This window comes from Siphateles boraxobius, unplaced genomic scaffold (assembly GCF_051911475.1).
Source record: "Siphateles boraxobius isolate OS27281-9 unplaced genomic scaffold, OSU_SipBor_1 137, whole genome shotgun sequence".
Taxonomy (NCBI): Eukaryota; Metazoa; Chordata; class Actinopteri; order Cypriniformes; family Leuciscidae; genus Siphateles; species Siphateles boraxobius.
Window position 1 is genome coordinate 129,268 of NW_027508741.1, and position 143,233 is coordinate 272,500.

The window sequence follows — 143,233 nt, forward strand, 5'->3', positions numbered from 1 at the left end:
AGGCATTTTCGCCCACAGGACTGCCGCATACTGGATGTTTTTCCCTTTTCACACCATTCTTTGTAAACCCTAGAAATGGTTGTGCGTGAAAATCCCAGTAACTGAGCAGATTGTGAAATACTCAGCCCGGCCCGTCTGGCACCAACAACCATGCCACGCTCAAAATTGCTTAAATCACCTTTCTTTCCCATTCTGACATTCAGTTTGGAGTTCAGGAGATTGTCTTGACCAGGACCACACCCCTAAATGCATTGAAGCAACTGCCATGTGATTGGTTGATTAGATAATTGCATTAATGAGAAATTGAACAGGTGTTCCTAATAATCCTTTAGCTGAGTGTATGTCAAGATTTAAGCTTGTTGTCTAACTTGTTGTGTGGGTAAATGATTTGGAAACACACAGAGGCTTACTGGTAAACAAAGGAAGAGCTGGGACGCATGTGGGTTCTGCTGGATGAAGACATCAGGTAATCTCTCACGGTTCTCTTCTTTATCCTGTGGTGTACGATTACTTTTCAAAGCCATTCTGCACACTATTTTAATAATCTGTATGCTGCATGGAGAGAACTTGGCATCTCAACAGTAGTGTTGCTCTACAAAAATTGAACTAAAAAAATTACTTTAAAATTAAGGATGGTCTTAAACTCTAGGAGTTGCTGGGCCCTTAATCCAAATCCAAAACCTCCATTGGATCCCACTCAAATTTCCGGATTTTTTTTTACTGGAGAATGTTTTTTTTTTTAAACGAATGCAGTAAAAAAAATATAAAATATTTTTCAGATAAGCACAGCTAGAAGTGCAAATAAAATATATATCTATATATATATATATATATATATATATTCATAATTATATACCATGTTAATTGTGATCATTTACGTGATTTTTAGGTCTAATCACACCAGTTTCTTAAAACAGTTGTAAAGGGGGTGATTTTTTTTTTTTTTAAATAATTCAATTTTATTTAGTTTATGTTGGCTTATATATACAGGTACTATTACTATGTAATAGTACATATATAAGCCAATATTTATTATACATATTTTAGTGATATATGTGCGTATGTATAGGCCTGTATGTCAAATATTTATCAAAATGTCTATATAAAATAGGCCTATATGTAAACAAGCTATATACATATACACATATATATATCATACAATAAAAAAATGCTTAAGTAGTAATCATTACAAATTAGTGCAGGTATTACGTTTAAGGATAGTTCATCAACAATTCTGTCATAATTTTCTCGACCTCTTCTAAACCTGTAATGCATGTTTCTTTATTTATGCTGTGGAACACGTACGGTGTTATGATTATTATTATTATTATCATTATTAGGCAGAATACGCCTTTTTGGTATTTTTTGAATTGGGAGGAGAATTATGCAATGAACGTGGAGGTGGAGGCTGTCAGTCACTAACAATCTGCTGTACGTCTCTTGTTTTCCACGGAAGAAAGAACTTCGTATAGGTTTGAAACGACATTTGTTTTGAACTATCGCTTTAAACGCAGGACGCTAAGCCCCGCCCACTCGCACACGCCATGTGTGACTGATGGAATGATTTCTCCAAATCTCACCTGGACGGAGGAGTTTGGGAATTTCTCAGGGATGTGGAGTGACTTCACAGCTTTTAATCAGTTTTCGAAGGAATATGACTTCAAATCATCAAAATTAAAACTCTGACCTACAGCTTTAGTTTGAGTTTGTCGACATGCAGACGCTGTTTAGTTTGATTAGTGTTCTTTTGTTCTGGATTGCAGGTAAATCAAAATCTAATCTCATCATTTATACATATAAATATATTATTAGGCTATACATTCTATTGTAATTGACAGTCTTTAACATAAGTCAGACTGAGTTAAGTGGTGGGACAAACTCAGAACACATACTTAATTTTGACTTTACAGGGACTTTAAATCTATTATTATTATCACGATATCAATACCCAGCCAACACATTTATATTGTGGCAACTGGCACTTTGCATTTCAACTATGGCAAAGTCGAATTGTAAGACACTGGTTTACTGGAAATGGATAATATAACTAAAATTTAAATTTTATTTAGAAAATATCATATATGCTATCCTACATAACGCAAAATGTAACTATGTCAATAAATGCCTTCTGAATTGAAGCGATGCGTTTGTGTAAGAAAAATATCCATATTTAAACTTTATCGACTAAAATAACTAGCTTCCGGCAGACGTTTATTTACCGTTTAAATATGGATATTTTTCTTACACGGACATCGCTTCACATCAGAAGGCCTTTATTAACCCCCTGATGAGACGCGTGGAGCACTTTAATCATGATGGATTTCCAAAGACATACAGCCATTCACTCCCATTATAAAGCCAGGACATTTGTTTAATATAACTCCGATTGTATTCGTCTGAAAGAAGAATGTCATATACACCTAGGATGGCTTCAGGGTGAGTAAATCATTTTCATTTTTGGGTGAACTATCCCTTTAAGCAATGGCCATGAACGGTGGTTCAATGTCAACAGTGTGACAACGCTGTTACAACCTTCACAACACAACATAGTTATAGCAACCTTTTGGCCATGTTGTTAAAGCGTTGTTACAAGGTTGGGTAAGTTGTGCTAATGTTCTGTGTTTGCTGGGATATGATCTCAGTGATTGCAACACAAAAACTGTTACGTGCATTTTCATGCACAATTAAATCCTTGTGTGTGGTATTATAATTGTAATAGTTTTTCAGTCGTTTTTGTCCTAAAAAAACTGTTGTCAGTCACTAACTTAGTGAACTTGGTCAGTAGTATACTATTAGGCTACCTTCTATCTAACAGCAGCCAATGATTAATTAAATGTAAGCTATTTTACATTTTTGTTTAATTCATGTTTCAATTTACGACGTTCATGAATGCCACTCTTATATCTTTCTCTTAGTATCTATAATCAAATCTTAATATAGCCATTTAGGACGGTCATATCTAACATCTGGGTTTTGTTTAAAAGTACCTGTTCAACATTGTTGGCAAATTTACCAACTTTTTGAATAACATAAATAATCACGTTGGGATGTAATGGTTAAGGTAATTTAATGTCGTAGATTTCAGGGTTAATCTGTACATTGAAGAAGCAAAATCTTAGATGTTTTTACTTGTACGCTTGAAAACACCCACAACACTGTAACATCATGGCAGAGTTTTGCAAGAATAATTATTGCTCCTTTTTTTGTTGTTGTCCCTTTTACTATAGGTAATCTATGTAATCTGAGCATCTCACCCACGGGACCCGTATCAGTTGAAGCTCTTGTGGGCACCAGTGTGACGCTCGCTGTGTCTCACGCTGGAGTCTCTCGGCCTGAGGTCATGTGGTTTATGGGAGACCGTCTGATCGCCAGATGGACCGTTGGTGACGGCTCGCTTTCAGGTGTTGCTTTAGACATTTTAAAACCAGAACAGGACGGATCCCTCACCTTCAGAAATGTGTCCCTTAATTATAACGGTACATACACTGTGGAAATGACTCAAATCGGGGAGGCAAAGGTCAGCGCTACATTTGACCTCTTTGTTTACGGTGAGTATGGAGAATATGGCTGAGAATACAGTATGTGTGTGTGGTAACATATTAGTAATAGTGATATACAGTTATTGATTGTTTATATTTGGCTGTATTGATCACTGATAATTGATAATTGATCACTGATTAATAACTGATTAACAAAACCTACTGGTTTAGCGTGTAGCTACTAGCAGCCTTGTCAAATATATTTTGCTTTTTATTTATTTGGATAAGTGTTTTGTAAATTGAGTGTTAAAAATTTTAATTTCAACCATTAAATTATATTTTTCATATACACCTTGTTCTTTAGATGCCATTTAAAAAACCCAAACATTCATAATGTTCGTTGTAATGCATTACATGTCTTTTCATACATAATTGTAACCAAAGTTAAAATGCATAATAATATTTGCAGATTCCTTGTTACATCTGAACTGTAAAAGTGGCCGATAAATCTAAAACCAAATTTTTAGAGAATTTTTGAAAGCCTGATTACAAAAACAAAAGTCTCACCATTAAAAGCCATGTCTCAAGCACTTCAATCTAAATCAAACAAAAAAAGTACAGTAGCCTAGTTTGAACCAGTGTAAGTTTTAAAATAAATTTGACACTCCTATGGCCAACTTTCCTTACCAAAAAAAAAAATTTGAATCATATTTAATATAAGCGCTTCAACCCATGATGGCTAAATGCGCTCATCTGAAGGAAATAATCCATTATTTATCGGCTTAAATACATCGGCCAAATTTTTTTTATCGGGCCGATTATAATAACATTAAAAATGAACATATATAGGCCGATGACGATATATCTTGCATCCTTAATATGTTCATGAATAAAATTAAGCAATAATTATTTTAAAGCACTTATATTGAGCCATCGCTTTTCCTAAAGACTGTCATTATTTACTAGTTTAGCTATTGTCCCTTGTCTCATGACACATGCGTATAAGAGTATTTAACGTGTCTTTGCACAAAAACAGTGTTGGAGTTTGTAAGTGTGATTAATTTCCATGAGTCTCTTTCACAATAGATATCATCACGAATGCATCCCTGCACACTGTTTCAGAAGACTGCGTTGAGGGTGAAGAGAAGTTCAGCTTGTATTACAGCACAATGCGAGGGGAGGCCAAAGAGGTGAGGTGGTTTTTTAATGGGCTCCAGGTAAAAAATGCATCTCATTATTCCATCGCTGGACAGAAACTCACAATAAACCAGCCCAGTAGGAGTGATGCGGGTCACTACACTGTGTTACTAACCAACCCGTTCAGCAATGAGACCCTTCAAAGGAACATCACAGTGCTGTGTGAGTATATATGGGAATGTTTAAGACTCTAGGATCTTGTTACCTTAGCCAGAATGTCATTAAGATGCTTCTACTTTCCCAACAGTAGCCCGTTTCATTTCCTACATCTTATTCTCCCTCTTGCTGCCCGTAGATGGACCAGATAAGCCAGTTCTCAAGGTCAGTCCCACAAAAGCAGTCTTTGTTTCGGGAGAGTCTCTGTTCCTCTCCTGTCAGGCCGAGGGTGAACCGGCCCCTTCCACATCGTGGTTTTTCAATGCCGAGTCTATCGCAACGTCTGGAACTGGAACAGTCCATCTCACCAATCTTAAGACGAGTCAAAGTGGCGTATACACTTGCGTGATGGTCAACACCAGAACTAAGGCCACACTTCAGAGGAACCTCACTGTAATTATCTATGGTACGAGTTTGCAGTTCAGATTTAATATGGGAATACTAGCATGTTAGGATTTTGTGCATGTAAATATTCTCTTCGGATGGCTTGATATTTTTTCTGCTGATGGTGTTTCAGGCAAGAAAACATCCAAAATACACATTTAAGTGTTTATTTAATTTATTTTATTACATTTTACAACTTTATCTTTAAAGGCTGTGAGTTTTTTCATCTCCACGTCAGCTGCACTCACATGCACCAGACTTTACAGTTTTATTCATATCTATATCCTGAAGGGTTTTAATAGAGTTTGTTCATATATCATTCGTCTGATTCATATAAAATTTTAATCCGAAAAACATTGTGATAGTGTATTTTTTCTCTGGCTGTTGACAGTACATTTTTAGGCTATTCATTGGGTGATGAAAAGAGATCCAAAATCCTCTGTAAAAACCTTTTTATCAACAAAATGGCAGTAAAAATCAGTGTTTGCGAGTATATAAAACGGTGTAAATCACCAATGCAAAATTGTGAGAAAAAGACGTGAACAAACGTGAACGACGCTCAGGACGAAAGTTTAAGTCTTGCCAATTTAAATATTCAAGCTCAAAAAGACGTGAAAGGGAACTTACAAAATACGAGAAAATACTAAACTCTCTTTTTCTTGCGCTTGAACAGACATATTCAAACAAAATGATGTTAAAATGCCTGTCTTTGCAAGTATCCTTGTAACCATAGTCAGTTATGTCTTAACTGAACGTAAAAAGTTGATAAATAAACGCATATGTAACAGTATTAGACTGTGGCTGTGAAATGCAGCTTTGCGGAGTTCAACAGCTCTGGCGAAACTGTGATATAAACTAAAGATTATTGGTTATTTTTAAAAAGGGCAAGAGCTGCTCGATATGCCCCGTCCTGTCTTCCTATTTCAGTGGAAATTACGTCAACATTGAATAATGCTGCAATTTTAAGGCACTTTCTATGGGACTTTAATTTGAATCAAACAACAAAAAACAAATAATTGCTCTTGACTGAATAACTTTTGTAACTTTAATAAGGATTAATCTATGTTTCATGGCTGGTTAAAAAAATATTTATGCCTGGCGTGACAAAAAGTAAGAAAACACAGAAGTGAGAAGTTCGCACACTGAAAATTACTGCTCCAAAAGAATTTATTAAAAGGCAACGTTTCGACCCTCAGGTCTTCATCAGGCACAATATCAATATAAAGTGAAGTCAACTTTTAAATAGACACAGATGATCATCTTAATTAGGCACACACAAAAGATCATCACCTTAATTAGGCACACACAAAAGATCATCACCTTAATTAGGCACACACAAAAGATCATATGACGCATACAAGTAACATGACAAATACAATTCACGTGGAAAAAAAAGATATATTTTACATCACTATAAAAATGGCTTAATATCAAAATCCTCATTCAACCCTAAAGGTGACAAAGTACTTAAGGTATAAATCCAAAAACATTCCCTCTGTGATAATTTCTTCTCATAATCTCCTCCTCTAGAGGGTTTTTTTACTTTTTCTATACCGATATACTGCAAATTTAAAGCGCTGACATTATGGCCTACTTGTCTAAAAAAGTAAGACCTGTGTGAGAGGGATAGACTTACAGCCTCGTTTCCATTCCTGTCAAAAATTAAATCTGGCGCTACCTTGGCTAAGGTCTATTAGGAAGTCATTTAAAGTTAAACCAGTCTGTTCATGTGTTAGTCAATAGAGATATGCTCTTATCAGCTCTGCTTCTCATCCTGGCAGAGGCTCCCAGTGGCGGGCCGTACTGTTCAGTTCAGACAGTGAATGGAGCATTGCTGCAGTTCCTCTGTGTGTGGCCAGGTGGCGCTCCAGAAGCACAGGTGTCTTTCCCGGGCCTCAGCCAGAGTGCCAGTGGATACGGCAATTACAGCATCACTATTAATGACACTCAGAGGTTACATGGACAAGAAATCATCTGTAAAGCTGACCATCCTCTGAATCAGACACAATGCAGTGTTATTCCCCGTAAGTCATTTCAAATATCTAGTGTTGAAAATCAACTCTACTTTGGAATTTTCTTGTATTTTTAGAAGTTATTTTATGGTGAATATTATTTATAAATAAATGACTAATAGTCATCATAACTTATAATATTATAAGGAAATTCTGGAGATATGAAGAATTAGTAATTTATAACAAAAAAATGTATATTGCAAATTTAGTTATGATGAATTAAGTTGTAGAAATCACTATTTTACTCTTGCTATTAAACTTTGTGTTCTGAGTACATAGGCAGCATCTGAACTGAAATGTAACCTAAGAAGTGATCGATTTTCCATATGTCATTAAAATAGTGCACAGAAAAATTGATTCAGGTTTAATGACGGCAAACCATTTTTGTTAAAGTGTGTTACTAAGCTACACAATACCCTGATAAGAATAAAAATACATTGCACACACTAATCGGGTTACAATTTTGCAAATTTAACCACATTTTTTAAATACATTTTTATTTTGAATGAATTAAGTGTATAATTAACATTTCTCTTGCTTCGTCCACTTTGGAGGCCCAAACCTGCAGAACTTATAAATAAATATATTTCTGTATTACTGTATATATATATATATATATATATATATATATATATATATATATATATATGCATTTGTTTATTAATCCAGCATCTATATAGAGTGCTCCAAATTGTTTGTTTGAGGTTTCATTTCAAATAGGAAGCTTTAGAAAGCAGTAAGGCATTGGAACGAAGCCTGTAAGTCATGAAATGATGTTGCAGGTGCTCCTGTGGATTTTCTGCCTGTAATATTAACCAGCATGAGTGAAGCTGAACGGATGACGGTTGTGATCCGCTGCTCTGCTGAAGCCACACCTGAAGCCCTTGTGCGCTGGATCAAGAATGGAGACCGCTTGCAAACTGGGTCCAAATACCAGATCAGTACAAACACAACTCAGCTGTTTATTCACGATTTTAACGCCACTTCTTCAGACCTGGACACCTACACCTGCACTGCCATCAACCCTCTTGGAAACACCACCATGGACACGACGCTACTCGGTATGGATTTATCATTAATAATGGTGTCACATTGTCAGTCTGGCTGCGTTTACACTTGGCGTTAACATGCGACCTGTATCCGGATGTTGTCCACATACACATTGAAAAGACAAGTGTAAACGCGCTTCTGATGGGAATGTTATCAGCGTGTCCACATTCGGAGGGAGTCGAGGACGCATTGTGATCGGATCTCAGTGTAATGTAAACGCAATCCAACCATCGTGTGTGTCTGCATTCACAGGTGGACGTCACACAAACCCCCCTACACACTGATTCACGTATCTGTGTGGTTTTGCGATACAGTCGAGTGTGAAGTACATCGCAAATGTACTGAAATGTTTGCTTTCGCACCTTAAAGTTGCAGAACCATTCATTTTCTGTAAAGAACGTGCATTTCCCACCACTGGTGGCAACGTTCCCGGATATTTTATAATGTTTCCATTACAGCATCTATCCACATTACTTGCAGCCTCTTCATCCTCCTCATTTTGCGAGATTTGTAAAATGTCCCCAGACTGAAAACTGTTTCTAAAAGAAAACCCATCACTTCAGGTCCACTTTGCACAGGAACCATCCTTTTTTTTTTTCGGGAATGCGAGATCCGATCTGTTATCCAGATACAGAATCTTCTTGATTGGCTTATGATCCGACCTGCTTGATTGGCTTATGATCCGACCTGCTTGATTGGCTTATGATCCGATCTGCTTGATTGGCTTATGATCCGACCTGCTTGATTGGCTTATGATCCGACCTGCTTGATTGGCTTATGATCCGATCTGCTTGATTGGCTTATGAGCCGATCTGCTTGATTGGCTTATGATCCGATCTGCTTGATTGGCTTATGATCCGACCTGCTTGATTGGCTTATGATCCGACCTGCTTGATTGGCTTATGATCCGACCCGCTTGATTGGGTTATGATCCGATCTGCTTGATTGGCTTATGATCCGATCTGCTTGATTGGCTTATGATCCGACCTGCTTGATTGGCTTATGATCCGATCTGCTTGATTGGCTTATGATCCGACCTGCTTGATTGGCTTATGAACCGACCTGCTTGTTTGGCTTATGATCCGACCTGCTTGATTGGCTTATGATCCGACCTGCTTGATTGGCTTATGATCCGACCCGCTTGATTGGGTTATGATCCGACCTGCTTTGGCTTATGCCAAGCGGGTCGGCTTATGATCCGATCTGCTTGATTGGCTTATGATCCGATCTGCTTGATTGGCTTATGATCCGACCTGCTTGTTTGGCTTATGATCCGACCTGCTTGATTGGCTTACGATCTGACCTGCTTGATTGGCTTATGATCCGATCTGCTTGATTGGCTTATGATCCGACCTGCTTGATTGGCTTATGATACGATCTGCTTTATTGGCTTATGATCCGACCTGCTTGATTGGCTTATGATCCGATCTGCTTGATTGGCTTATGATCCGACCTGCTTGATTGGCTTATGATCCGATCTGCTTTATTGGCTTATGATCCGACCTGCTTGATTGGCTTATGATCCGACCTGCTTGATTGGCTTATGATCCGATCTGCTTGATTGGCTTATGATCCGACCTGCTTGATTGGCTTATGATCCGACCTGCTTGATTGGCTTATGATCCGATCTGCTTGATTGGCTTATGATCCGATCTGCTTGATTGGCTTATGATCCGACCTGCTTGATTGGCTTATGATCCGATCTGCTTGATTGGCTTATGATCCGACCTGCTTGATTGGCTTATGATCCGACCTGCTTGATTGGCTTATGATCCGACCTGCTTGATTGGCTTATGATCCGACCTGCTTGATTGGCTTATGATCCGATCTGCTTGATTGGCTTATGATCCGATCTGCTTGATTGGCTTATGATCCGACCTGCTTGATTGGCTTATGATCCGACCTGCTTGATTGGCTTATGATCCGACCTGCTTGATTGGCTTATGATCCGACCTGCTTGATTGGCTTATGATCCGATCTGCTTGATTGGCTTATGATCCGATCTGCTTGATTGGCTTATGATCCGACCTGCTTGATTGGCTTATGATCTGATCTGCTTGATTGGCTTATGATCCGACCTGCTTGATTGGCTTATGATCCGACCTGCTTGATTGGCTTATGATCCGACCTGCTTGATTGGCTTATGATCCGACCTGCTTGATTGGCTTATGATCCGATCTGCTTGATTGGCTTATGATCCGACCTGCTTGATTGGGTTATGATCCGATCTGCTTGATTGGCTTATGATCCGATCTGCTTGATTGGCTAATGTTCCGACCTGCTTGATTGACTTATGATCCGACCTGCTTGATTGGCTTATGATCCGACCTGCTTGATTGGCTTATGATCCGACCTGCTTGATTGGCTTATGATCCGATCTGCTTGATTGGATCACAATGATCGCATGTTAATGCTGAGTGTAAACGCAGCCAAAGTAAACCCTGTGTTCTGTCTGGTTCTTTGTCAGTTATTTACATTGTATGTGTAGGTTGTTCTGGTTTTTGTTCTGAGTTTATTTTTGTTTAGTTTGAGACTGTTTATTAAATATTACTTGCTACACTTAGATCCTGCTTCAACTGAAATTGTAACAAATGGGTTGTTCAAGTTTCTAAAATGCATTGTAAACGTTAGGCCAATGTTGAATCAGTCAGAAAACAGTACAAACCAGAAGTTTGAGGTCAGGAAGATTTTATTTCATTTAAGAAATGAAAACTTTTTTTCACCAGGGATGCATTAAATTGACCAAAAGTCACAGTTTCCACGAAAATATTAAGAACTGTTTTCAACACTGATATCGAGCAGCAAATCATCATATTAGAATGATTTCTGAAGGATCATGTGACACTGAAGACTGGAGTAATGATGCTGAAATTTCAGCTTTGAGCACAGAAATAAATTACACTTTAAAATGTATTCAAATAAAAATCTGCTATTTTAAATTGTAATAATATATCACAATTTTACACTTGATTTTAAGGTGCCCTCGTTACAGTGTGATTATATAATTAAGTCTGAGTAATATTAATTAACAACGTACTTACTATAGGTTTAGGGTTTGTTTTAGGTTAGTTGCATGTAATTATGCATAACTTTCTGTTATTACTACAGTAAGTTAATGTAACGTGTAACAAGGACACTAAAATTAAGTGTATTCTGTATTTTCGATCAAATAAATGCAGCCTTGGAGAGCAAAAGAGACTTTTTTGAACACTAGTGCATGTTTTTAAATTCTATTCATTCTGTTCTGTTTATCCACAGTAAATATTGATAGATGTGATTCTTCTCAAAATATGCAATTTCAATCTTTTTTTAAGGCCCTCGAATCTCAAATTCAAGTGTTTTCCTGAGTGATGATCAAACAGAAGTAACTCTAATATGGCTTGTTCCTCTCACCTCTGTTATTACAGGTACATGCAAATGTTTGAATAGTAATTAACAAGTTTGTATGCATTTCGGTGCGTATTAAAAGTGTAATTTTACTTTTGAAGGTTTTGATATCCAGATGAAGGGCCCAGAGCTCTCTAGCCCGTCTCAACCCAAACGCAACATCATGACAGACTTCCACACCATCCGACTGATGCCGGCCTCGGCTAGAAACACAACCGTCTCAGGAATCGACCCAAAATCCACTTACTCCTTCAGGATCCTCCCTAAAGCAGGCAGAAACGCAGGAGAACCGTCAGACCAGCATCGGATTGGACCAGGTGACATGAATCACACACTGCACTGCAAAAAAATGCTTTTCTAACTTAGTATTTTTGTCTTGTTTCCAGTCCAAATATCAACAATTTCTAAAATCAAGATGCATTTACTAGATGAGTAAAATGACATGAGATATTATTTCCTGTTTTCCGGGGAATAAATCAAAATTAAGTGATGTGATGCTTAAAAAAAGCCAAAATTATCTGCCAATGAGGTGAGAAAAATAATCTTAATCCAAAGAGAAACAAGATTATTTTTCTTACCCTATTGGCAGATAATTTGAGCTTTTTTGAGCAAAAACTCACTTAATTTTTATTTATTTCCCCAGAAAACAAGACTTTATATCTTATGTCATTTTTCTACTTTAGTAAATGGGTCTTGATTTAAGAAATGTTTGATATTTGGATTGGAAACAAGACAAAGCTCACCTAATCAGGAATTAATAACGTTTTCATTGAGCTTTAGAGATTAAAGAGCTTTACTGTATATACTATGGAAAAGGCATATTTCGGCACTGATTTTTTATGAGTCTGTCACAGTTGGATGCAGCTTTTTACAAAGGCTGTTATTGAAAAATAGAGCCGTTAAAAATATATATCAGTCATAAAAAGCAAACTTGTGTGTTTGTGCAGCTAAACCTTTTCGCAATGAGGCAATTTTCATTAAAGTCTTAGAGGCGATAATGCAGAAAAGACAGACGTTTAATTTAAGGAATAAAGAGAGGGTTAAAAAAATAGCCATGAAAAAATAAATGATAACTATTTGGACACAGGAACACATTTATATGTGGAAAACAGGGAAAAAGGTTTGAGGTTGGTTGGATTTTTTATGTTTTTGAAATAAGTCTTATGTTCAACAAGGCTGCATTTATTTGATCAAAAATACAGTATAAACTGTGAAATATTATTAACATTTTAAATAGATGTTTTCTATGTGAATATTTATTTGTTTATTTATTTATTTATAAACATATCTTTATTACGAGGATTAACGAGGAATATAGTGAAATGTAATTTATTCCTGTGATTAAAGCTGAATTTTCTGCATCATAACTCCAGTCTTCAGTGTCACATGATCCTTCAGAAATCATTATAATATGATGATTTTCTGCTCAAGAAACATTTCTTATTGTTATCAGTGATGAAAACAGTTGCTTAAAATGTTGAAACATGATACTTTTTTCAGGATTCTTTGATAAAAAGAAAGCATATACATATAACAGCATTTGTTTAATAATATTTAAATATAAATATTTTGAAACAATATACATGTATTTAATGTAAATTTTGGTCAATTTAAAGAGTGACTATTGTGCCTTTTTACAAAGTCTTGATTTAGTTTTTGGGCTCTACTAGGTTTTGATTATTGTTGATTATTTCCCTCATATTCTCCATTGTTGCAGCTCCTCTCTGCCCAGTCTGTCAGGAACGCTCTGGCGTGCGTTTTCCCAAAAGTATCGTTCGCAACTATGTTCGCAAGTTGCATCGTTATCATATCATCATAGTTCAACGAGTCTGTGTTTCCCGAAACCACGGAACGACAGATCTCGACCTGTAAAGTTTCTAGTTTGCATGACGTGGACTTAATAAATCCTTATCTTGAGCACAATAAGCAAGCTGACATTCAGTACAGCCTGTGTCTTTATTTAGAATACATACAAATGTCATTTACATCTTTTAGTTTGTCAAGAGATTTAAAGCACCGTTTTTGAATAGTGTGCATGTGCGAACGTGCTCTAGTGTGTAAGAACAAGCCTATGATTGAATCTGGAAATAAAGCGAAATAACTGAGGAAAATGAGAAATAGTCCTCAGATGCCATGTCTTTAATTTATATCAAAACATCTAACCTTAATTTGATCTCAAACAAATTGAAATAATTTATTACTCCACCACGTGCTTGATGTCATAAACCAACGCGGTTGAAAGACCACTTTGCAACAATACGGTTTCGGGAATCGTACTATTGTAGTGAAGCTGCGAGTTACAGTGTTATATGGGAAACACACTCCTGTGTCTCTATGAAGCCCCTCCTTCTGAAAAGCACACTGTGCTCTGATTGGTCGGCTAGATCAGTGAGTTTTGATTGGTTGAGCGCTTTGAGTGTGTTTGGGAAATGTCCCACCCGTTACCATAACCACCAGTTTAACACACTTCTAACTAACTCAACCAGGCCCCGCCCCTTTATTCTGCGTATTAATTATTTAAATGAGGAATATTGTGACGTGTTCGTTCCTGAAAGAAACTCAAGACTACAATAGAGTTTAGAAACAGTGACTCTGATATAGAGAATAACTTGAAGCTTTTTCTTGCTCAAACAGCAACATTACACACTAAAGAAAGATGAACATGTTAAAAAGCATAATACTGTTGGAGCTATTTAATGCGTCCTTGCTGAATAAAATCATTCATTTCTATAAAAAAAACTTTTGAGCAGTAGAATATGATTTGACCCCTTTAAGTTATTGATGTGATAATAATGAGCACTACTTGTCACGTTAACTGCATAATAAATAAATAAATAAAAAACATTTCTACAGAAGTCTTCTAATGCTGTAGGTGTTGTTGTGTTGTTGAGCTGCTGTAAATGTTGTTGTGTTGTTGATTTTGTTGTTGTTGTTGTTGTTGTGTTGTTCATCGGCTGTAAGTGTTGTTGTTGATGTTGTGTTTATGTTGGTGATGTTGTGTTGTTCATCTGCTGTAAGTGTTGTTGTGTTGATGTTGTTGTGTTGTTCATCTGCTGTAAGTGTTGTTGTGTTGATGTTGTTGTGTTGTTCATCTGCTGTAAGTGTTGTTGTGTTGATGTTGTTGTTGTGTTCATCTGCTGTAAGTGTTGTTGTGTTGATGTTGTTGTGTTGTTGTTGTGTTGTTCATCTGCTATAAGTGTTGTTGTGTTGTTCATCTGCTGTAAGTGTTGTTGTGTTGATGTTGTTGTGTTGTTCATCTGCTGTAAGTGTTGTTGTGTTGTTGCTGTGTTGTTCATCTGCTGTAAGTGTTGTTGTGTTGATGTTGTTGTGTTGTTGTTGTGTTGTTCATCTGCTGTAAGTGTTGTTGTGTTGATGGTGTTGTTGTTGTGTTGTTCATCTGCTGTAAGTGTTGTTGTGTTGATGGTGTTGTTGTGTTGTTCATCTGCTGTAAGTGTTGTTGTTGATGTTGTGTTTATGTTGTTGATGTTGTGTTGTTCATCTGCTGTAAGTGTTGTTGTGTTGATGGTGTTGTTGTTGTGTTGTTCATCTGCTGTAAATGTTGTTGTTGATGTTGTGTTTATGTTGTTGATGTTGTGTTGTTCATCTGCTGTAAGTGTTGTTGTTGTTGTTGTTGTGTTGTTGTTGTGTTGATGTTGTTGTTGTTGTTGTTGTGTTGATGTTGTTGTTGTTTTCTGTTGTTGATGTTGTTGTGTTGTTGTTGTGTTGATGTTGTTGTTGTTGTGTTGATGTTATTTTCGGTGTGTTTGTGTTGTGTTGATGTTCTGTTGATGTTGTTGCGTTGACGTGTTGATGTTGTTGTTGTGTTGATGTTGTTGTTGTTGTTTTGGTGTTGTTGTTGTTGTTGTTTTGGTGTTGTTGTTGTTGTTGTTGTTGTTGTTGTTGTTGCAGGGCTTGACATAAGCAATGGCCCGATGGCCCGGGGCCAGTAAAAGAGTATTTCGGGCTAGTTGATTGGCCAGTGACTGGCCATCAGCAAAACAAACAGCAAACGTCATACACAGTAGCGCGAAGAGTGTCAATGTTACTTCAGGTTATTTATAACGTGTTCAAATGTCAAAGAACTACGAGGCTGATACGAGAAAGAGGACATTCCTAGTAGGGCTGGGCAGTATATCGAGTTTGTACAATATATCGATTTTTTTTTAAACAATATGGAATGAGGCAATACCGTTTATATCGATACAGTAGTTTGATACGAGCAAACCTGAAATATAGCGGAGTACGCAGTGTGTGCTCCTGCAGTGAAAGAGCATAGTACAATTGTCCTAAACATGACACAAGCTAGTATCAAGCGCTTCAAAATATTGGTAAGATATAGTTAACAAGTTTAAAGCAGCTTGCCCTGCAGATGCTCTGACAGATACTGTTGCTGACTGACAGATAAATACTTGCGCTGTTTAATGCGTTTGAGACGTGGTGCTTTCCTCAGTGCTTAATTTACATTTCACTGGTATATTCTCCATCTGTATATGTTAGAAAGTCAAACAAATATGTCCATTTCACTGTCAGGAGAGGTCGAGCTTCTGCAAGTGAATCTCCGCTAAAATTCAAGCTTCCGTTAATTAGCGCCGCCGCGCGCATGCGCACCAAACAGACGAGCGCGATAGAATAGTAGCGTAATAATTCTGACTAAATTATACTGTAGATGTTGCTAAAATACTTGCTGTTGGAGACAATAAATGTGCCATATGTGGAATTTTAAACCTACAAGTATATTTTTATGAAAGTGACCATTATAATGGGGTAATGAAATGCAGGCTAAAATAATTAGTGTTTGCTTTTGTTTTTATTTTCATTTTTAGTTTAGCCTTTTGTCATTTTAAAAACAAAGTTTTTAGATTGTAATGTTACAATTTTAGAATGTAATGTGATTTTAACCACCTTTTTGCACATAATATAGCCTATTGCATAGCCTACATTACATTTCCTATATTTGTTTCCATATCCTTCAATTTCAACATTGCTTTGTTCTTCATTTTTTTATTTTTTTTTATTGACAGCTTTTTTAGGTCACAAATGTTAAATGAATGACAAAAATAATCAGGCAAACTAATATAATTTCGTATTATATTACGAAATTAATATTGCCATGTAACGTGAAAATTCGCCATTTTGAAAATTCGCCATTTTGAAGTGAAAATAGGCCTATGTAACGTTACTCATCACTCATGTATCAATAATTAGTTTGTCATTGTGAGGGGACAAGAAAAATTAATCCTAATGTTTACAATAAATACAGTTTAATGGAAAAGTGCTTTTCCTTCTATTTCTTTCAGGGCCAGTAAAAATATAGAAGGGGCCAGTAAAACTCTGATCTACTGGCCCTGGGGACCAGTGGGGATTTTTTTTTTATGTTGAGCCCTGGTTGATGTTGTTGTTGTTGTTGTGTTGATGTTGTTGTTGTGTTGATGTTGTTGTGTTGATGATGTTGTTGTGTTGATGTTGTTGTTGTGTTGATGTTGTTGTTGTGTTGATGTTGTTGTTGTGTTGATGATGTTGTTGTTGTTGTGTTGATGTTGTTGTTGTGTTGATGTTGTTGTTGTTGTTGTTGTGTTGATGTTGTTGTTGTGTTGATGTTGTTGTTGTGTTGATGATGTTGTTGTTGTGTTGATGTTGTCGTTGTTGTGTTGATGTTGTTGTTGTGTTGATGTTGTTGTTGTTGTGTTGATGTTGTTGTGTTGTTGTGTTGATGTTGTTGTGTTGATGTTGTTGTTGTTGTTGTGTTGATGTTGTTGTTATGATGTTGTTGTTGTGTTGATGTTGTTGTGTTGTTGTTGTTGTGTTGATGATGTTGTTGTTGTGTTGATGTTGTTGTTGTGTTGATGTTGTTGTGTTGATGATGTTGTTGTTGTGTTGATGATGTTGTTGTTGTTGTGTTGATGTTGTTGTTGTTGTTGTTGTGTTGATGTTGTTGTGTTGATGTTGTTGTTATGATGTTGTTGTTGTGTTGATGTTGTTGTTGTGTCGATGTTGTTGTGTTGATGTTGTTGTTGTTGTTGTTATGTTGATGTTGTTGTGTTGATGTTGTTGTTGTTGTTGTTGTGTTGATGTTGTTGTTGTGTTGTTGTTGTTGTGTTGATGTTGTTGTTGTGTTGTTGTTGTTGTTGTGTTGATGTTGTTGTTGGTGTTGTTGTTGTTGTGTTGATGTTGTTGTTGTGTTGTTGTTGTTGTGTTGATGTTGTTGTGTTGTTGTTGTTGTGTCGATGTTGTTGTGTTGATGTTGTTGTGTTGTTGTTGTTGTTGTTGTGTTGATGTTGTTGTTGTGTTGATGATGTTGTTGTGTTGATGTTGTTGTTGTGTTGATGTTGTTGTTGTTGTGTTGATGATGTTGTTGTTGTGTTGATGTTGTTGTTGTTGTGTCGATGTTGTTGTGTTGTTGTTGTTGTGTTGATGATGTTGTTGTTGTGTTGATGTTGTTGTTGTGTTGATGATGTTGTTGTGTTGATGATGTTGTTGTTGTTGTTGTGTTGATGTTGTTGTTGTGTTGATGATGTTGTTGTTGTGTCGATGTTGTTGTTGTTGTGTTGATGATGTTGTTGTTGTGTTGATGTTGTTGTTGTGTTGATGATGTTGTTGTGTTGATGATGTTGTTGTTGTTGTTGTGTTGATGTTGTTGTTGTGTTGATGTTGTTGTTGTGTTGATGTTGTTGTTGTTGTTGTGTTGATGATGTTGTTGTTGTGTTGATGTTGTTGTTGTTGTTGTTGTTGTTGTTGTTATGATGTTGTTGTTGTGTTGATGTTGTTGTTGTTGTGTTGATGTTGTTGTGTTGATGTTGTTGTTGTGTTGATGTTGTTGTTGTGTTGATGTTGATGTTGTTGTTGTTGTTCTTGTTGTGTTGTCAGCTGCTGGACTCAGTGGAGCCTCCATCGCTGGGTTTGCTGCTGGGATCCCGTGTGCTGTCCTCCTCCTCCTCGTTCTGCTGGGCTTCATCTACTGCGGGACACGTGGTGAGCGATGCTTCCTCAACTCTCTGTTGCTCCACTGGTAGAACATGGCGCCTGCAACATCAAGGTCATGGGTTTAATTCCCAGGTAACACATACTGGTAAAATGCATGCCTTGAATGCACTGTAAGTCACTTTGGATAAAAGCGCCTCCCAAATGCATAAATATAACAAATCGCCCAATACTACTGCTAATAATAATGAAACATTTCTGTTTTCTTTTTTTTTTCTTTTTTTTATATCGTGTAAATTAAACATTCAATTCTAGAATTATTTTTGAATTGCAAAATAAACCTCAACATGGTGTTTAGGATGTTGGTGCAAAGCATTGAGATCTTAAATCACCCTAAAAATGTTTATAAGTCACAAGATTATTGGTTTTATAAAACAGTGGCAACTGCAATATAAAAAAAAGACACCAATGTGCAATAAATAGGTTAATTTATTAAAATTAATAATCAGAACATGTATACAGTTAAATAATACAGTTCATTAGCATAATTATTTCTGGATTTTAAATAATATAGCAATTTGGCGTCTTAATAAAATAATAAATTAAATAAATGTGCGATCACCGGTGCTATTTTAGTATCATTGATATAATGTATCATTTTGTAACTAGATTTTATATTTATATTTTATGCTTTCATTTTAGTTAAAGTTTTAGTCATTTTGTTGTGCTTTTGTCATTTTCATTTTTTTTATATGTCTATATCATTTAATAAGTTTTAGTTATTAGTTTAGATTTATTTCGTTTTAGTAATAAAGGAAAGTGAAATATTGCCTTGGCAAATGGCTAAAATAAATAAGTTTTATTTTTTTTAAATTCAAGGCTGATGATTTCCAATAAGGTTCCATCTGTAACAAATGTATTGCTCATTGTTAGTTAATGCAGTAATTAACTTTACCTAATGATACCTTATTGTAAAGTGTTACCACTTAAGTTAATGTTTAATAAGTGTGTTGCATTTTTACAGTGGTTTCAAATGCATCTTATAGGATCTGAACTAGTACATGAATCTGTTCTCCGACTCTTTTCCCCAGCAGATCGAAGCCCGAGGGATCCTGTATCAAGAGCAGTGGAGAAGGTAAGAGCCCACTCTTCTGTGATAGCGAGGCTGTTCTTCACCGTCATCGGATGCACATTTTCCACAAGTTGGTATGATTCTTTAGGCTCTTCATGTAAAGTTTGCAGAAAGTTATCCTCACACCATGCACTAGCACATTTTAGTATGTGGTGTGAGTAGGGTGACCATAGAGCCCCTTTCACACAGAGAAAATACACGGATAAAGTGACCTGGGGTTTGACCCGGGTTCGTTTGACTTTGGTTCATTCACACTGCCAGTGATTTTCCGGAATCAGAGATTGTGTTCACACACAACCCGTAAAAATCCCGTAAAGACACGTGACATCGATGTGACGTAATGTCTCAGCAGCGTCTATAGTTTGCTTATGAGCACGAAACCACGCTTGTGCATTTTTTCTCTGATTCGATCATAAACTAGCGCATTACGTACCGTTTCACACTGCGAACGATCCCGGCTTCAGCGCCATCATTATGACACGGCATTGATTACGGCTTTTGTTCACACAGCGCGCGTTCCGGGACTGAACACGGCAATGTTACTAGATCCCCAACCCGGCATCGATCCCGGTGTTCTGACGATTCATGCTACCCATCGAGATGTGCTACTTACTGGTTATGCGCATGTGCAGACTCATTTTTCTTCTGCGTTACCACACCCATAAATCTATGCATCCTTGCTGTTGAGACTTGTTGGAAACTTTGACAGGTCAAAGATGAATATTTGATGATCATTTTTACTTTTCACACCATTTTAAAAATAAAAACAGTAGCCTACGGTATACAATACTCATAACTTCGAATTTTTTTATAACTGTATTTCATATAATATACAATAATGTCATTTTTACTTGTTATATATGTGATAATGGCTAGTTCATTTAAAATATCAAAATATGCTCCCCATACCCTTACCCTGTTTTAAATGAAATAACGATGTCATAATATTGTGAGATTTACACCATTATGGGAACAATAGAGAATGAATCGATATTCTCTGTGACCGATTCGCGCTACGGTAGCATTTTTCGACAAGGCAGCACAAATCGTCAGAACACCGGCATCAATCCCGGGTCGTGTTTGCGTCCACACAGAAGGTGTTCTGGCAATTTCCCGGGATCAACGCGCTGTGTGAAAGGGGCTTATGAGATTGGCTGAAATTCAGGGTGGGGTGGACTATTAGACTACAGCCTATAAATAAAAGATAATGAATTTAAAACCTGAACCAAACATAATTTTATTCAAAGATCAACAGTCTGTCATTAGTCTTTAGGCTGCCACCAAAAAAACAACGACATTAAAATCATGAACTCAAATGTCACTGTGAAAAAAAAAAAAACAATGATGAATTTTAAAGTCAAGAAAGTCGCATTTTGATGTAAAACTGTTGAGGTATAAGACTGTTAAAATACTTAATTACAAAGACTACAAACCCAAAAGGTGCGCATGTGACGTCATACCTTTTCTCTCAATGAATGAAGCTAACTTTACTGAAGCTAACGTCTGTCATTTCTATACTCTAACGATATAATCGTAACGTTACGCCGTCATGCCTGTGTGTTTTGTACCAGACTGCACACACACAAGCTTGGTGACGTACATAGTGCGAGACGAGAGATGTAGTTCATTGAGCGATTTTCACATAAAACTAAATGTTACTCTTCTGTTTTATGACAAACTGTGACTTTCCTGACTTTCATAATTATCTTTTAGATTGACAAACATCATATGTGTAATTCAGACAGAATAAAAAGATTAGTTGTCTCTCGGCATTGACTACCATACATATTTTTTCCGAAATAAGGCCCCATGAGCCGGAAGCGGAGGGGAGGGACTTAGACTCTCTATAGAAAAGTGAATTTTGTATCCGAAGACTTCTTTAAGTGTCTTTCTCCTCTCTTCAGGCTGTGGTCTGTGGATCTCCTCTGAAGCCTCAGAGTCGGCAGAGAGGACGACTGAAACCTCCTCCCGACTACAGACTCCAGCAGGTACAGTACCTGTCCATCACAGTCATTGAATCTGACGCCTCTTGTGTGTTCACTGACTGTTTTTTCACACGGTTCAGCCTGAGCGATCGGGTCCTTTGCCTTCGGTGAACCCGTGCGTGAGACTGGCCACCACAGTGTGAATCTGAGTGAGTTCACCCATTACCTGTAGTCTTATCACACATCCGGAGTAAACATGTTCCTGGGTCAACATATTTTGTTGGTATTGGAACAACATTCCGGTCTGAAAATTTTATCCTGACCATTTCCCTACCCCTAAATCTAACCGTACCCAGAAACTTCCGCAGATTGTAGTGCCCGACCGTCATTGACAAGTACAACCTGTGCATGTGTGATTGTGAGGGGTTTGTAGGCTGCGCTGATTGATGTTACGTCTTTTTAATGAGAAAGTGAATGTTTAAAATGTCTCAAATAAAACTGAACGCGGAGGAATTAAGGAAACGTCACTTGTCTGCAAAAATCACTGCACTGGACAGAGCAAAAGAATTTGCGAACGATTTTTATGAGGATGGGGCAGTTATGGTTTGTAAAGACTGTCAACACTATGTTGATTACCTGAGGCGACAGACGGCACTGGAGCATCTCAAATCCGCAGTGTTTCAACCATAGACAGTAAAAGAAATGGACACAGTGACCGCCTTGATTTCAACGGAGAAACGTGAAGCCCGATTAGAAGCACTCACTTCCTGATGGCTGAGCGACTGCGCAGGCTCACACTGAGCTTGATGACAGTCTGACAGTTGTAAATCTTCTAGTAGCTGTGCCAAGACAAATCTGAATCACCTAATTCCTCAAAAACGTTGTTGAAATATTTTGTCCTGTTGCTTTTATGGACTCTCTATCTATGGGCTTCTCCCTTGACTTTATGCCTCTATGTCCCCCCCCGATTGCCTCATAGACAGTAAAAGATTGCCTGCGAGCTTCTCCTCCTGTCTATACAGTAATTTCTCTATTGTGCGACAGAGTCTTGCGTGGTTATGACGCAATCGTTAGCCTATTTTTACAAAACCGGCTTCTACGGGGCCATAACATAAGAGCCAAAGTAAGCCTTTTATACATTGTCGTGTTTCTTTAGAAATAAATAATGGACAAATTAAGTCTTTGAGCCTCAGATGTAAAGTTATTCGCTGTCAAAGTGATGCCAAAATGAATGGGAGTCAATGGGATGCTAACAGCAGGTGAAGTTCTGCTACAATGACGGCCCCCGCGAGGCTTAAGTTTCCGGCTGATGGATTACCGCCTTGATTCAAGTACTTGTTCATCTGCAGCAGCATTTCATCGTAAGATACACTTAGAAACCCGTCAAAATAAAAGTTCTATTTGCATTTGTATTGTGAACCTCAAATAAAAGTTAAGAAGTGAATATTTTGTAATGTTTTCATTTCTAATACTCTAATATCTTTTTAACACATTTAAAATAATTCCACAGATTTTCCCCCAAAAAATAATAAAAAGAATTGTAATAAATATTGCTATAAAAAATAATATATTTTATTGTATATATATATATATATATATAATTATTAAAACCATTCCGCTTAATTCCACAGATTTTTCCAAAAATTCAGCACAGAAATCACAAAAAAAGTCTGCAGATTGCGTGTAGCCCTGCCCATAAGCTATTCCCGGTAACACTTTATTTTACAGTGTCCTTGTTACATATGTTACATGTACTTACCATGATAAAAACAGTAAATTATGCATAATTACATGCAACTAACCCTCAACCAAATCCTAATCCTACCCTAACCCTATAGTATGTACATGTAGTTGCTTAATATTACATAATTATAGTGTTACAATGACACCTTAAAATAAAGTGTAACCGCTATCCCTAAAATCAGAGGGAATGATAGGTTAGTAACACTGATGTAGAAGCACCTAACCCTGATTGTAAGCCTAAACTTGACACAAACTGTAAACTTTTCCCTCAAATCTGATTGGTTGATTGGAATGTTGATCCAGGAACATGTTGCACTTGGTGAAATCAGTTTCTGCAGACGTATCGCAAACACTTAAAGGAGTCATGACATGGATTTTCTTTTACTATTTTAATATGTTCTTTGAGGTTCACTTATGATGTTAAAGTTTTTTGCACAAAAAACTAATTATATGTGAAAAACGATTATTTTCCACTCTCATTCTGAGCATCTGTCTGAAATGATGAAACGCACACTGTTGCGATTGGCTAACGTCATTGCATAGGAAACAGTATCGACGTCCACTCGCTATTGCACGTGTTTTGAAAACATTATCCATATATTATTCAATACTGTTGCTTCTTCTTCTGTTTCTTTGCAAAAGTTTCTTTGCAAAAGTTTCTCCATTACACTGCGCCTCACTGACAAAATAAAATGCTCGAACAAACATATAATCCTCTGATGCCATCCATCATGGCATTAATATAAACCGTCCACTTGCCGTCAAACGGCTGAATGCCAGTGGGCGGGGCCCTATGATGCGATGATGTATATCTATACATCGATGTCTTGCTCTGGAGGCGGGCATATGCAAACGTTTTCACACATGTGACATCACAGATCCCACAATTTCCAAAAGAGTCGTTTTTGTTATGAATGTTTTATTTAATTGTTTGTTTATAATTAGGAGGACATTTTAAACTTTGAAACTTGCAGGATGTTTTAATGGTACAAAGACCTATTACATGTCAAAAGATCAAGGCAAATTGGATTTCTCATGTCATGACCCTTTTAAAGCCTATATATATACACTCACCTAAAGGATTATTAGGAACACCTGTTCAATTTCTCATTAATGCAATTATCTAATCAACCAATCACATGGCAGTTGCTTCAATGCATTTAGGGGTGTGGTCCTGGTCAAGACAATCTCCTGAACTCCAAACTGAATGTCAGAATGGGAAAGAAAGGTGATTTAAGCAATTTTGAGCGTGGCATGGTTGTTGGTGCCAGACGGGCCGGTCTGAGTATTTCACAATCTGCTCAGTTACTGGGATTTTCACGCACAACCATTTCTAGGGTTTACAAAGAATGGTGTGAAAAGGGAAAAACATCCAGTATGCGGCAGTCCTGTGGGCGAAAATGCCTTGTTGATGCTAGAGTTCAGAGGAGAATGGGCCGACTGATTCAAGCTGATAGAAGAGCAACTTTGACTGAAATAACCACTCGTTACAACCGAGACATGCAGCAAAGCATTTGTGAAGCCACAACACGCACAACCTTGAGGCGGATGGGCTACAACAGCAGAAGACCCCACCGGGTACCACTCATCTCCACTACAAATAGGAAAAAGAGGCTACAATTTGCAAGACCTCACCAAAATTGTACAGTTGAAGACTGGAAAAATGTTGCCTGGTCTGATGAGTCTCGATTTCTGTTGAGACATTCAGATGGTAGAGTCAGAATTTGGCGTAAACAGAATGAGAACATGGATCCATCATGCCTTGTTACCACTGTGCAGGCTGGTGGTGGTGGTGTAATGGTGTGGGGGATGTTTTCGTGGCACACTTTAGGCCCCTTAGTGCCAATTGGGCATCGTTTAAATGCCACGGCCTACCTGAGCATTGTTTCTGACCATGTCCATCCCTTTATGGCCACCATGTACCCATCCTTTGATGGCTACTTCCAGCAGGATAATGCACCATATCACAAAGCTCGAATCATTTCAAATTGGTTTCTTGAACATGACAATGAGTTCACTGTACTAAAATGGCCCCCACAGTCACCAGATCTCAACCCAATAGAGCATCTTTGGGATGTGGTGGAACGGGAGCTTCGTGTCCTGGATGTGCATCCCACAAATCTCCATCAACTGCAAGATGCTATCCTATCAATATGGGCCAACATTTCTAAAGAATGCTTTCAGCACCTTGTTGAATCAATGCCATGTAGAATTAAGGAAGTTCTGAAGGCGAAAGGGGGTCAAACACAGTATTAGTATGGTGTTCCTAATAATCCTTTAGGTGAGTGTGTATATATATATATATATATATATATATGATGCATTATGAATTTATTTTTAATGCATTAATTATGCCTTGTAAAGCACCGTATAATGCAGTGTACGATCTATATGAATAATTGTAACCACACCGTTGTATATAATACATTATATTATCTTTTCACTGTTACACCTTTAGAAATTATAATTTATTACAACAATGCATGACAAACAACCAATTTCAGATGTAACAATGAATCTGTGAACATTATGATGCATTTTAAATTTGGTTACAGTTATTTATGAAAAGACATAATGCATTATAATGTCGTTATGAATATCTTTATAATGTATTATACGTAAAGGATTTAAGTAAAGTGTTATCATCTTATCTAATACATTTATTAATGTGTTGCAGCCCAGATTCGAACAAGCATCGCCCACATGAGCATCTCAGCTGCTGCAAAAAAATGGATTTGATCTTTAAATCTAACTGCATTTTAATTGCACCTCATTAGTATGTGAGCATTATATCAAAATGACAATGTTTCTGTAATTTATTCTGAAATAAGAAGTATTAAAAAAAAACTTGTATTAAGCAAGGATGCATTAAATTGACCAAAAATCAGATATTTATAATGTTAATTTTAAATAAATGCTGTTCTTTTGAATTTTCTGTTCATCCATGTTTCTTGAGCATCAAATCAGCATATTAGACTGATTTCTGAAGGATCATGTGACACTGAAGACTGGAGTAATGATGCTGAAAATTCAGCTTTGATCACAGGAATAAATTACAGTTTATAATAATATTCAAATAGAACACAGCTATTTGAAATTGTAATAATATTTCACATTATTACTGTTTTTACTGTATTTTTCATCGAATAAATTAATTTTTTCCAATAACCTATAATTGTAATACGTGATGTGACACAATCACAGCCAATAAGAACATTATTATTTTATATTGAGACTTTTGCAAAAGCCTGAAAAAGACTCCGAATCTCAACATTGTCTCAAACTTGGCTCAAATTTGTCAAGATGCCAAGATCTCAATATAAACTCAAATATTTCTCATCAAAGAATGGGTATTTTCTAGGGTATTTTTTAGGAAAGACTTCTCTTTCTTTCAATATAAATTTCTTTCCTATTTCCAAACTTTCCTCCACATAAACTTCTTTTATTCTGAATGATGAGACAAAAACAATATGCTGCACTGCAAAAAAAAAAAAGTCTTGTTTTCCTGTACGAATATCTAAAAACTCTTAAATCAAGACACATTTACTGTTATATTAAGCTTTATTTTCTGAACAATTGATCAAAATGAAGCGAGTTTGTGCTTAAAACAAGAACAAATATCTGCCAATGGGGTCAAAAAAATTAACTTACTTAAAAAAAACGAGATTTTTTTTCTGACACATTGGCAGATGTTTTCTTGTTTTAAGCACAAACTCACTTAATTTTGATAAGTTTTTCAGAAACAAGACATAATATCCAAACTAATTTTGCTTAGTTTTTTTAGATAAAGTAAGATTTTTTAGATTTGCTTAGATAAAGTAAATTTATCTTGATTTACGAATGTTTAGATATTATTACTGAAAAATAAAAATACTGAGGAAGAAAGTCATTTTTTGCAGTGCTGAGAAGGTTTTCTAGTTCAAAATGTCTTTTTTTTTAATTGCTATTAATTCAATTACACCATTTTTTTTCTCATGCACAAAAAATCTTCTGTATATGAAGCCATTATAAATCTCTCATTATCTCTTCAGTTATTGTGGTGCAGCCAAAAAACAGGCATCGACATTTTTTAAATTTTTTTTTCTATTGAAAAATAAACACATTTACATACAAAATAGGTATTCAATAAACAATATTTACAATTCTCAAAAGGCAGACGTAGTTGCAAATTACAATAAGTAACAGCAATGAAGTCTCAATTCAAATATACAATCACGAAGGACAAGGAAGAGAAAATAAATAAGTTAAAATAAATAATTGAAAGAACAACATTTATAGCAAAGTGAGTTATTAAACAAGGAGTAATAGGGAACATAGGCTACTGTAGCTTTTTCATTTGAAAGAGTACAAAGAGAAGCAGCAAAAGCTTTAAGTTCATTAGTAAAAAGAGGAAAGGGCGGAGGGGTATTTAGCAAGTTCAAAAAGGTTATTGACTAAGTAGTGTTTTGAACAAACTTTATTAAGTACACCGAACTTTCATTCACATTTGTGATGCGAATGAAAATCCTCCTGCGACCGCTCGTGTGTGTGACTCATGCACACTGAATGAAAGTGTGCGCTTCAGCATGTTGCATTGACCACAGCAGTACTGCAAGCCTCTGCACATCACATTTCCAGAACGGCCAATACAACAACAAAAAGAGCCTTCCCCTCCAAACCCAGCGCTCACGTGCCTCGACTCCATCAAGCTCAAGTGCATTTGTTCTGTGTGGCTTGTTTTAAAGGATTTTGCCTCCATCAACAGAAAAGCAGAGAGAAAAACTTTTTGGAGTTTGGCCTAGCGGCTCCTTTTTTCCGTTACGCTCACTGCGGGATCCCACTTTCTCTCTCTCTTTCCCTCTGGTTGAGCAGCTTCATTTATCCTGAAGATCTCAGGTAAGAATCCCACAACACCTGAGACGAGAGTCACGGACTAATGCACGCTGGTGGTGAAGGTTTTCAGGATTAATGTGATCGTTTTTTGGCGTCTTCTGACCATCAAATATCATTTCAAAGTCAAAGTATCTTTATTTGTCTCCCCAAGGAGAAATTTGTTTTGGACCTAGAGAGATTGCTACAAGAGTTACAACTGAGACACACCACAAAAGCACAAGAATAAGACAGTTAAAAAGACAAAAAAGTACATGAGCATTAGGGCTACTCAAAGGAGCTGTGCAAAATTGCACATTTTTATAGGCCAATTGTGCAATGTAATAGTATATCATATTCATACCTACATTCAATCACAGATATACAGTACATTAATAAATCACAGAATTTGTGCAGGTCAAATGAATGTGGCCTTTTACATTATTTCTTTGTTTCATTATTTCTTTTTTAAGCTGTGAAATGTTTTTAGCTGTGTTTAAGACTATTTATTCAAACATGATAAAAAGCAATGTCAAGGGTTTTACAATGTATGCAAGTTTCATGTTCAAATGCATTTGTGACAATTGTATACCATGTTACTGTAAACGTTTTGCACATTGAACAGGGGCTGCTGATACTTGGTGTGGATGTTTGATTCAGTCTCCAGGTAGTTTTATAACCATAGGAATCAGTTGTTTCACATGCATGTGCAGAACTTAAGCTTTAATGCAAAAGAAAACAGGTGATGTTTCCATTTTGCATCTCAAACTACTGGAAACTGTAAATTATATTTTCACCATATTAATCTAGAGATATATTATTATTCAACATTTTAACCTTCTAACAAATTTAACGTTTAGGGTTTTTTTTAATCATTTTTTACTTCATCAGACTTCATTTGGCACTTGCTATGTGTAAACACACACACACACACACACACACACACACACACGGAGAGAGAGAGAGAGAGAGAATCATGGGCATGATTCAGAAAGGTTAAATGCTCCTGAACAATAGTCACACTGCTTCTCCTTGCAGTCAAAAATTAGTGCATTGCAAATGTATCTAGTAAAAACTTTTGATACTGCATCCAGATAAAATCTTGCTGAAAGCTCATTTTTTGAGATATCAACCTCAAATTTGGCTTTGATTTTTTTTTTTTTTTTTTTTTTAAACATGTTTTGGAACATATAAATTTAATATACAAATTGAAAATATATTTTTCCTGAATTTTTCATAATAATAAAAAACTTCTATTATTAATAATAGTACACTTTTTTTGTTTCACTTTTTCTTTTTTCACTTCAGCAATAATCTACCAAGTGTCTTCTTTAAAAAGAGACCAAACTTCAGTCTATGCTCTAAAGAATTGAAGATTTATGACAGTTTAAGTTGGAAATTATATCTATATAATTTAGTATCATTGAATTAAAATACAAAATATTATATTAAGAACATTATCGAACTAAGATATAGTACATTTCATTGAAAAAAGTTCATTTTAGACCTCTTTATTCATATACTATGTAGAGCATGTTTTGGGCCTGATGATCATAATTATATAATTATATATAGCTTTAGTTGGCACACTGTTTGTTGTCCCTACATGTTGTTTTGTGGCATTGCAGTTTGACACTGTGTTTCCAACTATTTGCCTAATGGTGTCTTCCTGAGAAGTGATTAATATCACCAGCTCTGATGTATGAATGACTGATGCTGATTTGCTTGTGCAAACTCTGTCGTGGATTGTGAAAACACAGGAAACGCACGTACAGCCTGTGAGATAAATCTGGCTATGTGAGGAGGTGAACGTAGAATGATCAATGCACACTAGATTTGCATTTCATGAAGAAAATAGCCGCAAAATTGCAAAAGAATAATATTAATTATTTGTTAGGTTTTAAGGTTCTGTGTAAATGATTTAGAAGACAAGACCAGTCACAATTCAGTGTGCGGATATTGCAATGATGTCAGAACACTGTTACATTTTGAATGCTGAAAATTCTATCAAGTAAGTAATTAAAGTTTATTTATAGAGCGCTTTTCACAGATAAAATCACAAAGTGCAACCACAAAATAAAACGGTATACAATCAATCAGTAAAAATTACAACATTTAAAGAGCCCAAAATAAAACCCAGCCAACTAAAAGCTTGTCTAAATAACAGTGTATTGGGATGCCTTTTAAAAGAATCGACCGAGTCGGCCACACGGAGGAACAAAGGCAAGGCGTTCCACAATCTGGGGGCTACAGCCTGAAAGGACAGGTCTCCCCTGGTTAAAGCGAGTCTTTGGGAGCATTAACAGACTCTGGCCTGAGGATCGAAGTGCACGGCCTGGGGAGTCTGTGCATAACAAATCAGCAATGTATTGAGGGGCCTGACCCTGTAAAGCTCTAAAAGTTAAAACTAATATTTTAAAATCAATATGCAATCTGATGGGTAGCTGGTGTAAGGAGGACAAAATGGGTGTGATGTGTGTCCTTCTGCCAGATCTTGTTAGAAGCCTTGCCGCAGCATTTTGAACCATTTGAAGACGATTTAAAGTAGATACAAAAAGTAAAAAGAGAGTGACAGTAATCTAAATGTGAAGAAATAAAAGCACAGTTAACCATCTCGAGATCAGAGTCCGATAAAATTACCCTAAATTTTGCAATATTTCTTAGATGATAAAAACAGTTTCTGACCTAAAGTCTAGAATGGCTGTCCAAAGACATTGACTGGTCAAACCAGACACTAGGTTTCTGATGCTCGACTGGACAGAGGAGCTCAGAGAACCAAGAATTTTGAAGGATGGATGGTATTTTATTGTCTGGGGCAACAATAAGGGTTTCGGTCTTTTCCGAATTTAATTGAAGACAGTTACTAGCAAGCCACGATTTAACAGAAGAAAAACATTCCAATAAATCGGTTAGTTTGTGGAACATTCATTGAACGAGCAATACAGCTGTATGTCATCAGCATAAAAATGGTATGACACATTGTTCAAATGGCAAAAATTTTCCCAAAGGGGTAATGTACAACAAAAAACAAAAGTGGACCTAGGACAGAGCCCTGTGGAACGCCATTCAAGAATGGAGTGGCTTCAGACAGTATACTATTTACTTATACAGAAAAATTTCTGTCACTCAAGTAAGTGGAAAACCACTTTAAAACAGACCCAACGATACCAAACTCTTTTTCTAATCTATTCAACAGTATTTTGTGGTCCACTGTATCGAATGCTGATGATAAATCCAATAGAACCAATACTGAGTACCTTCCAGAGTCAGCAGCCATCTGTACTTCATTAGACACTTTGAGGTCTCAGTAGAGTGCATCTTTCTAAAACCAGACTGATACTTATCCAAAAGTTCATTGTTACTTAGAAAAGCTGTCAGCTGCTCAGCTACTACCTTCTCCATGACTTTTGAGAGAAAGGGCAGTTTTGATATTGGCCTATAGTTACAAGGCTCCGTTGGGTCCAAATTGGGCTTCGATGCAAGTCAAAGGGAATTTTACAAATTTTATTCTAACAACTAAAAAAACAAAATACATGCATAAACAAAAGTTTATATTAAGAAAATGCAGCTTATTTTATGTATGATTCATTTTTCCTTTTTTTGGGGATTGTGACATTTTTTCATGAAAATTAAGTATTTAAACTTTTTTTTAAAAATGCTTAATGATAGAAATAAAATTGCCGTTGTTTTCTTTAAGTAGAATTTATTATCTATTTTGGATTTTTGAGTGTAACACTTAATTGCGATGGTCCACTTTAGACATTCACTAACTATAAGTAACTCCATGTCAACTATCAGTCATTAGAGTATTAGTAGAGTCTGCTTAATAACACTTTATTTTGATGCTCCTGAACAGACATTCTACTGACTATCAGTAACTTTACAACTACATATAACTTATTATGCTAACCTGCACTTGGGTTATTTTAACCCAATTTTGGGTCAAAATCAAATATGGACAAACTAAAACATTGGGTTAAAAATTTTATTAAAAATGTTAACCCAATGGCTGGGTTTGTCCATATTTGTCCCAAACTTGGGTTAAAACAACCAATAATTTTTTAGTGTAATCTACAATCTACTAATACTCTAATGAGAGTTAGTTGACATGTAGTTGTGCAACCAAGTCGAGTGTAAGCATGAAATATTGCAAGTGTAGGCCTACATTCTTGATGGTTTTGTCCTGTATAAATGTTGCATAATGAGCATGTGTGTGTAATTGACTCTTAGTGTTTCATCTCAGGATGTACAGCTTCATGGGAGGGGGTTTGTTCTGTGCCGTCATGGGTAACATCTTGCTGGTGGTCTCGACGGCGACGGACTACTGGATGCAGTACAGACTGTCCGGCAGCTTCGCTCACCAGGGCCTGTGGAGATACTGCATGTCTGGCAAATGCTACACACAGACCGACAGTATCGGTGAGTGTGTGACTGTATTTATTCAAGGCCTGCATAATAGTGTCACTAGGCGCATTTCCATTACAGATTTGCGCAATTTTTGTGCATTAATTTTCTTTCTAAATGTCGACAAAAAACTATTGCGAAATGACGGCGTTTCCATTAACCGATGTTATTCGACAAACTTATTTTTTTTCCTCCTTTGGAATAAGTCATTCCAAAAATCGCGGCGACGGATGTTGAGGTTTACGCAATGCGGTAATCCATCAGCCGAAAACTGAAGCCTCGCGGGGGCCGTCATTGTAGCAGAACTTCACCTGCTGTTAGCATTACATTGACTCCCATTCATTTTGGCAACACTTTGACAGCGAATAACTTTACATCTGAGGCGTCCAAAGACTTCATTTGTCCATTATTTATTTCTAAAGAAACACGACAATGTATAAAAGGCTCCATTACTTTGTATCTTACGTTATGGCCCCGTAGAAGCCATTTTTGTAAAAATAGGCTAACGACTGCGTTATAACCACGCGAGACTCTGTCGCACAGTAGAGAAATTATCATATAGACAGGAGGAGAAGCTCACAGGCAATCTTTTACTGTCTATGAGGCAATCGGGGGGACATGGAGGCATAAAGTCAAGGGAGAAGCCCATAGATAGAGAGTCCATAAAAGCAACGGGACAAAATATTTCAACAAAGTTTTTGAGGAATTAGGTGATTCAGATTTGTCTTGGCACAGCTACTAGAAGATTTACAACTGTCAGACTGTAATCAAGCTCAGTGTGAGCCTGCGCAGTCGCTCAGCCATCAGGAAGTGAGTGCTTTTACTGGGCTTCATGTTTCTCCGTTGAAATCATGGGGATCGCTGTGTCCATTTCTTTTACTGTCTATGGGGGATACACGTGCATTTGTTGACAAGCCGATACCGTCTTGAGTTCTCGCGAGTTCTTACGTTTTGGGCAGACTGCCAGCGTTGCGTGTGAATGTCTTCATCCCAGGTACATTGGCATATATTTCAGCATGTCATATGAATATAATTTCATGGGGTTTATTTTTTTCAAACGCCAAAAGATCACGTAGCTCACGTTTACAAGCCAGCGTCATTATAGTAGCCTATTGGCTACTGTTTTACATAATGGATATGCCAATTCAATTCAATGTTTGTGTGGTAGGTAATAGCCATATCGTCAATATTATAATATCAAGCTACCATAGATGAATCTGGATATTTGAAAAAACGATTTGCATTATAGCCTGAGGCAAGACACTTTCACCAGAAAAACAAAGACATGACTATCATGAAGATAAATGGAGGACCAGATAGATTCCGTAACATGGCCAGGCAGACAACAAATTCGAAAAAATAGAGATATCCAAGCAATATATTTACTACTCCAACAGCATTACAGTCGGGCACCCCTCCTCCTCTACTTTTAGTTCACGCCCGCGAGCAAACGCTGGACCAATATTGATCCTCGTCCGGCCTTTTATTTTGTCACTCTCCCTTTTTCTCTTTCTAGTCTCCTCCGACAAAACCTTTGCCTTCTTCGTTTTAGTTGCTGCTTCGGCCATGACAACAACATACAGATGGCAAACAAACGCTAGTTGGGCTCTCACGTCCGAATCTGAGGAGGTAGGGGTGGTGGGGGAAGTGAGGTATGCAGAATTTTGTAGGTTTTTTTGTGCTCGGGATACTACCCGAAACCCCTATGGCAGACGTGTCATTCAACCTATTGTAAGTCGATGTACCATCTCTCATGTCTTGGAAATATATTATGAAGGTTGAAAAACTACATAGTGCTGCTTTAAACCCTTTAAATGTATGCCTAAATGTTCTAGACAAGGAGAAATGTCTTAACTGAACTTAAAATTCCATATATGAAGCATTAGATGGAACACTTCACACTAAACTTTAAACACTTTAAACTAAGAGTGCAGCACATTATACTGATTTCTGAAGGATCATGTGACACTGAAGACTGAAGTAATGATGCTGAAAATTCAGCTTTGATCACAGGAATAAATTACATTCTAAAGTATATTACAATAGAAATCAGGTGTTTTAAATTGTAAAAATATTATTACTGTTTTTACTGTATTCTTTAATCAAATAAATGCGTATAGTCCGATTCTAGAGTCTTATTTTGCTGCACGTTATTCAAGCATCCCCACACCTTTTGACTGATTCATTTCCGTAACTTATTTTTCTGTCATTTCTGTTCACTAGAAAATCATATTGCAGAGATTTCACTGAAAAAGCGTAACACTATAAACGTATCCATTACATTTCTATTTCTATATTTTCAATGAGATTTATTATTTTCAATAATGTTTCCATGCCTGGAAATCAATTTTAAAATTCTCTGATGTATCATAATTTTCTGAACATAAACTAACTAGGAAAAAAAAGTTTAATATATACAAATTTTGTGTGTAAAACTCTCAACATTTTGGCTGTTAGTTTGACATTTCTATTACTTTATTGAGATTTTATTCACTGACATTTCCAGGTCTGAAAATTACCATTTTAAATGTAATATTCTAAAACTTCTAGATTTTCCATGAAGGTGCATGGGAACAATTTTTTTTCAAACATGAAATGGTTGCATATTCAGAATATCTCAATGACACTCTCAACATTTTCATAATTATTTCTTTAGAAATAAACAACAAACATTTTTTTTAAAGTGGGTATATCTAAGAATGTTCATGAATTAATCGCTTTTTTATTGCCAAAGTGTAAACAGCTTGTAACGAAACTTAAAAAATGGGACCTTCCCCGACGTCCTAGGCTGTCATTCATTCATTATGGTCAGATGCTTTCTCATTTTTGTTGCATGTTTATTTTGTTATTGAGAGAAAAGCACAGCACATATTTACATGTTAATCTAACCGTCGCTCTCAGCAGTGTTGACTGCGTCGGGATGTTCGTTAACAGTATATCGCTGCAAAGATAGCTTGAATGTAACTCAACACTCTTACCTCATTTAGTATGCGCGGTTCTATGAATATGCAAATGAGCCCCGCCTCCACTCACTCACTTACTCACTCAGAGATCCACTCGTTGACGATCACACGTTGATCTGATTGGTTACAAGGTCGTTTGTGACGTCAGAAACACCAGCGATTTCAAACCGTGTTTTTGAGACTGTCTTTGGTTCACTGCAGTTTTAAGCAGAAAATACTCAGCAATGCTGTCGACTTATGAATTTACACATGATTTGTCTTAAAGCATATTAAAAACACCACAGAGACTTATAAACAACATTAAAAGCTTGATTTTCACCACAGGGATTAAAGCTAGTAAATTAAAGTAAGTTGGACTAAACAAACTAAAACATTATTCTTCCATCCTCCATTTGCATTTTCCCCAACTTTAGGACGTACGGTGCAAAACATTGTGGGAAAAGTCCATGTTTCTCCATCAGTCTAAGCTACTGTGTCCATCTCTCTGTCTTTGCCTCTCATTTCAGCTTACTGGAACGCAACCCGGGCCTTCATGATCCTCTCGGCGATGTCGTGTTTCGCGGGAATCATCGCAGGCATCCTCTCCTTCGCTCACTTCTCCGCCTTTGAGCGATTCAACCGTTCCTTCGCTGCAGGGATCATGTTTTTTATTTCCAGTAAGTCTTTCCCTTCCAGTGACGTATTGGCCGACTCGTGTGAGCTGACATACAGTCAAACCAAAATTTATTCAGACACCTTCAACATTTCTCACATTATCACAGTTTATTCGCTTTAGTTTAGAAATTGGCAACATATGACAAGAATTTAGAGTTATCAAATCAGTTGATATTTCACTGTTTTTGTCCATCCTTCTGTTAGAGTGTCTCACACATGAATTATGTTGAATATCTGTCAGCTGTTAAATTTACCTACACAATTAGATAATACCAGTTTAGCTCAAACAATTACCAAGCAATGCTTCATGTTGTTCAGTCTGTGGTGTAAAAAGGTAATTAAAAATTTTTTAATGCGTAAAAATTGCATTAGCAATTAAAGAAAAACATTTCAGCAAAACATGGTCAGGTCAAAGTGTCTGAATAATTTTTGGTCCCAAATTTACATAAATTTAACTGGTATTTTGGGAAGAATTTTAGGGTACAATATGTCACCGTTTAGTTTATTTTGCTATCCTCACCTACATAGATGATCTATAGTGTCCTGCACCCACTAGTAAAACAATATCAAAAAATATGTCTGGTGTCTGAATAATTTTTGGTTTGACTGTAAGTCATCTAAACCGCTCTGTCTCATTTCTTTCTCCTCCAGCACTCTTTGTTCTGCTCGCTATGGCAATCTACACCGGCGTGACGGTGAACTTCCTCGGGAAGCGTTTTGGTGATTGGCGTTTCTCATGGTCCTACATTCTGGGCTGGGTCGCTCTGCTCTTGACCTTTTTTGCAGGTCTGTAATGATTTTTTTAGTCTGATATCCAACATGTGCTGTTGATCTCATGGAACGTGTGTGTTTTGTTTTGCAGGTATATTTTACATGTGTGCCTACAGGATGCACGAATGCCGAAGAGTGGCCAGCCCTCGCTAAAACAAAAGAGAAGCAGACACAGTGTCTTAACATGTATATACAGGTGTTTGGTTATCTGATCCCACTTAAAAAGATACCAACAAAAGTTGCCTGGAAGATCCTTCTGGTTTTCCCGCAGGACTTTTTAGTCTCCATCCCAATCATGCACATTTGAGGTTCAAAATAATTAATGCAATTCAGAATAAAACCGAATCATTGTTCATGCAGAGACAAAATTTCAAATAAAATCTCAGACTATTCTCATCATTTGAACTCATTCTGTTTATTCACTGTTTGACAAATGAAACTAGAAAAGGAGAGTTCACCAAGACAGACTTTGAATGTTGAAATAAAGGTTATACAGCCCAACATAGCGTATGTGAGAACAGTTTGTGAGTTTCTGAAACAGAGACGAATATCATTGTGTTTTTTTTTTATAAGAAGAAACTATTTGGTCTCTTTATTCATTTCTTTCCTATGGGTACAAATCTACCTTAGTTGATTTGAGGGTAAAAATACACTGCTTTATGCGTTAAATTTATCAAAAGCGTCAGTAAAAACATATATAATGTTACAAAAAAATATATTTCAAATAAATTCTGTTCTTTGGAACATCAAAGAAGCCTGAAAAAACAATGTATCGCAGTTTCCACAAAAATATGAAGCAGCACAACGATAAGAAATGTTTCAAATCATCATATTACTATGATTTCTGAAACGATCATGTGGCACTGAAGTCTGGAGTAATGATGCTGAAAAGTCAGCTTTGATCACAGGAATTAATTACACTTTACTATATACGAACTTTGAAAACAGTTATATTAAATTGTAAAAATATTTCTGAGTTAGAAGAGACTTCTTTCGAAAACATTAACCCTAAAACATGCAACGCGACATACTTTTTTGGGGCACAAGAATGATTTTTTCATCAAATCCTTTCATCACTTATGACAGCCTGGTCTATCTCGAGTATGCTGGACACTTAATTTGCTTCAAATTTTTTGTGATCAATTAGTCAGCCTGACCTAAATCCAACATGGCTGCCAGTGGTGCAGAACATTCAGATTTTGCGATAAGTCAATATATATTAAACTTAATTTTCTTCTGAAAAAAAAGAAAAAAAAGAATACTGCTAACATTTATTGTGAACATTGTCTTAAGGTGCTGAAGGAGAAAATTAAGTAATATGTTGTTCATGTTGTTATTTAGCACGTTTTGAAATGTATGTGACTCCTGAGTTACGTTGCCTGCATGTTTAGGGTAGAAAAAAGGGATTAAACTAGCTATTCAAACTTAAATGATTGTAATTCAAAAATGCTTTGGAATATAGACCTAAGTTTGGTCTTGTTTTAAAGAACACAGTCAGCAGATTATTGTTGAAGTGAAAGCACTTCAAAAAATTGAAAGTATGAAAAAGTTATGGTAGTTTAAACTTACAGTAAATCAAATATACTGTACTTAATATTTTTTCTTTTTTTATAAAATATGTATTTTACAAAATATTTTTTACTATAAAATTACTATAAAATCAAAGCCATATATCTAACCAAGTTGTGTTCCATATTTGAAGTTGATATCACAAAAATTGAAGTTCCCATGAGACTTTTTTAGACATAATACTAAAAATAGCCACGGGTGACTTACATTCCATTGAATTTAATTGTATGCATTCTGCCATAACAAATTAATACATTTCTGTCCAAATATCACTTCTGTCACAAAATATGCAACCTTGAGACTCAGACCTTTCGGACAATATGTCTTTTGTCAAGATTAGAAAAGGTTTTGATCATAAATTATGAAACATGACGATGCCCAAAAGGGGAGGAGCCCGATAAAAGAATACCGTTTCTATGGTAACGCAACGCCTAATTTCAAAACAGGTTCCACAGGCTGAATCTTGAGTTTGAAGCTTTCGAATGATATATTATTTTTCAACAGTAGATCAGGTGAAGTATGGGATATACTTTTTTTTCAAACATGCAGTGGCAGTCACAGTTAACAGATTAATGACTTGGTCCTTTTTTTATACCCTAATCAGGCAACGTGTCTCAGGAGACACAACTCATAAAATCCAAAATATATCAAATTTGTAAAAAATTATTTTGGATATGTTTTATTTAAGTCCAGATGATATAAAAAATGACATGAAATTATTATTTGCTTAGCATTTTCAACTCTTGCCTGTTAAAGGGTTAAAAATATTACAAACTTTTTCAATGGCCTACTATAGTAGTAGGAAGATGAAAAATGCATGAAGCCGTGATATAATAGAAACATTCAAGTGCAAAAGCTGTTCATTTTGATATAATCTTCAGATCAGTTTCACACTTAGTTTTCTTATGCCTAAAACAGCATTTCTTGAGTGAAGCAATCGTAGTGCTTTCTCGGAAAGTGGAGGATGAGAAGTAGAAGACGAATGGGTCGAGGCATGTGTTGAGTGTGCTGGGCAGGAGTGTGTAGTACCTCCACCGCGGGCTGTTTTTGCTGCTGAATCCCACCAGATGGGACATGTTATAGGGCAGAAAACAGAGTAAAAAGATGGTCAGCGTGCACAACGCCATCCCAATGGCCCTTTGCTTTTTCGCTTTGGCTATGTTAGGCCTGCTATACAAGATATAGATGCAGTTAATATAGCAGAAGATGCAAATTAAGAGCGGTAGCATGTAAATAACCACAAAAAACTCAAAACGAACTGGTAACAAGATCTCTTTTTGCTTCTCGGTGAAGTTCTCATAGCAGACGGTGTTGGGTTCAGTGCGGTTCGGCTCTGGCATATGGACAATGATGAATACGATGGTGCAATGACCGGCACTGACCAACCAGATGAAGACGCTGCCAACCGAGGCATAAAGAGGCTTTCGCATGAGCCTGTATTTGAACGGAAAGGCCAGTCCTAAGTAGCGATCCACGGCTATAGCCATGAGCAACAGGGAGCTGGTGTAAATCGTGGTGAAAAAGAAGAAGGATGAGATTGAGCACAGGCTCTGGGATAAGTACCAGTGCATTCCTCCGGCAGCTTCGTACATCTTGAAGGGCAGAAAGAAAAGGAAGACCAAGTCGGACACCGTCAGGTTGAAGAGAAGGATGTCATTCGGACTGGGTTTGTCACAGAGTTTCTTTATGAACGTGCATATGGCCAGGAGATTGGCCGGCAAGCCGATTAGAAACGTCACAATGTAGACGGATAAAATGATCCAGTAGTTTGTCATTTTGCATGTGAAAGAACTCTGAAAAATAGCAAGATTGACATATGATACAACTTTTATGAGAGTTAAAATGCAACATTTATAGATGCTTTTACGTAGATGTTTGATTTATTGATACGGTGGCTTCAGTCAAGTCACCTTTATTTATATAGAGCTTTTTACAATGCAGATTGTTTCAAAGCAGCTTTACAGAGATAACAGGAAAATATTGTTGTAATAATATTGCTAAATATAAATTTAAATGTCCCCAACTAAGCAAGGCAAAAGCCAATGGCAACAAAGGCAAAGAAAAGCAAAAAAGGCAACACAAAAAGGCTTAAAAATGTCACACTTGCATGAAATAAGAAGTGACTTTCAAGTCTACATTTTTAGGGTATACTATGATCATGCAAAGGAAAAGTAAAAAGTTGCATAACAAAAAAGTTTTTTTAAAAATTATGAAATAAACCATGGCACTTGGTTTTGTTATCTAATAAAATGACTTGGATTTATTATTAATCATTTATTTATTTTGCTTTTTCAATGCAACTTCCTGTGCATGTCACGATCAGTTCACATTTTTCTAAAAAAGTTACACTAAAGAACAGCCATAACGCCCTAAAAATGTATGTAGACATGAACGTCGTTGTATTAGATAATAAAACTAAATGGCATGTTTATTTGTATTTCATTTTATCATTTACTTTTTTCAATGCAACTTCTTGTGCACAATCACACATTTGTCTAAAAACTATTTTATTCATACTTATTCAAATGCATTTTTTAAAGGTATATTTATTTGAAATAAATTGTTGTTTAGACTAATGTGAAAACTGCCTTATGGTCGTCTGTACTTACCACAAAAGTTTGCTTCCCTGGTCTTCTTAGATTTAGTATGATCAAATACACGTCCCTTGAGAGGTCAAATTGAGCACAGTTCACTGTACAGGATGATAAAGAACAGATCTGTATCTTTAAGATGTAAAGGTTACGTGACTGTAGGTGTATTACAGCAGACACAGCTAAAGTTTAGCTAAAATGCAAAACTCGTATTGCATCTGAATTCAGGAAGTGTATAGTTAGTTATCTAAATTCGTAGGAGTGCAAACAACATGTAAACCTCACAAACAAGCATCGTATGGTTAGCTTTCAACAAACACATGAAAAAAAGTTACAATATTGTTTGATATTTGTTTTTGCATCTGGAGAATTTTGACAGGAAACACCAGCTTGAAGAAACATACGTTGTTGAGTTTATTTATCTTTCACTTATACTCACCATTGCCGTAAATGTATCCGTTTATGATATGAGATAAAAAAATAGGCTGATCTCAGTCTGCTTACTGAATCTAAATGATAGCTATCTGGAAGAAAGGGATTTCCATGCAACCTTATAATTTTAGCTGAATGATGTAAAAAAGACTAAGGGTCAGACATTTTTCAGGGCTTGGTGCAAAAATGCCCAGGATGTTTCATATTCAAAAAGATCCATATAGTGAACAGTGGTGGATAAAATCAACTACTTAAGTAAGAGTACAGACACAAATGTATTACTATAGCAGTGGGGAAGATATGTGCTGGGCATTAATTTGCATTATTTTAACATTAATAGTTTTTACCTAAAACCTGCCCCGTTTAGACCGTAATTATCTGTTGACATATAGGCTAATATTATTTTCTAGGCCTATAAATTTCATGCCTCTGCAGACACTTTAGTTAATATCTTTAAACAAAACCCCCTATATTTAATTAAAGTGCTATTCATCCAGTATTTGTGTGATATACATATTTGTGGTGATTATTTTAAACCTCAGTTTTTGGAATTGTGACATTTCTATATGAAAGTCAAGCAGATTTTGAACTTCAAATCTCATTACTGCAATGCAAACAATGTAATTCTTATTACTGTAATCTGTATTTCACATGCCTGTCCTGTCTTGTGTTGCACATGGGTGTTTTGTTATTTTGGGCCATGTGCTCTTGTCCTTGTCTGATCCTTCCCCCTCGTTACCTGATTATTGTTTGAGTCCTCACACTTTTTTCCTTACCCGTTCCGTGACATAACGATCCGACCTTATGAGGACTCAGCGGAGAAGAGGGGCCAAGTCAGAGACTGTTCACGTTGCGTCTGCCCAGTCAGAGACTGTTCACGTCACGTCTGCCAAGCGAGAGGCTGTTCACGTCCCGTCTGCCCAGCGAGAGACTGTTCAAGTCACGTCTGCCTGTTCCAGAGCCGGAGGCAGAGCCAATGCCTGTTCCAGAGCCGGAGGCAGAGCCAATGCCTGTTCCAGAGCCGGAGGCAGAGTCAATGCCTGTTCCAGAGCCGGAGGCAGAGCCAATGCCTGTTCCAGAGCCGGAGGCAGAGCCAATGCCTGTTATAGAGCCGGAGGCAGAGCCAGTGCTGTCTGCCTTCATGGACCTGGACAATCTGGAGCGTCTGGCTCGGATCCTTGACATACCCGTGTCTCCTGTTCCAGAGCCGGAGGCAGAGCCAATGCCTGTTCCAGAGCCGGAGGCAGAGCCAATGTCTGTTCCAGAGCCGGAGGCAGAGTCAATGCCTGTTATAGAGCCGGAGGCAGAGTCAATGCCTGTTATAGAGCCGGAGGCAGAGCCAATGTCTGTTCCAGAGCCAGTGCCTGTTCCAGCGCCAGAGCCAGTGTTTGTTTCTGTGTTTGTTTCTGTGTTTGTTTCTGTGTCTGTTCCTGAGCCGGTGTCTGCTGTTCCTGAGCCGGTGTCTGCTGTACCTGAGCCGGTGTCTGCTGTACCTGAGCAGGTGTCTGCTGTACCTGGGCCGGTGTCTGCTGTACCTGAGCCGGTGTCTGCTGTTCCTGAGCCGGTGTCTGCTGTTCCAGAGCCGGTGTCTGCTGTACCTGAGCCGGTGTCTGCTGTTCCTGAGCCGGTGTCTGCTGTTCCAGAGCCGGTGTCTGCTGTTCCTGAGCCGGTGTCTGCTGTTCCAGAGCCGGTGTCTGCTGTACCTGAGCCGGTGTCTGCTGTTCCTGAGCCGGTGTCTGCTGTTCCTGAGCCGGTGTCTGCTGTTCCAGAGCCGGTGTCTGCTGTACCTGAGCCGGTGTCTGCTGTTCCTGAGCCGGTGTCTGCTGTTCCTGAGCCGGTGTCTGCTGTACCTGAGCCGGTGTCTGCTGTACCTGAGCCGGTGTCTGCTGTACCTGAGCCGGTGTCTGCTGTACCTGAGCCGGTGTCTGCTGTTCCTGAGCCGGTGTCTGCTGTTCCAGAGCCGGTGTCTGCTGTACCTGAGCCGGTGTCTGCTGTTCCTGAGCCGGTGTCTGCTGTACCTGGGCCGGTGTCTGCTGTACCTGAGCCGGTGTCTGCTGTACCTGAGCCGGTGTCTGCTGTACCTGAGCCGGTGTCTGCTGTACCTGAGCCGGTGTCTGCTGTACCTGAGCCGGTGTCTGCTGTTCCAGAGCCGGTGTCTGCTGTACCTGAGCCGGTGTCTGCTGTTCCTGAGCCGGTGTCTGCTGTACCTGGGCCGGTGTCTGCTGTACCTGAGCCGGTGTCTGCTGTACCTGAGCCGGTGTCTGCTGTACCTGAGCCGGTGTCTGATGTTCCTGAGCCGGTGTCTGCTGTTCCTGAGCCGGTGTCTGCTGTTCCTGAGCCGGTGTCTGCTGTTCCTGAGCCGGTGTCTGCTGTTCCTGAGCCGGTGTCTGCTGTTCCTGAGCCGGTGTCTGCTGTTCCTGAGCCGTAGTCTGCTGTTCCAGAGCCGGAGTCTGCTGTTCCTGAGCCGGCGTCTGCTGTTCCAGAGCCGGTGTCTGCTGTACCTGAGCCGGTGTCTGCTGTACCTGAGCCGGCGTCTGCTGTACCTGAGCCGGCGTCTGCTGTACCTGAGCCGGCATCTGCTGTACCTGAGCCGGTGTCTGCTGTACCTGAGCCGGCGTCTGCTGTACCTGAGCCGGCGTCTGCTGTACCTGAGCCGGTGTCTGCTGTTCCTGAGCCGGTGCCAGTGTCTGTTCCAGAGCCTCCGCCATGGCCGCCCGAGGGGTCTTCACCGCCCTGGCCGCCCGAGGGGTCTTCACCGCCCTGGCCGCCCGAGGGGTCTTCACCGCCCTGGCCGCCGAGGGGTCTTCACTGCCCTGGCCGCCGAGGGGTCTTCACCGCCCTGGCCGCTCGAGGGGTCTTCACCACCCTGGCCGCCCGAAGGGTCGTCTGCTTCTCCCTGGCCGCCCGAAGGGCCGTCTGCTTCTCCCTGGCCGCCCGAAGGGTCGTCTGCTTCTCCCTGGCCGCCCGATGGGTCGTCTGCTTGGCCCTGGCCGCCCGATGGACTGTCTGCTTCGCCCTGGCTGCCCGATGGACTGTCTGCTTCACCCTGGCCTCCCAGGACTAAGCGTTCTGTTCCTCTCGTCCCACCCTGGTCTGTCCCTCCCGTCCCGCCCTGGTCTGTCCCTCCCGTCCCGCCCTGGTGTTTCCCTCCAGTCCCGCCCTGGTGTTTCCGTCCTGTCCCGCCCTGGTCTTATGGAGCGTCTGGTAGCCGCTCCGTAGGGAGGGGGTAATGTCACATGCCTGTCCTGTCTTGTGTTGCACATTGGTGTTTTGTTATTTTGGGCCATGTGCTCTTGTCCTTGTCTGATCCCTCCCCCTCGTTACCTGATTATTGTTTGAGTCCTCACACTTTTTTCCTTACCCGTTCCGTGACATAACGATCCGACCTAATGAGGACTCAGCGGAGAAGAGGGGCCCAGCGAGAGACTGTTCACGTCACGTCTGCCCAGCGAGAGACTGTTCACGAAATAATATATATATATATAGCCTATTATTCAAATAAAAAGAAGGATACATCATGGTAGCATTTTTTTATGCTGGCCATAAAATCCTCATATATCTATATCTATTCAAATATTCTGCATATTTAAACACAAAATAAACAGCCAAAGTAAACAATGTGTTAGTGACTATGTGCACATTTCAAGACGCATGTTAAATGGCAAAAAGAAGAAGATTTATTGAAATATGATTTTCAAAGTTTGTCCAAAAATCTCAAGATGAGATTCTTATTCAATTGCACACAATTTTATATCTCATATAATAGTTTGCACTCTGAGGTCTATTTTCTCACGGTTTTCTGCTGCAACTTTATTATTCAAATGCGGCACTAAACGTCAGCTCAAATTAATGAAAGGCACGCACAATGAATGTCTTCATAAAAACATCTGTTTATCATCATGTTTTCAAAAGAGGCCCAATGTGTTAGATGAGCATTGTGAGCCTATGAGATTATTGTGAAATACTGACAATTGCTAATAACAAACAGAACATTGTTGGTGTATGTTTAAATATTTCTATTCAAATGTATTATTTTGATTGTCATTTATTTAATTATTTATTTAATTATTGATTCTATGAATCTTATTAATCTCTATGATTTGTAGTCATTGATGGTGATGCATGTATTCATTAAATCATCATAATTGTTATATTCCTATGTTGCATCATTATTCTTTTGCAAGTAATTTATTTATTTTATAATTTATTTATTTTATACTAGGCTTAATATGCTGTGATATGTTTGATTATTTCCATATGGAAGATCTTTGGTGTCTCTTCTGTGCTCTAAGTCCGAGTGGGTGTATTTCCATCAGAACTGGTTATGTGATACACCTGAAATATGTCTGTTTCCATCTCTGAGTTAATTAATTCTCTTAAAGGTATAAAGGCTCTAAAACAACACCTCCTACATCTATTTCCATCTATCTTTAACATCTGACCACTCATTATGCCACCCTTTAGCCTTTACACAAACTATGACATAATGAATAAAACTGTTTGACCGTTTATATGTTTAGGAGGATGCAAGTTTTCCAGTAGTATGTATAATAATAATTTTGTCTTCAACATCATTATTCCCATGCAAAAAGATGCATTGTACTTATCATAGCTTAAGGTTCGCACTTAAAATTAAAAATGTATATTCACCGAATTATGTTTTATTAACAAAATGTGGGAGGAGCATGTTCAGATAATTAAGCTGTAATAACACAAGAGAGACGTCTTGAATGTATTGTGTTTTTCCTATATTTAAAATAAGTTATGTTGTATGAGCAGCCTACTGTGAAATACTGACAATTGCTACAAACAACAAACACATTGGTAAACGTCAATATTGCAGATGTGAACATTTAACATGGATTCCATATGTTTATGCACTACACAATATGTGTGAATTGTTGTATTTTTCTGTTAGGCATAGAAGTGTTGCACTAGACGAGTTAAACTGTGTATTTTCATAGCCAGCATCTTTGGTTTTATATAAGAGCTTTTTTCAATCCATTTTACATCATATTATCGTTTTTCTTACACTTAAAAAAAATGTATGTAAATAATAATGACATTTTATTGCAACGACTTTTGTTTGTGATAATGTCCCAAGAAAGATCAATGGAAAAAGCGAAACTCGAGCTCATCATCCTAGCGCGTGTGTTTGAGGATTAACCTTGGTAACCGCAAACGCCTCAACATCGCGTCGTCTCATTGGTTGCTGTGTGTGTCTTCACATTCCTGATTCGAGCTTGATTTGTGTTGTTTTCTCGAAATACAACAGAGAAATAAATGACGACCTTCAGCTAGGCGATTAAACTACCTTTCCTGATCCACACAGGTGAGAAAATACATCAAGCAACTGCAAGATATTAAGCCGTTAAATTTCGTTCATACAGTCAGTGGCCTCAAAAAGTATTTTAACACCCGAGTCACACTTTAAATGTCTGAATGTTAATGCGTTTGATAAAATTCAAACACAACTGGCATATATTTTAAATAAAGATAGCATATTAACACTTATAAAGTAGAATATATATATATATAAAAAGCTGAGAAGTTGTATGTCTTTAAAAGGATAAACGAAAGAAATGGTGTTTGAAAACGTAACACCTGTGTCAGACTGAATTTTGAATATTTTCTTTTAAATTTACATTAGTTACACTATACTTAGTATTATAATACATTTGTATAAAAAAAAGTTAACTGCTGTGGGAGTGACAGTAAAATGGACAGTTCTCTTTCGACCGTCTTTCAATCTCTATTTTTTAGCTATTTTTGAAAGTTGCGAAAACACTATTATGGAGTTTTTCTTTTTCTATTTGAGCAAATGGGAACACACAAATATATATTTAATGTAGTCTCTCATTCACCACTATTGAAGTTTACCCAATCATTACAACTTACAACTTACAAACCCTGTGAAAAATGTAGGCTACTCTAACATTTTTGAATGTTACTTGTTTCAAAATGTTTATAGATAATTTAAAAGTAGCATTAATGTTTGAAATTGCACAAACAAATTTTAAAAAACATTTAGAAATAAGGTTTTGATAATTTAATGGGAACGATTGCAAAATGTTCTGAGAACATATTTTTATTTGCTGGGTGATTCAAATCCATAGAGAAAAAATGATTTTTAAATGTTGTTTTTGAAGCCACTGTATGTGTCAGTTAATATTGTTTTCCTAAGGTTTTGGGGCCTTTAACATGCTCAAAAACTCTTGAAACTTTGTACACATGTCGGAATCGTTTGCCATTAAGGCCTGGCCAAAGCGACACTCGGTTACTAACGTAACCTCGGTTCTCTCTAGATAAGGGAACGAGTGTTGCTTAAGCTAGCTTACGCTACGGGAAAACCTCTTTTCTCGAGAATACTGAAGCCAAAAATTATCTTTAATTTTGCATTTAATTAAAACGCGGGCGCCCTGGCGCGTCACGTCCTGCCAGAATGGGCGTGGCTTATGTCTATATAAGCCGAGTCCAGATAGGATGTTCTTTGGTTTTTCACACTGAAGCGAAACCAGAACGTTGCACAAGCACGGCAGGGTTACGCAACACTCGTTGCCTCATCTAGAGAGAACGTCTCGGTTACGTATGTAACCCTCGTTTACTGAGTAGGGAACGGAGACGTTACGTCGGATGACGACAAATGGGGTTTCGCTTAGAAAGCCTATCAACTTTGTATATTACAAAACGAGCCAATGGCAAAGAAATGCCATGGGTCTGCGGAATTTGCATAGCGTAACTCCGCCCCACCTCGTGGGTATAAAAGGAGGAAGCCAGCAACATGCAGATATGCTTATTCGCTGAGGAGCCAAGACTGAGCTCAGGCGATCCCCGCGGTACAGCGGAAAGTGGCAGGCAGACGTAACCGAGACGTTCCCTTTCGTTGTCACTCCGTGTTACGTCGGATGACGACGAATGGGGTTACCAGTCTAATCACGCCACCTTCTCGGCTGTCTTCCAGTGCCCTGCGTAAATCTGAGATCCTTTTTGTGAGATTGGCACGGACGAAGGACTCCTATCTAGCACAGGAATACCAAGGTACACTGGGGAGCATATCCCATAGTCTAGAGGAAATATGCAAAATATTGCCAGCCCAAAAGGGGGGACTTAGAGAATACACATATGACCCGAAGGATGCATATGGAGAACACTGGGGTGTCCAGCCGCAGGTGTAATATTTCAACCCCAGGGGTGGCAAGGTGGCTTGCCAAGGGAAAGACACATGCTCAGAGAGGCTTACAGTGGAAATACACATGTGGGGGTCGCTCGGAGGAGGGACCATGCACACGGGAGGCACCTAGCCGACGCGCAGGCAATAGACACTGGCGCCGACGTCAGGAGTGCTGGAGGAACCCAGGGCTTTCGGAGAAGCTCACCTGAGGAGAATATCGCACGTATCCAGTCCGTGGAGTGGAATGGCGAGCAAGCGAAGACACCTGAGCGGATCCAGTACTAGCTGGTTGAAGCGAGTACATGAGAGGACACTGGCTCCACTCGGAGATTGTAGAATCTAGCGAATGTGTTAGGTGTCGCCCAGCCTGCAGCTCTGCAGATGTCTGTTAGCGAGGCGCTATGCGCTAGAGCCCAAGAGGACGCCACACTCCGGGTGGAGTGGGCAGTCACACCAAGAGGGCACGGTCGACCCTGCTGCTGGTATGCCAAGGCAATGGCGTCCACTATCCAGTGAGACAACCTTTGCTTGGAGAGAGCCTTTCCCTTCAGCTTCCCACCATAACAGACAAAGAGCTGGTCTGAGGTCCTGAAACACTGCGTCCTGTCTACATAGGCGCGGAGAGCGCGTACTGGACAGAGCAGTGCCAAGGCTGGGTCTGCCTCCTCCAGACGATCAGGTCGTGCTTCCCAACAGACTTACCTTCGACCGGGTCATGGTGTGCGGCAATAGCGGCAACATAGACCTTCAGGGTGGAGGGACACAGCCTTCGCTCCAACCCATCTTGAAGGAAGGAAAGCACGACACTAATCGAACATCTCCGGGGGTCTTCTCGGTGAGAAGAGCACCAGTTGACGAAGAGGTTCCACTTCATTGCATAGACGTGTCTAGTGGACGACGCTCTAGCGGAAGTGATGGTAGCCGCCACCGCTGGTGGTAGGGTACTCAAACCTGCCTCGTCCCGTCCAGGAGCCACACGTGGAGGTCCCAAAGATCAGGACGAGGGTGCCATAGGGTGCCCCGTCCCTGAGAAAGAGGGTCCTTCCTCAGGGGAATCGGCCAAGGAGGTGCTGTCGCGAGGAGTACTAGTTCGGAGAACCAGGTCCGGGCGGCCCTCAGATGCTTCTGACTCCATTTGAGGAGGTGGCGGGCGAGTTGCGACATATGGCGGGAGCGTAGACCACCTTGATGGTTGATCAACGCTACAGTGGCGGTATTGTCTGAGCGGACTAGTACGTGTTGTTTCTTGAGCACGGCCCGGAAGCGGCGCAAAGCAAGACGTACGGCCAGCAACTCGAGGCAATTGACATGCCAGAGGCGTCGGGGTCCTGTCCAGGAGCCCGCGGCAGCACGTCCATTGCACATGGCACCCCACCCCGTGGGTTGACCACAGGATGAAGCTCTGACGGCAGGTCGGAGTAACTTTTACTCGGAGGGTGCCGTGTTGCCATGCCCACCTCGGGACTCGGTCGCAAAGCCAAAGCTGAAGCTGTCTCATATGAAGCAATCCGAGCGGCGTTGTCGCGGCTGCAGAAGCCATATGCCCCAGGAGCCTCAGAAAAAGTTTCAGTGGAACCTCACTCTTGCCCTCGAACTGTCTCGGGCAAGTCAGCAGTGGCTGCGCGCTCGCTCGTAAGCTGCGCGGACATGGCGACCGAGTCGATATCCATACCGAGAAAAGAGATCCTCTGCACGGGGCAAAGTTTGCTCTTTTCCCAGTTGACCCTAAGGCCCAGACGAGCTAGGTGCTGGAGCACTAGGTCCCTGTGTTCGCACACCTGGTCTCGAGAGTGAGCTAGGATCAGCCAGTCGTCGATATAGTTCAGGATGCGAACCCCGTGTTTCCGAAGGGGGACAAGGGCTGCCTCGACGACCTTCGTGAAGACGCGAGGAGACAGGACTAGCCCGAAAGGGAGAACCGCGTACTTGTATGCCTGCCCCTCGAAAGCAAACCGTAGGAACGGTCTGTGTCGAGGGAGAATGGAGACATGGAAGGGGAGCGGACTCCCCTGAAGCGGGGAGGAGACCGCGCAAACTGAATTGCGTAGCCGAATCTGATCGTCCGCGCGACCAAGCGGGACAGAAGGGGAAGCTCTAGCCAGGCTCCCAAGAACTGTACCAGCGGTGTCATACGAACCACGGACTTCCCACCGGTGGTGCAGCAGGGCGGAATGACTGGCCCCGAAGTAGACGGCATAGCGGCCCGGTGTGGGAGCACAGTCATTAACCGCGCCCTGACAGAGGAGACCAGGGAAGGATGAACGTTCCACGGGGGTCTGCTCTGCCAGGGGGCTGGCGACAGAGGCGGATGAGAGCGGCACGGTCCGGGGACGGCGCGCACTGTCAACCGGCTCTGGAACAGAGGGGGACGAGGGGTGCACGGCTTGGGGGCGGTTTACCGTGTCGTCCGAGAACTCTGTGTGCTCAGGGATGGAAATGTCACTTCTTTCTTTAACCACATTAGGGTGCTGCCCACCCGTCGGTGAGCAGCGGGGAGTGGAGAACAAAAGATTCTCCCCCGGCCCTCCACCGGGGGAAGGAGTGGTCCTGCTACCACCTCCTGTGAAGTAACTTTCAACATCCCTGAGCAGCCCGTCTCAGGAGCGCCGCTTGGCCCGGCGTTTAGCGGGGGGCGGGGCTGGAGAGGTCAAAAGCACACAACATTGTCTTAATTCCAGTCTTGGGGAGTATCCTCTCAAACACAATCGGTTATGTCTTAAAAAAATAATACAAAAAGAAAATACATGTGACACTATAATGAAAACAGTATGGGCCGTTCACGTTACGTCTTTTGCGCGCTCATCCTTCACTGAAACGTCTTCGTCTTCATGGAGAACATGGCTCATGATTGCTAAGCAACAGGGGAGCCCTTTTTAAAAGAGGAGAAAGTGGCGCGGACTGCGCTTTACACGCAACATGTGAACGTTGGATCCGTGCACTTGCTCTTAAAGTGAGAGTAGCCTAAAATGTGTCTGTCATTATTGTATATAAAACAACAGAAGATAGCATTAATTGTAAGGAATCAGGATTAATAGCCTATTTTTCAAATTATACAGGACTAAAAGACTATTCCGTGTTATTTTACATTTGATTACTTTTTTCCTTTTCTGTAGTATTTCTGAATACTAGTGTTATTAGAACTAAACTTTTCTCTTTATTTCATGTATTTATTTGTGCTACTTTTTTCAATTTAATTCAAAGATTGAAATCAAGCTTTCTTTTGTTTTGTAAACTAAAAAAAATGACCCCATTGTAAAAACACAAATACAATGAGTGAGCAAACATTTAGCTGAACGTATTTTTAAAAATTGTCTAAAAAATCCGCCCCATAAGAATAACCTAAAGGCGGATTTCCCCCCAATTTTCCAAAACGAAATTCAGGCCCTGCTCTTACGAAAGTACTCTCGTGTTGCGTAAGCTAGCTTACACTACGAGAACCCAATGTAAAACGCCGTGCGTGCTGAAGTCATCCACACACATGGCCCCAATGGCGTGTGCCCGGGGTGCACATTATAGTGGGTAATATCTAGACCGGCGAGTAGCGGGCCTAAGAATATAACCTAGTCATACAACAGACTAATGGGATGGGTGCTTAGCACAGTATAACAGTCAGGGTGGACGAAAGACAGCTTGAGCTGCATGACAATAGAATAATACAGCCTGTCAGTCAGGCGTATTAGACTGAAAACAGTGTCGCCTGTAAGGCAGGAACTTCCAGGTTGTAAAACCTTACAAATGTAGACGGTGAGGCCCAGCCTGCCGCCATACAAATATCCTGGAGTGAAACCCCACTGGACCAGGCCCATGACGAGGCCACGCCTCTGGTCGAATGGGCTCTGACGCTTAAGGGGCATTGAAGGCCCTTAGACCTATAAGCCAGCGCGATAACGTCAACTATCCATCTGGAAATACTCTGTTTCGAGGTGGCTAGCCCTTTGGAACGGCCACCAAATAAAACAGATGTTCTGACTGCCTGAACGCTGCAGACCGCTCGACGTATATCCTCAGTGCCCTGACCGGGCAGAGGAGATTAACGTCGCTTTCGCCGTCAGACCCAGCTGGGGGTATAGCCGTGTCTTGGTTTGAGGACGACCTTAGAGTCGTTAGGCCCAAACTCAATGCACGCCGCACTCACAGAGAGTGCGTGCAGGTCACCCACTCACTTGACTGAAGCGATTTTTTCTATTAAAAGATAGAAACCGCAGGTCCACTGACTGCAGCGGTTCGAAGGGACCGCCCCTCATAGCGTCTAGGAAGGTGGAAAGGTCCCAGACCGGAACCAGAGAGGGTCGAGGAGGGTTTAGTCTCCTAGCAACCCTAAGGAAACGGATAATGAGATCATTCCTTCCCAGTGACTGGCCATGCAAGGGTTTCAAAAACGCTGCGATGGCTGCGAGATACACTTTGAGCATGGAGGGGGACCTGCCCTCATCCAAAAGCTCTTGTAAGAAGGAGAGGATCTCCTTAACGCCGTAGCGTTGTGGGTCTGAGTTTCGAGCTGAGCACCAGCTGGAAAACACTGACCACTTAGAAGCATAGAGCCATCTAGTAGAGGGCGCTCTAGCTTGTGTAGTAGTATTTAGCACTTTAACTGGGAGATCAGTGGGTACCCGTTGATGGCCCATACGTGCAAGGCCAACAAGCCCTTGGCCTGAGAGAGGAGATCCTTCTTCACTGGGACAGGCCATGGGGCCGTGCTCACTAACTGCATCAGCTCCGAGAAAAAAACCTGGTTTCTCCAGAGTGGCGCCACGAGGAGCACAGAGCAATTGCTCTCCATGATTCGCTTGATTACTTAACAGCGCAATCGGGGGAAATGCGTATAGAGGGAGGCTGGGCCAGTCGTGGGCCAGCGCGTCCCAATTTTTTTTTGTGAAAAATGTTGGGCAGTGCACGTTCTCTGATGAAGTGAAGAGATCGCCTTCGCTCTGCCGAATGAGTCCCATAGCAACTGTACCACTTGAGGGTGCAGGAACCATTCCCCTGGGGGAACATTGTTTCTGGACAGCATGTCCGGACCCACGTTTTGACAGCCCGGCACGTGTGCCGCCATCAGTGAGCGCAGGTTGTGCTGAGACCACACGAGGAGGTGTTCTGCCAACACATGGAGGGCTCTCAATCTGAGACCGCCCTGGCGGTTTATGTATGACACTACCGCCATGTTGTCCGTGCGGACTAGGACATTGTGGCCCTTTAAGAAGGGGAGAAAATGTATCTGCGCGTTCTCGACCGCTTTCATCTCCAGACAGTTTATGTGTAAGGGCCCTTCCTGTGCTGCCCACAAGCCGAAGACCGGCCTGCCCTCGTAGAGGATGCCCCAACCTGAGTTGGAGGCATCTGTCGAGATTACTTTTTGATTTGAGATCGATCCCAGGTCCACGCCTGACTGGTACCAGTATGCTGCCGTCCAGGGTTCCAGTGCTGCAACACAGCTCTGGTTCACCCTGAGGCGAAAATGGCCCGAATTCCACGCTCGAAGCGGGACCCGCGTTTTCAGCCAGTGCTGGAGGGGGCGCATATGAAGCAGACCCAGCCGAAGCACTGCCGAAGCCGAAGCCATAAGGCCTAGCATCCTCTGAAATCTCTTGAGAGGGAAAGTACTGCCAACCTTGAAAATGGCTATTGAGCGCCGTATCTGCAGCGCGCGCTGTGACGTCAGCCACGCTGTCATTGATACAGAGTCTAAGTCTGTTCCCAGAAAAGAGATTGTCTGTCTGGGAGACATCGAACTCTTGGTCCAGTTGACCTGGAGACCCAGGGCTTGTAAATGTTTGAATAATAAAGCCCTGTGCACTATCAGTTCTGCCTCTGATTAGGCTAGAATTAACCAGTCGTCCAAATAGTTCAGTATTCGCAGCCCCCGTAATCTCAGGGTGGCGAGTGCCGCATCCATGGACTTCGTGAACCTATGAGATGCTAGGGACAGACCGAACGGCAGGACGGTGTACTGATAGCTCTGGCCCTCGAAGGCGAATCGAAAGAAAGGCCTGTGATGGGGCGTTATCTGAATCTGGAAATAGGCATCCTTCAGATCCACTGAAATAAACCAGTCCCTCGGGCGAATTTGCGCGAGGATTTGTCTGGTCGTGAGCATTTTGAACGACCTCCGCATGAGGGCTCTGTTCAAATGTCTGAGATCTAGGATGGGATGGGTCCTTTTTGGGGACAAGGAAATATCTGCTGTAGAAACCCAAAGCGCTCTGTGTCAGAGGAACGGTTTCTATAGCACCCTTTCCCAGCAGTTTCGCTATCTCGGCACGAAGTAGATGTGCTGCTTCATTTTTTACTGTAGTTTCGTCCCTGGCCCGGAAGCGTGGGGGTCTGCAAGCGAGCTGTAGCAAATAGCCTCGCTTTATAATGTTCAGTAACCCACTGTGACATGCCTGGAATCATTTCCCATGCTTTCATACTTAAAGCCAGGGGAGATTGATATCTGGGCTCTGGCCGCTGCGTGTGTATGGCACATAGCATGCGGTGTTTGCATGTGGGCTTGCGCTCTGAGAGGGGCGCGCGCTCTCTACACACTAAGCGCAAACTGAGTGCGCGAGTGTCACAGAACGAGCCGTACTTGCGTGTAGGGGTGAACACTGGGTAGTGGCAACTTTTCCTACACTTATAACATCCACGGCGTGAACCGGGTGGTGTGTCATATGGCAAACAGTGTTTGTGAGTAGGGGTGAGCACTGAGCAGTGGGCACATAACCAACATTTATAACATGCTCGGCGTGAGCCGGGCGATGTGTTATATGACAGACAGTGTTTGTGAGTAGGGGTGAGCACTGTACAGTGGGCACACTTGCTACATTTAGAACACATGCGGCGTGAGCCGGATTTATTGTAGTGGGCCGTGAATGAGTGTGTGACACTACATGGGCCGTGCTTATGTGTAGGGGTGAACACTGTGTAGTGGGCACATTTCCTACAATTACAGCATCTTCTGCGTGAGCCGGACAAACAGACAAAATGCTCATTTTGGGTACAGGCGAGCAGGTCGTGTGACAGGCTCGTTGACTGTAAAATACACTTGGGGCGGCTTGACCGGCGGCGGCGTAGGCGCGACCAATGAGAGCCGAAGTAGTCCTGAGGGCAGAGCGGATTTAGACTGCCATCCGGCGGAGGGCGGGCATAGAGGCTGGCTACCGCCTCCTCGACCGGAGGGATGGAAAGGTAGCCTTTGTCGAACACAAGCAATGAGAAAGGATAGGGGCACCAGATAGCGCAGCAGGAACGGTGGCGAAGAACTCCTGTTCAGCGAAGCAGATAGCTCGTACCGCTGAAAGTCTTTTCGATGGCGCCGGCTTCTCCAGAGATTCAGCGATGTGGGGTCTTCGCTGAAGAGGTGAAAAATCAAAGAAAATCCTATCTGGACTCGGCTTATATGACATAAGCCACGCCCATTCTGGCGGGACGTGACGCGCCAGGGCGCCCGTGCCCTCATTGGTGCTCACGTCACGAATAGTCCATCGATAGGCTGCAGCAGTTGCCGCAGAGCAACCAATAGGCGCGCGAGCTGCTTTGCCTAGGTCTGCTCTGTGCAGCAATGTGTTTTAAATGAATGCAAAATTAAGGATAATTTTTGGCTTCAGTATTCTCGAGAAAGAGTTTTTCCCATAGCGTAAGCTAGCTTACACAACACGAGAGTACTCTCGTAAGAAAAAAAATGTATCCGGGCGTGGCAGAGGAGCTCTACAGCGCCCCCTTTAATGCAGTCTGAAACCTTGGTCCATATATCATACACACTTGCACGTGTATATGAAAATCGGTACACATATAGATCAGATTGAGTTGAACAACTTTCAAACTGCAAGTCATATGTTACACCCAACAGGAAGTCAGCTATTCGGAGGTTTGTAAAAAGCGCATGCGCTGAACTTTTTAATACTCCTAATGCAATTCATGCAATTGCCACCAAACTGAGTCAGGCAAGGCAAGGCAAGGCAAGGCAAGTTTATTTATATAGCACATTTCATACACAATGGTAATTCAAAGTGCTTTACATAGAAGAAATTAATGAATTAATAATCAAATTGAATTAATAATCAAAAGAAATCCGAATAATTAAAACAGTTTAGAATAAAAGATAAAATACAGAAATAATCAAATGAAATCAGAGTAATTAAAACATAAAATAAAATACAGTGCAAACAGTCGGACGAACAGTGGCACAGTCCTCATTCAGTAAATGCACAGCTAAACAGATGTGTTTTGAGTCTGGATTTGAATGTGACTACTGTAGGAGCACATCTGATCTCTTCTGGAAGCTGGTTCCAGCTGCGGCTGGCATAGTAGCTAAAAGCAGACTCGCCATGCTTAGAGTGAACCCTTGGTATTTCTAGCCGATGTGATCCTAATGATCTGAGTGATCTGTTGGGTTTATATTCAGTGAGCATATCTGCAATGTATTGAGGTCCTAGGCCATTGAATGATTTATATACCAGTAATAATACTTTAAAATCAATCCTAAATGTAACTGGCAGCCAGTGTAAAGACCTGAGGACTGGTGTGATGTGTTCTTATTTTCTGGTTCTGCTCAGAATACTAGCAGCAGGGTTCTGTATTAGCTGCAACTGTCTTATGGTCTTTTTGGGAAGGCCAGTGAGAAGTCCATTACAATAATCCACCCTGCTGGTGATGAAAGCATGCACAAGTTTTTCTAAGTCTTGACTGGAAACAAAGCATTTAATTCTTGCAATATTTTTCAGGTGATAGTATGCTGATTTAGTTATTGCTTTGACATGACTACTGAAACTAAGGTCTGACTCTAGACACACACCCAGATTCCTGACTTGATTTTAAGTTGTTTGACCCCTAGACTAATAGGAGTGGCGCAAGAATTGAGCCTTGAGGGACTCCGCATGTCATGGATGTCCACTCAGACTTATGGTCTCCTATACTCACATAATAACCTCTGCCTCCTAAGTATGACCTGAACCATTTTAGGACTATCCCAGAAAGCCCGACCCAGTTTTCCAGCCTGTCAAGACGTATGTTGTGATCGACAGTGTCAAATGCAGCACTGAGGTCGAGTAGTACCAGCACTGATAATTTGCCTGTATCAGTATTTAAGCGAATATCATTTATTATCTTTATGAGCGCGGTCTCTGTACTGTGGTGCGGTCGGAAACCAGATTGAAAATGGTCAAAGTATCCATTCGAGCTTAAGAATTTGTTCAGCTGATTGAAGACAACTTTTTCAATGATCTTGCCTATGAAAGGAAGATTTGAGATCGGTCTATAGTTGTTTAATATGGTCTTATCCAGATTGCTCTTTTTCAGGAGGGGCTTGACAACAGCAGTTTTCAGGGAGGTCGGAAAACTCCCAGAGAGAAGTGAGGCATTTACCACTTCTAGGAGATCTGCTTCTAAGCTGTGTAACACATTTTTGAAAAAAGATGTGGGAAGTGCGTCAAGGGCGCAGGTTGATGTTTTTAGGTGCTGTACGGTTTCTTCCAAAATTCACTATTCACTATCACTATCAATTTCTTCGAAATCAGACATAGTGACTACTTTCTCGTGCTGTTGTCTGATCTGCCTGACCCCAGCGCAACTCAAGGAAAAGCTGATCACCTTTCTGATATTATTGATTTTCTCAGAGAAGAAAGAAGCAAACTCACTGCACTTTCTCACTGAGAGCATTTCACTGGGAATCTGGCTTGGGGGGTTTGTCAGTCTCTCTACAGTAGCAAAAAGAGTGCGCGTGTTGTTTATATTGCTGTTTATAATATTCGAGAAGAAAGTCTGTCTAGCTTTGCCTAGTTCCTTATTGAAAGCATGGATGCTGTCTTTGTAGATGTTATAATGGACTACAAGTTTTGTCTTCCGCCACATGCGCTCTGCTTTTCTGGATTGTCTTTTCATATTTTGCACTGCTGTTGAGTTGCTCCAAGGTGCTTTTTGTCTGCCATTCTTCTTCCTGACTTTCACAGGAGCAATATCATCAATTACACTCTTAACTTTTGAGTTAAAAGAATCAAGGAGAAAATCAACAGAGTCAGCAGATATGCTTGGTGTTAAAGATATAGCCTTCATAAATAGTACACTAGTGTTCTCATTTAAGCATCTCTTCTTGACAGACACAGATCTAGCTTCAATGGCAGGAGAGATCAATATATCAAAGAAAGTACAAAAATGATCAGACAGTGCTACATCCTTAATAACAATAGATGAAATGTTTAGACCCTTACTGATAAGTAAATCTAGAGTGTGTCCACGATTATGTGTGGGTCCATGTACATGCTGAGTCAGATCAAAAGTTTTTAAAACAGTTTTGATTTCTTTTGCCATATTGTTTTCTGCATTATCTATGTGAATGTTAAAATCTCCAGCAATGGCAAAGCAGTCAAAATCTGAGGAAATTGTTGATAACAGTTCTTTTAAGTTCTCAACAAAAGCTGGAGAGTATTTTGGAGGCCTGTAAACAATGATAAGTAAAATACGTGGAGCACCTTTTAACACAATACCCAGATATTCGAAAGACGGGTAATTCCCAAATGATATTTGCTTACATTGATAGACATCTTTATAAAGAGCAGCTAAACCTCCGCCTCTTCTGACAGCTCTGCAGACACTCATAAAAGTAAAGTTAGGAGGGGCTGTTTCATTGAGGACTATTGCACTGCAACTTTCTTCTAGCCAAGTTTCATTTAGCAACATAAAATCCAGGTTGTATGTGGTTATTAAGTCGTTGACTAAAAGTGATTTATTTTTAAGTGAGCGGATGTTTAAAAGTGCTAACTTAACAGTCTTACTTTTTGTCCCCACAGCAATCTTGGTATGTCGTGTAATAGGCACCAGATTAGATGGGTTTGCTGTATGGCTTTTGAAGGCCTTAGACTTTCTATCATGTAATCGAACAGCAATAGCGAAAGATGCAGGCACACTAGGTACACTGGGTTCCCGCTTGTTCTGTAAACATTTGAGAAAGTTATTGTTATCATAGCGGGGACCCGACACATATCACTGAGAGCTGGTATCAGTTGTTTTTGGTTCACCTCGAGCCGCTGGAGGAGGGTGTGGGCCCTGGCGCTGTGGCAGAGGCCGAAGAGCTCTCACAGAAGGAGGGGGAGGGCGAGCTGGGCCCGCAGGCTTTGGTGGTTGTGTGGCCTGGCGTTTTTTGGTTGGTATCTGGGGGCTCGCAGCAAAAGAGTGGGATAGTCTAGTTCCAGCATGCACCAGTTGTTCCATTTTCTCTGAGAAGCACAGAAGTGGAGATGCTGGAGAAAGTGATAACGTTTCCGGTGAGAGGGGTTGTTGCTCTGGTGTTATTGGAGGCTGCAATATGCTGTCCTGGTTTCCCTGGCTGTTTTCCAGAAAGTCGTCCTTGGGTGCTGTATCTTGGAGCAGTGCTAGTATGTCACAGTCTGTCTGTGGTGAGCTCTGTGGGCAGGGCTCAGCTGAGATTGTGTCCGTGAGTCATCATGACATAAAAATCGTCTAAATTTAATTTATTGTAGTTCGCGTTCATAATGTCACCAGCTTCTGCAGTAAATGTGGAATCTTCAAATAACTTTGACATAGTCCTTTTTATATTTACTCGGTTTAAATGCATGTTGCCCGTCATGCATGTATACTTTCCCTAAAGGACCCAATCATTGCTGCTATATTTTTATTTGTTTGTGTTATTAAACATTTTAAACAATAACTCACCCAAAAATTATTTACTCACCCTCATGTCATTCCAAACTTGAATGCTTTATTTTTTTATTTTTTTATAAATTATGTAATTGATTTGAAGTTTGCAGGAGGACACTTAAAATGGCCTTTTAAACATAATCTAAGTATTTGTCATGCTTTTCTCATCTGACTGGGCTGAAGACATGAGAGTTATCGGGATTGTGCCAACATGCCTCTCCAAGACAGAAAGTCTAGAGGACCAAACAGATCACATCCAAAACCTAAAGACAAGTAAGCCATCACAGAAACATTTGCAGATGATAATTTAGTTTTTCTGCTGATATTTATAAATGTTTTTTTTTATTATTATTTTTTAGGGAGCTTATTGATCTCAAGACACTTTTATCACTGATCAGAGCTCCAATATCCAGACAGGTAACATTTAAATTTTTACATGAAGAATGACAAAATTTTAAACTCTTTGCCAATTCAATTCAAAATCAGAATTTAATTGCAATTTGATTCTCAGTTAAATCCTGAATTGACGTGAGTTTAGTTTCTCAGTATCATCTCTGCTCCCCATCTCAGGTTTCATCTTTGAGTCAATCCAAGGGACGGAAGTCTCAGAACTCCTCAAATGTTCCTGACAACCGGAAAAACAGCACAAACAATGAAGCATCTGAGCTGGATAACTTTAGGTGCACAGTTTCCCATGTTATTTGGTCATTTTGCTCTTATTCAGATGCATTTTGTAACCAATTTCCATGTTGTTACCAGTGTGATTTACAGAAACCAGAGATGTTTTAGCGACCATCCACATCACACACTGTTCCTGGACATCTTCACTGCCTTGATCAATAACAGAATCGGTTGTAGGTCTGTATTCATGAGTATGACGCTGCAAATGTACAGTATACCAGCTAGTGTGTTTATGGATTACTGTAGACTGGTCTTATTTGTTTTCAGCAACTGGCTGGAAACGTCCTCCTCAGACAGTGTTTTAAGAGTTCTGAACTGCTTGAGATTGTTGATCAGGGATCCTCTTCACCAGGTGAGATCTAAAATCTTTGTTTAATATAATATGTATTAAAGTCATTCCATGTCAACTCAACCAGAGGTCCCTGGCTACATTTTTTTTTAGATGCAATTGTTTTGATGGTGGGAAACAAGATATATTTCTAGTTCCAACATTATATATTCTTTTGACATTCCCCTTTAAATGCAATAAGCATCAGCTGTATGCAAAGTGTGATTTTGCATCATACTTTGCATACAATTCGTGCTTGCAAGTTCCGTGCATAAAATCCGTTTTGGACGATCCTCTTGTTTGTTAACATTCTTAAGTCTGAATCAGGTTTTAATTGGTTTAAAATTGACGGCATCCTTAATATTTACATCTGAGTACTAGAGCTTGTGGTTATAAGGGGACGTGACATTTTCTGAATGCGCTAAGCACTGCCAATCACAACACACTGGGCCACCAATCACAGCACATTTCATATTTCGGAAGGAGGGGCTTCATCGAAACTAACGACGCGTTCGGGCCAGACTGGGGAAAGAGGTGCTGTAATAATGTAAAATATGTAAAGAATAATGTATTTTTGGACATGAAACTGAAAGCATATTCTAATACACCCAAAAAGCTAAATCAAGACATTGTAAAGGGGCATAATAGGAACCCTTTAAGTTATTTTCACCCACCTGTAATTTGGCTTCAAATCTCAGATGAAAATTGTCATTTTGATCTCCCTCTACATAATAGTGGATTCCTTTGTAAATATTCATCCATGAACTTAAATATCTTGACTTTCATCTCAAGTTATATTTGTCCTTTTTCAAAAAAATAAAAATTTGAGCCGGGGAAGTTTCTGAACTTTGGTTGATTGACACGGAATGACCCTATTATTATTTTATTTTATACATTTATATTATGTAGACTTATAATATAGCCAGTGCTATTTACACCTGGGTGCAAATATTGATTTCAAAATAAAACATGTTGTTCTTTAATTTGCTGTATATATTTCTGTTTCCTCTTATAGAAAGTCTTCTTTGAACTGCAAGGTGCTGGGCAACTCGCTAAGGTAAAGAAATGCACTATGTTCAAATGCAGAAATGCACAGAAGAATGTGGAAATTGATTGTCTCTCATTGGATGTTTTTCAGCACATGGAGTCGGTTGCCACTGTGTATCTAGAATGCAGAGAACAGACTTTGGAAATTGAGCAGCTGGTTGCAATGACATGTGAGACAGACATGCTACAGTATGTACAGCTTGGAAACGAGCCGCAAGAATAATGATCTGTTTGCTAAGCTTGTTTCCCACATCGTTTGCTCTGCAGATATGTTTCAGAAGTTGTCTTCTGTTGAGGAACAAAGACAGTGGATTATTGATTGTGGTGCACATAAGGTATGTCTCTCTCAGATATAGGCATCACGGGTAGTGCTTTTTCTCAGTTTACATCCTATCTCACTGATAGACAATACGACACTGCTTTCCATAACTTCAAATCTTCCACTTGTTCTCTCTCTCAAGGTGTCCCTCAAGGCTCTGTTCTAGGACCTCTTCTTTTCAATATTTATGTGTTGCCCCTTAGTCATATGATCAAATGTCATGGTCTGGGCTATCATTGTTATCATTGTTTCCTTCGCTTCTGCTCTTCCCCTTGACTCATTAAATGCCTGTATTGCTGACATCAAAATCTGGTTCATAATCTGCATAACAACTTTCTGAAATGTAATAATGATAAAACTGAGGTTATTGTCCCTCTTTTTTTTTGCACAGACCCTCGTGAAGCTGCTCTCTACGCGGGACAGTAGTGTAGTATTAGGAGCTCTCCTGGCTCTCACCTCACTCGCTGAAAGGTACTTTTATATTAGGAGTAAAAATTACATTAGCACAATGAGTGTAACCAATAAACCCACTTCTCATTTAGTCAAGAATGCAAAGAGAAGATCGGAGAGCTGTCTGTTGTGGAGCATATTCTAGTTGTATTACAAGAATATGACATGTTATCGAGAAGGTATGTAGAGGCTTGTTTGACAACTTGTGTTTTTCTATAACTTTATTTATCTTTTGCAGTTTTTCTGTGCTGATGAATGTTGTTTGTTGTTTTGATTGCATGAGCATTCCTGCATTTAATTTTTGACTACTGATACTTTTATTTACCTATATGTTATTATTGCTACGATTGATTTGATTTTAAACCACAGTCTAGCCTTTTGATATGTTACATTTTTAAAAAGTGTTATTGGAAATAGATTTAGCAATAACTTCTGTTTTTCAGGGGTACTTTATGAGGAATTAAAATGTAGATTAAATTCAGAAGTTGCATTCACAAGATGCCTTAAAATCTTATTAGTTCCTTGTAGAATCATAATCCATCCAAATAGAATTGCATGTACTACTGTTCAAAAGTCAGTAAGTTTACAGTAAGTAAAAAAATGCATTATACTGATCAAAAGTGACTGTAAAGACATTTAGAATTTTACAAGAGATTTACATTTCAAATAAATGCTGTTCATTTGAACTTTTTATTCATCAAAGAATAATAATTTAAAAAAACAGTTTACACAAAAATATTTGATAATAATTGACGATTTGCGTCGTGGCCACTTTAAGTGTGCAGTATTTTCTAATAATTCAATGGACCAGATTCAATTAATCCACTTATATTACGGTTAACACACCTTAAGTCATTGTTCAGATGTTTTATTTCAAGAACTTTGTCCGGTTTTTGTCCTTTAAAAACGCTCTTGTGTGTGGGACTAATTTCTAACACATCTCATCCCACGCCTCTGTTGCTAATTCCAAAACATCATTTTAGAGCTATTAAAGGAGGCTTGAGATATTTATATGCAGACTAATGCAGTTATTAGAGAGAGAGAGAGAGAGAGAGAGAGAGAGAGAGAGAGAGAGAGAGAGATAGATAGATAGATAGATAGAGAGAGGGAGAGAGAGAGAGAAAGAGAGAGAGAGAGAGAGAGAGAGATAGATAGAGAGAGGGAGAGAGAGAGAGAATGAGAGAGAGAGAGAGAGAGAGAGAGAGATAGATAGAGAGAGGGAGAGAGAGAGAGAGAGAGAGAGAGAGAGAGAGAGAGAGAGAGAGAGAGAGAGAGAGAAAGAGAGAGAGAGAGAGAGATTAAGCATATGTGTATTACTTAAGTCTGTGCGTCTCTCAACGGTGTCCGGCTGCAGCAGCCACTAATAGCGAAACTAAGTTTATCTGCTTCAAGATCAGCGTTGTTATTTCCTCGCTATTGAGAAATATCATGTACCTTTTAAGTGGCTAAACTATTTTACTGATAAAATCATCAGAGCAGCGCTGACAACACGTGTTACTACCCTCGAGTTTTAGTAAAGGTTCAAGTCGTTCCTGGGTTTTAACGGGCATTTATTTGGTGACAGAGTCGTCGAACATGTCTTTACATGCTCACTTCCACATTGCCGTCAGAACTGGTATAAATAACATCACAGAAAAACATAAATTAACCTTAAATTATTGACATACTTGCAGACAATACAAAACAGAATCACATAGAAAACTAAGAAATAAAACAAATTTATGCCATATAAAATAATATATTAATTGGCTTGTTACAAACACATTCACGTAACACAAATAAATGGCCAAGAAAGAAAATATACCTCATTGGCCGCGTGAACCCGAGAGTGTAAACTTAGATGGGAGTCAATCTTCAGGCTTCACAGACAAAACTTATTGATAACTTTTTCAATCTTCCAGGGCTTTCAGAAAGCAGACTCGCGAGCCGCAGCACATATCTCCCTGATCTTAGCGAGTGCACCCATACAGCGTCCCCATAACAACAAATTATAAATTCCACACGGAACAAAAAATTAAGTTCCACCTTTTTTTTTCTCACAAAGTTTTTTCACAAAAGAAATTAACATGAAATTATTATTTTATTGCCAATGAAACATTATTTCAATCATATGATATTTAACCTCATATTTATATTATAACTGTGAACCATATTTGACTGACATATATGTGTTGCCTTTGATGGCAGCTACAACACGTTTCTGTGCGGGTGAGTGTCCGAACTGCATGTGTGTGTGTTTTAGCGGGAGAAAGAAAGTATGTGATTTCCTTACATAATACATTTTGTGGAAAACTGAAAAACTTAATTTTGCGGCAAAAAACAGTTAAATAATTTGTCTTTTTTATCCTACTGTTTACTATATTTATTTGCTTGTTTTAACTGAAATCCTATTGCGAAGTGATATGGAGCTGCCTGGAACTACTTTAGCTGTGCGTTTCCCTGAAAATAATTGCACACCTTAAAACGTTTGTCAACCAATCAGATTAAAGAAGTCAACAGCCCTGCAGTATAATGCAATATAATTTAAATAGTCAAGACAATTGGTAGAGCAGCCTGACTAACACAACACTGGTTCAAATAAACACGTGATGCACTGGTGCCTGTAGTGGCACAGAAGTTACACACTTACCCTTTAAATCTTAAAGGCTGCCTGATATCAAAATGTAAGTTTTTTAGCTTTTTAGTTTGAATATGTTAGCCTTAAGGTTATGAATAAGCTGGTGTGTTCCAAAACAATGACAAAATTCACATTTAGGAGATATAAGCATTCAAAACTAACAGTCTCTCACTTCCGCTCAAATGGATCAGGGATTTTTATGACATCACCGCGGACTTCAGCTTCTCATCACATCTTCTGTCCAATCAAATGCTCTGTAGAATCTAAAGCTCCGCCCCCTATGCTATAAACACCACCTGGCCGAAGCGACCGTTGACACGTCACGGAGAAATATGGGTTGGAGAAGTGAGTTTGGTTGCTCAAACGCTCGAGTTTAATTCCGTTTTCCATCTGTACGTTGATTAAGAATGAAATGGCTAGAACATATTCACAGCTCTACTATTGAATCCAAATATCATCAGTGCTCGGATTCGCTTCCATGGTGCTGTCACATACGACTGCAGTCTGTGAGGTAAACTAAACGCTATTGGCTATTTGAAAAGGGGGAGGAGCCATTTAATATGTCCCGCCTTAGCTTCCTGTTTCAGTGGAAATTGTGCAACGCATCATACAAAGAGTGTTTCTCAATATCCCTCCTCGTTTCCATACTATGACCCGGAAACCGATCGAGCTCAGCCATCTTCAAGGACATCTCAATTCTCTAATTGCACTGCGAGGAGTCGATTAACGAGGAGTGAGAAGCTTCCAGAGGAGTTATGAGCGAGGATGCACAGGTGTATCCTATGTGGAAATCGTTCTTGTCGAGAAACCTGACACACATATAATTTCTCCTCCCCCTTCACATCTGTCACAATAATTTTAATTTATGCTTTACCTTCACAGTTTAAATAAATCATATATCACACATATACAAACTGGGCATCTTGCTTTATCTTTATTATTTATTAATTTCTTAAGCCGTGTGTCCACCAAAGTTTTTTCACGCAGCTGGCGTATTTTTTGCAACGAGGCGCTGAGCGTTTTTTTCACGCTGAAGCGTTAAGCGCCCGGCGTTTTTTACTGGTCGCCGAGAGTTGAAGTATGTTCAACTTTGAGCAAAACGCAGCGCTCATCACTGTCACTTTTTACCCAACCGTCCTATCACAGTGGAGGAGGGGCGGATCTAATATCACACCGACCAACCGCTACATTCTCCTTGTACAACATCAACAGATGACAACAACAAGAATAATAACGGAACAAAATCATTTAAAACAAGAGGCGGAGAAAATACATTACATTGTATCGACATTTTAATATAGAATCAACAGAGAAACAAAATATGTGTGAAATAAGATACTAGTAACACTTTCGCGGATATTCCCTGTCATAACTGAAAAAAAAAAAATGCTGCGCTGCCAAAACAGTCTCAAGCTCCCATAGCTAGGCGTTTTCAGCAGAGCGCTAAAAACGCTTTGGTGGACACTCGGGCTTAGATAACCAAACAACATAAGGGCAGATCCTTTGAGCGCAGCTGATGATGCAGTGAAGTGACGCTCGAGTGATCAAGAATATTCCAATATATAAATAAGCTTTCCTCCGCCCTCGTGTCTTTTCCTTGCATCCTTCCATCGCATCCTGAAGAGGTGGAGTTATTCAACAAATAAGAATTGAGAAGCACCCAAAGATGTGCGTTTCAATGCACTTCAGTGGGCCTTTAATTAATTTCTCATGGTGTATTTCTCCATGTGTGTATAATCCTCTTAGGTTGAGCGCAGAGCTGCTGAGGTTGCTTTGCTCTGTGCAGTGCATCAGGGATCAGGTCCGACAGTGTGACGGGGTGCCGGTGCTGCTCAGTCTCCTGCACTCGGAGCACTTGAAGCTGTTGTGGAGCTCGGTCTGGGTGCTCGTGCAGCTGTGCCAGGATCCCGACACCAGCGCTGAGATCCGGGCGTGGGGCGGCGTGCAACAACTCCTGCGCATCTTACACGGGTGGGTGTCAATGGAGACGGATCACGTTTGGTTGAGCTCAAGTGGCAACCTTCCTGTCTCTCTCTTGAAACCCACACGGAAGTGACTTAAACTGCAGTTCATCGACTGGCCACTAGAGACAGGCTGCAAAAGAGAGTCAATCCCATAGACCTCCATGTTAATATGCCCAACTTTACAGCAGGAAAAAATTTGTTTACAGCCTGGTGTCTGGTAAATTTGGTCTATATAGCAAATTTATCCCTTCATGACGACTGTGAGGGGGGTGAATTTTTTCACCTTTAAACTCATCTGTTTAAATTATATTTAGCTTTAAAGTTCTGCATAATTAAGGGCGTGGCCACTTGAGTGACAGGTGGATTGTCGCTAGATGTTTTTAGACATTTTTTTTTTTTTTTTAGATTATGTCTAATAATCTATGTCTAATAATCTAGATTATGTCGCTAATGTCGCTACTAGCCGATTGTCTGCTGTCTGTTAGCATCACGTCACCTAAGCTAATCCGCCTCGCTGCACATGTTCGTTTATCCGGGAGTGACGCTGCCAAGATGGCGACGGCCGGCTCCGCCCACTTTTGGGCTTCAAAAATGCACTTCAGAAACACTACGGGTGACGTCACGGACACTACGTCCATATTTTTTTACAGTCTATGGTTGAGCTTTAAATGCACTTTAAAGGAGTAGTTCACATAGATGTTCATGTCTTTCTTTCTTTAGTTGAAAAGAAATTAAAACATTCCAGGATTTTTCTCCATATAGTGGACTGACTTCAATGGGGTCCAACGGTTTGAAGGTCAAAATTGCAGTTTCAGTGCAGCTTCAAAGGCTCTACACGATCCCAGCCGAGTAATAAGGGTCTTATCTAGCCAAACTATCGGTCATTTATATACTTTTTAACCACAAATGCTTGTCTTGCACGACCACGACTTCACGCATTACGTAATCACGTTGGAAATGTCAGGTGGTAACCTGACGTAGGTGGAAAATGTTGGGTAGGGTGAAAGAATCCATCTCATTTTCTCCTCCAACTTCAAAGTAGTTCTACATTGCTGTTTTACCTTTTATTTATTTAAATTTTTTTAAATGGCGTTTGACTTGGTCTTTGCACATTCGCACAATGTGGTACTTTCGCCTACATCACGCGTGACCTTTCAACGTGATTACGTAATGCGTGGTGCATCACAGCTAGTGCAAGACGAGCATTTGTGGTTAAAAAATATATAAATGTTTATTTTTTTTAGAAAATGACCAATAATTTGGCTAGATAAGACCCTTATTCCTCGACCGGGATCGTGTAGAGCCTTTGAAGCTGCACTGAAACTGCAATATGAACCTTCAAACCGTTGGACCCCAATGAAGTCAGTCCACTATATGGAGAAAAATCCCGGAATGTTTTCCTCAAAAACCTTAATTTCTTTTCGACTGAAGAAAGAAAGACATGAGCATCTTGGATAATGTGGAGGTGAGTAAATTATCAGGAATTTTTTATTCTGAAGTGAACTAATCCTTTAAGTCATGCAAAACTTTTTGTTCCAGAGAACGAGTGTATGTGTCTGATCGCTCCACAATTGACACGCTGTCCAGCGCCAATGCGTCAGGAAGGATTCACAGGCATCTGGTGTCAGCGCAGGAGAGCCCTCGAGAGACCGCGGAGAACACCATCAATCTGCAGGCAGGTGAGGATGCACAGGAAAACACAGAAGTGAATTGTTTCGAAGGGCTTACTTTTGGTTATGTGATAAAATTAAATAATAAACATGCCTTAATAGATCTTTATGGAAGCTTGTTTCTGCCACGGAATATTAAAATTAAAAAGTTGATTGCGACTTTTTAATTCACGATTCAGATTTTTTTTTCAGAATGCGGAATTGTGAGAAAAAAAGTCAGCTCTTTATAACTCTATAACTTAATAACTAGCAATTGCGAGTTTATATCTCACAATTCTTAGGGGGAAAATTCCAGAATTCGATGTAAACTCAGAAAAAAAGGTCAGAATTGTGAGATTAAAAAGTCACAATACCCTTTTTAAAATTGTTTATTCAATAGCTGAAAGAACCTTCCATAGATCTTAGACTATATAAGAAGGTATCAAATATATGCTATCCTACATCCTAAAATACATGCAGCAAATGATTAAACATCGTGTAGACTACATGTCGAGCATATTGAGATGCACAGTTTGCATCACTTGATGTAATGCATCTTCACTATGATGCCTCTGTAATGGAAAATATAATGACAAGCGCATGCATGGTGTTGAGCAACTACTTTCAATAAAAAATGAAAAATTATCAGGTTTGATTTCATGGAGACTTTAACAAAATACTGTAACAAATAAAATGAAATTAATTGCTCACTATTAGTTAACGTCAACTAATGAGACCTAATGTAAAATGTTGCCAGTACATTCGGCATTGTCTTAAACTTTAACAAATAACAAAAGCACTGACTCATCCCTGTTCCCAGCATGCTGTGCAGCGATCACCGAGCTTGTTTTGGATGATACAACAGCAAATAACGTAGTTCAGGTAGTCCAGTTGTCTTTCTCTGTCAGATGCTTCTCTCGTGATTCAAAGACATCAGTTTGCATTAATCTCACATTTATAAACTCTACATGCATCCATTCTGTTTTAGGAGAACGGTGTGTACATAATTTGCAAATTGATTTTGCCACAAAGCTTTAAAGAACCTCTAGCAAAATCTCTACAGGTATGTCAGTCTAATGAATAAACTCACATTTCATATGAAATATACTGTATTACTATATTAAGATAATTTTTTTTAATTATTATAACTATTATTATTCTTACTGCTAATAGTAGTAATAAAGCGCTATATAACTGTAACACATTATTATTATTATTAATACAAATAATAGTAATAATAATAATAAATGTGTGTATATAAATATATAGACTGCAGTAATTGCTCACTTTTAAGTTATTTATGAATGTACAATACAGTATGCAAAGATGGATTATGGTTCTTACGTCCCTAAAGCATCTTTTAATTGCAGCATTACATTTGCAACTTAAAATGTTCTCTTCATTTCCCATAAGTACGCCTGAAATGCAGATAATAATGTTGCTCCTTATTTTCTGAAGTGTTATGCTTTCAGGGCCTTACGATTCCTTTTTAGTATGGAACGCAATAGACATCACTTTAAAAGGTATTTTATTTTTAATGTATTTATTTTTTAGAAATTTATTAAATTGACAAACCTTTACTGTATGAGGTGGTTTGTTTTTCTTTATTTTACGAAATTATTTAATTTATGAATCTTTTTTTCTCTTTTTTTTCTAAATGAAATGCTGTTTGTTTGTTCCAGGCTGTTTTCTCCAGAGTTGTTTGAGATGTTTATCGATGTTGGGCACTATGTAAGAGACATTTCTGCGTATGAAACACTGCAGGAGAAAATCGCACTTTTAACAGTAAGAGACTGAAGATGGTCTTCATCAGTGAATTAAACTGACACATCTGCTTCTCTAAAGCAATGAAATCAATGGAAACATTTGCACTAAAATAGTCAAAACTCTCTTATATTTTCTCTCTGGCATGTTTACATTATGACTGTGTTTATGTGTAGGAGGAGGAGTTAGATGTTCTCAGGGAAAGCATAGAGACGGTGAACCAGAACCGACCTCCTTTGAGAGTGATCAATGGTTATGCGGTTTTGGACCATCTGGGCAGCGGTGCCTTTGGAAGCGTCTTTAAGGTGAAGGTGATCTGTGCTGTTTATTTGTACTTTGTTAGTTAATAGTTAAATTGAGCCATTCACAGGTGTTTTTGCTCCCACATAAAGGTCCGTAAGCAGAGCGGACAGAACGTTCTGGCACTGAAGGAGGTCAACTTTCACAATCCGGCCTTCGGCAAGGACAATCGATCCAGAGACAGCAGCATTGATAAGATTGTGTCTGAGCTGACCATCATTAAAGAACAGGTAATAATGCATTCTCAGAACTAGGGCTGGGTATCAAGTTCGGTACTTTTTAGGTACCGACCGAATTGCTGTGTATCGAAACATGTGTTGTTTTTCGGTACCAAATTTCAGTACCTAAGTGGTTAATCTCGTCAACGTCAGTGAAACAATAAGCATGCAAGATAATTGGCTGTGGCGGAAAAACACTAGTTTACGAGGTCTCGTCGCATTGAGGCTGTAGTGTGTGTGTGTGTGTGTGTGTAAGCGTCCCAACTCAGATGGATAGAAAATATGTGGAAATGATCAAAAGTGTGTACCCATGTACCAGACTCAATGCCAGAAGCACGCGATGCAATATTTTCGACAAGATAATTGTTAGATCCATGTCTAATTGACAAGATCCATTGTTGCGGCTCCTCTCTTCCCAGTCTGTCAGTAACGCTCTGTTTAGTTTCTGTCTCTATGAAGCCCCTCCTTCTGAAAAGCACACTGTGCTCTGATTGGTCGGCTGGAGCAGTGTGTTGTGATTGGTCGAGCGCTTGGCGCGTGTTTGGGAAATGTCCCGCCCCTTACCATAACCTCCAGTTTAACACACCACTAACTAACTCAACCAGGCCCCGCCCCTTTGTTCTGCGTATTAATTATTTAAATGAGGAATATTGTGAATATACAGATTGCAAAAACAAACTTGCATTAAAGTTAAATAAACTTTATTTTTAGAACATTAAAATTTGGTTGCTCTGTAAAAGTGTTGTCATGACAATTAAGTATGTCTTCCCCTCTCCTCAATTCTCTAATTTCTACATATTTTAAAAAAATTTTAAATTGTTTTTAAAACATGATTAGGATTATAGCATTACAGTACTGCATTTTTACATAATTTAAATGTGATTTATTGTCATGTAAATAATGACACTATTAAAACAAATTTCATTAGGTAAAATATAACTTCTTGTATTTATCTTTTGACATTAGAGTGAAATATGATCCTGATATTCTCACAGGAAACGGAAAGCTGTCATTTGTCATTCTTAATTTGTTTCAGATGTCTCATCCAAACATTGTAAAATACTTCAAAACATTTTTAGAAGGTACGTACTCTTCTGTGACATTTATATATAAATTGTATTATACTTATGATATGCATGAATTTAATCTGTACAATGGGATCCAAAATGCTGCGTCTCAGACTTTTGGTCCCCAAAGCATATGTGTATTATAAAGTATATATTATATTATATGTATAATTTACAATTGTGTTTGTCCTGGTCTCAGCTGACAAACTCTACATCGTGATGGAGCTGATAGAAGGAGCTCCACTGGCTGAACATTTCAGCTCTCTCAAAGAGAAACGGCAGAGGTTCACCGAGGAGAGAGTCTGGAACATTTTCATACAGGTGATGAGGAACTCGGAACACTGAGGAAATATGGAATAAAAATGATCAAGTATGTTCATACTGAAACTTCCCTAGATCTGCCTGGCTTTGAGATACTTACACAAGGAGAAACGGATCATCCACCGAGATCTCACACCCAATAATATCATGCTCGGAGAGAGAGATAAAGTCACTTTAAGTGAGTTGATTTGAACTTTTACCTGTCCCAAACCCAAAAACATATGGGAAAAAATACGGATTATTAAATTAATATTATTATTAAAAATAATGGCTATATACATAATATAATAACCAATCTAGTGTATTTCCCAGCTGACTTTGGTCTTGCTAAACAGAAACAGGAGAACAGTAAGCTGACGTCAGTGGTCGGGACAATACTGTACTGTTGGTACTGTACTGAAATCTTTTATTGGTTTTTGTTTTTATTGTTACTTATTTACAGTTCTCAAATACCTGCTATGAACAGGTGAACAGTTGTTGGAGTTTGAGGTGAAGCATACTTTCTGTTTTGTGTGTGTGTGTGTGTGTGTGTGTGTGTGTGTGTGTGTGTGTGTGTGTGTGTGTGTGTGTGGGTGTGGGTGTGTGTGTGTGCGTTCGTGCGTGCATGCGTCTGTCTGTCTGTCTTTCTATGTCTGTGTGTGTGTGGGGGGGGGGGGGGGTGCGTGCATGCGTCTGTCTGTCTGTTTTTCTATGTCTTTCTATGTCTGTGTGTGTGTGTGTGTGTGTGTGTGTGTGTGTGTGTGTGTGTGTGTGTGTGTGTGTGTGTGTGTGTGTGTGTGTGTGTGTGTGTGTGTGTGTGTGTGTGCGTTCGTGCGTGCATGCGTCTGTCTGTCTGTCTTTCTATGTCTGTGTGTGTGTGGGGGGGGGGGGGGTGCGTGCATGCGTCTGTCTGTCTGTCTTTCTATGTCTTTCTATGTCTGTGTGTGTGTGTGTGTGTGTGTGTGTGTGTGTGTGTGTGTGTGTGTGTGTGTGTGTGTGTGTGTGTGTGTGTGTGTGGGTGTGGGTGTGTGTGTGTGCGTTCGTGCGTGCATGCGTCTGTCTGTCTGTCTTTCTATGTCTGTGTGTGTGTGGGGGGGGGGGGGGGTGCGTGCATGCGTCTGTCTGTCTGTCTTTCTATGTCTTTCTATGTCTGTGTGTGTGTGTGTGTGTGTGTGTGTGTGTGTGTGTGTGTGTGTGTGTGTGTGTGTGTGTGTGTGTGTGTGTGTGTGTGTGTGTGTGTGTGTGTGTGTGTGTGTGTGTGTGTGTGTGTGTGTGTTAGTCCTGAGATTGTGAAAAGCGAGCCGTACGGTGAGAAAGCTGATGTTTGGGCCGCGGGATGCGTCCTCTATCAGACGGTCACTCTCACGCCTCCGTTCTACAGCGCCAACATGCTCTCCCTCGCTACCAAGGTGTCCGTTTCACCATATAGTGAAGAAGTCCATACGAAAATGCATTGTGAAAGAATTCAGACATTTTAAAAGAAATTTCAGATACTTGTCAGGTTTTTCAGAACTGATCTTCCTCATGTTCTTCATGTGTTTAGATTGTGGAAGCAGTTTATGATCCAGTGGAAGACAAAACCGTCTCTGAGAGACTGACTGACATGATTAAATGGTATGATTCCCTTTCAGATCCTCTTACTCTGGAGAAACATTAATTATGACGTGTGTTCAAGTCAAATATATATGTCATAATTAAGTAGTCTATTCTGCTCACCAACACTGTATTTCTTTGATCAAAATACAGTAAAAACATTAATATTGTGAAATAAAATTACAATTTAAAATAGGTATGTGAATATATTGTCAAATGTAATTTATTCCTGTGATCAAAGCTGTATTTTCAGCATCATTACTCCAGTCTTCAGTGTCACATGATCCTTCAGAAATCAGTATAATATGATGATTTGGTGATTAATTATTATTGCTACTCAATTATTAATAATGGTTCTATCAATGTTGAAAACATTTTTTGATGCATCACATTTTTGTGGAAACCGTGATACATTTTTTTCAAGATTCTTTGATAAATAGAAACGTTGAAAAGAACAGCATTTATTTGAAAAAGAAATCCTTTGTTCCCTTTCGTTGTCACTCCGAGTTACGTCGGATGACGACGAATGGGGTTTCGCTTAGAACACCTATCGACTTCGAGTATTACAAAACGAGCCAATGGCAAAGAAATGCCATGGGTCTGCGGAATTTGCATAGCGTATCTCCGCCTTACCTCGTGGGTATAAAAGGAGAACGCCAGCAACATGCAGATATGTTTTCGCTTCGGAGCCAAGAATATTTCTTCACTCCACAGTCATCTCTGACTTCGCTCTACGAGACGAGCTTCTCTCTCCGATGTTGGTGTGACGGCGATCTGCAGCGAGCTCACAGTGCCTGCTGATCTGTGCAGTGATCTGTCAGTGTGTGTGTGTCTCCCTGTGTGCTTCAACATCGCGGAGTTTTTTTCTCCTCTCTTAAAAGAGCTCGCACGCGGCACGTCTTTTTAAAGACGGCTCGCCCGTGCATTTCTGGTTGCAGCGGACTGGTATCGGACTCTGATGGGCACGAGCGCTGTCTAGTGTGTTGGGCTTTGATCATGCTTGAACAGCGCTCGTGGATGACTCATGTTCTCTCTGGGAACGTGATCATCGCGTCATATATAGGTCGAGACTCGGTGAACTCGCAAGAGTGAGAGTCCCCTCATCCACCCCCCGATCTTCGGCTGGTGGCCAGGGTGACCTGAGGGTGTTGGTCTGGAACAAGGCGCCGACTCTGTGTCCGCGACCCCAGCTCCCCTCTTTAATGACGGTGCCCGCTAGCGAACTGATGATTCCACGAGTCTACCCCCAAAAAAAAAAAAAGGGGGTGGCCCGTGTGTTTTCATTTGAAGCTACAGAGGATGATGCTGTGTCTGTAGCAGCATCACTAGGTGGGCTTGATTCTTCTGGAAATGACGACTCGTCACAGCTGCCACCCTCTAGTGTGCATACGGTTGTGCCTGAGTCTGATCCGGAGATGACGGCCATGCTTTCCCGGGACGATTGGTTTTTGGGTGAGGCCGCCGACCCGCGTCCACGGCAAACCCCAATATCTTTCCTCCCGGACGTGCATGATGAGATCACGGGTCCGCTCGTTGGTCTCATCCGCCTTTCCTCCCCTCAGGGGCCGCTGCCCATGGGTACACTGGGGTCCCCCCGGTTGAACGCTCTGTTGCCATGCTACTGTGTCCTCAGAGTGCTTCCCGGCGCAATCCTAAGCACCCGTCCAAAGCCTGTAGTTCTTTTCGTCTACACTAATCTGTGGCGAAATCCTATAGTGCCACAGGACAGGCAGCCGCCTCACTGCATCCCATGACCGTTCTGCTGGTCTACCTGACCCAGATGCTCATGGACATGCAGGAGGGCGGGACTGACCCGAGGCTCTTCAGTGAGCTGCGCGCCGCCACTGACCTTGCTCTCCGAGCGACGAAAGTGGCCGTACGCTCTCGGAGTCAGGTGATGTTCACCATTCTGGGGCTGACCGGTCTGAGGTGCACGATGTCGGGTGGACCCGTCTGCTCGACACCCCCATCTCCCAAGTCGGCCTCTTCGGCGGTGCGGTTGAGTGCTTCTGCCCTACAGTTCTCAACCGCCCATGAGCAGATTGAGGTTATTCTGCCCGACGGCCCCGCCGTCCGCTCAGATCCCTCAGTCTGCCCACCGCCGAAGGCACCCTCCTACGGTTCCAACCCCGCCCATTCACCCGGGCCTGGCTCTGGAAGACCGTAGGTGGGATGCCACAGCCTTCTCCAGCCCCGCCCCCCGCTAAACGCCGGGTTAGCGGCACTTTTGAGATGGGCTGCTCAGAGATGAGACTCAGTTCTTCCAGGAGTTGGTAGCAGGGCCACTCCTTTCCCCGGTGGAGGGCTGGCGAAGAATCCTTATTCAGAAAGAGCTGACTCTCTCGTCTCTGAGCATATAGAGTTCTCGGACGACACAGAGCGCCGCCCACAAGCCGTGCTCTCCTCGTCCCCCTCTGTTCCAGAGGCGGTTGACACGGCGTGCCGTCCACGGACCACTTCGCCCCTGTCCCCCTCTGTCGCCAGACCCCTGACAGAGCAGGCCCCCGTGGAACGCTGGTCCTTCCCTGGGCTCCTCTGTCAGGGTGCGGTTATGACCTTGCCCCCACACCGGGCCGCTATGCCGTCCACGTCTGGGCCGGTCATTCCGCTTCGCTGCACCACCCGGGGGACGTCTGTGGTTCTTGACGCCGCTGGTACAGTTGGGAGCCTGCCTAGAGCTTCCCTTCTGTTCCGCTGGGTCGCGCGAACTATCGGCTCGGCTTGCGATTCAGTTCGCACGGTCTCCTCCCCGCTTCAGGGGAGTCTGCTACACTTTGGTCGGTGGCTATGCCCCTATCATGAGAGCGGAGGTTGCTACCCTACTGGCGATGGGTGCGATTGAGACTGTTCCTCCAGCCGAAATGAGGTCCGGGTTTACAGCCCCTACCTCATTGTCCCGGAGAAGTCTGGTGGGTCACGGCCAATCCTGGACCTACGCATCTGAACCGCTCCCTTCACAGGCTGCCGTTCAAGATGCTCCTGGCCAAACGCATTTCTGGATGTGTGCGGCCACAGGATTGGTTTGCAGCGATCGACCTGAAGGACGCCTACTTCTATGTCTTCGTTCTCCTTCGACTCAGACCATACCTACGGTTTGCTGTCAGGGCACGCGCATATCAGTACGCTGTTCTCCCATTCGGGCTAGCCCTGTCTCCTCGCGCCTTCACAGGGGTTGTTGAGGCAGCCCTTGTTCCTCCATGGGAACACGGGGTTCGCATCCTGAACTATCTCGGTGACTGGCTGTCTTAAGCTCACTCCTGAGACCAGGTTTGCGAATACAGGGACCCAGTGCTCCGGCACCTAGCTCGTCTGGGCCTTCGGGTCAACTGGGGAAGGAGTAAACTTTGCCCCGTGCAGAGGATCTCTTTTCTCGGTATGGACTTGGTCACCTTCTCCACTCAGCCATTGCTGACTTGCCTGAGACTATCAAGCGCAAGAGTGCGGTTCCACTGAAGTTTTTTCAGAGGCTCCTGGGGCATATGGCATCTGCAGCCGCGGTACGTCGCTCAGATTACTTTATATGAGACCGCTTCAGCTTTGGCTTCGCGACCGAGTCCCGAGGTGGGCATGGCAACACGGCACCCTCCGAGTACCAGTTACTCCGACCTGCCGTCAGTACTCACCCCGTGGTCGAACCTCAGTTTTCTACGGGCCCGAGTGCCCCTGCAACGAGCTTCCCGGCATGTTGTTGTCTCAACAGATGCCTCCACGGTCTGGGGCGCCATGCGCAATGGACATGCTGTCACACTCTCATGTTGAGCAGAAATGCTCCTGAAAAATTCTGTGAGATTTATCACACCCAGGTGTTGAGCAAGGTTGCTCCTGAAGCTCAGTGATTCTCGCATGTAGTGTTGAGCAGTATGGCATGTCTATTGCCTCGAGTTGCTGGCAGTACGCCTTGCCCTGCACCGCTTCCGGGCGTTGCTCTGGGGTCAACACGTACTAGTCCGATCAGACAATACCGCCACAGTAGCGTACATCAACCATCAAGGTGGTCTACGCTCGCGCCGTATGTCGCAACTCGCCCGCCACCTCCTCTTATGGAGTCAGAAGCATCTGAGGTCGCTTCGAGCCATTTTCATTCCCGGAGTCCTGAACTGTGCAGCCGACGAGCTCTCACGGCTTCGGCCACTCCCTGGAGAATGGCGACTCCATCCCCAGTCGGTTCAGCTGATTTGGGACCAGTTCGGGGACGCGCAGATAGATCTGTTTGCCTCTCACGACTCGACCCATTGCGCCCAGTTTTATTCCCTGACCGAGGGCACGCTCTGCACGGATGCTCTGGCGCACAGCTGGCCGCAGGGCCGCAAGTATGCGTTTCCCCCAGTGAGCCTTCTTGCGCACACCTTGCGCAAGGTCAGGGAGGACGAGGAGCAGGTCATTCTGGTTGCCCCTTACTGGCCCAACCGGACCTGGTTCCCCGAACTAGTACTCCTCGCGACAGCACCTCCCTGGCCGATCCCTCTGAGGAAGAACCTTCTTTCTCAGGGACGGGGCACCCTATGGCACCCTCGTCCCGATCTTTGGAGCCTCCACGTGTGGCTCCTGGATGGGACGAGGCAGGTTTGAGTACCCTACCACCAGCGGTGGTGGCTACCATCACTTCCGCTAGAGCGTCGTCCACGAGACGCGTCTATGCGTTGAAGTGGAACCTCTTCGTCAACTGGTGCTCTTCTCACCGAGAAGACCCCCGGAGATGCTCGATCAGCGTTGTGCTTTCCTTCCTTCAACAGGGGTTGGAGCGAAGGCTGTCTCCCTCCACCCTGAAGGTCTATGTTGCCGCCATTGCCGCACATCATGACCTCATCGAAGGTAAGTCGGTGGGGAAGCACGACCTGGTCACCAGGTTCCTGAGAGGAGCGAGGAGACTAAATCCGCCTCGCCTCCTCTCGTTCCCTCTTGGGACCTCTCAGTGGTTCTAACTGCCCTGAAGAATGCTCCCTTTGAGCCCCTGCAATCAGTCGAGCTTAAGTTCCTGTCTATGAAGACAGCGCTCCTGGTTGCACTGGCCTCCATCAAGAGGGTTGGGGACCTGCACGTATTCTCTGTTGACGAAGCGTGCCTGGAATTTGGGCCGGCTTCCTCTCACGTGATCCTGAGACCCCGGCCTGGATACGTGCCCAAGGTTCCTACCACTCCCTTTCGGGACCAGGTGGTGAACCTGCAAGCGCTGCCCTCGGAGGAGGCAGACCCAGCCTTGGCACTGCTCTGTCCAGTACGCGCTCTCCGCGCCTATGTAGACAGAACGCAGTGTTTCAGGACCTCTGACCAGCTCTTTGTCTGTTATGGTGGGAAGCTGAAGGGAAAGGCTCTCTCCAAGCAGAGGTTGTCTCACTGGATAGTGGACACCATTGCTTTGGCATACCAGCAGCAAGGTCGACCGTGCCCCCTTGGTGTGACTGCCCACTCCACCCGGAGTGTGGCGTCCTCTTGGGCTCTAGCGCATGGTGCCTCGCTAACAGACATCTGCAGAGCTGCAGGCTGGGCGACACCTAACACATTCGCCAGATTCTATAATCTCCGAGTGGAGCCTGTGTCCTCTCGCGTACTCGCTTCAACCAGCTAGTACCGGACCCGCTCAGGTGTCTTCGCTTGCTCGCCATTCCACTCCACGGACTGGATACGTGCAATATTTTCCTCAGGTGAGCTTTCCTGAAAGCCCTGAGCTCCTCCAGCACTCCTGACGTCGGCGCCAGTGTCTATTGCCTGTGCGTCGGCTAGGTGCCTCCCGTGTGCACGGTCCCTCCTCTGAGCGACCCCCACATGTGTATTTCCACTGTAAGCCTCTCTGAGCATGTGTCTTTCCCTTGGCAAGCCACCTTGCCACCCCTGGGGTTGAAATATTCCACCTGCGGCTGGACACCCCAGTGTTTTCCATATGCTTCCTTCGGGTCATATGTGTATTCTCTAAGTCCCCCCCCTCTGGGTTGGCATTAATTGCATACTTCCCCTAAGCTTGGGATATGCTTCCCAGTGTACTTTGGTATTCCTGTGATAAATGGAGTCCTTTGTCCAGGCTGACAGGGATCTCGATTTACGCAGGGCACTGGAAGACAGCTGAGAAGGTGGCGTGATTAGACTGGTAACCCCATTCGTCGTCATCCGACGTAACTCGGAGTGACAACGAAAGGGAACGTCTACGGTTACGTATGTAACCCTCGTTCCCTGAGTAGGGAACGGAGACGTTACATCTGCCTGCCACTTTCCGCTGTACCGCGGGGATCGCCTGAGCTCAGTCTTGGCTCCTCAGCGAAGAAACATATCTGCATGTTGCTGGCGTCCTCCTTTTATACCCACGAGGTAAGGCGGAGATACGCTATGCAAATTCCGCAGACCCATGGCATTTCTTTGCCATTGGCTCGTTTTGTAATACTCGAAGTCGATAGGTGTTCTAAGCGAAACCCCATTCGTCGTCATCCGACGTAACGTCTCCGTTCCCTACTCAGGGAACGAGGGTTACATACGTAACCGTAGACGTTGTACATTTAAAAAAAAAGATATTAATATAGAATACAGTAACAAAATTACTGTATTTTTTATAACAAAAAAAATCATAATTACAGAATAACAATATAAAACATAAAGTATGTTTATTTATTTCTACCAAAATGAAGAGCAAAGGTTGTATATTACATTTGCAATTGATGCATTAGCTGTTTTTCACAGAGAATTATGGGAAACGTGGTCTTGTTGCACAAGTCTGCTTCCTAATAAATAAGTCATATTTTCTGAAAGCATTACAACTTCATTCATAATACACAAAATTTTGTTCATTTTTAGTTAAGTTTTTAGTTTACAGTTTGTAGTTTTCCGAAGATGTTCCACCCTTATAGGACTCATTCTTGCTGGTTTTGATCAGGTGCTTGACTCCAAACGCAGATGTGCGTCCTGACATCATCGAGGTCAGTTCCAGAATTTCTGATTTAATGATGAAGTTTGTGGACAGTCTCTGTGCATCCCATAATTCACTAGAGAAAAGGGCCGAGCGAGACCGGAAGAGAGCGCAGAAGTATTTCCTGGAGAGCAACAGGACCAGGATGTGCAACTCACTGCAACAGGTTTCATCTGAGAACTACTGGATAATAAATAACTCTGGTTCTTCTCTTCTGGAAACGATTCCGGCTGAATATTCTGTGTATTTTGTTTTTGATTCAGACCGTTGGCCTCAAAGAACAAGATGGGCAAGATCAATCACAAACACAGGGTTTTGAAACTTCTACATCTGTTTTAGCAAGTGGAGCAGAACAAAAGCAAAGTCAAGGTGACAAGTTGCATCTAATACCTGAATACATCAGTGCACTAGGTTTCTGCTCTAGCAGTTGGTCTGCGGCCTGTTACATACATACTTAGTGCAATGTAAATGCAAAAGTACAATTCAAAATGCAATGCAAAAATGTGAAAACAAACACTTTTAGCTGAGCATTTTGATCATATGAATAACATAAATAGGCATAAATAGTCACCACTTTGAGTTTACCACAGTAAAGCATATCTATATAACAAATCTCAACTGCTTGATTGCTTGTATCGTCACAAAATGTAAACTACAGACGAAATGTGATCCCCGACCTAGGAATATTCACCCTTTTTTAAAATGTTATTATTAAATATATATATATATATATATATTTTTTTTTTATTTATTTATTTATTTATTTATTTTTTTATAAGCATATTGCTTTGTTTGTTTGCTTTGTCAAATGTTTAATTTGGGATAACGCAATAAAACATGCCAAATTGTGCCGACACAATTTTTGGCCCGGCTGTCATACAAAACAAATTATGAACACAGGCAAAAAAACAAGAGAGAACCAACAAAATATTAATAACTGACTATGTTTTAGTCAATGTATGCTTTTTCCTGTCAGCTTTTTGTTTTTCTATGCATTTTCTTGCATAATAAAATAAAACCTGTTGCTGTAGTTTCCCATTTTTGCCTAAATAATTTTGTCAGATAAATACGCTATGTTAACCAAGTTTAATGTTTAAACTTGGTTAACATAGCGTATTTATCTGACAAAATTATTTGGTAGCCCTTGTTTTACAGTCCTGTTTCACATGAACATACTACCGGTATGTACTTATTGTAGTAATGACACTAATAGGTAGTGATCGACCGATATTGATTTTTTATAACCGATACCGATACCGATTATTTGCATGTTTATGTGCCCGATAACCGATATGCATTCAGTGGCCGTGCTTGAGCATTCCTGATCATCAACCAAGTGAGTGCTCAGCAATATGAACAAACTTTTTTCGAGACTAATGGTGAGCAAATACAACAGATAAAGAATTAAATTCAGCGCTTTTATTTTCAACATGCACTCATTCATGCCTGTTTTATTTAATTCATGTAAAGTTACGTCTTTATTGGGGCAGGACATGACGGATTACGCTACGTGAATCCATGAGTTCGTCTCAATTTATTAGAACCAAGCTGCATAAACTATATCAGGCATTTATGTCTCAAAACTCATTTCTGCATGCATGTCTGTTATGTTAAATAAAGTTGAATAATTAAAGCAAAGCAAGTAGAACATATACTTTACGTGTGCACAGAGTTGTTGTTGACTGAATTCTCAAAATGGCCACAAGATGGCGCCGTTTATCGGCAAATCCGATATTACAAAATAGAGGACAGATATTTAGAAACTATTTTCGGGTTCGGGTCGGGCTCGGTCACATCAGCGCGATATGGCATTGAACATTTTAAATTTAAAACCGCTTATTATGTGGGTAGCCAATGTGACTGATGCTTTCACGTGATGCAAACGTTCGTTTTTGTGATTAAAATACATGTAAAATATTACCATAACATCTGTCTTCCTGTGTGCGGAAATTTGTTTATGTAGCCGTGACAACGAAACACATGCATGCGCGCCCGCGTTAAGTGCGCTTGTTTCTCCGTGCGCGCTGATGCTCATCCTGCTGACATTTCCGAATGTCTTCCTACAGTTGCTTAATAAAAGCAGGCTTTCCACACAAACAAACGCACATGTGTCATTAGTATGAGAAAAAAAATGGGATTTTAACTGTCGGTCTCGGGTCGGGCTCGGACATAAATATCTTTATGCCTGTCGGGCTCGGGTCGGGTTCGGTTACTGCTCTGTCGGAGGCGGGCCGGGCTCGGACAAAAAAATTCGGCCCGATCCGCACTCTATTACAAAACCGATACCCGATTATGGGAAAATGCTTAATTATCGGGAAAAATGACGGTAAACCGATACATCGGTCGATCACTACTAATAGGTACTAACCCTGAACCTACCCCTAAACCTTAACTTAACCCATGTAGTTACCTTACACTACTCATTTCTTTTGTGGTAAGAACACTGTAAGTACATTGAAAGTGCACATACTGTAAAATGAAGTGTTACCAATTATTTCTTCCCTCATATTTAAAAATACATATTGTGTATATAACAATGTGTTCAGCCAAGTTTCTGCATTTGCACACTTGCATTAGTTTCTGACCCATTTTTGTGACTAAAACAAGTGTCAAACAGTATGTTAGCTTCATGTCTTGAAAAACCTCATCTGTCATTTATCCTATAAATATATATTGTAAGAGAGAAATACTTCATTTGGTCGATTTAAAAACACAGTGCTTTTTTCTTATTTAAAACGTGTAGATGTGTCGCAGTGCATTGTGAAGAGCTCTGATGAACGGCTCAGGTGAGTTTGTCCACTCATTATTTTTATTTTTGTGCAGTTGCTTTATCTATCTATCTATCTATCCATCCATCCATCCATCCATCCATCCATCCATCCTAACATTTATAATGTTGTTCAAATGAATTCTATTTCAAATAAATGCTGTTTGTGTTTGCCAGTGCGGATTGTCAAAAGTCAAAAGCACGACCAGGTAAAAAAACTCAGTTTTGCTGATAATTTCACAATTATGAGATGCTCTTTAAAATTTGCTTTGATGTGTATATTATTTGTAAAACTAACAGTGTTCTCATTTCACAGAAAATCTGGAAATAATAGGGATTTAAAATTGCTGCTCTTGTTGTCCACAGGATCGGCAGGAATTTGTTTATCTCAGAGAAAAGTTCGACAAATTGATGATCCCAATCAGAGGCTTCTTGAACTTCTGCATAAGATTATATTCATAACTCAGGTAATTTGGAGTCTGTTTTCAGGCATTTTCCAGAATGTTTCCATCTCCAGGGTTCGTACAAGGTGCTTAAAGTGCTCGAAGTACTTGAATTTGACTTTTTGAAATTTAAGTCCTGGAAAACCAGGGGGGGAGCGCAGTTCTGTTGAATGCTCTTGATTGCTCTTGATTGCTGATCGTTCACTCAGCACGTATTATTTGGATTAAAACTAAATCATATATGTAAGTAAAGTAAAACATGAACTGTTACCTGATTTATGTATAACGAGTGATTCCCTACATTATTACTGGACGTTTGCAGTCAAGAAGTTCCATGAACGCAAACATAAGCGCGCGCCCCGCAAACCGGCGTCTCCGCGCGCGAATACTGAACGTCTTGCGCTTGTACGGACGAATTCACACAAAATTATGTAAAAACGGCCATCTTCGCGAGTATCCTAGTAAACAAAGTCAGTTATATCTCAAGTGAAGTAGCCATGTTCAAATGCGTCCGTGCGTTCGGTCTTAAAGGGGCAGTTTAACAAACTCACTGCTGTGTAAATGTTAATTAAACAATGTACAACTAAATTACTCACTGCTCTTGACTAAATAGGCTACCCTTTTCAACTTTACAAAAAGATCCATCTATATTTAATTTATCCAGTAATGAATATGCAATTTTTTCACATTTTATTACTTTATTCAAATTTCTGTACCTGTTAGATCTACCCGAAAAACTCTAAAAACACTGTTATTTCATTCCTAGCCTTTCTTTGTTCTATCGTATTTATTTGTAAGTTGATTATTCGTTCTTATATTGTTGCTGACTGCTTACCTTTAATAATGTTTTAAATTCACATTAATTAGGCAGGTAGTTTTTGTTGAAGTATCAAAATTGGATTAAATAATTGATATTTCACTGACCCAATCCTCAGCACTTCCCCTTCTGGAGCTGCTCTAGTGTAAATATGTGCTGTGCTATTCAATGAAAGATATAATATGATATAGCAATAGAATGTACAGTAACTGAAGCTCATACAATGTATTTTAGCAGGCTTAATTAAGCATGAAAATAATTGAAAGAAATATATGTTTGATGAACAAATGAAGCCAACTAATATGATTTATATTCTCTTGGTTTATCTACTAATACATTTAAAAATTACAAATGGAGTGAAAATTCAGCGATCGGTTATGGTATCGATATCTCGTTCTGCAAAAAGTGGTATCGGTGCATCCCTAATTCAAAATATTGTGGTGTTTTTTTGTTGAAAAAATAAAATTTGCACGCTAAATCAACACTGCAGCCCGTCTGAGATATAGAGCTATTTCTGATGATATTAATATATAAAGCATGATATTAAGTATATAATACAACTTTCATTCTTCAGGTGAATCATATATATTGGAATATATAATGGACAAAAATTCAGTTTCAATATCCTTTCAATGGTTAAGGGGATTTCCCATGCCTGACAGCGCCGGCCAATGGATTGACCTCTATGAAGTGAAACATCAGATACCATATGTTTAATTTGAGTAAAAAAATAAAATGAAATAAATAAAAATAATAATAAAGATATTGTTTGATAAGTGCCGATTGAAGTCCTTGAAATCCAAAAAAGTAGTGCTTGAAAAGTCCTTGAAAGTCCTGGAATTTCATTTCACAGAGTCTGTACGAACCGTGCATCTCTTTAATTAATATTTTCTGTTTTTAGCTCCCACCAGCTCCTCAAAACAGCTTCAAGCAGCGTGCAATCGAGCGCTTTAAGAAGCCGCTGTTCTCGTACGGAAGCGATCCCTACAATTTGAAGGTGGAGCTCAATAAGGTACTTAATCTTATTTAACGCAACTTCATTTTTGTTTGTTGTCTTGTCTTGACATTGATGTTTTTAACAATGGTTAGTTTCTTCCGTGAGCAAAAGTGCACAATAATAGGGCAGTTACTGGAATAAAGTGTATGGTTTCACTGATTTTTGCCCTTATAAAAGATGTGCAGAACGACACCTAATGAATCTTTAGGCATTGAGACACAATTGCAGTGAACCTTGAAATAAGGAAATAAGATGCAACATCTCCCTCTTGTGGATGTTATAGTAAACTTCAGTGGAAAATGAATTAATTTCAATGTGCTTTGAGTTGAAAACTGCTTTTCAGACCTTTGATTTGAACCCGTTCAGGTTCTTCAAGGAAGTCAAGAGCAGGTGGAGATGTCCTCAGCCAGCAGAGAGTGGTGGTCCATGATCCAGTCTCTCGGTTCAGACACATCCACTGCTGAAAACCGTGGAAGTGTAACTCAGATTCTCTCCTTCATTTGATTTTAAAGCATTACAAACTCCACTGAGTCTGTCTTATTTATTTTGTAGGGGAACCAGGTCACTCCAGTCTTCAAGACGGGCTCACCTACGAGGAAATACAGGTAGGATTTTAAAATTTCTTGTTGTGCAGTACATTTTGCATTAATAATTCGACTGATTTCTGTAATTTTATTATTAACCAGCATGGAATGTTCTTGAGAAATCAATCAGATCGGTTGATGATGCTTACTGACATTTGTGCTGTTGTTTTCCCTCCAAAATGATGTCATTAAAGAACGGGCTTTTTGTTAGTTAAAGTCAGCATGAAAAGAAAGTTGCCCTGTTGTGACGTATATCCGAGTTAAACGGCGTCTGGAACAAGAACAAATGTGGGCGGGGCTTGATTTTGTCCGTGGGGAAGTGATTGTATAGTTGTGGTTTGCTATTGGTGGATCTCATGTGATTGACAGGTTGCTGCCCCCTCGCGCTAGTAAACATGTCATCAGAGAAGAGAAGGGGAAATTATTTTGATTAAAGATTATGAGGCATGTGAATTTAAAAAATGATGAGCATGGATAAATTATAAACACGGCAATGTTCCATAAAATTATCCATTTTTATTTCATGGTGGCTTTAAAAGGAAAGACAAGATGTAAGGTGATATTGAGAACAGAACAGTTGATTAGCAGTTGATTATGCCCAAGAAAACATGAAATATTTTGGTTATAGAAAGAAAAAATTATCTGGAATAGATGTGAATAGGAATAGATGTCAATCTATGAATAGATTGTTAGTGCCAAGAGACAAAAATGAACTAAACTCAAACCAAAGTAGTGAAATTAGTTAAAATCCCACCCTATATTCACTTAATGGCCATTATAGAAACATAACTAATATGTATGCATGTTTTAAAGGTTGTGACTTTAATATGATGTCTAGTGTGTTATATGTGGTGTTTCAGAGCATGGTGGAGGATGTGCTGGAGGACAACGGATATTACAGGTAATAAATATGAAGCAGCACAACTGTTTTGAACATTGATAATAAAGTAATGTTTCCTGAGCCTCAAATCATCATATTATACTGATTTCTGAAGGATCATGTGACACTGAAGACTGATGCTGAAAGTTCAGCTTTGATCACAGGAATAAATTACACTTTACTGTATATTCACATAGAAAACATCTATTTGCAATTATAATATTTCACAATATTACTGTTTTTCTTTCTTTTGTTTTTTAAATAAAATCAGCCTTGGTGAGCAAAAGAGTGTTCTTGCAACAAAAAAAAATCTTTTGAATAGTTTTACTGCAAATTTAGTTCACAAATAACTGATAGTCACGACCTAAATATGATTTTCGTTTACAATAATCAATACTAAAATCTAGCATAAGTAACGCGTTTTTTGCACCATTCAAGCGGTGACGATATCGCAGTGCATTTTGACCGGATCATTCAAGAATTCAAGATCAGTCCAGTTCCTGAAGGAATCGTTCAGTGTTATTTGTGAACCAATTCAACAAGTTCATTGAAAAGAATGGGCTCGTTCACGAATCGGACATCGCTGAAACATATGTTTTTATGAAATTAAGTGGAGTATAAAGTATGATATTGCTTTGCAATGCAGTGAAGGAAAAGTAAAAGTTTCCCAAATCTGTGTGTGTGTGTGTGTGTGTGTGTGTGTGTGTGTGTGTGTGTGTGTGTGTGTGTGTGTGTGTGTGTGTGTGTGTGTGTGTGTGTGTGTGTGTGTGTGTGTGTGTGTGTGTGTGTGTGTGTGTGTGTGTGTGTGTGAACTGCAGAAGCGAGCTGGATTCAGGAGCAGGAATGAAACGTTCTCAAACACTCAAATCTGCAGCACTTCAGTGATTGACAGCTGTCATCGTGTCTGGAGACGCAGCGGCCTCTCGGGTCAAACGTGACACGTGCAAAGATGACCTGACAGTTAGTTATCACAATATGAATCATAAGCTGATTATGTGCATCTGAAGAACTGGTTAATCTGATGTTAGATTGCAAAAGTCAATGCACACACATTGATGATTTACCTCATTTGAATCTGTGCACTTTAGTGTGTGTGATCTTCCCTACTTTTTCTGGTTATTCTTTTTTTTTTTTTTTGACAAACATACATATGAATTTAAATACAGTTTAAATATAAAAAATAGTAGTTTATTTTTTCTTAATTAAATGAATTCTAGACAATGTATTGCTCCCACTCAGGACATGTTAAAATAGACTTAACAAAATTCAGAAGATTTATATGTGTGTGTGTGTGTGTGTGTGTAGCCTTTATTATAACATTGTTTGTCTGTCTGTTTTATGGATGTTCAGTGTGGCCCAAAAGTTAAGAGGTTACATTGAAACTTTAAACCTGCAAATAAAATAAAGTTTAAAACTGAAAAGAAATATTTAGTATTCTTTGCTATTTCTAGGACACTACAAATTTTGTATTCTTACATTTGATTAATTACAGTTTATATTAAGTTACAGGATGCCTTGCATATTAACTAGTGGTTTCAGGCAATTGAACCTCAATGTTTATTGTTTTTTAATAACGCTTTACAGTAAGGTCTCACTTGTTAACATTAGTGAATGCATCAGCTAACATTAACAATGCACATACTAATACAGTATATATATATATATATATATATGTGTGTGTGTGTGTAGTAGTAGTAGTAGTAGTAGTAGGTACACAGCCCATCATGGCTTTTCAGCGTCCTCTAGTGGGTAAAGATATGAAGTGCAATAAAGAGGCATGACAACAAATGACAAGTCAATATTTACTTTATAATGATATATTTCAAATAGATATACACAACTATACATACTGCACTGTTATTTATAAGGAACTGAAAAACATGGACACAGCAGAGCTGAACGCGGGAGTAGTACGTCATTTCCTATTGGTTATAGGCTGAGAAATGTCCATTATTGTCAAGCTGTTTCCATATGCATAGAGTAAACCGGGAGCAGTGCATCCCAAAATAACTGGGATTTTAACATGGTTTCCCTGCTCTGCGATCATCACCGATCAGAAAAACAAAACCCATGTGCGTAGATGTGGCAAAGAGTGATAAGGCAATCTGTACAAAGATCCATAAATAAACTCCATCTCTTTCACTTGTGCACGAAGCGTACTTTTGTTCACGTCCACTATACATGTTTCCCGCTGCCTAATGGAAGACTTATAACACCTCTCTGTACGTGGTCTATATAAAAACATCATTTAAAGTGACTCCTCTCCGCCCGTGCACCGTTATTATGGTGTCAGGGGAGCCGTAATACCCCATCTGTTCCTCGACACCTCGTGCAAAAGCATTGTCCTGTTATACAGGTGAAAACGATGCCAACATGCGGCTAGAAACAGACATACATTCAAAAAAAAATCACATCTTATATTTATATATATCTACAACACATATATTTTAAAGAAGACTTACTCTTTTGAACTAGATACGACGTAAAGCTGCTCTTATACGAATAGCCATGCGTTAGCAGCGATTGCACATAATGAAAAGACGATATGCTACTAAGGAGTCTAGTGTCTTACCCAAAAAATTTGAAACGTAGACAACCTTTGCTTGTGCGTAATGAGCAAATCACAATGATATCTAATATACCTTTCAAATCATCTGAAAGTTTTTGAATGCAAAACGATTGAGTAAAAAAAGCCTGTTAAATACATTCAAGAGTAAAAATGTACAGGCCAGATTGGTCAGAGGAGAGTGAAGGGAAGCACTGTCGTGGTTAAGGATGTATTTTGAAGGCTAGCAGCTCCTCGGAGTGCATGTTATTGAGCGAGCGCAGTTCGGGGAGCTTCAGGAGAAGCTTGGTGAAGACGGCGGCTTCGTTCGAGTGGTTCTTCATGATCAGGTTCCTCAGAGCTCGGATCAGGCTCTCCTGAAGGGCCTCCACGCCACTTACATTCTCAATGGCCGATCGGTCTGCAAAGGCATGCAAAAATGCTCAAGTTAGATGAAAGTTGCATGCTTGTAACCAATATTTGTGTGCGCAAATGATTTATAAATAATAAGTTAATAGCATAAATGTATATATATATATATATATATATATATATATTTGGCTATAAATTTATTTGTGCATTTTTAAATAAATATATAAATACATTAATAGCAAAAATTTATTATTTATATTAAATTTATATTTTTGTCTATAAATATATGTAAATTTTAAAAATAAATTATTTATAAATAAACTAATAGCATAATTTTATTTATTTACATTAAATTTATATTTTGTCAATAAATGTATTCATACATTTTAAAATAAATAATCTATACATAAATGAATAGCAAAAATGTATTCTTTATTATATTAAATTTATATTTTTTTGAATAAATGTATTTATAATTTTAACAAATATTTTATAGATAAATGAATGGCATACATGTATTATTTATATCAAATTAAATTTATATAAAAAATGTGTCATGTATTTCTATTAAATTTGTATTTTGCCTATAAACGTATTCATATTCATATTATAAAATAAAATAAAAATACATATAATAAATTAATAGCAAAATATGTTCTTTGTTTATATTTAATGTATATGTTTGTCTACAAATGTGTTCATAATTTAAAAATAAATTATTTATATTAAATTAATTACATAAAGTTTAATTAAAATTTAATTATAATATTAAGTTTTAGTAATTTTGCTATGTGGCCGGTCAGCAAAAGCATGCAAAAAATTTGTATGAATATAAACAACTACTTTATAACAATTAATAAAATAATTTTATAATTATTAAAAGAAAAACCATTCTGTATCAGTAATAAAACGATAATACCTAATACGCCTGTGCTGTGTTCGCAACGATAGAAATGCATGATGATAAAAAAAAAATTATAGTTTAAATCAATAATAAATAAATATTATTCAAAAAATGACTATTTATATTAAATAAAATGATGTTTATTCAAAGATAAATGTAAATAAACTGCGCTTCTGATGCTGAGCTGATATGTGTTTGCATGTACCTGCAGACACCAGCACCACAGCAGAGAACAGGCTCATCTCCTCCTCGTTGAGCTGCAGGACTGACAGCTTCTCGCTGAACTCAAACATGCAGGCGAGCAGCTCTCCGGCGCCCATCGAGCGCAACAGATCCACGCTGTACTTCGTCCCGCTGAGGAAGGTCACCGTGCGCTCCTTCACGTCGAACAACGGCACGAAGCGCACCATCAGAACCTGAGCGGAGGGAACAGGAGAGCGTTAGGCCGGGTGAACACTGCGGTTTATTATAGTCCTTTACGATTGGTGCTTGTCAAACATGATCATCACTGTAAGCCGTGTCACACTGTAAGATCTCAGTTATCATTAATGTCACACTGTAAGATCTCAGTTATCATTAATGTCACTGTAAGATCTCAGTTATCATTAATGTCACACTGTAAGATCTCAGTTATCATTAATGTCACACTGTAAGATCTCAGTTATCAATAATGTCACACTGTAAGATCTCAGTTATCATTAATGTCACTGTAAGATCTCAGTTATCATTAATGTCACACTGTAAGATCTCAGTTATCATTAATGTCACACTGTAAGATCTCAGTTATCATTAATGTCACACTGTAAGATCTCAGTTATCATTAATGTCACACTGTAAGATCTCAGTTATCATTAATGTCACACTGTAAGATCTCAGTTATCATTAATGTCGCACTGTAAGATCTCAGTTATCATTAATGTCGCACTGTAAGATCTCAGTTATCATTAATGTCACACTGTAAGATCTCAGTTATCATTAATGTCGCACTGTAAGATCTCAGTTATCATTAATGTCGCACTGTAAGATCTCAGTTATCATTAATGTCACACTGTAAGATCTCAGTTATCATTAATGTCACACTGTAAGATCTCAGTTATCATTAATGTCGCACTGTAAGATCTCAGTTATCATTAATGTCGCACTGTAAGATCTCAGTTATCATTAATGTCACACTGTAAGATCTCAGTTATCATTAATGTCACACTGTAAGATCTCAGTTATCATTAATGTCGCACTGTAAGATCTCAGTTATCATTAATGTCACACTGTAAGATCTCAGTTATCATTAATGTCGCACTGTAAGATCTCAGTTATCATTAATGTCACACTGTAAGATCTCAGTTATCATTAATGTCACACTGTAAGATCTCAGTTATCATTAATGTCACACTGTAAGATCTCAGTTATCATTAATGTCACACTGTAAGATCTCAGTTATCATTAATGTCGCACTGTAAGATCTCAGTTATCATTAATGTCGCACTGTAAGATCTCAGTTATCATTAATGTCGCACTGTAAGATCTCAGTTATCATTAATGTCGCACTGTAAGATCTCAGTTATCATTAATGTCACACTGTAAGATCTCAGTTATCATTAATGTCACACTGTAAGATCTCAGTTATCATTAATGTCACACTGTAAGATCTCAGTTATCATTAATGTCACCTGTAAGATCTCAGTTATCATTAATGTCACTGTAAGATCTCAGTTATCATTAATGTCACACTGTAAGATCTCAGTTATCATTAATGTCGCACTGTAAGATCTCAGTTATCATTAATGTCGCACTGTAAGATCTCAGTTATCATTAATGTCGCACTGTAAGATCTCAGTTATCATTAATGTCACACTGTAAGATCTCAGTTATCATTAATGTCGCACTGTAAGATCTCAGTTATCATTAATGTCACACTGTAAGATCTCAGTTATCATTAATGTCGCACTGTAAGATCTCAGTTATCATTAATGTCGCACTGTAAGATCTCAGTTATCATTAATGTCGCACTGTAAGATCTCAGTTATCATTAATGTCGCACTGTAAGATCTCAGTTCTCATTAATGTCGCACTGTAAGATCTCAGTTATCATTAATGTCACACTGTAAGATCTCAGTTCTCATTAATGTCGCACTGTAAGATCTCAGTTATCATTAATGTCACACTGTAAGATCTCAGTTATCATTAATGTCGCACTGTAAGATCTCAGTTCTCATTAATGTCGCACTGTAAGATCTCAGTTATCATTAATGTCACACTGTAAGATCTCAGTTATCATTAATGTCGCACTGTAAGATCTCAGTTATCATTAATGTCGCACTGTAAGATCTCAGTTATCATTAATGTCGCACTGTAAGATCTCAGTTATCATTAATGTCGCACTGTAAGATCTCAGTTATCATTAATGTCACACTGTAAGATCTCAGTTATCATTAATGTCACACTGTAAGATCTCAGTTATCATTAATGTCACACTGTAAGATCTCAGTTATCATTAATGTCGCACTGTAAGATCTCAGTTATCATTAATGTCGCACTGTAAGATCTCAGTTATCATTAATGTCGCACTGTAAGATCTCAGTTATCATTAATGTCGCACTGTAAGATCTCAGTTATCATTAATGTCGCACTGTAAGATCTCAGTTCTCATTAATGTCGCACTGTAAGATCTCAGTTATCATTAATGTCACACTGTAAGATCTCAGTTCTCATTAATGTCGCACTGTAAGATCTCAGTTATCATTAATGTCACACTGTAAGATCTCAGTTATCATTAATGTCGCACTGTAAGATCTCAGTTATCATTAATGTCACACTGTAAGATCTCAGTTATCATTAATGTCGCACTGTAAGATCTCAGTTATCATTAATGTCGCACTGTAAGATCTCAGTTATCATTAATGTCACACTGTAAGATCTCAGTTATCATTAATGTCGCACTGTAAGATCTCTGTTATCATTAATGTCACACTGTAAGATCTCAGTTATCAATAATGTCACACTGTAAGATCTCAGTTATCATTAATGTCACACTGTAAGATCTCAGTTATCATTAATGTCACACTGTAAGATCTCAGTTATCATTAATGTCACACTGTAAGATCTCAGTTATCATTAATGTCGCACTGTAAGATCTCAGTTATCATTAATGTCACACTGTAAGATCTCAGTTATCATTAATGTCGCACTGTAAGATCTCAGTTATCATTAATGTCACACTGTAAGATCTCAGTTATCATTAATGTCGCACTGTAAGATCTCAGTTATCATTAATGTCACACTGTAAGATCTCAGTTATCATTAATGTCGCACTGTAAGATCTCAGTTATCATTAATGTCACACTGTAAGATCTCAGTTATCATTAATGTCACACTGTAAGATCTCAGTTATCATTAATGTCACACTGTAAGATCTCAGTTCTCATTAATGTCGCACTGTAAGATCTCAGTTATCATTAATGTCACACTGTAAGATCTCAGTTATCATTAATGTCGCACTGTAAGATCTCAGTTATCATTAATGTCACACTGTAAGATCTCAGTTATCATTAATGTCGCACTGTAAGATCTCAGTTATCATTAATGTCGCACTGTAAGATCTCAGTTATCATTAATGTCGCACTGTAAGATCTCAGTTATCATTAATGTCGCACTGTAAGATCTCAGTTATCATTAATGTCGCACTGTAAGATCTCAGTTATCATTAATGTCACACTGTAAGATCTCAGTTATCATTAATGTCACACTGTAAGATCTCAGTTATCATTAATGTCGCACTGTAAGATCTCAGTTATCATTAATGTCACACTGTAAGATCTCAGTTATCATTAATGTCGCACTGTAAGATCTCAGTTATCATTAATGTCACACTGTAAGATCTCAGTTATCATTAATGTCGCACTGTAAGATCTCAGTTATCATTAATGTCACACTGTAAGATCTCAGTTATCATTAATGTCACACTGTAAGATCTCAGTTATCATTAATGTCACACTGTAAGATCTCAGTTATCATTAATGTCGCACTGTAAGATCTCAGTTATCATTAATGTCGCACTGTAAGATCTCAGTTATCATTAATGTCGCACTGTAAGATCTCAGTTATCATTAATGTCGCACTGTAAGCTCTCAGTTATCATTAATGTCGCACTGTAAGATCTCAGTTATCATTAATGTCACACTGTAAGATCTCAGTTATCATTAATGTCGCACTGTAAGATCTCAGTTATCATTAATGTCACACTGTAAGATCTCAGTTATCATTAATGTCGCACTGTAAGATCTCAGTTATCATTAATGTCGCACTGTAAGATCTCAGTTATCATTAATGTCGCACTGTAAGATCTCAGTTATCATTAATGTCGCACTGTAAGATCTCAGTTATCATTAATGTCGCACTGTAAGATCTCAGTTATCATTAATGTCACACTGTAAGATCTCAGTTATCATTAATGTCACACTGTAAGATCTCAGTTATCATTAATGTCGCACTGTAAGATCTCAGTTATCATTAATGTCACACTGTAAGATCTCAGTTATCATTAATGTCACACTGTAAGATCTCAGTTATCATTAATGTCGCACTGTAAGATCTCAGTTATCATTAATGTCACACTGTAAGATCTCAGTTATCATTAATGTCACTGTAAGATCTCTGTTATCATTAATGTCACTGTAAGATCTCAGTTATCATTAATGTCGCACTGTAAGATCTCAGTTATCATTAATGTCACATTGTAAGATCTCAGTTATCATTAATGTCACACTGTAAGATCTCAGTTATCATTAATGTCGCACTGTAAGATCTCAGTTATCATTAATGTCACTGTAAGATCTCAGTTATCATTAATGTCGCACTGTAAGATCTCAGTTATCATTAATGTCGCACTGTAAGATCTCAGTTATCATTAATGTCACACTGTAAGATCTCAGTTATCATTAATGTCGCACTGTAAGATCTCAGTTATCATTAATGTCACTGTAAGATCTCAGTTATCATTAATGTCACATTGTAAGATCTCAGTTATCATTAATGTCACACTGTAAGATCTCAGTTATCATTAATGTCGCACTGTAAGATCTCAGTTATCATTAATGTCACACTGTAAGATCTCAGTTATCATTAATGTCACACTGTAAGATCTCAGTTATCATTAATGTCGCACTGTAAGATCTCAGTTATCATTAATGTCACACTGTAAGATCTCAGTTATCATTAATGTCACACTGTAAGATCTCAGTTATCATTAATGTCGCACTGTAAGATCTCAGTTATCATTAATGTCACACTGTAAGATCTCAGTTATCATTAATGTCACACTGTAAGATCTCAGTTATCATTAATGTCACACTGTAAGATCTCAGTTGTCATTAATGTCACTGTAAGATCTCAGTTATCATTAATGTCACACTGTAAGATCTCAGTTGTCATTAATGTCACACTGTAAGATCTCAGTTGTCATTAATGTCACACTGTAAGATCTCAGTTGTCATTAATGTCACACTGTAAGATCTCAGTTATCATTAATAACAGTCAAGACGAGTTAAAAAAGGACGCACACAAGAAAACTTGTCCTTGGTTTTACATCATAAATCAATGACAGGTTCGGTGACGGTGAGCTGCGTTACACGCGGGATTTAAACGGTGGCTACAAAGAAATCTCTCACGTTTATTTTGGTCGTGGCTAGCTTTGAAAAACGAAGACAATTTGACGGTGTTCGTGGGAGAATCACTGCAGGACTGAGAGGAAACTCCTCTGACACTGCCAGAGTTTCGATGATTGGCAGCGTTCATTAACCAGCTGTCGGTGAACGCGTCAAACTAACGATCAAAGACTTCAGATTTTAGCCTAGGATCAGAGGAATCTTTTAGGATTTACAAAATTTGTCTCAGACAGGCCAAAATCACACAGTGTGAACCGGGTTAAAGAGTGTGATGGACAGAGTGTGTCGGGACTCGTGTTGCCTCACCTCGAATGTTCCCGCCTTGAGGAGGTTAACCTGGTCGTGTTGGGAGAGCTCCTGGAAGCCAGGGATCCGCTTGGCAAATTCCACGACTTCTCGTACAGCAGGGATGAAACTCTTGGAGAAATCCTCCCAGATTTCATGACCAGGCTTGCAGGGGTCGACGAAGGGGGAGACGCTCATGGGACACACCTGACAGAAGACCAACAGAGACAACTTACACCAGAATCACTTTAGTGCTAAAACGGCTCTGTTTCTATCGTGCTGGGAATCATTGGTGTGCTATTGGCTGTTCCTAAAAATAGAAAGATACATTCTTTTGGCAAAAATCTCAATGAGTTCTTTTTTTAAAATTTATTTATTTATTGATTATGTATCAAACAATAAGCAGACAAAGGACAGAACTTCTACAGGGATGAAATTATAACAAATACATGTTAAGTTTCTCCCAAAAATAAATAAATATATAAATAATAATATATACATACATACACACATATATACATATATACATAAATATATACATATATACACACACACACACATATATATATATGTACATACATATGTACATACATATATACACACACACATATACATATATACACATATATATACATACATAAAATAACATGATAAACATATACAGAGGAAATATTATGTGTTAGTGGTATTACCAAAAAAATCATCATAATATTTCAAGAATCTGTCACTTTTCTGGTTGTTAATCAACCTTAGAGATTTGAGAAATGCATCAATTTCAATTAAGAAATGTGGAAAAGAAGGCTGTGATTTAGAGATCAATGTGTTCTCGTACTACGTCATCATTAACCAATGAAGTTCAATTGCAATAATCAAGTATGCAAGTACAGACGACGCATGAAAGTGCCGAGATGTGTTCTTGATATCGATTATGCATCGAATGTAGACTTGAGAGAATCGAACCGTTAAAAATCCCAGAAGAAGTAAGCTGACCTATAACCTTTAACCGTCTCGGTTCACACTTCAGAGATTCCTGCTGCCGGCTCGAAATACGTGAAAGTAGACATTTGTCCGTCTCTTTCGCTTCATTTTAATAAAGTGATAAAGACCTTAAGAAAGCGGCAGTATTTATTTAAAATAATTGTTTGAAAATTGACAAAGCATCGGTAACACACAGGCTACTCATTTTCATAAATGCACACGGTAATATAAAAAATATAAACTTATATGAAAACAATGTCTATAATAATATGATCAGCGTGAACGCAAGTCCGTTCTTTGCGTTCTTGGAATTATGGAATGTGTTCTTCGCAGAGAATGCAATCCCATAATGCATTGTGTCGAGCTTGAAAAAAAATGTGCCTTTATGAATGCGTTAGCAGACGCTTTAATCCAACAAAAGCACCAGGTGAACAAGCTTGATCCCAACGATCAATCAGTTCCAAAAAATAAATACTTAAACTGTGCTAATTGTACGCAAAGAAGTTGACAAAAAATATTTACTCTCCAGAATTTGATGATAATATAGCACAATTAACGATTTACAAGCAACGATTTTTGTACAGGAGAAGGATTTTCAACACAGCACAAGGTGTTAAGAAAACTTTTTTTTACTAGTTTCAGTTTTAGTTAACAATAACACCACTGATCCTACGTTATTATTGCTAATATTGATGTATAAACAGCAGAAGGTCACCAATCAGATGTCCTCTGTTTCCTCATACCAATTTAGCTCAACCAATTACCAAGCAATGCTTCATGTTGTTCAGTTTGTGGTGTAAAAAGGTGCATTAACAATTAAAGAAAAAACACTTCAGCAAAACATGATCAAGTCAAAGTGTCTGAATCATTTTTAGTCCCAAATTTGTATACATTTTACTGGTAGTCACTGTATGAAGAATTTTCGGGTATACTATGTCACAGTTTACTTTATTTAGCTATCCTCACTTACATAAATTAACTATAGTGTCCTGCACCCACTACCAAAAAAATATATCTAAAAAATAAATCTGGTGTCTGAATAACTTTCGGTTTGACTGTATAAACAGCAGAAGGCCACTAACCAGATGTCGTATGTTTCCCCCCGTCTGGAGTTTGTTCATGTTGTTTCCGTGGAGAGGCAAGTTTTCCGGCTGACGAATGCAAGGGCTCTGAATGCACGCCTGGGTCACATGATACGCCGTCACATGTTCCCTGTAAGATCCAGGCGTTTCGGAGCCGGGTGAGCTGAACATGAACAGATCCTTACGGGGAACGAGTCCGTTGCTCACCGAATCCTCCTCTCCGCTGTCCGAGGAACAAGACGAGGCCGTGTCCATGGGAGCGCTCGACTCCGAGTCCCGGGACAGATCCGACGTGGACCGAGGAGACGCGGGCGGAGACAGGGAAGAGGAGCTGCTGGTCTCGACGGCACACGGGACGTGAAGCATGTGCTGAAGCTGACTGTTGTTCATCATGTTATTCATGGCCGTCTGCATCTCCAGGAGCATCCGCTGCTTCTCCCGCTTCGGGATGCGTCCGAATCGCACAGCTGAAAAAAGACAGATTGTTTGTTGAATTATGCCTTTTTGCATGTTCATCTTATTAGTGCGTTTAATGTTGCTGTTTGAGCATGAAAACGCTCTGAGTTCTTCTCTGTATCAGAGTCAGTGTTTCTTTCCGGTTGAGTTAGTTAGTAGTGTGTTTTAACCCTAGACTGTAAAGAAATATGTCCCTGACGTCACCCGTAGTGTCTCTGAAGAGCATTTTTGAAGCCCAAAAGTGGGCGGAGCCGGCCATCGCCATCTTGGCAGCGTCACTCCCGGATAAACGAACATGTGCAGCGATGCAGATTAGCTGAGGTGACGTGACACTAGCAGACAAATGGCTAATAGTGACATCAGCAATCCACCTGTCACTCAAGTGGCCACACCCTTAATTATGCAGAACTTTAACAGTCTTCATGAAGGGCTAAATTTGCTAAATAGACCAAAACCACTTTTTGCACCAGGCTGTAAACATGTTTTTCTGCTGTAAAGTTGGGCATATTAACATGCGGGTCTATGGGATTGACTCTCTTTTGCAGCCGGTCTCTAGTGGCCAGTCGATGAACTGCAGTTTAAGTCACTTCCGTGTGGGTTTCAAGAGAGACCGGAAGGTTATCGCTCGGTTGAAACTGGAGGTTATGGTAAGGAGCGGGACATTTCCCAAACACACGCAAAGTGCTTGACCAATCACAACACACTGCTCCAGCCTACCAATCAGAGCACAGTGTGCTTTTCAGAAGGAGGGGCTTCATAGAGACAGGAACTAAACAGAGCGTTACTGACAGACTGGGAAGAGAGGAGCCGCAACAATGGAGAATATGGAGAAAATAACGTGTTTTTGAATATAATCAGGCATTAAAACCTTTCTAGTAGAGCCTAAATACAAAATCAAGAAAAGGGCAGAATTGAATCCTCTTTAAGATTCAATGCTTTCAGTTTTTCCCCGTTGAACCATTTTTTCTGCTTGACTAGTAAAAAAGTAGTTGTGTAAGTCCTAATGTCAACATCACAAAAGCTTGAGCTCATAAGGAAGAAGAATAAGCTTGAAACTCACCGTCTCGTGACATCCCGACAGATAAGCACTTCTTGAAGCGGCACTGCTGGCAGCGGTTGCGGTTTATCCGCACAATAGTGCAGCTCTCCGTCTTCAGGCATTTCTTATATTGAATATTCTGCTGGATGCTTCTTCTGAAGAAGCCCTGTAAAAATAATCAGTGCAATTATTCCCTAGCAGTGCTTAGTTTTATTTATATACTATTATAGTATTTCTTTATTATATAAATAACAGCTCCAAGTATTTTATACCGGGACATATTACGGGTCTGTTCCAAATACTACAAAGTAAATCAAGTTTGACTTGACTTGATTTGATTTGAAAGTATGCATGCAGCGCTGCTCTAGAAATTGGCTAAAAGGTTCGTTTTCACATTGTGATCGTGCCAATGATGCCTTAAAATGCGCCATTACCTGTACATGAGCGGATCACTGTTTTGGAACAGACTCAAACTGTTAGCTGATCCTGAGAGAAGCGTGTCCTTACCTTGCAGCCTTCGCAGGCATGGACGCCGTAGTGGAAGCCCGAGGCCACGTCTCCACACACTTTACACAGTAACACCATTCCATTGAGCTCTGGAAAATATGCATGTAAGAGTCAAACCCAGTGCACAAAAACATGCACGAATTGATTTCAAATATGCATTTTCTAGATTACAGAATGTTGTTATTGTTTGTGCTTGGTTACATGAAAATTGGTTATGCTGCATCTTAAATTCAATGATCTTGCATTTGTTTTATTGTAAATGCTTAATGACGGTCATGGGACTGAAACATTGCTAAATAAATGTTTATGTTTTTTGCAAGTTGGGATAGTGTGTGGGATTTATTGATGCGCACCTATCAATTATTTGCAGATGTACTAGGTCATTTGTTTATTGACTAGATTACAATTATTGACTAGATAAAAAAATGCAATGCAATGTCAAAATGACTATTGAATCCCATATAAAGCTGATTCCGCACATCTTCCTGGCAATCTTTTGTAACTCACTGGTGATGCTGCTCTTGGCAGCGAGGCTCTTGTCGCGTGGGTGAAGGCGTTTCGACAGAAGGCCAGGGCTGGGCAGGTCTGTGATACGGCTCGGTTTAGTGGGCAGAGGAGGGGAGGATGATGGGGATTGGCTGTTCGAGCTGTCACTCATGCAGGACTCAAGGCTGGAGGCGGAGCTTGAGGAGCAGACGTAGGCTATCACGCCTCCTTGGAAACAAAAAAAAAGTTTTTAAGACAAAATTATGAACAGTACTACACATTTACAAATTGATATGCAAATATGCATTTCCTAGATTAAAAAAATGAAAGATTGGAAAAATTTATAAAAAAATGCAAAAAGTTGATTTTAAAGGTGCGTTCACACCGCCGCCGACTTGAGCTTCCAAAGCGGCCGGAAGTCATTCATTTTCAATGGAAGCTGGCTTCTCTCAGCTGCAAGGAGCGTCAAATCCCTCGGCGTCGCGTTTTGGGCGTTTTGAGCGTTTTGAGCGTCAATCAGAAAGTTGAAAGAAGCTCAACTTTATGGTAATTAGCTATGACGCGGTTCAGCGGCAAGCAGCGGCAAAACGCCAGAAACCAATCAGAATAAAGACGTCCTTCACTCTGGCTGATTCCGGAGAAACATACGATGTGAACTTTCGTTCCTACCAAAACATTAGTTCCGAGAAAATGGAGGAGAAGCTGATAATCGCTGTTGCTGGGTTTCCTAACATATATGATATGACGTTGTTTGCTTACAGGGACCAGTTACAAAAGAACGAGGCATGGGAATGCAATTCATTTGCTCACGGTGACAAAGATTTGACCAATTGCACTAATGCAGATAATAGCCTAATGCAAATAATAATAATAATAATAATAGCTAATTATTATTTTTTTCCCCGACCAAAAGGGACCAAAACAGTTATACAAATGCTGTCATTATAAAAGGTTTCTTCAATGTATTGCTTGTTTTTTCTGTTTATTACATTTCATGTTGTGACACTTCTCTTCTCCCTGCTACGTCAGAGCGTCCAAAGCGTCAAGGAGCTTCCCCGTGCTTTTTGACAAGCGTCCTTGACAGAGCGGCCAGAGCTTCTTTGACGCTCAAGTCGGCGGCGGTGTGAACGTACAGTAATACCCCTTGTTTTAGTTTTTTGTTCTACTGGTCTAATAATGAATCTAATAATGCTCTTGTTTTTATGGAATCTTGTTTCTGCCACTAATAAATAGGTAATTACTACTTTAGGCTACATCTTGGAATTCTGACTTAATTTCTCGGAATTCTGAGTTTACATCTTGGAATTCTGACTTTATTTCTCAGAATTCTGAGTTTACATCTTGGAATTCTGACTTAATTTCTCGGAATTCTGAGTTTACATCTTGGAATTCGTACTTTATTTCTCGGAATTCTGAGTTTACATCTTGGAATTCTGACTTAATTTCTCGGAATTCTGAGTTTACATCTTAGAGTTCTGACTTTTTGTTTCCGTCACGGAATAAATAAATAAAAAGGTTTAAAAAGTACTTCATATTGCAACTTTATCACAACTTGGACTGTTCTCCAAATTGTAAGTTAATGTCACAATTCTGAGTTTATTGAGCTTTTTTTTGTGAACAAAAACTTTAAATTGTGATATAAAAAGCTGCAGTTACCTTTTTAATTTTTTATTATGTGGCGGAAAATGAGCTTATTATATTAATCTTATACAGGCAAAAAACAAAAGTACATCAATCCCATTACAAATGAAGATGTACTGAAACTGTTATACTCGTGATACAGTTTAACCTGCTTCATTGCATTTCATTCGCATATTGTATAACTGCGTAAACATCAATGGATCTATGCTATGGAGACTTTTTTTAAATTATTATATGAATTATATATTTATATAATCTTATAATGATCCCATGTTGGATGAACTTCCCTATTTTAGACAGCTCATGATGACCCAGTTTTAAATGAACGAAACTGCAAAGCATTGTTTAATTACACTATATAGACTGTAGCACTAGTACCATGGTTAAATGAATATGGTAATGATTGAGTATCATGGCATATGTATATATCAAAAGAACAATTTGATACCATCAATGTATTTTTATTGGGTAAAGCAGTCAAAGATGTACGCTACAAGAATAAATGGATTTATTCTACACTAACCGGGTGTGCCTTCACAAACACAGTATAAATGTGCTAGATATTTTTAAAAGGAAATGGGAAGTTACCTAAATGTTTGCTCACCCTAAGTTTCTCAGACCCACCCACACGTGGACCTCTCGTGTTTTGTACGGGAAGAATATCTAGGTCACTAGCTGTCTACTGCCTCCCTCACGTGGTACTGCAGAGTCTCGCGTCAGGGCAGTGTGCTAAATTGTGCAATCGCCTGGTTTCGACCAATCAGAGGTTACGTATCGGGCAGGTCAAGACCAATCAGCGGCCGAGCCTCGTCTCCTCGTACACACATGCACATGACTGAGCCATGTGAGCTCGATGCCTTCTAGTACTGCGAGTACTGAGTGTGCGTGACGTCACGGGCACTCCTAACCCACATACACTGTTTGACGTGCACTACGTTGCAGCAATGCAATGCAAGCAATGGAAAGCATGTCAAAGGTGCTTTAAATCACAAAATAAAATTGAATAGTGCACATCTACTTTGTGATACCGTAAAAGAGGTTTAAAGCGTCACTTACATGTCATAGAGACGGTATTACAATATTTTTGACATTTTATTACACAATTTTTTTTACACATAAATCAGTAAAGATATGCACAACAGAATGAGGGTTATATGTAGATTAAACAAGAAATGCAATTCATTAACTTCTTAGTCAAGAAACATACTATTATGCACACATAATAAAGATGACAAATAAGATTTTTAATTAAAAAATATATTTTTTATCAAGATTTTTTATAGGGATTTCTCTCAAAACAGCTATTTCTAGCTGCATTTAAGAGGAACTAAATCTATCTAACATGTCTGTGTCTAGAAATCACTAGAAATAAATGCTTATTCCTTAATACTTGCCGGTTTTTCCAAGACAGTGGAAATCGTGTATGCTATATCAAAATATAATCTGATAGGCTACATCACTGTTGCAACTGTAAACATTTCCTTTCTTCAAATAACAGGAGTAGCCTGATTTTCCTTATCATGCTTAAACACGTAATACATACAAATATGAATTAAAAACATAATACATAATAATTACAAGCAATAATAATGACACGTCTTACCTTGCTTTGTTGATTGCATGTTTTCAGTGTTCAGACTCTTGATAGGCTATCTATAATTCTGCCTGTCAGTAGTCTAATAATATCAGCTATAGCGCTTTATGTGTAACTCGAGCAGATCAGATCCAGTGTTTGTTCAGATCCTTCGGTGTTTCATCTGTTCTCTCGAGCGTTCGGACTCACAATGGAACGAAAGGAACTCCCAGGTCTCGCACGAGCGCTCAGAACTCAATGTTCTCGAGCTGGTGTTTCCGTCACTGGCTCCGCCCCTTTAACCCAGTGACACACTTTCACCCGTCCAGAGGCGAAACACGCGTATGGCAAGCCGTTTTAGCTTTTAGTCATTACACAGGGTATGAATTCTTGATATCAACAATTTTTACTAGTTGAAATGCCAATGTTGATATCAGAAATTGCATTTCCATTAGTAAAAATGTTAATTCTTGACATCAACAATAACGCCATCGCTCGAATACGAATTCTTGATATCAAGAATTAAATAATTTTCAAGTAAAAACTATAACTCTTGATATCTGTAATTGGAGTGTCACTAGTTAAATCTCACCATAGGCCGCCATTAAAATTCAATTGTTGATTTCAAGAATTGATTTCTTACTAGACTAGTTGAAATTCCAATTTCACATAGGCCTATCAGAAATAGAAATACAATACTTACTAGTAAAAATCAATAATTGCGTGGTTAACAGTCCAAATGTCTGTTCTTGATATCAACAATTGAATTGCTACTAGTAAACATGTTCATTTTTTATTTACAGTGTACATTTTTGATATAATGAATGTGAATTTTATACCTTTTTAAATTCGGCATGAAATCAAAATTGACATTATTTTAACGGAGTATTGTGATGTTTGTTATAAATTATCCGTGCACATCATTATTGTTTTAAATTCATGTTCCTGGTCTTGAATCAGAATAACAGCATCATCTCTTCTCTTCTGTGATGACGAGGGCGTTGCAACCTGTCAATCACATGAGATCCACCAATAGCAAACCACAAACATTCAATAAATTCCCAATGAACAAAATTAAGCCCCGCCCAACATTTGTTCTTGTTTGAGAAGCATTTCACTCGATAAGCGGCACAGTAGGGAAGAAAAGTTTTTATTCATTAACACACAAGAATGGCATTAATATAGGCCTATTACATTTTAAAATCCGCTAATAATTCCAACCGTGTTTTTAAAATGTCTTTGGTTCACTTTAAGAAAATATGCAGCAATGGTGTTGACTTATGAATTTGTACATGGTTTGTCTTAAAGCATATTAAAAACACCACACATATACTTATAAACAACGTTAAAAACTCGATTTTCACTACACAGGGACATTAACTTTACCCATCTATCTTGTTTTCCTTCAGTACATTTATTTAGCCATTTACTAAGCTCATCTATACTTTTTACATTTCCAGGACAAAGCATATACATGAGCCATGACAGAATCATAAAATATGGTTTTGATGGTTATGCAACATGGTCATGAATCTGATCTGGTTATTTCCAAAACAATAACCTGATTTGACAAGCTAAGCGTCTGTTTTAGTAAGTAAGTCACATAATGTACCGTACACCACAGCCTGAACATTTTTTTCTCATCAGATCCCTGTTTGGAAGAACTCTAGGACACGACGTCCTGTACTCAACAAACCCAGAGGAGAAGGTGTGGTTAAATGCACCAGATGCACAGCTAAAAATAACCATTTGGTAAAGTAGGTCTATATTGCGTGCCATTTCACCGTAACCTATGAATTATTAACCAGATCATGATCTTTATCTCAGAAACTGCACTGCATTAATCCACATATCTCAGCCTGCAGTGAAATCCCTTAAATAGGATGGGTTATAAATGTACACGTTTGACAGATATGTTTACTTCTCATTTTGATTTCTCATTTCCATCAGATACAGAGCAATAAACAATAAGAGTGTCATCCACTGACATCTAGTGGACAGGCTAGATCTCTACAGTCTTCCTTACATGGGTGCATTACACAGGTGACTTGAAGTTCTCAGAAGCTGGTGTTATCATGACCCTGGGTTGTTTGAATGGGTCATCTGGTGTAGAAGCCGTCGGCATCACTGATATTACTGCTCTATTATTAGATCTGGTTCACCTTTAATAAGCATGCACATTATTGCAATCATAATGATTATTAAATGTACATGTTAATAATCATACACTGGAATCTAAATGTCTGAGACTATATTATTAAAAGATGTGATTTTCTCCCCTTTAAATCGGGAAGTTTTAGGATTTTGGAAATGTTAGAACAAAGAAAGGTTCCGATGTAAAATAAATAATACGATTCTGCAACAAGTCATTCATCAAATGTAAGTAAATTAGTTAAATGTATCATCTAACATTTCTTGGTCCTTCAATCAGAAAATGAATTGTAATCTGTGTTATTTTATATTAGGCTATATTATGTATTCATATTTGAGTAAGGCTTTATTTTATATTCATTTTAAATTAAGTTTTAGTAGGCTAATTCTGCAATGTGCTTTTGTAAATTTGTATCTTTTTTATAATTCTATGTAGCTTTAATTGTTATTTTTTATTAAGTAATTTTAGTATTTCAACATAACCTCATTGACATAGTTAGGTAAAGATGAGTAAATAATCGCATAATTTTAATTTTTGGGTGAACTGTTCCTTTAAGATAGCTGGCCGTAACACTGGACTGACCTGAATCAACCCGAGTAAATGAGTTTGACATTTTATGATTTGGGGTGTGAAATTTGCAATGATTGACCAACCTTTTGGCATTTGTGGTGAGAATGTCTTGCTCATCATTATAGTCTCCAACAGCAGATAGATGTAATGTGTGTGAAAGGTTAGTTTGTAGAAAAGATAAGAAACCTCGGTCACCAACTCACCATCTGAACTGGGAACTCGATCATCCTGACTAACATAAAATACCAAATCGACGATTTCCTAATTTCAACACTGTGGATCGGACATAATGACATTGTATGATTTATTAACCATTTGGTTGATGTGGGTTGAGATCATACGATTGTAGGTTAATTTATTGAACAAGAAGCCACTCCCGTATGGTGATTTCACAAGTAACGTTAACTGGTGTTCTTCTTAGGCACCATTTTGTGCTCAAAATCATAGTAATAGAATACACCAATGTAAAATAAATAGTAACATGTATTAATAGTAATAATAATAAGATTATCAGTTTTCGCTGTGTTTTTTTAATCGTTGCTAAGCAACGTGGCAACGGCTCCTTGAAATGCACAGGTGCTCCTCCAATCAGAAATTAGAGCGGGAACTGTGAGTTTTAAATGTTGTAAAACCTCTGACTACTTTCAGTAGTTTGGTGTAGTTAATATAATATACCGCTAGAAAACTTCCTTCCATAACCGTTTTAATGTCATCTCTTCAGTGCATTTGAGAGTGAATTTTGCTGGAAAGAAGCCAAACATTTGTAAGTTTATACAATGATAAAACTGCTTGACAAATGAGTAACAAATAACTAACGAACAAACAAAAAAAATCCATGATAATTCATAAGGTAACTCATGAATCAAGAGAGTTATTGGCTATAGGGAAGACCGTGGTTTTACACTATTTTATTTATTTTACAGGTTGTACAAATGTTTATGTATGAGATTTTTTTTTAAAAATTTGAATACTGTATATGTACACAAACCTTAAAGACACTGAACATTTTTGCCTTTACTGACCAGGAAAAAGATAATTTGACACGTTGACCTTTTGTGACAACATGCCCCTATAAGTTGACACTATAGGAACCTTCCAATAACCAGCCCAATACATGCTTTCGGCTAAATCTACACAGTAAAACTAATACAAAACACCAGTCCACCTCGAAATTTATCTTGAAATGTTAGTTTGGCAGACAGAATTTACATATTTATTTGAATACCAACTTAAAAAAACAAACTTAATTTACATAAAATGCAGATAATCCAGATATCATAACACTGCTAGTTAGGAGACAACTAGGTAAAATTATACTTAATAAAACATTTGTGTGACTGATGCTGAAAGCACATGTGAAAATTGCATGATTACCAAAGAAATACTGCACAATGTAGGCTAATTATCTTGAAATATTAGTTACGAGGACACAATTTACATAAATTATGAATTGTTTTAAGATATTATTATGCAGAAACAGGTACACCAATGTTAGTAAGTGCAAAACATACATGCATTTAAATGATTCTTCCCTGGTCTGTGAAAAGCTCGCCTGAAAGTCTCAAATGAGCTGTTTTTTCTTCCAGGGAATTGGATCAATCCAGCAGAGATTCCCAGGATCTTCAGGAGAACAGGTAGAGCATGAACTCGGACTCATTCATTTGTAACCTACTTGTATGTCATTATCGCTTCACTAGTCTTGATTTTTTTATACATTGTGAAAATGGGGGGAAACGGGTGCATCTTAAGAAAATGAAGCTCTACAAAGTCATACAAAAACATTTTGTGAAATAATTCCCCAACACTTCTCTACTCTCTCAATCAAATATCTGCATAAAAATAAATTAAATAAGATTTGAAATAGCAGAATACGTGAGTTTGCAGACCTTGGTCTGACAGCCAAAAGATTGTATGTTTGATAATATAATTTTCTTGTTATTTGCAAGTTGACTGTCCTAGAAAAATTTGGTACAATCACCCTTTATTCAAATATTATTAAAAATGTGTTAAAGATTTATGCAAGCATATTGCGAAGTTGTGCTTGGAGTCGATTGTTTTATTTGTGATAATGCAATGAAACATGACAAATTGCGAAACATAATTTGAACCCAGGCTTTCATACAAAGAAATTACGAACATTTATTTTAAGGTGACGTAGTAATATTGTACCTACTCCGATAAGTACTGGTAATATTAATGAACTACATCATGTACTAACTATAGTTACGGTTAGGGTTTGGTTTTAGGGTTAATTACTTGTAATTATTTATAATTTACTGTTATTACTATAGTAAGTATCTACCAACGTGTAACTACATCACCTTAATATAAAGTGTTAACTTATATGATATATATATATATATATATATATATATATATATATATATATATATATATATATTCCTTATGTTTTGATGGTTTAATCAAACTTATATGGTCATTAAAAACAAATATCCCTTCTGAACGTCACCTTTGGTCACTACTGTATAAACCAGAGCTCTTGCATAACACATTTATTAGATACAACAAGTAGAAATGCATACGATATAATGCTGTTTATTTTTAATCCATGTGTGTCTGTGTACCATAAAAATCAAACTAAATCTGCAATTTTTTTTGTTACATTTTTGTTTAAATCAAGAGAGCAGGACAACTAATGCCTAAGAATACTAAATACTAAGAATACTGTAATTGCTGACTTTAAACAAGTTATTATACACACTATTCTACACTTTTGATAAGAGAAAATGTGTATCTATTAACAAGATTGTGATCAGCCAATGCCGATAATCCAGATATCATTCAGGCAAACATACGGCCATCACTACTAGTTTTTTTTTTTATTAAAGAAAACCAATTTTGCAGCGTGACTGATGTTAAACCGCATGTGACAGAAGCACAGGAAGTCAAGCGTAACACTAGAAAGGAAGGTCAAACTGAAAACACATGCACTGAATATATGACACTACATACAGAAAACGACAATTCAGCCACAGTGTTTATTTATGGTGTTTTTCATGAAGCAAGTGCACAACAGTCCATTCTGGCCAGAGGTGGCATGTAGCAATATGTACACGTTTTTTTTTTTTCCTTTTCATTTTTTTTAATTCACAAGCAAACCTATCGTCGAGTGGCTGCCATGACTTTGAGTTTAAAAAATACATACAAACAAAACAAGAGGGCAAAGTTTGGAGCTGAATGGATGCGATCCCACATCCGGTTACATGCATGGAAATTTTACCGACTTCTAACAAAAGGAGAGAGAGGAGAGAAAAAAGAAATGCACTATACAGTGATGAGAAAAACAAATAGTTCATAAGCTGTATTTGTTCCTGATGCCACTTAAAAAGAAAGGATATACATACATTAAGTTGAAGGACAATAATAATAATAATAATAATAATAACAATATTCCTTTTCACCTACAGTAAGGTAATTCAAACATTCAGATAATTGGAAAATAAAGTCCCAATCTACTCTTTGTATAAAAAGAAACTTTCAAGTCAACAAGGAACAAAGGACAGTTTTCTTCACAGAAAGGTCTACAAGAAGTTTGAAGGAAGAAGGGCCAGATCTATTGTTGCACTTGGTGTGTGTGTGCTTTCAGCAGACGGGGAGAGGTAGAGGCACAGAAGGGCTGGGGAGGGGGGGGGGGGGGGGGGGGGGGGGGTATAGTGTGTGTGTGTGTGTGTGTTTGTCGAGGAGAGGGGTGATACTGGGCGCACGCTTTATGTGGCGTATCTCTTCGTCCACTGTTTAGCTATTCTGTCATGTTCTGTTCTGTTGGTCAAGTACTGTGTGGCGATGCTCCCAACCAGAGGATCAGCTGCGGACACCAGAACATTCGTCAGCAAAACACACTTTATCTGCAACTTACGGGCTTAACTACTGCTTATACTTGGTACTGTTAATGATTGGAACACATCAACACAGCGTGTCAAAAGTTTGGAAACATTTAAAAAAAAAAAATGGTTTTGAAAAGCATCTCTTATACTCCCCGAGGCTGCATTTATTTAAACAAAAATACAGTAAAAACATTATTAAAGGGGAACTATGCAGTTTTTTTTAGCTTAACTGAACAGCTTCGGAGTTATTGGAATGGTTATATGACTTTTTTCGGGTTGAATGGTGGCCGTCTCGCCATATAGGCTATATAAAATTATAAAGGGAACATCATTATAATTGTGTGCTTGGGACATGGCTTCTAATGGTGAGACTTTGTTTTTGTAATCAGGCTTTCAAATTATATAATAATTTTTATCTAGATTTATCAGCCAATATATTGGTTATCGGCTTTCAAATATAAAGAATTATCGGTATCGAACAAAATTTTCATATCGGTCAATCCCTAATATTATTTCAGTGTTTTCAGTGTGAATTTATGTTATAAAGTAATTTATTCCTGTGATCAAAGCTGAATTTTCAGCATCATTACTCCAGTCTTCAGTGTCACATGATCCTTCAGAAATCATTCTAATAGGATGATTTGATGTTCAAGAAACATTTATGATTATTATATAAATGTTGAAAAGTTTTTTTTTTTACTGTTTAACATTTCTGTGGAAACAATGATACTATTCAAACATTTGTGGTAAGATTAAAAAAAATATATATATTTTTTTTTAAATCAAGGATGCATTAAATTGATCGAACTAAATAAATAAATGTGGTTCATTGAACTTTCTATTCAAATAATTCTGAAAAAACAAATCACCATTTCCACAAAAATGTTAAAAGGAGCAAAAACTATTTTCAACATTGATTTCTGAAGGATCATGCGAGTAAATATGCAGAAAATTCAGCTTTGCATCACAATAATCTTAAATATATATATTCACATAGGAAACATCCATTTTAAATGGTAATTGTATTTCACAATATTACTGTTTTTACTGTATTTATGATCAAATAAATACAGCCTTGGTGTGCAGAAGAGAGTCTTTCAAAAACATTAAAAGTTTCCAAACTTTTGACTTGAGTAAACTAAAAAAAACATGTACTAGCCAATGGCGATTCCATTGCAAAAGTGTGTGTAGAGGTTTGAGCGTGGCGTCACGTTATGCAGTGTTTGAGTCTCACCTGGGTTACAGTCTGTGAGGAGAGAGCAGATGGACAGCAGCACCTTGGAGATGGTGAGAGCGGGACTCCAGTTGTCCTTCAGGATGTCCAGACAGATCACGCCCTGACTGTTGATGTTACAGTGGTAGATCCTCGTGCGGAACGTTACCTGGGGAAGGACGAGAAATTAACAGGATTGATATTGAAGTCGTTTGCTACTTTAAATTTGCGAGGACATTAGCGCACCTAGGGCTGCGTTTCGATTCAAATTTCAAGAATCGATTCGATTCCGATTCTCAAGATCTTGAATCGATTATCATTATTCGATCTGATCCGATCTTCGAGATTTAGATAAGTGTTTAATTACAGGTATGCAACATATTGATGCTATTATTATAGACATTCAACTGCAAATTAATGGAGTATTGATGGTTGTAAAGAACAATCCCCCCTTCCAGAGTGTTGATACAACTGCTTTCACAAACTTGCACTGGTGTAGACGACACAGAGGACGCGGAGGTATATCAGCAGCACACCGATTATTTAGACGCGAACCTGATGCATTATTAAAAATTACATTAAGAATTTTCCAAAAAGCTCCTACAGTTCAGATGCAAATGCACCTTTATTTTTTATTTTAATGATCAACATTTAGAACACATTTGTTCTAAGCCAGTGCAAATGTAAACAGATTGTTGGTTACTGGCTTCACAGTAAACAGACAACATTACACAGAATGTAAATAAAATTTGAACTTACAAAACACAAGTCTGTCACAGTTTTGTGTAAAACCTTCAAGTACTGAAGGTACAAGACAGATCACAGCTTTGAGCGTTTCGGGGGCCTCATTTATAACCATTGCGTACGCACAAAACAGGCCCTGAAAGAGGCGTACGCCTCTTACGACGCACAAGTTGTGATTTATAAAAACAAACTTGACGGGAAAATCTGCGCACCTGCACGCAAACTCTCACCCATGCGTACGAACATTTTGGAGATGGAGCAGTTTGGCGACACCGATGCTGAGCTGGAGTTAAATGTCTTTTTGGTCACTTTTAGACAGAAAATCTAAAGAAAATTATACATGTACAGAAAGATAATACAAATATAATTTCACAAACCAAGCCTATCACATGAAGCAAACATCCATCCCTTCTTAAATGTGCGTGCCAGTGGGCGCGTTTGGCTGGTTAGTGAAACTGACGCATAGCATAACGCATCTAAAACCGTAAATCTTCATTATAAGTCCTAATCATAAATAGGCTACAGTTCATGTTCACAATAACGGTTTAAATAAATAAAAAATGATTTAAACTTTGTTTTACTTCTGTTGTAACAATTTAGATTAAATATGCCATTCTGATTAATGTAGTTAAACACTTAAATTACATGAAATCATTACTGAGAATTTACAACATTTTTTATATTCAATAAATAGAAATATTTGTTGTGGCTTTCGAACACTTTTCCTCTTGCATGCTGTGTTTTAATGTTTTAACTACAGGGATAATTGCTTATGATAATAACAGATTGTCTGAGAAAATGGTTTCGTGCAAATAATGCACAACAAGGTCTATCTGTTTCCATTAAAAACATAAATCAATTAAAAATACTCTTTGGCCAGTGGAAAATATTAAGAAAAACTTTCTCCGAAATGTATTCTATACTATTTGATTTATTTATTCAAAAACAAGGCAAGGATAAGGCTACTAGTTTTTATTAATGAAACTAATGTGACTGCACAGCCGCATTTCATATTTTCCTAATGTCTTGTACCGTTAAACATGTTATCACGTGGATGAATAATCATATGCAAATGATATGCAGATGAGGATATGCATAGTAAAACTAGGCGTTGTAAGCTCCATATATGGTTGTTTCGGGGAGGAGACGCATGAGCACAATCTTCCGCTAACTGGGATTTATAAAGTGAATTCTGTGCAGGTTCTGGCGTACGCACGGTTTTATAAGTCTGAATATTTTTTTGCGTACGCCATTTTTAGCTTTCTGGCGCACGTACACTTTTAGTAAGGATCCTACGCACAGTTTTATAAATGAGGCCCCTGGAGTTTTCAAAGCAACCGCTTGCTTAACGTTACTGACCGCCATGTTCGTTGTTTTAATGTCCTTCCACCTCGCGCGCATGCGTGAATTCAATGACGCGGCAAGTTAAAGTTCACGGGGAAAATGTAGGCCTATAATTAAATCGATCCTCTGAGTTACGGATCGATCTTTAGAAATTAATATTAAAATCGATTCAGAATTGGTGAATCGATTTTTTTCAACACAGCCCTAAGTGCACCATGTTCTTAGGGTTATTATAGTTTAAAGGCCTACTGAAGTGCTTTTGAAACGCACAACATATCGAGCGGCTCCTCACGTTTTTTAACTCCTGTGCATCCTTATGGACATTGTTTTTTCAGTTTTTTTTATTTGTAGCACTTTACCTGTGTTAATGCTAACTGTATAAAATTTGCCACAGGAGTGTATTTTTATTGGAATTTTACCGCCATTTCCTTCTAAAAAAAATCTATTTTGCACTAGGTACACAAAATACTCCCTCTCAGCAACTTTTGGACAACAATTGCCCCATTAAAACCCATTAAAACTGCACTTTTTAATCCCAGGGCCATTTAACTATAAAATGATGCAATCTTTGTTAAGAGGCTTTCATTCTGTTGGCAAGGCTTCAAAATTTTAATTTTTACTATTTTTCATCAGATGGTGCCATTTTTTCAAGTTTGGCCTATAAAGCAAATAATCGCCTTATTCCTGTTTTCTGCTTTGGCATATTATAGAGCCAATTGGATAAATTGTGCAATGATATTTGTGTTGGTGTGTTGGGATGGATGTCAGAGCGTGGTTAGTATGCGTGTTATAAAAAAATGTGTGTGTATGTGTGTGTTTATAATATTGAGAGAGAAAAACTCAACCGCAAATAACTAACCCAATCACTGTGTGCACCAGTGGAGTTTTGCTGCACCCAATGGGGAAAATCTGTTACTGCGCCCAAACAAAATCTTACCGAAAGCTCATTTTTTGAGATATCAACCTCAAATTTGGAACAAAACTTTAGATTTAAGGCTTTGATTTTCTAGCCGTTTTGGTGTTCAACTTTATTTTATATAAAATAATAATATTTTAACATAAATAATTTTCATAAACTTAAACCTTAAAGGGTCTTCTTTAAAATTATACCAAATTTAAGTCTGTGCTCCCAAGATTCAAAATTTTATGACAGTTTTTTGACGTGGACATTTTTATCCTCTATGTAGCCATGTGTAACTTTTTTTAATTGATGCACGATGGTTAAAATAGCCGATAGCATTTTTTTTTTATGTTATAGCTGTTGAGCTCAATGGAACACCTTATGACAACCTAATAGATTCCCCTTTTAGATTTAATATGAAACCATTACTAAAGCAAAACAATGATCAAAAGTTTGTAACTTATGTTGGTGCAAATACGGCTGTCACTTTGTGAAACAAATCCTGTTCGATTTTTGAGACCTAAGTGTTCATTGAATTGATTGTAAAATCGATTTTCCATGTCTAAAGACGTTTCCATTTTCAACGCCAAATATAGGCCAATCCACGGACAACTAACAGGCATTAGGATGAACATAAGGAGGGCGCTTGAGGCGCACAAGTCAGCAATATTTCTGATGATTTATTGGCGTGAAGTTTCTCGCACAATGACAATCAGGAGTGCAACATTCTCGAAAAACAGAAAGCTGCCATAACATCAATGAAAAACATCACTGCAGGCCTCAACATGGCTGTGTTTACGATTAGAAATGTCAAACAAATTTAGCCCATGAAAAGAGATTGAAAATAAAACTTAAAATTAAACGTGAAGTTTGTGTGGGATGAACACGCAGGGCCGCTACATTCTCCAAATCACACATTGGACTAGAAACATCTGTCGCAGTTATACAACAGGACTGCATTTATGATTTAGGCTATTCAAAAATATCCAGAATTATTTTACGTAATGATTTAATCCATTATAGACAACTGTTCAAAAATTAAACCTTAAATGGACTTACTTGAGAACAGGCCATGTGTTTTTTTTTTTAATTGAACGTAACCGTCCAAAACGGTTGTGCTGCCATATCGAACACCTCAAGTTATTAGGGGTTATTATTACTCACTCGTTTCTCATGTCGCACTGGTTGACCGCCGTTGTCTTAGGCTGGGAAAACCCCGACGAACTTCCGGCAAATTTAGATTTGCTCTGCAAGTTGGTCTGGCGAAGTGCCCATTCAAGCTCATTTCCAAATCGAGGCACCAATCACAAACGTTGAGACGGGCTTTACAAGATGACGATCTATCTGATTGGTTTTAAGGTCTATCCAATTGCTTACAGAGGCATTTGAGCGACGTCCATTGGTGACACCCCTCTGGAAATGAGCTGTGAATGAACCTTCCCCAGACCCTAAATCAGTTACGACTGAGAACGGTCTGGTTTTAACCAGGCTACCATTGTCCTCCATTTTATTGCCAGAACACCAGCAACAGCCGATTGAAACTATAGGCGCGTAAAATTGGTGGGAATTTTCTTTTTCTGCTTGTTTGTGAGTTTTGTTCCATCTATCTTTTTTATTTGTTTAATTCATTTAAAATTAAAAGTGTACATATTTGGTTGCAATCATAAAATACAGCTTATTGCAACAAAAAAGATATTTCTGTGAGAAACGGACCTCGGGTTCGGGCTTAAAATATAACCGTAATGGTCAGTCGGGTCGGGTTAAATGATTTCGGGTACGGGCCGGGTTCGGGCTCCAGTTTAAAGCCTCTAAGTCAAGTACACTTCCAGCAGTTTAAAAAGCCATTTAGGTTTCTGGACAACGGTGGAGTGATGAATTTGCCAGATTCTGGTTGGTATACAATATCCGTTACTACTTTACACAAAGAACCGGCCTGCAAGATGGGTAATCGTGCCATGCAAACTGCAATTTTTATGTGTGTGTGTTTAGCAGTAATAATAATTTCTTTGAATCTCAGATGTGACCAAACAAATGACAGCATCAGAGTACAGAGTACAAATCTTTTTTAATATCTGAGGTCATGCATGCCACAATAAAAGCTTCTTATACGCAGGAAGCTCGTCTCTGTATGAACTACAGGAAGTAAAACACTGTGTGTGTGTGTGTGTGTGTGCGCGAGACATCTGTGTATGTGCCGGAGGCTTTCAGGGCAAACCTTTAATGGACCTTGACATTCCTTGCCTTGAGATTCATGACAGTTTAATTGCCACCAGAACAACTTCCTTCATCCTGACAACATACAAACCCACAAGAGCCCAAAGAACAAACGCATATAGGACATAATGTGGCCGTCTGCAAATGAACATCCTACTTTACACAGAGTTTAGAGAGAGATTGAAAGCGGTGTTACAGGACAATGACAGACACACCGGCTCTGGGGAAACATGCTTCTGATGGGGGCTGGGCTGAAAGAGAGAGAATAAAATGTCCCTTAACGTACCAACAGAAAACAGGGTGACTTGTGAAGCAGGTTTGTGCATCGTTTTAATGTTTTAAATTCCAATTCAGCTTCTGAATGTTAACTGAAAGTAGCAATTGTAATATGAAGGAGGAAGTAGAATTTGAGTATAATAAAATTCACATAACTGCGGTAAGTGCAGTTTGAAAAGTTCTTGTCATTTTATTTTTTAGCACGAATAACCCACAATTATCCATGTAGATTTGTATAAATTGCCCATGTTATCATTTTAGTCCAGCATTTTTCCCCCCCAGAATTTATATAAAATGAAAAAATGCGTGTATATGGTTTAATTTAACTTAAAAATCGTTTGACAGGCCTAATATAAACTTATAAAATATAAACTTTATATTATAATATATAACTGCTGTAAGTACAGTTTTTCATCACTATTTTTCATTTTTTTAAACATGAATTACCCATAATTACTCATGTATTTTAGTATAAATTACCCATGTTATAATTTTAGTCCAGCATTTTTTTTCACAATTTATATCAAATGAAAAAATAAGTGTATATGGTTTCATTTAACTTAAAAATCGTTTGACAGGCCTAATAATAATAATATAAAATATACTATATATATATATATATATATATAATAACTATAATATAATATATATTATATTATATAACTTATAATATATAGGCTAACTGCTGTAAGTGCAGTTTTTTATCATTATTTTTCATTTTTTAAACATGAATTACCCATAATTACTCATGTATTTTAGTATAAATTACCCATGTTATAATTTTTTTTAAGTTTAATTTTACAATTTATACATACATACATACATGCATACAAAAAGCAACTATAATATTGAATCCCCAATAAAATAGATCCAAACAATAATCAGTGAACAGGGTTTCTTTGAACAACACACAACAGTGTGTTTGAATGAGTGTGTTTGAACAAATCTAATGAATGATCAATTCACTCAAAGACATGTCACTTGTTTTGTTCCTGAAAATATCAGTGTTTGGAATGAATCGGTTCAGTAAATCAGTCAGTCATTCATTCATTTTCACTGTGGTCACTTTTCACCACCTATTGGCTGAAGATTGCAACTTCATTAGTTGTTGACAGATATGGACAGATATTTTTTATTTGGCTGAATGATGGTATGTGTATATTGATCACACAACATTTACTCAATATTCACAGCTCTGCTCTTCAGATATCATTAAAAACTCATATTGGTCATCCACCAAATTCAATGCTTATTTATATGCCACATTTTTCTTTGCTCTTACCTTGGGGGGTTTAAATGGGTAGTCAGGTGTAAATGCAATGTCAAGGAAAAAAACGCCTCCTTCATACACAGAGCCCGGTGGTCCTAAAATAGTTGACCTCCATTCATAGATGTTGTCTCCTTTGGGACCGGCGCTGTTGGTGGAACAAAGCAAAGAGATTTGAGAAGTTAAACAGAGACTGACTGGCCATTTCAGGAAGATAAATCTTCATTAATTCATGAGTGAAAAGCCAACAGGGAACAAGACATTACAGACACACAAGCACTGGCCTCACACTAAACGGGACTTAAAACCAGATTTACAAAGCTAGACCATTATAGAAGCTAGTAGACTTGGATAACGCCCAACTATCTCACGATATGATAAATTACAAGGGCACTTAAGGGAAAGAAATGACAAAATGATGTGGAGAATAGAGAGATTGTTGTAGAGGTCACGACAAGTGGAGATAACTTAACAGCAATATGTCAGACTGCCTTTATAATAAAATGCTCGTACTAGGGATGGGTGATATGGATTTAAAACTATATCACCATATTTTTCTGGTATTTATTGCGATAACGATATCAATGACGATATGAATATAGTACATTCACCACTGTTTTTGGCTACAACAAGTGATGGCTGCATGCATTCATGAGAGCTTTAGAAACACAAACATTGATATAAGGTAAAACGTACCCATCATCAAAATAGGCTCCTATAATATACCAATTACATAAAAGAATAAACAAAGTAAAAATCCAAACACCAGCCCTCGCAGAGATTAAAATATATGTTTCTTCTGTACAAGTGCAGATAATGTTTAAATATTGCAACTATACTGAAAACATCACACAATAATAATTCAAATCAATTACAAGTTTGAAATGAAAAACAAAAACTAACGAGATAATAATACTATGAATTCTACTTCTAATAACAATATAAACCACACTAAGGATTGATGGGCTGTTGGGTTCATGAATATTAATCACATCTGCGTTTGTGCATAAGTTTCTGCTTCCTCAAAGGCTGAATAATTCCAAATGATTTTTTTTTTTTTACAGGAAAACACAACAAATAATATCGTTTACATGTAGCACGTACATTCTGCGTGGTGTATATCCGTGTACCAGTTCCAGATTGTAGAGCGATAACCGAGCAAAGAATGGGTCACAAACAGAAATACGTCATCAACTAGGCTTTATCCTTAATATCGCGGGAAGACTAATTCTTATCGTGAGATGAATTTTTACCGGTATACCGCAAACGATAATATAATCACCCATCCCTCACAATCTAGATGCTTAAAACATGCAATTTTTATCCCTGGTTTCTCAGACGAGGCTTAAGCTTGTCCCAGACTAACATGCATGTTTGAACCGTTTTAACTGAAAGCTTAAAGCTTAATCTTAAAATACGTCAGTGCCATTGTTTTGTCTCAAGATGCACAAAACAGTGCATGATTTTATAAAAGCTACTTAAATGTCCTAATTGAATTTAAGGTCTAATTCTTGCTTAATCTAAGCTCTGTCTGTAAAACCAGGCCTTAATGTAATAAAGGTCTACCAGATGAAATCTAAGAAACAATGGCTTGTTTTCTTCAAACGCATGTCTATTCCTCCGACTGACTGCATTAATAATGCATAAAATAAGAGTAAATTGACGCTCACATCTGCTGGAATGATGGTGACAGCTGAGCAAAAGAAAAACACATGACTTTACAGCACATCTTTGGGCTTGTTTGTCAAAGGGCTGCTGGATTCCCTGGTGATAAGTGTCATATTGAAGATTTACGACTCCGTTTGGTCGACTGCTGTATCTGTGCCAAACGAGCAGACTGGGACCAGATCCAGCCCATAATAATAAACAAGTCTTAGATCTTCACTCTGTTAAACAGCAGCAGATCCACTCGAATGTGTGCTGGTGTTTTGGAGGGTGGCCTATCCCGGAGGTCTTTTTCTCATAATGCTTATTTGTTTGAGCTCATTCGGATTGGGAATCGAGACCTGGTTAAATTTTTATGACAATTTATATATATATCAACATCACACCTCTCTCCTCAAGACTCATGATTTGAGGAAATCATGTCTGGAGCTCAAACGCTGCAGGGTGACACACACTGAAGTTTAATATCTACTTTAAATGATCCGAACAAATCACTAATGCTGAAAAAAAAAAATAATAGATTGATTTTTCGATTAATCATCCACTAGATGTCATCCTCAATTTACCTAGCGCATTGTTACAGCGGTAATCCTGTCATTCATTCATTCAGTGCTAACATGGCGAATGCAGATCGGACCAGTACTGCAAGGTCAGAAAAGTTTAAAAGTTGACAATTTAAGCATTGAAGCGCAAGAGAACACGTCGCCTTGTGCATAAACCGACAAATTCACACATATTATCTAAAAATGTCTGCCTTTCCGAGTACCGAAGTAAGCATAGTTGGTAACGGCTTCAGTAAACAGTAGTGAAAGCACGCATGTGCTAATATTCCTCCTGTTGTCCATGTTCTTCTTAAAACTACAAAAGACAAAGAACCAGGGCCAGTGAAAATGCAATCATTGAAATCAGTGAATCGAGTTTGAAAATCAAGAAACGAATCGAAATTATGTGAATTGGAATCGAATCAATACTGGACATCTGAATGATACCCAGCCCTACAAATCACCAACTGAAAGTATTGGTAATAACACTTGCCTTAGCAAACACCACTAATTATACACATACCTGCCTTCTAGTGAATGCTGGTTTCCTGTGTAAGTTACAACAAAGAGAGGAGATACTTGAAATTGAATAAGATGAGCAGTGCCATTGGACAGGCGTTCGGTTCTGCCGGTTACTTGCTGCAAGTGTCGGATGTAGTTACGGCCATAAATCAGAAAGCAGTCGTATTATTTCCCTCATATTCTCCATTGTTGCGGCTCCTCTCTTCCCAGTCTGTCAGTAACGCTCTGTTTACTTCCTGTCTCTATGAAGCCCCTCCTTCTGAAAAGCACAATGTGCTCTGATTGGTCGGCTGGATCAGTGTGTTGTGATTGGTCGAGCGATTCGAGTGTGTTTGGGAAATGTCCCGCTCTTACCATAACCGCCTGTTTAACACACTACTAACTAACTCAACCAGGCCCCGCCCCTTTATTCTGCGTATGAATTATTTAAATGAGGAATATTTTAACGTGTTCGTTCCCGGAAGAAAACAAGACTACAATGGAGGGAGTTCAGAAAAACTTTTTTTTGGAATTTTTTTTTAGCTTCTTTCAAATACAATAACAATAACCAAGCATCAGACAGGACACAAGGAGGCAACAACAAACAACAAAAAAGAAAAAACTTGAGCTTTTTCATGATCAAACAGCAAGATTACACACTAAAGATGTAACATGTAGATGGATATGTAAAAAAAAAAAAAAGTGTTTGCTCAAATCAATAACCCATGAACAATAATAATAATAATAATAGTACTAATAATCTCGTTCTGAATTACACACATGCACAAGTGTACTTGAACCGTCAGTTTGTGGTTATTCTAGTAAGCTTCTCATTTCCTGTAAATGCCCACTTGGTTTCAATGTCGTGACCATTAACTGACGACAGGTGCCAGCGGGCAAAACCTCTGTTCAGATCCGACGGTGCAAAGGCTTCTGGGTACGTGCCAGAGCTGACGGTTGCCAAGCAACAACCACCCCTCCTCCCTCCCCCTCCACGACAACCGGCCACGGCGAACGAGTTTAAACACTGCAACTAACAGACCTTGTTATTGAGCTTTCAGCTTCCTATCGAAAGATATTAGACTTGGGAGTGGGAGAGAAATGCACCGGATAAGCCATTCACTTTTAAACCATGAAGCCTGAGTGCTTATCTAAGAAAACTAAAGAAAAACATACATTGCATTCATTTTTAAACCAATATAATAGCACGTGCATACGATACAAATGCTCCTGGACAAATAGGAACATATTACAAGTAAAAGCTGACTAACAAAATTAGCGACTGAAATAACAGCTGTATATCAAATATTTGGGCTCATAAAAAATTCGTTTATTTAAATGACGTTTAACGAGAAAAACATTCTTTTTTAAGTTAAATGTCATTTAAATAAACGAATATTCTACTTTTATGAGCCCAAATATTTTAATACAATATTTTTTTGAAAAGTTACCATCACTAATTATAATTAGTGCTGTCAAATCGATTAATCTAAAATAAAAGTTAAATCGATTTGACAGCAATTATAACTTTTGCACGATATTCAAATTTTCCGAGTTTCACCTGTACATGTGTGTGTCTGTTTATTATATATATATATATATATATATATATATATATATATATATATATATATATATATATATATATATATATATATATATGTATATAATATATGATATGATATACTAAAGGCTCAGGGGTGAACAGTAGATGAGCGTTTATCCTTGCGCAAGCAATCTCAAGAATCACACCTGACAAACAAGAGCGCTGCCGTCACTGACAACCGACTCAGTTACCGTGCCAACCGCATCCACTGCCAAAATCATCTCGCATCCGCCCGAGCCAACGGTCCATCGCGGCTCTTCTCCCATACAAACACTCACCCCCCCACACAGAGGAGGATAGATTGTTTTATTTAATGCCATGTCAGCATCTAAGGCCATTTTCATGACAAAAATTCAAGTACAAAAATCATATAAATACAATAAAACCAAGCGAACAAACATAATAAAAAAAAAAAAAATGTAATAACATGATAAATGATCCAAAACCTTTTCAGGCATAATCTTACTAAAGTCCTTAAGTGAAATAACTTCATAAAAGAGCATTCAACAGTCCAATAAAATATGTTGGGGAATCTTACAAAACATGCATAAAGTTTTGCATAAAAAAAGCACGAGTCAAACTTGTATCACAGAGGAAGAAAACCACAACCTACTTCTGTCTGAACCCGCACAACATCTCCTCGTGACTAACTGTACAAGCCGTCGACTAAAAGCTCTTCAAAGTTTGATGCTCCGGCTCACGGCAAATGGTCTAGTGTAACTCACAAATCAGAGATCCATTTGAAGAACATGAAAACACACTCGACTAGTGTAGCCGCTCTGCGCTGTGGTCGAGTCAAGGGCTGGGCGGTGTATCGGGGATGAATTTGCTGGCAAAATAAAATTCAACATTGCAAAATGATTTTAATGGGGTTTTTATTTGGCCATTAAAAGGCATCGTAAAAACCTGTCATTATTTACTCATGTTGTTTTAAACCTGTATGACACAAACGATGATATTTTGAAAGTACAAACAATACTAGATGACAATTTTCATTTCTGAGTTTTTTCTGACTATTTCTTTGAGTTTTTATTTTAGAGTTGATAGACTCGTGGATTTAATCTAGATAATTTTACATGCTCGCCGCTTTTCAGCATGTCAAAGTTTCTGTTATTTGATCATCAGCTGCAATTTTATACGTACGGTATATTAGTTTTGTAAAGCGATTCATTTTTTAAAATCTAATTAATTAAATGTGGAGATTAATTAATCGCTGATTGATCACACATCACAGAAATTACCCCAAAAAAGATCATTTAAAGTCATTTATATTGTGTTAAATGAGAAAAGCATCAAATAGACATTACAAAAAGTAGCTTTAGAAATAAAGCTTTATTACACTAACTGGAGTTCATGGATCAAATTTCATGTGCAAAATGAATCAATTCCAAACTCTGAATCAATGATTCAAAATCAGAAACATTCATGAAGTCTCCATGAGGCATTTTTAAATGCATATGTTAATGTTAGCCATGCTTTTAACCTCATGTCAATATAATTTCCTTTTAAATGGCAGAAAACAAACCACATGATGAACTATGTGCAATTATGAAATTTTATCTTGAGACAATCATTGTGCAGTTTATTCAACCTGTGCAATTTAAACTGGGATATTACATTTAAATAAAAAATGCACATCATCTTCAAGTAAATGATTATGATTTCCACTTTGGATGTGCAAGCTTGAATAGTCTTTTTTTTGTGCGTTTATACTGGCCAAACATGTGAGCTTTCATGATGAACTAAATCAAATCTACAATCGGCATGGTTTAAATGAGGGAAACGAGAGTAAAAATGTTTGCCTTCCATTTTGAAACCTGTATGACACAAACAATGATATTTTGAAAGTACAAACAATAGTAGATGACAATTGGTCCAGAAAAAAACCTCCATATCTTACAGTTTAATTATTTGCTACCTTTATTTGCTTTTGTACCTCTGCTTTACTGAGCATGCAATTACTGCTAAAAGAATATGTGATGCAATGTAAAATAATGTGTGATTATTAATGTGTGGCCTGCAGGCAAGGTTGCGCGATCTGTCAATGTGCAAAACTAATTAGCGAACACAGATTCAGCCAGAAGGTCAGAGCGGGAACTTAACAGAAGCTGCAGGCACAGAGATAAACAAGTATAAAAAGAGCAGATTTTAACACAACACTTCTGACACGTTTAATCAATGATGAATTTAGGTATTAAATGATGACCCTCGTTCACGATAAGACAGAAGTCAATAAAGATGTAGTGTACACCTGAGAGACTTTAATAAGATGTAATTTACTCACGTTCATGTAATTCCAAACCTGTAGGAAAACAAACGGTTTTGAAGAATATCCCAGTCAACCACATAATGAAAGTGAATGGAGACTTTTAAATAAAAAAGGCACTATAGATGTAGTCCTTATGACTCGATTGCTTTGTGTGAGGAACAGAGTGAAATGCAAGTTAGACGCTGTAGCTCTCAAATAAGATACGGCAGCGCTGACGTTTGAGACATGAACACCAATAGTGTCTGGCATTTAAAGTGGCATTTTTGCAGTTTTTTATTCATTCAGTATCCAGAAATATATATTAAAGTCACCCTGTAGTCAATCATTTTATCCCTTAAAACTCCGCAAAATGACATAAGCGTTTTTTTCTTTAAAAATAATTCTTCGTGCCTTAAAATATCTTGAATGTAACTCGACACCCTTGCCTCATTCAGTATGCGCGGTTCTATGAATATGCAAATGAGCCCCGCCTCCACTCACTCACTCAGCTCTGAGATCCACTCGTTGACGATCACATGTTGATCTGATTGGTTACAAGGTCGTTTGTGACGTCAGAAACACCAGCGATTTCAAAGCGTGTTTTTGAGACTGTCTTTGGTTCACTGCAGTTTTAAGCAGAAAATACTCAGCAATGCTGTCGACTTATGAATTTGTAGTGTTTTTAATATGTTTAAGACAAACCACGTGCAAAGACAAACTCAAAAGCTTGATTTTCACCACAGGGGGACTTTAAGTATTAAAACTGCATCTCACCAACCGTAAAACGCAAGATCTTTCTGGCAAGAGTTCACAAAAGCTGCAATTTTATACATATATTAGGGCTGATTAATTTTTTTTAAAACAGTTTGGTTACCAACATTCTTCAAAAGATCTTTTTTATGTTCCGCAAAAGAAAGTCATACAGGTTTGAAACGACACGATTGTGAGTAAATGTAAATAAACAGAATTTTAATTTCTAAGCAAACTATCCCTAAAATGTGAAATTATTTTTTAATTAAATTATACACTTAAAAACTAAAAACGCCAGTAGGTGGTGGTAAATGTCTAAATGAGCAAGTCATTGAGACATACAAACGACTGATTCATTCAGGAAGTAAATGGCTCTTTACGAATGAGTCATTGAATCATTGGTTCACCCGATTGATTCACTCACTACACGGATTAATTCAGAAATGAAACTCGCTGTGTTGCTCAGAGATGCGCAACCGTTCTGCTCTGTACAGGTGATATTTTTGTTGGCAAAATTGAGACAATAACAAAAAACAATACTGTGTCTAAAATAAAACAGTAATAACTTATTTATTAAACCTGTAAATCAATATACATGATACTACACTCGTTACTCATGCGATATTACTTAACTATATGATATAAATATGAGACAAATAGATATTTTTGTCCTTATATTTTGAATTACACACACACACACACACACACACACACACACACACACACACACACACACACACACACACACACACACACACACACACACACTTGGTGCATCTTTTGTCCATTCTTCACACAAAGCCTAAAATATAGTGTAGTTGTTGTAGTTGGACTTCCTGCTATAAAAATGTCAGGTCGTAACTTTTATTACACATAGAAAAGAACAGCCTGGATTTTCCTGGAGGGGGGGGGGGGGGGGGATTTCAGAAAAAAAAAACAAGAAAAAAACCCATACAGATTTGGATCAACATAAAAGAGCTAGTAAATGATCACATCTCTATTCCCTTTAAATGCATGTATGTACTGTATATAATCAGCATATCTATCCAAAGAGACATTATCTGCTTTAGTTCAGCATTTCTCTGCAGCACTCTTCTGTAATTGTGTATTCATTCAGTTAATATGGTCTATTATGCAGTGCCGTGGTGGTTATCAGAACAGGAACTTAATGAAGCAATCTTCCCTTCCTCTGACCGTGAAATACCCCGGTACCAATTACGGCTGAGTCGAGACCGTCTTTGCTTTCTCTGATGATACGGCTTCTTTTAATGACACCATCCAATAGCTCATCCCGCATACAAACACGCAAGCAATTAGTGCCGAAACGAGCGCTTTAGAGGGAAATATTTGGGCCCAAGTGAATATCCTATTACAAGGGGTGTTTTCAGATGACTCAATAGAATTGTCAGTTCAAACGGTTTATTCCACGGAATTCTGATTCACAAAAGTTCCATTATAGATTCTTTTCAGTGCTTCGACTGTTCATGTCATGTGATTTCCACGCAAATCTATTAGGAATGCCACCGGGGTCAATATTAAACTTTGAAAATTTTAAGAGTTATGCTACATATCGAAATGAACTCGCCCTGAAGGCAGCAAACAGTCGGCTCATATGCCCGCCTAAGGCGGTCTATGAATAATGCATCATGGATAATTATAATAATAAACAGGCTTTGCACAGTGCGCATGAGTGATACTACTTCTGAGGCATAAAATGCATGCAGCCGTTGAGCATTACGAGGAGAAAATTGCCTCTAATTCTCCCTGAATTAAAACCCTTTCAGTGTAAGAATATGGTACTGAGGTAAACTGAATTCATCATCCTTCCGCTTTGAGACAAGAAAACTAAAACTAAACTGCTTTCATAGAAAAGAAACTCTAGAATGCTTTAAATCAGAGAGGGATGAACCACCTAAACCAAGCACAATTTTATTATTAGCAATTGAAACTACATTAATATGCAGCTGTAATCCACTTTCAAAAAGGAGACTGTATTATAACAGGAGAAAAAGACCTCAGCTTTAAGGAGCAGTGATAGTTGGAGTCAGGATAAACACTGCAGTGTGTTAAATAAACACATGGTGTTTGGATAACACTTAAATAAACAGGTAGCTAATGTGATATTTTAAGTGACACGCACTGAATGCCGCTGCTCTGACGATCACAGAGACAAATCCCTCCTTCCTGTTTGTTCGCGTGTTAAAACATGATCCCAGAAAGCAGAACAGCAGGATATGCCAAACATTTCCTGCTTTCAAGACTGAAGTATTGAAAACGACTCCAGATCAAACAACAGTCTTTCCACACGGGGCATAAAATCATGTATGCCGCTGTCTGAAAACTCTTCATAACTAATTCATATCAGGGTGTTTCTTCAACTACAGGCACCTTTATGCTGCAGACTGCTTGATTTTTATTGAAAACACTTTTTTTTCATGCCTTTATTCATTTTTGCTCATAGCTTTTATTGCTTTACCCTTTAAGTCCACAACAGCTCAAACAAATCATGATCAATGTCACTTGCAAAGAGAAGAAAAATAACAATTATTATTGTGAATTAATATATATATATATATATATATATATAAAGTGATATTTTAAAATGCAAGCACTGAAATTTGCCTATAAGCAAGGCAAAGGCGTCGAACATTTTATGCCCAACATGTTTAAAATGTCATTTTCATTAATAGACCTGCATGCAAAGGTCAAAAAACACTTTAATTTTCTCATAATATACATTGCACATCACTTTATTTCTCAAAGTCTGAAAATGGTTGTTCGAAGATTCAGTCTCTCTAAACTCCTCCTTTCCGAGAGCCTGCTCTGCTCTGATTGGTCAGACGGCCCAATCTGTTGTGATTGGTCTGGAACCAAACGCCCATATATGGATTTTCAGCTGCGCTTGATATGAGCAGTAATGATGGTGTTGTTTTTTTCCGTATCAATTCCAGTGCAAGTCCTCATCTTTTGCAACATGGAATTATAATGCGGAAAACAGTGTCTTCTCGACATGAACAACACGAACCAAACTCTTCCAGTCTCAGATCAACTACAGTGTTTGAGGGCGGAGCTAAGCAGAAGCTGTTCACCGGCAGCCAATGAAGACCATAGGATGGCATTATGCAAATGTGTTACATTGTTAAATCAGTGTGTCTAAAGTCAAAATGTCTGCAGGGCTAAAAGTGCAGCTGAAGAAACACTCATCATGCCTTTTGTCTGGCCTTTAGGAGGTGGTTTCTTTAGCCCTTTTCTGTCTGATTTTCAATTCAGTGTAACAGCCTTTATCAGAGTCTCGGGGTCTAAGATGGAGGCCTTCGACACAGATGATCAAGATCATTCTCGGAGGCCGCTCTGCCCTCATGAATATGCATATCATCTCTGCTGCAGTTAATGGTCATAGGGTGAAAAATGACTGGCGCGGATTCCCTCAGGACCGTAATGCTAATCAACAGCAGATTCATTCCCGGGAAGGAGAGGTGACATTCCCATCCGCTGCTGAGGCTAGCAACTTACAGAGAATGTCACAGCGCAGAAACACGTAGTGCAAGTAGTATGAAAAAAATTGTAAATGATAAATGCGATGTATGTGAAGAGTTCAGATGTAAAAGCCGCTAAACGCCACCAGCATCAAAAATGAAATGATAGTGAGCGAATGCTCTCCGCACATAGTATATACATTCATCAAATACTTTCGCTTCAAATCGGCTAAATCCCTACGTCAGCCCATTCAGGATCACCGGTTCGTTGGCAAAAACCGCTAAACGCCACTTCTCTTTGTCAGCAAAAGTCCACAGAAACCAATCAGAAGACGCAAATCGAATCATGATTTCAAGATGAATGACGGCGTGCGTATGAGCCGGCTTTCAATTGACGAGCTGCAAGTCATTTTGTCCATCGATTCAGTGACAATGACAGGATTTCGTGAGTAGCAAGTAAACACAACATTGTTCCTTGAGCTGCTGTAAAAATCTGACAGAAACGGACGCGGCAGTCACTTACAGCTTATGGATCAGTTTGAATTCTGCTTTTATCGTTTGCAATGTTTCCAGTTGCATCTTTAGTGATTTTGTAACTATTTACTATGTCTCGTTGTCCAAAAAGGGTGGACTCTGAGGTTTTTGCAAAAAAAAGAAAAAAAAAAAGCACACAAGCTAGTTGACTTAGCTAGTTTTGCAGCATAAGACAAAAAAAAATGTGTTAAATACAAATTAATTGACTAAAGTGAATTTTTTTTTAAATAAGGCATTTCAATAACTGACTAATAACCTTTTCATTGCCATCAAAGTGAAAATTACTGAACCTAAAAATTGGAGCCTGATAAAAAAAAAAAAGCTAATTTAAAAGAAAACATGTCAGACGGACTAAGAGTTTTTTACATCTGAACTCTTCATATATTGATGGCTTTTTTAAAGGTTACCAATTTTGTTTCGGACACCTTCTACAAATATCGAAAAACAAACAAACACAAATTTTCTCATGATATACATTACAGATCACCTCATTTCTCAAAGAGTATGAAAAAGGTTAGTTTAAAGATTCAGTCTCTCTATCTTGGACACTACTCTTTTCCTGGAGCTGCTCTGCTCTGATTGGTCAGACGGCCCAGTGTGTTGTGATTGGTCGAACGCCTATCATCATATCTGAATTTCAGCTCTTCCTCAGGACTTGATGCACAGTGATACGAACAGTAACAATGGCGTAGTTTTCCCGTATCAATTCAAGCCCGAGTTTCATCCTTCAGAAGTGGATTCGCAGCAGAAAACAGCGTTTTCTCAACATGAACACAAACCAATCAGATACAACTACAGTGTTTGAGGGCGGAGCTAAGCAGACGCTGTTCACGAGCAACCAATGAAGACCATAGACTGGCATTATGCAAATGTATTACGTAATAGGAAGTGACACTGGAATTGCTGACGACTCGATTTGCCAGTTCAGAATCGATTCTTTATTTTAGGAGATTAAAAAATCTTTATAGGCCATGCACTTTGATCTTTAAAACTTTGCACACCTTTTACATTCACAAACGGCTATATTACACACTGCATGAAAGCTAATATTCAAAAAAGCAAAATAGGGGCACTTTAAAAGTATATATAAAGGCTCTTTCTTATAAGGAAGTAATAACTTTAATAGATTAAACGCATTTCTGATTTGTTGCAGTTTGACACACTTCACCATCATAACGCCTAGTCATAACAAGCTGTCTAACACTGAAAAGTCTGTCACTAACACAGTTATGTCCTGACACCGTCATTCACTCCCTGTAAAACTGCAGCTGGTTCCACAACGCCTTACAACTCGCAATATGCAGCCCGAAAAAAAAGTGTTACAGTATTTATTCCTGGACCTCAGCATTCAGTCTCAAACGGCGCCTGTGGTTCTCTTTGTTGACGAAATCCTATTACTGTCGGTCCAGCTCACAGGCACAAAAACCTGCGCACAAATATCGAAAGAACACCTACAGCTTTCTTTTGGAGCCGGCGTAAACTCAATATCAATTTGGAGACACTCTTATTGATACGGGAAGAGTTGAATAGAAAGCACTCTGACAAAAACGACTCAGTCCTCGCTCGTATGGAGTGAAAAGCTTACAGAGTAGAAATGATTTATTATTACATTGGCATCTGGTGCATCACTCGTCTGGCAGAAGGGACACATTTCTCAGGTGTGAATGAAGTTACAGGATAAAATAAAAAAAGAGACCATGATATAATCCATAAGAACATCCCTCACTGTCAAGAAGATTTTAGTGTTTTCGCTTCAAGCTATATATGCGCTAACTCTAAATATGACAGTTTATCAGTGATCTCCGGTTACAGACATTGATTTATTCTGAAAGCACTGATATTATCTTTATCCAACAATATCCATGTCTTAATCTAAATAGAAATAGAGCACTTTGGATTGAAACTCCACACATGAATGATGTGCGGTGATCAGGACTTACATTTTTTACTCAGCAGAAGATGATAAAACTGGGAAAGAAATCGCTAGAAAATAAATCTGTTTACGGATATACCATGCATTGTTTTCCTCTAATTTATTTTGGCGAAATTTAGTAAATATTATAAATCGTTCAGATAAGAAAGTCATGAATTATTTTATGACACCGGCCAAAGTATAATGTATAATGTCATAACTGTAGTAAACCTGTTTAGAAAATAAAAGATTTAAAAAAAAAAAAAAATATATATATATATATATATATATATGTTAAAAAAGTAACGTCATCAGCAACAACAACAGCATTGCAGCCACACAAAAAACAATTATGAATAACTAAATTGTATTTTATTTCATAAAATCTTATTATTTAGCCCTAATGTCACGATGCTCTCTAGATATTGGCCATTAGAAAACAAAACAACCGCAACTAAAACCACCCAGAACACCTTATAAACTCAAAATGCCTAGCGAGATCTTAATCTAAATAGATCCGGGCAATACAAAGGAATTATCCAATCTCTCACGTGACGCTTTTCTGGATCGCTCTGAAATTTAGTCTCTGAACGCAAAGGCTAGTGGGTAATTATTCTCTTGATACAAACATGAGGTTATGTGCTTTATTAAGGTCTGGCTTTTCCTCGGCGGCCCCCAGGGAGTCCCAGTCACTCTTCTCACCGCGAGCCTGACAGCCTCATCAACACACAATAGCCATTATCCTCTCTCGCCCATTATCTCTCTCTCTCTCTCTCACACACACACACAAAGAGCAGCCCGTTTAGAAACAACACACGCTTACCTGCAGTTCGGCGGCGGGTCAAGTGTGATTTCTGCAAGCTCCTTCTGAATCCTGCAACACAGGAAAGCATTCATTTATTCAACAGAGACCAGAAGGCCACGCACACTAAAACATGACTGCTTCATTTTATGAGCGACAACCACATTTTGCAATCAAATTCACTCTTGAAATTCAGCTGCATTTAAATAAAATCATCCATTATTTATTAATCTTCGTTAAAATTATTTTCAACATTCACTAATATGTTATTAAAATCAAAGGTTGTATTTGTTAACATTAGTTAATGCACTGTGAACTAACATGAACAGCTGTATTTTTATTAACTAACATTAACAAAGATTAATAAATACTGTAACAAATGTATTGCTTATTGTTAGATCTTGATCTACATTAACTAATAAACCTTATTGTAAAGTGTTACCTATCATTCTAATGTGTATTAACTGAACTCACACATTACACGACTTGTGTCAAAAATGCACTCAGGTTAAACCAGAATTTCAATTTCCTGGATGGCGTTTTTTAAATGCATTTAAAAGCAGATTCTCCGTGAGCTTTTCAGCAAATAGGTGGCCTAATAAATTTCACAATTTTCAAAATGCACATTTATGTCACCGCACTTCAAGTCATTTTCTGCGAGCGATACCGGTTGTTATCTCCGAGGTCAAAGCGAGCCAAGGCGTGTGAAATCAAGCGGGGGGTTTGTCAATTCCATAAAACGTGACTCACACACACACACACACAGTGACGATGCCTTAAACGCACGTTTCCTTCGACAGGAAACCATACATCATCAAAACATCAACCATGAGTAGTGGGCTGCTGTTTGTGGGTGTTTAAGCCGCACTATATCATTGAAAAGCAGCAATAAGAGTAAGTTGTTCAGACGATAAAGTGATTTATGACACCAGACAAAAAGTAACTGCCGTGCATGAATAAATGTCAATACATAACTGTAGTACACCTACTGTTTAAAACAAGGCTTGGGAATTACACACACTCATTCACTGAATTTATTATATATATATATATATAAGGAGAGAGAGAGAGAGAGAGAGTTTTGTTTTCTTGTTGTATTATAATGGCATACAATTTATGTGAGTTTTATAGTATGAAATCTGAATTCATTGCATTATTTGAATGCAATAAATGTTTTCCCTCAGAATTAATAGTTAGCATCTATAATTGCATAAATATTCTTCAAAAATCTCATTTTTGGGTGTACTATTGCTTTAACAGACCAAAGTCTTTAGTGGATTCTCATCTCAGCACAAGCTAATTGTTTTGATGATTTGGTCCTCAAAATTAACACAGCTTTCATGAACAAACACCTTTGATGTTGACGTCTGAACCCCGAGGCTTCCTGAATTGTGTAACATCAAGAAGACAAAAACCATCCGCAGTCCAAATGGGAATGTTTGGATCTTGATATGCTTTCAACAGCAGAAGGAACAGGATTCTGCAGTCGCTGTTATAAAAAGCATCGTGTCCCAGCAAAGCTTTGCTCAACTGATTGCATAATGCCATCGTACTGCAGTCGGGCCTTCAGAGAATCTACAGCGTTGTAGAGAACAATAGAAGTGTGAAGAAGCATGCATGCTAAAGTCACCGGCTCCAGTCATCTGCAAACAGATGAAGAGCGATTGCAGAGATCCCTCTGGTGTAAAAGCATCCAAACATGTTATTATGTTTGCAAGTTGAAAGCTTTGACATTGAGAGGTTTAAACGTCTGCAAAAGAGAATTTTTTTATAATACAGATCAATGCATCTCAACCGGTGATCTCAGGGAAAACTAACCATGTAATTACGCATAGTTAGGTTGGTGAAATAAATAAGCTTATCAACTTTAAAAAAAAGAGAGAAAAAAAAGGAGAAAGCAATTCCCATCTTTTGTTACTGACAAACAAAAGCCACGCATCTAATCAATTCTTTTCTCATTCAAATACAAAAAACACCAAAACTATGTACCTACAAGCCAATTTGCACTTTTCCAAAATTAGTTCAAACCCTGACATAATGCAAATCTAAATAAGACAGCAATTTGCTACATTTCTACAGTAAAACCATATTTGAAATATTCCAAATCTAGAAAAACCAAAGACTACCAAATGATTAGATGTAAGTGAACACTTACTGAAGTGTTAAGGTCCGTTCACATCAATGATGATTACTATAAAGTTGACTATATACTGGCCTTTAGTCATGCAGTTATGTTCCCAACTAGCTATACAAAAAAAGGGAAGAAGAATCATTTTGTTCTGTAATGCAAGCGTGGACCATATGTAATATACAGCAGTGATTTCTGAACACAGCTGTAATTCTTGTTTTATAAGGAAATTTTACAAAATGAAACTTTTTTTTCGGATATTGATTTGAGGGTCTTAGGCCCTGTTTACACCTGGTATTAAGATGCGTTTTGGTCGATCGGATCACAAGTGGACGACGCTAAATACAGGTGTAAACAGGGTCTAAAACGCTTTGAGCTTGTCCACTTTCAGAGGTAGTGGAAAACGCATTCGACCGGATTGATTTTGTAGTGTAAACGCTCATGTGGTCGAATGTGTTCAAACAGCCACAAAAGTCTTCGCCTAGTGACCTAATGCGTAAACATTATGGGAAGCGCACTAGTCAGACGGGATTTAAACTTTGTCTGCTGAAGACTCAAGTTTGGTTTGAAGATGAAAAACGTACCAAGCACAATGTTCTCTCACCGTTCCTGATTTCTAACACACACTCACAGCGTTCGGCTGGTCTTGCAGCTTTCAGAACAGAAACGAAAGAGGATGCTCTCTGTACGTTTTTCCATTGTCTCCAATCGCGTTCATATGTTAATTGCGTGCGCTTATTTTGTCGATTAGATCGAAAGATCTGAAAAAAAAAAAAACATACATTTCCCTGCCCATAGACCCTCTCCTTGAAGAAATCAGGACAGAAGTGGTTGAACGTGGACAAAAGAGACGGATTAAAACACCAGGTGTAACGGCAATGTGTCTCTCGTCTACTTGCGTTTTGGTTGATCGGATCACATCTCAATACCAGGTGTATAGGGCCTTAGTGTGTCTGTTAGGCAACAAGTTACAATCGCTAGTGTTCCGGAAGACTGACTTGATAGGAGACATGCATGATCCGTTTTAGTAGTTTTAATGCAGTTTGAATGTGAAATTAACCCTCTGTGGTCTAAGGGGTTTTTGGGGTCCTTGAGATGTTCTGACATGCTCTGACATTTGTGCTTTTTTCAGTTATTTATAAAAATGTTAATGGCAAAGGTGTAAATTCACTCTATATAGCACAAACGGGGCTACCGCAATATGTGAGCAACATGTATGTACATGTTTGTATTTTTTAGAGAATAATGTTTATGCGTTGTTATTGAAAAAACTAAAACTTAAAGTGTCTGAAATAAGGCCACAAAACACATACTAAATATGTGTCCACAAGACTTTTGACTAATGGGCGTTGTTGCCTAGAATTTTTGCTTCAAAATTATCTGAAAATCATCCTGCCTAATCATTTACACAAAACAATACATTGATTTAAATTTTATAAGACACCTTTTGTTTGGAAAGGCAATATGCGTGGAGGCGTGTTCACACCTGAGAAGACAAAGGCCGGATAATGTGCCGCATACATAATGAGCTGCATATTAAGTAGCCTTGTGTGTCACAGGGTCCCAAAGAATGCAAGGACAAAAGAAATTATCTATATATATATACATATTTTACAATTAGAAATGTAACCAATTACAAATAGGTTACAATTACAACAACAATTACAATTTTAACAATATTTCAAGTGCAGTCTTTCTTTGTAAAAAGTATACATTTTATCATGCGTATTAAAAAAGGTAAGGATTCATTAGTTTGAATATTGGAACAAACATTATAATAACATCTTAGTTGATAATTCAATATACCTACTTTATTTTTGACAAAACATCATACTATAGTATATTTAACTATGAGCAGAAATTGGTGAACAAAAGCGTACCTATTTAATGTGACAGTAGTCTTTTTTTACAGTCAAAACTTTATAATCTATCCAAAACTAATCACAAAATCTTGTCTAAACATTCATATTTAGTCTGTAACATTGTGTATGATATATTAGCATAAACATGTGAATTTGTAGTTTGTTGCTTATACAGACATTTTATTTCAACATATTTCAGTCTATTTTTACTCATCTTAGTAGGCTATAGCAATATAGTTTGGATGTGTTCATGTAAAAAGCCACAATACGATACGAATCACGATATGGATCAATATGGAATTTAAATTTCTTTTGAGCAGAGTTAAGTAACAGTAATATCTTTATTGAATAAAAAGTGTTATGTGTTAACAGTTGTGATAACTGAAAAACTATTTAGTTTGTCATTAAAAAACAATGAGAGTTAAATTAAATAAGTGTGGGAATGTGCACCAAACACAGTAATTACTTTACATTATGTTGAATAATGTATAGAATAGAATAAAGATAGCCTACCAATAAAGAGAAAAGTTTTGAATAGGTCTAGCACTAGTATTAAGAACTTAATAAAGTAAGTAAATGTAAAATAACATTGGGTAGTATTTTAGTCCTGACTAAATTAAATACATCGACTATAAATCCAGATTCCTTATAATTAAAGCTATCTTTTGTTGTTTTGACAACATTATTATTGCAGACACATATGGCTGCTGTCACTTTAAGATAGTGCAAGGATCCTGTTTTCATTATACTGTCACATCACATGCATTTTATGCTTATTTAAGACATAACCGACTGTGTTGGATACTCACCAAGACTGAAATTTTTTACATCATTTTGCTTGTTTTTGGCTGTAAAAGCGATATAATCCGTGAAAAATAACTTTTGTTACTCACAGGCTGTTTGTGAGGCGGCTTTACTCCATCTCTCAGAGAGCGCGCGAGTACTGAATAATTTAAAATCGCTTGATATTTAGCGTGGTAAGACTTAAAAAGACAAGCGAATGGTAAACTTAAGTGATAATGCAATGCTCGCCAGAATATGCAAGTGAATATTCCGTCATGTCCCAACTCCTAAAAGCGAGAGTGTAGTATCGCCGCTTTCAGCGCGTTTGACGCTTGCCTTGAGCAACCCACTCCGAGAGACAGAGAGACAGAAGACGCGGCACAGCTGGACTCTCAATCAATGTTTGAGGGAATTTCCCGCATTATAAGTGGGAGACCTGCGTGAATGATTAGTATAATGCGTAATACTCGCAATCCCGTGCTGAAATTCGAGCCCTGAATTGGCTACATTCAAAAGCATGATGTATTGTCAGGAGTAAATCGTATTTACGCGCATCGTCAGGAGTTCATGACGATGTTTCGTCGTATCGATATTCTGAGCACAGCCCTAATATATATATATTTTTTTTTTAAACTCACCCCCCTCACAGTTGTCATGAAGGGCAAAATTAGCTATATAGACCATTACACTTTTTGCACCAGGCTGTAAACACATTTTTTGGTTGGATATTTCAACATGGAGATTTATGGGATTGACTCGCTTTTGCAGCCCATTTCTAGCGACCAGTCGATGAATTACAGTTTAAGTCACTTGGATTCAAGAAAAAGACCGTAAGGTTGCCGTTTAGTCCTAACTAATAAAATCCAGGTCCTGAAGCAAAACAACAATGAAACAGACAGAGCGTTCGTTACCTCTTGGCACTGGTTGAGAGTTTGGCTGCAGTTTTACTGGAGATCTTGGTCTCCTTCTTCTTGGGCACGACCAGATCTCGCTCCTGCTGAGGAGGTGCCGTCTCTCGCTGCTCGATATCTGAACTCCCTCCGCTGGTGCTGGGGCTGTCATCTGGTCTCTGCACCTCACTAGACATCTTGGCCCTGGACAAACAGCAGGATTCACACACGATTACATTAGCAGACCGCCGGGTGAGGTCACTGGGGTATGAAGTCAACAGTTGTCTTAATTCCAGCTGCGCTGAATAATAAAACAGTGATTCCACGCTGGAGTAAAGGCAGAGGAATCGGATTAACGAGAAGGTGTTTTAATCTGTAAAACTAATTTTAGGTCTGAATATTGAGCTGTAATTCATAAACAGCACATCTTTATAAAATCCCAAAAAACAGAAATGAACAAAAACAATGAATTTCTGTGTAAATCATTCATGAAAACAGATCACATTCCATTTAATGCAACAATGGTTTTACAAACTATTTTTGTTTTCCTCAACGTGATCCTATTCACTTTCTTAATGCAGGTCGTTTCTGGGGCTTCATGCATAAAACAGTGAAGATTTCAACCTAAGGGCAGATGTTTTCAGATTTATAAAAAACATGTGTACGGCAGCAATCCCAGTCTGTGGAAGAGGAAAATGAAATGTGTATAAATCCCACAAAACAGAAATGCTAAAAGAATGAACAACCTTCTGTGTAAATCACTCATAAAACATTATTTTGTCACTGCAACAATTAATACGAGAATGATTTTACAAACGATCCTGCTTTTCTTTCATTTTAAGAAGTCAACTAGAAATAAAAATGTACCCCATTTACTTCAATGCATGTTTCTGGTCTTATTGTGCACGTTATTGCAAACAACAAAAATATGTTAAGCGTTTCATGCAAATATTGAAATGCACCCACTTTTTATAGCAGATAAAACCATCGGTTTTACTCAGAAATACATCAAATTATGAAGTTAAAGGGGTTGTAAACAGCATTATACACAGACTTCAATTGCATCCTTTTAGTTAGATTAAGATTGTCACCATAACGTGGCCCCACTTTTCATTCAAGAGGAATTTAAAGCAGGCATTTCCTGTACGGTCACAGGAAGCGCACAAATGAAATAATACTCAAGTACTTTCTCCCAGACATTTGATCACAGTCAAATCATGATTTAAGATGTTTATCTGATCTGTGATGCGTCTGTTTTCTGACGACGACGAGAAATTCTTTCAGATGTTATCAGGAGATACGGCAGCAAGGAAAACCCTCTGATCACAGGCTTTAAAAGCCACACGAGTCCAGCTAATAAATACCTATGATATCTGCGCTCTCAGCACAGCATTTAAACCAACATAAAAGATGCATGGTGTGGAGAATAGAGAGACCTCACTTCAAAAGTTGCCCAAGATTCCCGAGCCGGGTGTTCACGCGAGTTAGGTCAACGCTTTTTTAGATCCAAGTCGTAAATGATCACAGATACACCAACAGGAAGGTATTAACACTTCTGAGAGTGGATTTTACGGGTCAACTCGTTTTGTGATAATGTGGGAAATGAGTCATAAAACATTTAAATTGCAGTGTGCATGCAGTCATGCCAGAGAGTTAATAGCTCCGAGTCCAAATACAGTCTTTTATCCCACAATACTCTCCGTTTACAGTCCCACTTGAGTTATTTCCCTTCAAATACAACGCGTCTCATTCCACTCACAGATAAATCACATCAATGTGCGAGTCTCAGATTCAGTTTGGCGACCTTTAGTCCCTGGTTCACTCATTCAGGGGTAGTGTATCTTAATGCTTAAGATCTGGACTGAAATTGAAAGGCTAAACCTCACACGACCTACATGGTCCTTTAATACACACACACACACACACACACACACACACACACTAAAAGAGTAATTCTGGGCAAAATTCATCATGTTACTGTATGTATTTATCATTTTAAGTATGCAGAAATACCACTTTGGGGTGAAATGAAACAACCCCAATTACTTTAATCCACGTTTCTGGTGTTACTGTGCACATTATTCCAAATAAGCATTTTTTAGGTGTGCAAAGTACACATTTGCTGTAAAGGCACCAACGTAGCGTAATGAGGATTTGTATATTTTGTGCCATGCGTAGACTGTATACATAAGAACTTGCACTGCCTGGACTAAATTTAAACAGGCAAATGCTTAAGAGTGTATGATTGGATTATTGCAGTGATTATTATGTTTCTAGCATGTTATATGTTTGGCAACATACAGGGTTCTTCTAAGTCTAATTGATGGAGTGTGTAGCTTTTCATTTAGGAAGATGCATCATGGCCATTTTTTTCCAGGATGACAATGTCAAAATTCATCAGGCTCAAACTGTGAAAGAATGAAGAATCATTTTCACACATGAATCCAGAGATTAAACTCATGGAAAGTCTTTGGATTGAGACTTTACAGAGTGCTGGACTCTTGCATTGTTAATACAAGATCTTGACCAAAAATTGATGCAGGTCTTGATGGAAATAAATAACATAACATCTATTCCCATTAATTTTTGTCATTGTCATCCTGGAAAATCACCATGATCTGTCTTCCTACATGGCTGTTTAAAAAACGAAAAGCTACACACTCCATCATTTAGATTTAGAGGAACTGTTACCAAACATATAACATGTTAGAAACATAATAATCACTGCAATAATGATCCAATCATAGACTCTTAAGCATTTGCATATTTAAATCCAAACAGCGACTTTTGTGTGTGTCTGGCCAGTGTATTTAGTAGGTATATTTACATAAGGCACCACCAAATTACAATATAAGGGTAGCGTTTTAGGTCCAAAAACACAACCTTTAGAGGTGTATATTTTACTGACAAAATACAAAAATATACATAAATGTGTACTTTGCAATTATACACACATTTTCCATCTAACAGAACACCCCAAAAACGCTGTCAGCACAATATCACGGGCTTTCTCCATTTTAAGTACACATAGATGCCTTACTGGCAGTATATATCTAGTGTACACTAAAATGTAAAGGAAATCATTGAAGCATCTGTCAGACAGAAACCCCGCTGTTGCCGCATCTGCACGCGCGCGTTATTCAGGAGCGTCTATTTATGCGGGAGGCCGCGAGCGCCTCTCGATCCCGCAACAAAACACACCGCGATCAAACACCCGTCGAACCCCATCGAGCTAACGCGGAGATATTTTACAAAACGTGTGGGGGAAAACAATGTAACGATTCACCCATGATGACCACGATGAACAACTGCCTCGGCACAAAGGAGAAGCCTCGTCCCGCACATCCCCGCACACCGAGGGGGGAAAACAACCACTTTTGCGGGAC

At 38.8% G+C, this 143,233-nt stretch overlaps 6 protein-coding genes and 1 long non-coding RNA gene across 13 annotated transcripts in view; 3 read left to right on the plus strand and 4 right to left on the minus strand.

Annotated features, from left to right (window-relative positions):
* Window positions 1-1,449: 1,449 nt before the first annotated feature.
* vsig10l (V-set and immunoglobulin domain containing 10 like) lies at window positions 1,450-26,313 on the plus strand. Of its 5 annotated transcripts, XM_077229897.1 has the most exons (14): window positions 1,450-1,763; window positions 3,228-3,548; window positions 4,566-4,669; window positions 4,733-4,838; window positions 4,972-5,238; window positions 6,998-7,240; window positions 8,011-8,289; window positions 11,593-11,685; window positions 11,767-11,982; window positions 18,530-18,634; window positions 19,675-19,718; window positions 21,620-21,703; window positions 21,781-21,849; window positions 26,061-26,313. In XM_077229897.1, the coding sequence occupies exons 1-13, from the start codon at window positions 1,715-1,717 to the stop codon at window positions 21,841-21,843; spliced, it is 1,974 nt and encodes a 657-aa protein (XP_077086012.1). In that variant the 5' UTR covers window positions 1,450-1,714; the 3' UTR covers window positions 21,844-21,849; window positions 26,061-26,313. The 5 variants fall into 5 exon arrangements, 4 of the variants coding, with proteins under 4 accessions (XP_077086012.1, XP_077086010.1, XP_077086011.1 ...); XM_077229895.1 differs by having other exon boundaries at window positions 1,536-1,763; window positions 4,566-4,838; XM_077229896.1 differs by having other exon boundaries at window positions 1,536-1,763; window positions 4,566-4,838; window positions 19,678-19,718.
* Window positions 26,314-27,996: 1,683 nt separating this feature from the next.
* On the plus strand, window positions 27,997-37,422 carry lim2.5 (lens intrinsic membrane protein 2.5). The gene is made up of 5 exons (XM_077229899.1): window positions 27,997-28,258; window positions 32,475-32,650; window positions 36,105-36,254; window positions 36,904-37,038; window positions 37,115-37,422. The coding sequence occupies exons 2-5, from the start codon at window positions 32,476-32,478 to the stop codon at window positions 37,174-37,176; spliced, it is 522 nt and encodes a 173-aa protein (XP_077086014.1). The 5' UTR covers window positions 27,997-28,258; window position 32,475; the 3' UTR covers window positions 37,177-37,422.
* Window positions 37,423-39,413: 1,991 nt separating this feature from the next.
* LOC143738041 (free fatty acid receptor 2) lies at window positions 39,414-41,329 on the minus strand. The gene is made up of 2 exons (XM_077229900.1): window positions 41,202-41,329; window positions 39,414-40,385 (listed from the first exon to the last, which is right to left on the minus strand). Exon 2 carries the CDS (start codon window positions 40,365-40,367, stop codon window positions 39,453-39,455), a length of 915 nt encoding a protein of 304 aa, XP_077086015.1. The 5' UTR covers window positions 40,368-40,385; window positions 41,202-41,329; the 3' UTR covers window positions 39,414-39,452.
* A 5,544-nt stretch (window positions 41,330-46,873) lies between these two features.
* Window positions 46,874-89,519, plus strand: nek10 (NIMA-related kinase 10). 2 transcript variants are annotated; one of them, XM_077229918.1, is made up of 35 exons: window positions 46,874-46,947; window positions 60,601-60,690; window positions 60,777-60,834; window positions 60,988-61,097; window positions 61,177-61,275; window positions 61,366-61,450; window positions 62,442-62,483; window positions 62,565-62,643; window positions 62,741-62,808; window positions 63,184-63,263; window positions 63,335-63,421; window positions 67,606-67,830; window positions 69,363-69,502; window positions 70,293-70,354; window positions 70,461-70,535; window positions 70,931-70,995; window positions 71,155-71,257; window positions 71,413-71,541; window positions 71,629-71,766; window positions 72,791-72,836; window positions 73,021-73,142; window positions 73,218-73,320; window positions 73,455-73,530; window positions 74,401-74,530; window positions 74,665-74,735; window positions 81,574-81,772; window positions 81,870-81,975; window positions 84,350-84,392; window positions 84,551-84,582; window positions 84,740-84,840; window positions 86,535-86,645; window positions 86,997-87,099; window positions 87,183-87,235; window positions 88,075-88,115; window positions 88,913-89,519. In XM_077229918.1, exons 2-35 carry the CDS (start codon window positions 60,629-60,631, stop codon window positions 88,977-88,979), a joined length of 3,111 nt encoding a protein of 1,036 aa, XP_077086033.1. In that variant the 5' UTR covers window positions 46,874-46,947; window positions 60,601-60,628; the 3' UTR covers window positions 88,980-89,519. The 2 variants fall into 2 exon arrangements, with proteins under 2 accessions (XP_077086033.1, XP_077086034.1); XM_077229919.1 differs by lacking the exon at window positions 70,461-70,535.
* A 363-nt stretch (window positions 89,520-89,882) lies between these two features.
* Window positions 89,883-105,914, minus strand: nr1d2a (nuclear receptor subfamily 1, group D, member 2a). Its single transcript, XM_077229957.1, has 8 exons — window positions 105,653-105,914; window positions 102,430-102,636; window positions 101,923-102,011; window positions 101,437-101,581; window positions 99,921-100,387; window positions 97,882-98,067; window positions 92,121-92,331; window positions 89,883-91,060 (listed from the first exon to the last, which is right to left on the minus strand). The coding sequence occupies exons 1-8, from the start codon at window positions 105,669-105,671 to the stop codon at window positions 90,864-90,866; spliced, it is 1,521 nt and encodes a 506-aa protein (XP_077086072.1). The 5' UTR covers window positions 105,672-105,914; the 3' UTR covers window positions 89,883-90,863.
* Window positions 92,332-93,664, minus strand: LOC143738075 (uncharacterized). 2 transcript variants are annotated; one of them, XR_013203828.1, is made up of 2 exons: window positions 93,583-93,664; window positions 92,332-92,440 (listed from the first exon to the last, which is right to left on the minus strand). It is a non-coding gene; the product is annotated as an uncharacterized LOC143738075 (long non-coding RNA). The 2 variants fall into 2 exon arrangements; XR_013203827.1 differs by having other exon boundaries at window positions 92,332-92,500.
* Window positions 105,915-111,324: 5,410 nt separating the features above from the next.
* The window catches only part of ube2e2 (ubiquitin-conjugating enzyme E2E 2), a 32,158-nt gene continuing 249 nt past the window's right edge, over window positions 111,325-143,233 (minus strand). Inside the window, exons 2-6 of the mRNA XM_077229966.1 lie at window positions 139,869-140,051; window positions 134,206-134,256; window positions 120,164-120,296; window positions 113,424-113,571; window positions 111,325-112,170 (exon numbers count right to left, since the gene is read on the minus strand). Coding sequence (XP_077086081.1) covers window positions 112,073-112,170; window positions 113,424-113,571; window positions 120,164-120,296; window positions 134,206-134,256; window positions 139,869-140,044 — 606 coding nt within the window. The 5' untranslated portion in view covers window positions 140,045-140,051 and the 3' untranslated portion in view covers window positions 111,325-112,072. The remainder of the gene's footprint in view (window positions 112,171-113,423; window positions 113,572-120,163; window positions 120,297-134,205; window positions 134,257-139,868; window positions 140,052-143,233) is intronic.

Coding starts and splice junctions, on each gene's coding strand:
- vsig10l (XM_077229895.1), top strand. CDS start 1,715: ATGCAGACGCTGTTTAGTTTGATTAGTGTTCTTTTGTTCTGGATTGCA. Junction 7,241..8,010: donor ACAATGCAGTGTTATTCCCC/GTAAGTCATTTC, acceptor ATGATGTTGCAG/GTGCTCCTGTGGATTTTCTG. Junction 11,686..11,766: donor TCTCACCTCTGTTATTACAG/GTACATGCAAAT, acceptor TTACTTTTGAAG/GTTTTGATATCCAGATGAAG.
- lim2.5 (XM_077229899.1), top strand. CDS start 32,476: ATGTACAGCTTCATGGGAGGGGGTTTGTTCTGTGCCGTCATGGGTAAC. Junction 32,651..36,104: donor CACACAGACCGACAGTATCG/GTGAGTGTGTGA, acceptor CTCTCATTTCAG/CTTACTGGAACGCAACCCGG. Junction 36,255..36,903: donor GATCATGTTTTTTATTTCCA/GTAAGTCTTTCC, acceptor TTTCTCCTCCAG/CACTCTTTGTTCTGCTCGCT.
- LOC143738041 (XM_077229900.1), bottom strand. CDS start 40,367: ATGACAAACTACTGGATCATTTTATCCGTCTACATTGTGACGTTTCTA.
- nek10 (XM_077229918.1), top strand. CDS start 60,629: ATGCCTCTCCAAGACAGAAAGTCTAGAGGACCAAACAGATCACATCCA. Junction 62,484..62,564: donor GTGCTGGGCAACTCGCTAAG/GTAAAGAAATGC, acceptor GATGTTTTTCAG/CACATGGAGTCGGTTGCCAC. Junction 62,644..62,740: donor GCAGCTGGTTGCAATGACAT/GTGAGACAGACA, acceptor TTTGCTCTGCAG/ATATGTTTCAGAAGTTGTCT.
- nr1d2a (XM_077229957.1), bottom strand. Junction 98,068..99,920: donor GGGGAAACATACGACATCTG/GTTAGTGGCCTT, acceptor GTCTTCTGTCAG/GTGTGTCCCATGAGCGTCTC. Junction 92,332..97,881: donor TCAAGGCGGGAACATTCGAG/GTGAGGCAACAC, acceptor CCCTCCGCTCAG/GTTCTGATGGTGCGCTTCGT.